Source organism: Nelumbo nucifera, chromosome 1 (genome assembly GCF_055504915.1).
Source record: "Nelumbo nucifera cultivar China Antique chromosome 1, China Antique-T2T, whole genome shotgun sequence".
Lineage (NCBI taxonomy): Eukaryota > Viridiplantae > Streptophyta > Magnoliopsida > Proteales > Nelumbonaceae > Nelumbo > Nelumbo nucifera.
In genome coordinates, this window is record NC_142649.1 from 118871462 (window position 1) to 119015640 (window position 144179).

The following is a 144179-nucleotide window of genomic DNA, read 5'->3' on the forward strand; positions in this document are numbered from 1 at the left end:
GTTTGAGTTTTTGAACTTTAAACAGGGCTTGGGCTAAAAAAACTCAAGCCTAACCTGAACCTAGGTTGGACCTAGATTGAGATATCAGGTAACCCAACCCAATCCATCTCAATTTGAGCCTACCCAATATTTTATGATATACATATCTACATATTATCAATCTATTCCACCTAAAAAATTGGGTTACAAAACTAAACACACCCAAACCCAAGCCCAACTCAAGATGTTGGGTTAATCTCTTGTTAGACCCAGGTTGGTAAGAGACAAATTACTGGTGCTTTTCAATCATTACTAATAATTTACTAATAAATAACAAAAAATAGAATAACAATAATTATGGATAATTTACTAACCAAGGCCCAAGTTTACCAAACCAAGCTTAAATTTGAATTTTCCAACTTAGGCCCAACCCGAGCTTAACTGAACATCTTGGGTTGCGCTTGGAATTAGGCATGTTGAGTTTTGTAGCCTAATTTCCAAGCAAAATATGTTGATAATATGTAGATATTTATATCATAAATGTTAGGCAAACTCAAACTGGGTCATGTCAAGCTTAGGCTATCCAAGCCTAACATGAGTTTAAATTTGATTTGAATTTTTTGGCATAATCCAGCTTAAAGTTTGAAAACTCAAGTCCAACTTGTGCAAAAGCTTTGGTTAAGATGGGTTAGACTTAAGTTGGGCCCACCCAAGTTACACCGTTACCTCCCTTTGCCTCAAGTTCTTTTGACAAAGCCCATGCAAAGGACAAGCCCTTGCTAGTTTACTAATAATTTGTGTTGATTTCTACTATTTTGTGGACATGTAATTTTCATATTTTGTGGAATTTACTAATAATATAATTTTGTGCTATTTTTTACAATTTCGTGGATATTTTTATTATTTATGATAATTTTTGCTAATCACTAGTAATTTTCATTTGTGGTAATTTATGAAGATTTTTGGAAATTTAACGCAGTTTTTTGAAAATTACTGGTATTTTTGTTAAATTATACACATTTAAGGTAATTTTTGTTTATTTATTTAGCTAAAAATGTTGCAATGTATTTTCTATTTGTAATAATTTCTCTATTTATGTCACTAATAGGTAAATTTAACTAACAACATTTTTTTTTAAATAACAACAATTTAAAATAAATATACAAAAATTTTCAAAACATAAATTTAAATGAAGCAAAAGTCAAACACTAAAAGCACGAATTCATCAACTAACATAATTAACACCAATAATTATAATTTATAGTTGTTAATTTATTACAACTATTAATAATTTTAATGTACTTTTTATAATTTCTGCTATATTAATTTATTAACAGTAATAATCATGAAAACAGTTATTAATTTTTAAATTTTATAATTGTTAATTTATAAAACTTATTACCATTATTAATATTACTATTAATAACAGAAGTATTTCTGGTAATATTGATAATAGAAATGATTAATAAAACTAATATTATTAATTATTAAAAACATTAATAATTTTTGGTATTTTCTAATTAATCATGAAAGTAATTAATTATTTTTTGTACATAATTAATAACACTAATTTTGGTATTTTAACAGTAATATTTGGTAATATCTTTTGGTAACTTTTAGTTAACCATGAATATAAATAATAGATTTCTAATTGAATTTTGGGATTTTTTTAACTAATTTCGAAAATAATTAATTAATTTTGGTATGATTTATTTATTAATAAAATGAAAAACTATTAATTATTAAAAAATAATATTTTTTGGTATTTTTAGCTATTCATGAAAATTATGTTGGTAATATTTATAACTAAAAATAATAGCAAAAACAGTAAATTTACTAAAAATTATCTAAAAACAGTATATTTCCAAAATTGCAGAATATTATTAGTAAAATTGAAAATATCACTTAATTTGTACCAAAAAGAATTATTGGTAAGTTTTCATTAATTATTTTTTAGTTAAAAACTACCCAAAATAGTAAATTACCAGAAATTACCTATCTTTTTAATTAATTTTTAGTTAAAATACAGAAAATTACCAAAAAATATCAAAAGAAATAAATGACCATAAATTATGTGAAAATTAGCAAAAGTAGTAAATTACCTAAAATTATAAAAAACTAATAAGTTATCCAAAATTACCTAGAAATTACAAAATGGACTGGAACTGTTAATGATAAACCACTACCCGATCCATCAAACATGTCACTTTAGTTAAATGAATCGTATAGTGGATAATCCGACCCACTTAACTCATCTCTTTCACCCGTTTCCATCTATCGTGTCCCTGAACACTGAACACAACAGGTGCATTGTTTAAACAATTGTTTTATATAGATTTGGTTCTTAATACTCTTTTAAAATGAGAAAACAGAGAATGCCATTATATATTAAAAAACATTGAGAAAACATAGGGGCAGAGTCCCTATTTTCACATGTAAAAGCCCCTGTTTTAATGTGTTAAAACATAGGTGGACATCTCCAAAAGAAACGGTACATTTTCCAATGATGATCTAGGCAGCGTGAGATTCAAGATGGGCATCCTTGTTTGACTTATGGTACATATAATTCAACCATTTCAATATGCAACTCTTCCGAGTTCTCTTAAATCCTAAAATTAGAAGACAAAAAGAGAATTAGTGGTGGCAATCAAGGTTCAAAGTATCGATATACCATCATGCCGATGGCTTTTTGGTATACCCTTTTAGGGGTTGTATCGGGTCAGCCACTGGTTCAGAGGGTAGTTTGACCTTAAATCAACCATCTGAACAGGTTTCAAAAAAAAATAAAACCTAAAAAAACACTACCGATATGTCTCTACTGGCGTATCGGGCATATCAATATTTTGAACCATGGTGGCAATACAAACTTTATACCAATTGAATCAGTATATTTTTACTAAAAAAATAATCACTTTGTGGCTCATACCTTCTTCAAAGAGATGTACTTGGGAGAAAATAAGACATTCAAAACGATGTTAGAAGCCAGCCAATAAATAGCTAGAAGAGAGGCGTGTGAGAAGCAATTGAAGTAAACAAAATCAAGTATAGGCTAATGCCCAATTACGTGGTTTTTCCAATAAAACTTCAACTTCTCAGGCATGTGATTTTAGTAGTAAAAGGGAGAAAAAAAATGGTGAGAGAGTTGTTGAGGTGGCAATTTCTAGTGCTTTTAGAGGAAATCTTGTACCCTCTCTAGAATTGCTCCATTTGGGTAATGGAGAATGGAGAGGGCTGCTGACACGGCAAGCTCTACTTTAGTGTGTGTGTGCGTGCGTGTAGAGAGAGAAAGAGAGAGAGAGACATACAAGAGTTTAGAATAAATTTCATTAGGGGTTGGCTAAGTGATTGAGAATATGAAAGAGAGATTTGAAGTGGCACTCTAGTGTAGAGGAGAGAACTGTCACGTGGCTATATGGAATGGTTAGGAAGATGCAAGGGAGAAAGGAAAGAGGTTTAAGGAGAGAAGCCAGAAGGGGGAATGGGAGAAGGAGAGGGATGCTGACATGGCCTCATTGCTTTATAATATAGTATAGTATAGATAGATGGATAATATATAATTTATGGCAAATTATTGATTATCCCACCTTCCAAAATTGTTACTATTTGTAACAGTGAAAGGTGGGGGGATCTAACACAATTCATGGGGTGGGGGAGTAAGTGGGGATTTTGCGAAATAAAATAAAAAATAAATAAATAAAAATTTGTGAGGTGGGTACACTATAATTTCCACTTTAATATATAATAAATATAGTGTGTATTTATATATTTAATTATAATACATATATATTATTAATATAAAAAAAAATGTTCTAAATAATCGAACTTATTAAAACCAAAACCGGTCACAATCAATCAATCAATTTGGTTTAGTTTTGATTCAGGAAATTATAAAAACTGGTGGTACAAATTTGATTTCAAAAAGTAGCCCACGATTAGATTAACCGAATCATGAACATCCTTGTCAGTACATTTCTTACAAACAATATTTCCTTTATTTCCAAATGAAATAAAAAACACAACCACACATAATACCAATATCTGTTTTTTCTTTTGAGAAGTAAGTGAATTCAAATAACATCTATTCAATATAAAATGATACTTACCAATACCCAATGATCGAGATGGTCACCTTGGCAACTCTCCCAAAGTGGAGATGGGGTTCAAGCCAGCGAAACATTAGGTTCTTCATGGCATGGCCAAAGGACCTCACGTGCACCATATTCTGCTAGTACCTCGTACCCTCATTTCCTATAGGGGTAATCAAGAAAAATTGAAAACTGAACCAAGTTGACGAGATTGAATTGAAAATTTCGGTTAACCGAATTTGAAAGTACCAGTTTGTATATATATATATATATATTTCTTATTATACATATTTATGCATTAATATATTTAGGTATTATACATATATAATATATATGCATATATATTATAAATGAACATACATGTATTATACAAAAACCAAATACATGCATTAACATACATGTATTTTATAAATGAAAATACATATCTATGTATTAACATACATGTATTATATATATATATATATTATAAAAAATCAAAAAACGGATGAACCGAACTGACCGTTAATCAAACTGATCAACCAGTTAACTAATCGACTTTGATTATCAATTTTTAAAAAATTGGTACTATCGGTTCAATTTAGAAATTAGGCCCACCGTTCAGTTAACCGAACCATGAGTACCCTTATTTCCCTGTAGCATGTTTATATAATAAAAAAATGAATCCAAATATAATATATCATATATATAACTTATGCTTACCTACACAAGTGCATAACACATGTTATTACACTAATTTTAATATATTCATACCAAAAAAACACTAATTTTATTATATCAATACAATTAAGAGCCAAAAAAAGCAAGCTAACACCTTATATGGGCTAGCAAAAAGGACGGCTTTGTAAAACTGTTCCTATATTTGTTTGCGGTGTAAACTTCATTGATGTAAAATTACGTCAATGGAGTTCAATGCTGATAGGTTTAAAATATAGTGAACCATAAACTGTTGAAATCTTTTCATATGTGATAATTGATGTAAAAGCACATAATTTTTTCATTGATTATCAATGGAAGACTCAACTATAGAGAGGTTTACTTGATTTTCGATGAAAACCTTATACTAAAAATAAATACGTATAAATATAGACCAAGAGTGGAGTTTTACACCAATCCGTATCTAATATATATATATATATATATATATATATATATAAGGAATGATTTCAGGCCAAAGCTTCCCCAATCAGACATGTGACTCTCCTCCGTTCAGATACCTGTACATAAAATATTTAAGTTAGGAGAGAGTTTATTCAGTTTCCCACTTAGAGACGTGACCATACAATATGTAAGTCACATACCTATTTTTCAGCAAATCAAAACCTCTCATTCATTTTAGTTGGAAGGCCACCAACCTAAATTGTAGGAAGAGGAGACACATGGCCACTAACTTGCAGACTAACAAATCCCAAAGCCAACTACCATGGAGACACATGGCCATCTCTGATTTTTTTTTTTCTCTTAATGCTTGAAAAGTGGGACTATCCAATCCTAAAACAAGCAAAAAATGCAAATTAGTTAATCACTAATTCTAAAGCTTAGTTTGGAAGTAATACAAATACAAATATCTATAGTACAAATACATACAAAATAATATAAAATACATAATTTTGCACTCTACATATTTGCATTTGTACTCCTTCAAAACTGAGCCTAATGAATCACAACATCTAAATTGTAGTTACAACTACCCAAGACTGCAATTGAGAGGCTCTGATTTTCAACTGTAATCACCAATATTTGGACTATAGATGTAATTTGCAGTGTCCTTTGTTGTCGCTCTAATGACGAACGATTTTAATTTCGAGTAAAGAAGGTGAAGGTTTATGGGTAATCGGGTCGAGTCATTAATTGCTTATAATTCGGTTGCTTTAAAAAAATGGTTCAGATCGGTTCATTAATTGAGTTGCAAACCCGTTTTAAATCATTTAAATTTAGACCGATTTCTTTAATTAGGGTTGTTATTAATTCAATATAATTAATTACTATTAATTACTAAACTAATATTAATTAACACTTTCTAATTAGTTACCCATTTAATTCATTTAAAATCAAACCCGTTTCTTTAATTAGGGTTTTTATTAATTCGACAATATTAATTACTGTTAATTACTAAATTAATACTAATTTATGCTTTTTAATTAATTACCTGGTTTAATTCATTTAAAGTCAAATCAGTTTCTTTAATTAGGGTTGTTGGTAATTCAACATAGTTAATTATTAAACTAATAGTAATTAATGCTTTCTAATTAATTATCCGGTTTAATTCATTTAAAAGCAAGCCAATTTCTTTAATTAGGGTTGTTATTAATTCGACATAATTAATTACAAAACTAATACTAATTAGTTAATTTCGTCAATTAATTACTAATAAAAATTACTCACTAAATTAATTATTGATAATACTTTCTTATAATAAATACTGCTAATACTTAATTGTTAATATTAATTATTTATTGATAATTTATTACTAGTAATATTGCTAAATATTATTTCGGAATGATAATTAATTAATTATAATTAATATTGATCTTCATAAAGGTACACAATATTTTGTAAATAATCATTTTATATTTATATTAACTCAATTTATATATTTTTTAAATAAATATTTAATGTTAATTATTTATTATAACTATTATCTCAAATTATAATTCAGACATTTATATGAAATAATTATTTATATTAGTATTATTATCAGTAATTATAATTAATACTATTATATTAATTAATTTAATTATATTATTATTATCAATAATTATAATTAATTATATTACAAATAATTATTTTTATTATAATTACTTATTGATAATTAATTCCTTATAATAATGATAATTATTACTTTGGAATTTTAATTCATTAATGATAATTAATAAGTATTTTAATAAATTTAATTATTAATTGTGATTTAATCATTTTGTATTTATATTAATTCATATTATCTAAATATAATTATATATTTAGTGTTGATTACATTATTATTATTATTATTATAAGTAATTATAACTGATACTATTATTATTCTTCAATCAATATTTCATTTAGTGAAAGTTATATTATAAAACTTTGAATTCTTCATTATCGTTAAACTAAAATAATTATTGCAACAATTATTTTTTCATGAATTAACTAAAAATATTAATTATAACAAATTATTTAGTTAACAACAACAACAACAACAACAACGATAATAATAATAATAATAATAATAATAATAATAATAATAATAATAATAATAATAATAATAATAATAATAATAATAATAATAATTTAATAGCAAATTTTAATTACTTACAAATCTAATATACATACATACATATGTCATTCCAAAGCGTCGCCCAGTCAGACATATGTCCCTCCAAATTTTTAAACAAAATCAACTCATGTCAAATTATGATTAGTGGTAGTTTAACAATAGAGTCCATTAGACACGTATCAAATTCTGATTAGTGGTAGTTCAACAACAGAGCCCACTAACATATAGAGTTGAGCTCACCACCATGGAGAGTCGTGAGAAGTGGAAAGCTCACACTCTCAATCCTTTACTAAAAAAAGGAAACTGTGATTAATGCAAGAGACGTTAATTTGCAGGGAATATTTTGCAAAAGATGTTTGATGCATCTCCCACAAGCGTTATCAGAACTTCAAATGACTCTCCCTCTTTCTTTCGGTTCTTACTCCAAATCGCTCCCTCTTTTTTTACTCTCAGGAGACGTTTCGAGTTAAGATAGTTGCGTAGACAGAGATTCCTCTTTCTTTCAGTTTTTACTCCAAACTCTCTCCCTCTTTTCTTCTCTCTTTGACAATACAAGAGATGTTTCAAGCTAAGATAGTTGTACAAACACTAATTGTTCCAAATTATTCTAAATGTGAGATGGTTTCAAATGCCTTATTTTTTTTAGTTTAGAGTTGGTTTTCAAACAAACTATATATATATATATTTTGCAGAGTTCATTTCAAATTCAAAGTTTGTCTTCATTGACTGTAGATTCGGAGTTTCTCTTTGTTGGCGATTTGACTCTCTTTGGTAGAGGCATTCAAACACTTTTTGCTTGGTTCAAGCTAGTTCAGACGCTAAACTTACAACAACAATAAACTAGGTACGATTTCTAGAAAATATATGTTTTTTTTTTGTTATGAAATCGATGCAATAGTGGATTTGACATCCAAACCGACTCATTAGAGGCTTAAAATCCACAAAAAAATGAGAAACAAAAGTGAAAAAAAAAAACATAAAAATTAACCCAAGTCGACGCACGACATGTTTTAACTTACAGGTGAAGAAGATGATAATATCGAGTGCGGCCTGTTTGCGAAGATCCATTGGGATCTTATATGTCCAACCCGTGTATTACACAGATGGATTTATAATAATAGTAATAATAATAATAATAATAATAATAATAATAATAATAATAATAACAATATTTTAAAAATTACAGTATTTTTAATAAATATAGTATTTTATTAATTAACAATATTCTCAATAAATACAGTATTTTAATTAACTATATTTATTAATTACTATATTTTTCAATAATTAACAATATTTATTAAAAATAGTATTAATTAATAGTAATTATTTTTAACTTGAAATTAGTAGTAATTATGAGTACAGTATTTTAAAATGTAATTAATAGTATTTTGATAATTATAGTAATTATTTTTTATAGTTACTGTATTTTAATAAATTACTATAAATACATTAAAAATAATGTATTAATTAACAGTAATTATTTTTAAACTGTAATAAATTACATTTAATAGCATATATTAACAATAATGTATTTATTAATTAACAGTACTTTTAATAATTATAGTTTTTAAATAATTAACAATATTTATTAAAAAACAGTATTAGTTAACAGTGCATCATACAGTATAATATATTTATTAATTAAATAACAGTTATTAAAAGTGCATCATACGACAATTAACAGTAATTATTTTTTAATAAATACATTATTTAAAAAATAATATATTTTTAAAACTGTAACTAAATGATTTTTAACAGTAATTATAATTTAAGTTATAAATAGCATAAAATTACATTTAATTATATTTAATAGTAATTGACAGTAATTAATTAATATTAATGTATATATATATATATATATACATATATTAAAACGAAACATGAATAATTAGTTACCATTAATGTTTATTCAAAGTGGGCCCCATAATAATTACTAAATACAATAATTAAACCTTAAATAAGAATCAATATTTATTACTAGTAATTAAAATTTTTAATCCAAATCATTAATGTTTATTCGTAAATCCAAAATATGAATTAACAAATCTATTATATAATAATTATACTTGGCTGGAAAAAAAATATTTTAAGTAAATATTTAAATAATTACAATTTTAGTTAATATTAAAATAAATTAATAATAATAAGAATGGTTAAATTAAAGTAATAAACGGTTCAAGTTGAATTTAATGACCCGTATAATTTTATGGGTTTGACATATATGGGTTAATTTATGTGGACCCGTAGACTGTATGAGTGTTAAAAATGACAGTTTATAAATAATAATAAAAATCATTATATATATATATATTAAACGAAGGCTTTCAGGCCAAAGCCCCTTCCCAGTCAGACAGGTGGCATTCTAATTGTGCAGGAAGAATAATTTCAATTGCATGTAAAGTTCAAATTTAGTTATGTCCAGTTTGTTATACGTGGATAAGCCAAATTCCTTAATTTTAGGAAAGAAAAAGCCTAATAGTATTTATCATTCCAACTTCAAAACACTTATCAACCTAGTTTCGAGAACATGATAGTGGGTATGCACGTTATAAATAAGCGACCCACTTCAATCAGAAGTTGTTTTAACCACTCTAACTGAAGTGGTTTATCGACATATTCTCTACATATGGGATTCAAATCACTACTTTCGCCCCAAGAGATAGAGATGTGTAGGCAACCCTCTATTGGAAATTAAATTACCACCAAAACTAGAACCCAAACTAAGGTTTCTCCATCATTGTCTTCAAGAAATGTAATGAGAAAATGAGAACCCAAACTGAAGTTTTTCCAACATTGTAACTTGGTTTCCAACATCAGATTGAGTTTCTTTATACATATTTATAGCATTGAATGAAAATAATCTTGGAATCATGTGATGAAGAGCAAGTTTGTGGATCAGATGATAATGACTATTGATGAGATGAGCAAACAATAACGTTGTATTCCTGGTAGCATTGCTTGGGGCATTAGTAATCAGGTTTGTGAACCAACGGAAGGGCATTCAATCCCTCGAAGTCGAGGACTCCCTCCTCAGGACGAACAAAGCCATGAAGAAGGCCATGTGGGTATTCCTCTCTCCAAACTCAAAGCCATCTACAGCGAAGAACCAACATAGCCAGGTGTAGTAGGAGACACTGTAAAAGAAGACCCAAAATCCATGCCAAAATTTGTAATTTGCAAGTTTGACCAAGTTCTATGTTCTCATTTGTAATCTTTTTAATATAGTGCTAACACAGCCGAGATCCTCTCTGAAACTAAAATCTTTGAGAACCATTTAGAGGAATTGTTGCTTCTCATTTTAATATAGTGCTAACACACCGGGGGTCATATATGCATGTATGTATGACCCCGTATTAAGTACGGGGAATCAATAATGTTAAATTTACATTGTGAAATCAATACTGTTAAATTTATATTTATTAATATTTTAAATAATTATTAATAAATAATCCCACTGGTGGGATCATTATTATAGTAATACGATAACATTATTAATGTATCAAGTAATATAATAATTGGTTTTCTGGTATATTATTAATGTATTAATATTATTAATACATTATTATTATTACCACCGGCGATGTACTGTCTTCTCCTCCGACAGTAATAGAAGCCTTTATGTTTATATATATATTTTTTGGTATACTGTAATCTCCCCCGCCAGTAAAACTTTCGTATTACTGATAAATCATTTTTTCTTTCAATTTTTGTTGTTTCATTTATTTTATCTTATGTTTTTTATATTTTTTACATGTTTTTTTTTTTTCAAATGGGTGGCAAACCACCACTTTATCGACTGTCGAATTAGTTAATGTTCGTCCTCTGAGTTTGTCGCTTTAACGAGCGAATGAATTGTAATCGAGTAAAGATGGTGATTAAAAATGGGCTTGCGGGTCGGGCTTTTAAATAGTCCGATTTCATTTAACTTAATAAACTGTTGTGGACCAGTCCACGAAGTTATTATCCGATCCAGTTTAATTAAATTCAACTCAAACCAGTTTAATTAAATATGAATTTATTAATTCGACATAGTATTTAATTACTAAAGTAATATTAATTAATGATTTTTAATTAATTAATTATAGTTATTAATTACTAATAATAATTAAACACTGATAATTAAGAACAATAATAATAATAATAATAATAATAATAATAATTGTTTTAAAGTAATAATATTATTAATTACTGATAATTAATTATGTTATGCTATTATTAGTTACTGATAATTATCGATAATTAAGTACTGTTATTTATTAATTACCGGTAATTACGTAATGTTAATCATTATAATTGTATATATTATTATCATTAAATTTAACAATATAATAACATAATAATTCAATTATCAATTAAAAATCAAATTGTTTAATTATCAACTTGGTATTAATTAAATTGTTTAATTATTACTTCATTAATTAAATAAAATATTTAATTACAACAAATTAATTACTTAATAATAACAATAATAATATTATACTTATTACTATTACTATTACTATTATTATTGTAATCTTATAATTATTTCTGATTTTATAGTTAGTATAATATTAAAAATATTTTTATAATACTGATTATTATTATTAAAAAATTGTAAGTAGAAAAATTTTGTTACTTCATAGTAATAATTAGATTAGTTAAAATCTAAATAATTTTTCATTTAGAATACTAACCATTTTTTTTTTCTCTTATTTAGTTTTCCAAAATATAAAAGATTAATAATTTTCTTTTATCAAACAGTTTTAAAATTGAAAACAATGTCTTTTCAACAACTGATTTACTATATATAGTCAATTAATTAATTTTGAAAACAAACGCAAAGGCGGTGGTAAAATTTTATGTCGATTCGCATTTATACGGCAAACAAACGCAGCATTAGCATTGTTTGGCGTTTGATATTTTTTCCGACCGTCACTTTACAGAGTCGCCGAAGGATTAAAAAGCCCACGGAGTGGGAAGACATTGTCTGATCTCTGAAGCCAAAAGGAATGGGTCCTTCAGTCCTCATGTAGATTCCAATCCGACAACTAGAAAATGTGCCTCACGTGACGATTTCTACATCGTTCTAGTAACAGAAAATCTAAAATGGCTTTCTAGTTCTAAAGTAGAAATTAGAAAAGTGAAATTTTCAGCGAAAATGAAAAGTGGAAAACCGAAATGTATAAAATACAGACAAGCGGGATTCGGTTTCATGTAGCTGTGCCTGTCTCTGTCATCGCCTTTCCTCTTTCGGTCTCCTCTCCATTCTCCAAGCTCGATTATTATTTATTCATTTGGGTTTATATTTTTCAGACCTTTGCCCCTATCAACCCTCGTTTTCCCTGGGTGAAGATATCAACAACGAACAACCCAGCGCAGAGAAAGATCAGGAAGAGGAAAAGCCCTAAATTGGTAGTTTGGGGGTTGGGCAGTAATGGAAATCGCAGCGGCACCGTCGACCTCGTACGGTGGCGAGAAAGACAGGGGCAATATCACCGTCGAGAGCTTCGAAGGTTCGTCATCGTCCCCTTCTAGTCCCGCCAACACCGACAATAACATATCTAGCAAGTACGATGACGAGGAGGACGAAGAGGACGTTTGCCGGATTTGTCGAAATCCGGGCGATGCCGAGAATCCTCTTCGGTATCCCTGCGCTTGTAGTGGGAGTATCAAATTTGTCCATCAAGATTGTCTCCTCCAGTGGCTTAACCACAGCAACGCTCGCCAGTGCGAGGTGCGTGTTCCCCTCATTTTCCCTTTTTTTTGCTTGGTCTCGTTTTCCAAGACACCTCTTTTGTTAGGTGGAGCTGTTTGTACTCTAATTAAAACTGACATTTGAATCGGTTCTGGAAATTTTTGTGGGGGTTCCCATTTCTTTAGAAATTAGGGAGTTTAAGGAGTTCTATGGTGGTTTTTGAGTTGGTTATTGGCCTTGCAAATAGAATGCCCATGCATACATGATCTGGCTACTGGTTAAAGTTTTGGATTCTTTCCTCACTAAAGATGATCCAGGACTTAACCGCTTTCAGGCGGCAGAGTAGATTTTATTAAGTGGAGGGTGGGGTTATCCTTTCGAAAGCCAAATCATTAAGCAAATAATCATTCCAAGTCAGATCAACCTTGGGCTGCCCTTCGGATATTCCCAATCGAGGAATTCAGTAACATATATACGTTCTTCTTTTTCTGTCGATCAATAACCATTAAGAACTTAATTGATGAAACCGAATTCAATCTGATGTACAAGGTGTCATGCTATTTACAAAGCAGCAAAGTGAGTGAAAACCCCAAAATATATTTCAGTACCCCTTCTCCATTGAGAGCCCCATACATATTAATTTTAACTCGAAAGTGGGGTATTCATTCCATCTCGATTTCTGTTTATCCACTCCCTAACGTGCAAGTCAATCTGCCAAGAGTTGGCATACCTAGAGGTTGAATTCTCTGACAGAGATGTTTAGCTTCCCTTGCCAATTGTCATGTCCCTTAAAGCACATGGTCCCTCAAATTCTTCCATTATCCAGCTATCGTTTGGGGTTTCCCCTTACTAAGTTCAATTCTTCATTTCACAAGCCATTTGAAGTGTTGCAAATTTCAGAATTACCGGCTTTATTTCTGTGCATGTGAATAAGTTTTGCCTTTTTTTCTTACCTTGGCGAGGGATCACGAAATTCAAATGTGATAGTACAATCCCAAAGTGATGAATTGATGAATTACCGGCTTTTTTTCTTACCTTAACTAATCTTCCAGATGGATGTAGTGCTGGAGTGGGCACAGAATTGAATTCACAATCCTATGAATGTAAGTGAGTCTGTATCAGCAAGATGAGAAAACATGGACTCAGGAAATGGTGACAGATCTGTGCAGAAAGAGCTGGAATAGTGCTGGAGCGGACACAGAATTGAATTTGCAATCCAATGTGTGAGTGAGTCTGCATAGATCTTTCTGCATTGCCTGTGCCATGGCTAGAAAGGCCGGTAGGATTTTTGGAAGCAGCTAGTAGGCAAGAAATTTGTGTTTCAGAGAGGGAGGCTGAGCTTCAGGCCATAAGATTTGCTTTGGAGAGACTATTTTGAACCCAACCAGTCAAGGGGTGACGATCTTATCAGATGCCAAAACAGCGGTGGGGATTCTGAAAAAGGAAGTTTCTGTGTTTGACCCTCTCCAACCCATTATTCAAGACATCAGGTCTCTTGCTTGTAATTATAATGAGGTGTCTTTCTTCTTCTGGAGTAGGAACCATAATGTCTTAGCTCATTCGGTGGCTAGTAACACCAACTGATCAGGGTATAACTTCATCTCATCGGATCCAAACCACCCCTGGATTGAACCATTTCTGGAATGCTCTCACCAGTCTCTCTTCCCCCATAAGCTACTGATGGGGTTGTACTTATGGCCTTTTGGCCCTTTTGCTGAAATAAAGTATCATTCTCTACAAAAAAAAGTTTGTATCAGCAAGATGAGAAAACATGGATTCAGGGAACATCTAAAGAAAAGTATATACTAATTTGGTGTGTTTTTTATTTTCTTACTTGCATCATGTTGTTTGAGCGGGAATGGTGACAGATCTATGCAGAAAGATCTGGTCCTCCCAAGCAGGTCCAAGAAATCTGCTTGAACTACCACTGGTTCAAGAATTACCTAATAGTGGGCGTTGCAGCTACTGCTAAGAACTGGTGGGTGGGGTAAAAAAAGAGTAAAATTCAATGTTAGGGACACTTGATACATGAAGAGTCTAGGTCAAGGTTTTGTGTGTGGATGTGTTTAGGGTTCATGGGTCAGCTGTCTAGCGTGAAAGTTGGGCTATGATCCATACAGGCTATTTCCCTGGTTGGGTTAAATCCACCACTTCGCTAATCACTCAAGGTTGTTTTTTTCCCGATAAAATCATTCAAAAGGTTGTTGACAAGCTAGAAGAAAATAGTGAGGGACTTCTTGTGGGAGCTTGGTGAGGGGAAGAAGGATCATTTAGTGAATTGGGAGATAGTTTGTAAAAATAAGGCCCAAGGAGTTCCAGGGATAGAGAATATAAAGAACAAAATTTAGCACTGCTAGGTAAGTGGCTGTGGAGATTATCAGTTGAAAATGATAAACTTTGGCATAGGGTGATTGCGAGTAACTTGGAATGATGGGAAATGTCTTGGATGCTGATGTGTCTATGCGAACTACCTTGGCTTCTCCATGGAAAGCTATCATGCGATCTTACTGTTGTTTCTGAATTTTATCAGGTATGATGTTTATAGGGGAAATAAAATTCTTTTCTGGGAAGACCTTTGGATGGGTGAGCAAACTCCCCAAGATATGTCTCCAACTTTGTTTTCAGTCTCTTGTTTTAAGAAAGAACCAATTTCACATTTTTCTTTTCTAAGGGAAAATGAACTTCAAGCTGTCTAAAGGAAAATGAACTTCAAGCTGCTATTGAACTATTGAAAAATCTCAAGAAGGTGGTGTTAGACACCTCTAAGCCTGATGGGAGAATCTGGGTTCCTAATCCAAAGGGTGTTTTTTCTTGTGCCTCCTTTTGTGTCCTCAATTCTTCATAGGCTCTTCCCCACCCTTTCTTATTAGAGAAGTTTGGTGTAAGCCCATTCCCCCCCAAAATCGAGGCTTTCTGCTGGGTGGTTTATCAGAGAAGATTGTTACTTCGGATGTTTTGCAAAAAATTAGAAAGAACATCTGTCTTTCTCCTAATTGGAGTATGGTGCGTCCTTTGTAAAACTAGTGGTGAGATTGGTTACCACCTCTTAATCTCTTGTCCTTTTGTTACTTTAATTTGGGGATGGTTCTATTTTCTTTTTGGATGCAAGTGGACTTTGCTTGCAAGCTTGGCCAGTTTGTTTGAGGCTAGTACTTTCAGGTGGCCCAAAAAAAGAGGAAGATTGTTATGGATAAGTACAAGAGCTACAATGTCATGGGCAATTTGGGTAGAAACGAATGAAAAGATTGGGAATTGGAGGGAGGTGGCTTTATCCACTTTAAGGAAGAATAATGCCCAAAAAAGATTGGAAATTGCTTGCCTGAAGACAATTATATAAAACAGAATTTTGATGGGAGTAGCTTAGGCAACCCGGGACCTTTGGGTGTGGGAGGAGTTTTTAGAGATAAAAAGGTCATATACTAGCTTTGTTTTCTGGCCCTGAAGGTATGGGAGACTCTACAAAGGCTGAACCAATGGTTTTTTTTTTTTGTGGGTTACAAAAAGCAAAATAATTAAATTTGGAAAGAATAATTGTTGAAGGAAACTCTCAAGTGGTGATAGGGTGGCTAAAAGATGAGAAAACGGCGGTATGGAGCTTTAGAGATGTATTATAGTAAATTAAATGGTTGACCAAGAATATGATGATTAGATTTCAATGGGTACCCAGGTCAGCAAATGGCTTGGCTGATACTTTGGCCAAAGGGGCAAATAGGGGACAATTATTCTGGGCTTAATTGTGTATATATATATATATATATTTTTTGCTTGGGTGAGGTAACATTACCTCCCTGTGGGGAGATGTTTATATTCATATTTTATTTATTTTTTTATATTAATAAAATGCTTTCGTATTATCTATCAAAAAAAGGCACTTTATGTCACTTTGCCAAAGATGCATTGGCAATGAGTATGAGAATGCATTTTCATGTGAAGGTTAGTTGGGAAGCTCAATTATCTAACTATAACCCAACCTGATATCTCCTTTTCTGCTGGAGTAGTAAGCCAGTTCATGAGTTCACCTTGAGTTCCCCATCTCGAGGCAGTTTTTAGGATTTTGTGATACTTGAAGGGCTCACCACTCACCAGGAACAGGAGTAAGATATAGAGATCATGAACATTGTTTTAGGGTTCAAAGATGCCGACTGGGTTGGATCACCTACTGATTGGAGATCTACTATAGGGTATTGCACATTCTTAGGTGGAAATCTTATCTCTTGGAGGAGTAAGAAACGGAGTGTAATGGTGAAGTTGAGTGCTGAAGCATAATGCAGAGCCATGAGCCAGGCTATAGAAAAAAATATGTCTTAAAAGTCTTTTCTAGGAGATAGGAATTCCTGTAAATTTACCTATGCATTTGCATTGTGACAATCAAGTAGCTACTCATATTGCATCAAACCCTGTATTTCATGCGAGAACAAAACACATTAAAGTAAATTGTCATTTTATGAGGGAGAAGATACAGAGTGGTGACATAGATACACCGTTTGTGAAGACTAATATGACCAGTTAGCAGATTTGTGGACCCAAGGCACTACATGACCATGGATTGACTTTATTTCTAGCAAGCTGGATCTGTATGATATATAAATGCCAGCTTGAGGGGAGTGTTAAGATTATGTTTTGGGTGGCAGGTAGTTTGGTCAATTCCTATATTTTAATAAGGACACTCCTGTGCTTTGACCATATACAGCACTGTTTATAGTTTTAAACAAGAACCCATTGAAAAAATTAAAAGAAACAAAGTAATGATGAAGTAGAGAACTAGGTCTCAATTGGATTGGTTGACATTGCATGAATTGCATAAGATTCATGAATCAAATTGTAAAATTCAAACAGTGGTAAGCTTTTATTTTTAAGAAAAAGGAAGGAATTAGACGTGAGATTTGAATCAAAACCCTTGGGCTTCATGATTTGAATTGTGAATTGCATCATAAATTGTAAGATATTGACTACTATGTGATCACCTTTTTTTTTGTCTCAACAAAATGCTGTAAACAGGAGTTACGGGATTTATTTTACCATAAACATTTTGCTGTCAAGTTTAGCTCATTGATTTTATGTAGTGAGTTAGGCTTAGTATTTTTCCCTATCTTCATAGAGCATTTTGTCTTCTTCTTGTTCTTTTGCTTATAATCATTATCTTATTGGGTGATGAACCATCTTCTGTTTTTGATGTGTTACAGGTCTGCAAGCATGCATTTTCTTTCTCTCCTGTTTATGCTGAAAATGCTCCAGCAAGGCTTCCTGTTCAGGAATTTGTAGTTGGAATGGCTATGAAGGCATGCCACGTTCTCCAGTTCTTTTTACGCCTTGCATTTGTGCTCTCTGTGTGGCTCCTAATAATACCCTTCATCACGTATTGGATATGGAGACTGGCTTTCGTGAGGAGTCTTGGTGAAGCTCATAGACTATTTCTCAGTCATATGTCCACTACAGCCATCCTTACTGACTGTCTCCATGGGTTTCTGCTTTCTGCTAGCATTGTTTTTATTTTTCTGGGAGCCACTTCTTTGAGGGATTACTTCAGACATCTCCGAGAACTTGGTGGGCAGGATGCTGAAAGAGAAGACGAGGGTGAAAGAAATGGTGCTCGTGCTGCAAGAAGACTGCCTATCCCTGCTAATAGGGTTAATGTTGGTGAAGGGAATGGTGAAGATGTCGGTGGAGGGCAAGGTATTGCTGGAGCTGGTCAAATCATTAGAAGAAATGCAGAAAATGTTGCTGCCCGATTGGAAATGCAGGCTGCACGTCTTGAAGCGCATGTTGAACAGATGTTCGATGGTTTGGATGATGCTGATGGTGCAGAAGATGTACCATTTGATGAGCTTGTTGGCATGCAAGGGCCTGTTTTTCATTTGGTCGAAAATGCATTTACTGTAAGCTTGCCACTCCTCTATTCTTATTTCACCTCTTTATTTATTTATTTTTTTGAGTTTTGACTCACTGCCAATTTATTTGGTTAATGTTTTTTAACTGATCGACTTAATGAGTGTTTTCTTTCTTATTTGTAGATCTTGACAGAGCACAATAACAAGCATATCTGTTACAAATATGTGGTTACTTAGCAATGAAAATAAGCTGGCTGTTGAATATGATTAGTTGATTACTTAGTAGTTGGCAAACTTATTCAGATGGATAAGTTCTCTTTCAACCTCATGGGTTCACAATGGCAAACATAATAGCCTCTCTCTTGATTTTCTTTTGAACCTTCTGTTTATGAACTTTTTTATTTTTTTAATTGGTGCTTCATCTGGTTTAGAAGTTGAAAAAAAAACCCTACTAGCCTCATGAATTCTAGTTCAAGTCAGTCCTCACTTCCCCATTCTGAAAGCCAGCTAGAGACTTGGTGGTTGTTGGAACTGATCTGTATGAGATGAATACTCTGGATGCCAATGGTTTGGCTTTACTTAAAAGGTGGCAGAATCCTATTATCCAACCGATCACCATCTGTGGGTTTACCAAACAACACCCTTGGTTTGTGAAGGAGAACCTATGCCTATGCCCTTAACAGAATCACATAACCCATACCGGAGATTTTTCGTTGTTAGCAAAAGCACGAGAGAAGGAGATCTGAACCCTAAAACCCTGAATACTATACTCATCACTGATTCACTGATTTTGAACAAATCCTTGGAAGAATCTCAGCTGCTCACAATTTGCAAGTTTGATTCAAGATGAGTCGGCCAATGGAGGAGGATGCCAATGTGGCATATTTAGAGAACAAGACTGGCTTCAACATGAGTGGTTTAGATCTACTGTGAAGTCCATTAATGTGGCCATGTTTTTTTGGTAATCAAAATAAAATTTACTAAAAAGAAAAATAAAGTACAAAAGGGTAGAGACCCAAAGGTCCTTGAGAGAGGAGAAGACAAACAACCTCCAACACTCAAAACAATAAACCAAAAACAGCCGGGACTTAACAATAACACCAAAAAACAAAAACCCAAAATGACACGACTACAGACACAAACCAGAGCATCCAAAGACCAAACGGCTAAAAACAAAATCATACTCAAAGAAAGCACTTCAAACCCAGGAGAAAGCAACAGAAACCTTGAAAGACCATCACCAAAACCACCCTCAAGCATTGCAATCTCTAAATGGCTGACCACTAAAACTTCTAGAAATTTTCTTGGTCTTCACAATGTTTTTGCTTGGTTTAAACCCAAAGAGACCCCCTTTTAATCTAGAAAAAAAAACCTTTGAAACCAAAACATCTCGCTGTTTTCTCTCTCTTAAATCTTCTATTTGCTAGAACATTTTCTGGAATTCCAATGAGCAAGAGGGATTCTCATTAATCCTTTCCAACTCTAGCACTGTGGGCTTTTTTTTTTTTTCCCAAATGGTTGGGCATCAACCAAAGCTTCAGTCTTTTCACCACTATCCTCTACCAGACTAGTTGTAGTTAAGTTATTGTGGCCTTCATTAACTAGTGGAGCCTGCACTTGAAGACCTCCATCACTCTCCCTAACAGGCCATGTTAAACCAGGTCAACAGTGGAATCCTTTGAAGGGGATGTTTAAGGATTAGGATAAAACTGAGAGGAGGCTGAAGGGTTTTTCCCTAAAATCCTATAAGGGCATTCTACTCTATGATTTGGCCATCTTGCTTCATTGGATGGAAAGAATAAGGAAGAGGAATTTAACACAGGACCACTTTCTGTGCTCATGATGAGTGTTAAAAACAATACCCACGTTTCTGTGAACTCGATAAGTGAGGCTCACCGTAACCTCAGGATTTTGGAGAGGAGTCTAGTTGGTTGTTTTATTAATTTTGACCCAGATGTGGAAGATGTTAGGGATTGGGCTACAGCTGCTTGGCACCCAAAAAAGCCTTTGCAGGTAAGGAAACTAAATGCTGGCTTCTGCCTCTTTATGTTCGATAGCGTGGAGGAGGCGAATTTCATGCTGTAGTGAGAACAAAGTGAGTTGTGACCTCTGGATCTTAGAATCAGTAGGTGGTCTCCCGTCCCCTGGTTGGTGCTATTAGAGATGTGGGTCCGTTGAGTTTGGTTTGGATTGTGATTTTTGGCATTCCTTTACATGCTTGGAGTTTCCATAGTTTCAAGGCTGTGGGGGATGTTTGTGGTAGATTTAGGTTTGTTGATGCAGGCACGAACTCATGGCGGAACTTGAGTGCTGTAAGAATTCTGGTGGAAGTTGTAGAGGTCCAGGCGGTGCCGACATTGTTCTCTCTACTTTGTCGGGGAGAGTTATGAACTAAAACTTGTCATTGAAGGTTCTTACCCATTAAGATGGGTGAATCACTTCAAATATTAGAGGGAGATTGAAGATTGGAAGGAGCCAGTTGTAAGGAAGCTCATTGTTCGGGTGAAATGAGTGAGAAGTCGAATGGGCAGGGAAGGACAGAGGTAGAAGATGATGGTATTTCTGGTATTTTAAGAAAACTGAAGGGGGTTGGCTCAATGGGCCATAATGAAGGTGGATGTTGGCAGAAATTGAAGAGTCTGAAAGTGGGTGTGGCCCAGCTGAAGTTGGTTGAAATAAATCAAAAGGAGGGTCATTTATTTTAGAGGGCGGTGGAATTGGTGAGGAGATAGGGGCGGTGGGACACGTGGATGGCCTTAAGGACAAAATTTTGGTGGAATTTGAAGAGTCGATTAAGAAGGATAGACCAATGGAGAATTGGGCCCAAGCCTTGATTGTTGATTGTTATGATAGGGAGAAGGCTAACCGGTTTAGGAAGGGTAGGATGGAGAAGAGAAAGCTTTTAGGTTTTAATTGACCAAAATTTAAAAGGCATGCGACGTTAGGAAGGAGAGGCTTGATCGAGATTAGAAAGGAAAAGGAAGAAAGGTGAATTTGGGTAATTGCCGAGTATGATAGGAATGACAACAAGAGGATTGTTGGACAAACAGGAGTGGAACTTGTTGGTTACTAGTCTTCTTTGGCAGATGGCGATACTGGTTTCTGCTCTCAAATTGACAGAAATCCTGCGGTGGTTAGTCTCTCTCCTGAGCCTGGGGTTTCTGCTGTGACATCTCAAGAAGTCAGGTACGATTTGGGATTTGCAGCTCCATTGGTCTCTGAGGGGGTTTTCTCTGCTGAGCGTGAGGGGTTAAAAGATGAGGAGGAAGGTGGGGAAGGATGTGTTGACACCACTGCTGAAAAAAGAGGGCAGAGAACAGATTGGAGGAGTGGGGGCTGTAGTCGCTAGTGGCAGTGTTGGTGATCAGGATGAGAGCCACGTTGGTGACTATTTATGCTTTGAGGAGGTGAAGGTTGGAAGGTTGGGTGTTTACTTGGGTCAAAGGAGCAAGACCAAAGAGAAGGAGGAGTCATTTAATGGAGTGATTTGTAAGAAAATTGAAAACACACAACTTAAGAAACCCTAATGTTGTGCATGTGATGAAAATCTTCTCTAGGTTGTAGCTTGGTCTGGTTGGGGCAGGACCTAAAAAAATTATAAATGGGTTTACAGGAGAAAAGGTACGAGAGGCAATTTGACACTTGGAATTGATTCTAGGGGGACAATGATGCAAGATTAGCCATTGGACTCCCATTTGGAGAAGGAAAATCAAGGCAACAAGGTAAACATTGGTGGTCCTGATTCTGGTGCAAATTTGAAGTTGCAAAGTAACGAGGTTAAGGATGGTGTCTCGGGATGTGTGGCTCTTCAGAAAATAGTAGAAAGAAAGGTCATGATTGGTAAAATTCTGGGTTTGTTTTTTGGGGTTGTGAGGAGTTTGCTAGAAGGTCCTTTGAGGAATTTGAAGGTAAACGAAGGGAAGAAAAGCTGAATAAAAAAGTTCTTGGGAAAGGACGCGAGGTGTGGAATGAACAAGTTTCAGACCAGGAGTATGAGCTCGTGGATGAAGACTGAGTGTATCTTCCAGGCTTCTCAAGGATTCTTTGGTCATAGTTTGAGTCTTGTCTGTTTGAGCCTTTTGTCTGTAAGCTGTGTAGTTTTTTGGTTTTGTTGAAGGGATCTTGATGTCTGATCGTTTGGTCCATTGGTTGTGTTTTTCTTTCATGTGATATCTTATCACTTTCCTGTTGTTTCTCTTTTCCCTTTTAATGAAAAATTCTCTTTCTTCCTCAAAAAAAAAAAAGTAGCTTGAGGTTCTCTTACAAGGTGACAGAATCTGAGGACCATTGGTAGATCTTATCTTCCAACTGATAACCATCTGTGGTTTCACCCAACAACATCCTTGGTTTGCGGAGAGCCTATTGCCTATGCCCTTAAAAGAATCACATAGCCCATACTGGAGATTTTGACCATTCATCAATATGGTAGTTTGAGATTCTTTTACAAGGTGACAGAATCTGAAGACTATTGGTAGATTCATTTTTTGATCGGGAACGGTAATTTTCATTAATGAAACGTTTAGAGGAGTACACTGTCAACACCCAAAACAAGGGTGTTGACCCCAAGAGATTTATTTCCAGATTACAAAACAGCCCAAAGCAAATTATCCCTGAAAGTTCCTTGCTTTGCCAATGTGTCAACTAATCCATTTGCTGATTTCCTTGTCCACCTAAACAACACCCCAACCTCCCTTACTAAGCAATTAATTTCCCTCATAAGTTGTCTATGTGCCCAGACCACCAAATTGTTTGACTGCATCCACCTAATTATTAATTTGGAGTCCCCTTCTACTTCAATTTGGTGAAAGCCCCACTGCTTAGCCAACCTTAAGCCGTGGAGCAAGGCCATAATATCTGCTCTCAATGAGTCGTCAATACCTATTGGACCAGAAAACAGGGCAATCATTCTGCCTTCCCTGTCTCTAAAAGCTCCTCCCACTCTAGAGGGACCCGGGTTGCCCAAAGAGCTTCCATCAAAATTCAGCTTCACCCGTTGTTGTGCTGAAGGGGACCATTGTTCCTTGGTCACAGCCTTCAAAGAAGAAGAATTTGCCACTACATTCCAGCCTCAAAAAATGTCAGCTGAATAGTCTTTAAATAAGTCAGAAGACTTGAGCTAATGTATGACCTTGGTAGTTATGCAATCAATGGCCTGCTCAGATCTTTCAGTTCCTTGAAAGATCCTATTATTTCTTTCTTCCCAAATTGACCACAAAAAACTGCTCTTGTAGCTCTCCATGTTACTCTTCCTTTCTTCTTTGGAAGTCTAAAGAAGCTTGGATTAAAGAGTCTTACCGCATCTGAGGGAAGGGTCCACCTGCAACCAAAAAGTGAAGAGAATCAAAAGATACAAAAGGACAGCAATTTGTCCTCCTTTTTTGGAGCATATCCAAGGCATTGATATTCTGGAGCACTGCCTCCCAACAAAATGCCCTTACTTTTGGGGGTACAAGGCTGCACCAAACCTTCGTTGTTGGAAAGGATCTTTCCATGTTAGAAGACTGAAGAAGAGCATTGTAGAAGGAAGAACAAGTAAAAAAACTAGGAGAAGCTGACCAAATTCTGCTATCCAAACAGGACTGATCCAAGAACATTGTACTAAGAAGAGTAATGAGAACCTTTCGGTTTCTTTCCTTCCAAACTTTCTTTCTTATCGTCATCCAAGTTTTTCCTCAGCTTTGTTCATGGCCTTAAACATCTAATCCAAGAGATTTTTCTTTAAACCGTTGTGTTTGACCAGAAATGTGCCCCCTAGTGGCAGTTTGAATGGGCTCTAGAATAAATTTTCAGAACAAGGACAGTCTTTCTTTATAGAAACAAGGCAAAATGACATAGGATGTTACCTGGTTTTGATTGAGTTTTTTTGGCAATGACAAGTCAAAGTCTGTATGCATTCCTTTTGGCAAAGAGGGGAAGGGACGGCTGTGCTCAAATGAAGAGCTTTAGATATATAAGGAGGAGTTTTGGGGGAGAGGGGTAGAAGTTTGAAGGTGGAGGTAACAAATCTTTTTCCCAGTTTGAATAAGCTTTGCTAGAGGGAAGAGAGAGTGCCACTTTGCAAAACCAGAAGGGTGAAGTTAAGTTATAGTTGCCCATCAGATTTCTATGTGGAGACCTGGGATGAAACATTGGCTTGCAAAGTTAAAGACAAACCAAATTGGAGATTGTTAAGACAAAGTCTAATGGCCATTTTCAAAATTACTGGCTAGTTTACTCTGCTACCAATGGGGGAGAGGCTAGCAATGGTGTTGTGTTCGAGATTGAAACAAAAGGTGGTTCATTACCTTAATCAATGGGGTTTTACAACACAAGGCCAGTTTAAATTAAGTCCATGGAAAGAGGTTAACGCAATTTGTTGGCGGAGGGGAGTTGTTGAAGTTAGGGTAAGAGGTGTACCTTTTCACATTTGGACTTTATCAGTGTAAAAATCTATAGGATATTGTCGTGGCGAATTTGTGGATATCTATCCTGAACCAAGTACTTCACGAAACTTATGATGAGCGGCTCTAAGAGTTAGAACTAGTTCTCCTCAATGTATTCTCAAATTGATCGAAGTTAGGGTGGGAGATTTTGTTCATGAGGTTGCGATTGAGATTTTTGGGGGAGTAGTTGCAAAGGAATCTCCTTCTCAAGCTCCGACGGCTCTTCTAGCATTGGCATTGGCAAAGCTTACTGTGATTGTGGGTGGCGATGATTGTTGCAACGATGACCATAGACTTGCAAATGATAGAGGGGTTGTTAGGACCAAAAGTCAAAATTAGAGCTTGGGACAGAGACAAAAGGAAGCTGGAAATGAATAGTTTTCAAATGAGAAGGATACCTTGGTTCCACGAAATTCCAAATTGGTGTTTGATTGCCCGTGTTTTCTCGAAGAAGGAAATGCTTGTAGAAGAGGAGAAAAAGGAATAGTTGAGGGGGATATGGAGCGAAGGAGTGAGTCTTTATCTTTCTCGAAGGGGTCAAAAGGTGAGTTTAGGAGCATGGGGCCCACATGGCATAACAAAAAACAAGGGAGATGGTCCCAAGTGGCTCGAGCAGGAATAGGTTAGGCAAGGAGAAGACTAGGGTAGCTACTTGGTTGAACTAGGGGTCCTCTGGACCAATTAAGGCCCTGTTTGATGATTTAGTACTTGTTACACAAGTACTTCTTAGAAGTACTTATTTTAAGAACCATTTAAGGCTGTTTGGTAACCCACTTTTCAAATCACTTATTATGTTTTTAATCACTTATTGGGGTGGGGATGTTTGGTAAGCTACTCACTGGAATTGTCGGAACCGCCGGAACTGTAGATTGGACAACAGAAAGACTCCTCCAATTAACAACCTTCACAAAATTCTCAGATTCCCATTTCCGCCTCCTGAGTCTTTCTTGACTCCCTCTCCTTCTTCCATTGTCTTCTAGCTTTATCCCCAGCTAGTCCATTTGATATCTTAGCATCTGGTTTGCCTCCAACTTCATGCCTGGGAGGATTCCTTTGCTTCCAACTGATATCTTACAAGGTCTAACTCCCGGTGCTCAAACCCAGAACCATGAATTGTAATATGAATTACAACATGACGGACAACAGATTTTGTAGCAATTACAACTACCCTTTTCCCGAGTGCATTGCTTTGCAACTACAAGAAAAGTGAAGCAAACATGAAAGCATTACAAAGACCAAGCATTAATTAACAAACCAGAACATAAATACGCTAAAATATTTTGGGCTTACCTCGGTAGAGTTTTTCTTTTCTATTTTATTTCTCAAGAGTTGCAGTGCTGCAAAGTTATAGCCATCTAGACTTTTGTCGCAGAAGCATTCCACGCATGTAAAGTAAGTTTCCTTTATCAATATTCCACACCCACCACAGATTACTAATCTTGTTGTTGAGATGTAAAAGAAGACAATGGCTTCGTCGAAATCTAGAAACCCATTGTTGGCCCTATCCATTTCCCCATTTTCTGATGTTGGTATTGGAGCCCCATCTTCTATCGCACAAAGAGAACCATAGCTTGCTGACGCTTTGAAGTGCAGGCAAAAAAGGTAAATGATGTTGATACAGATGGAGTTTCTTCAGTGATTGGGGGATTTCGATTGCCAAAACTTGCCATTTCTATCGATTTTCTTGATTCTCTAGGGTGGGTGGGTGGGTGGGTGGGTCAGAGATAAGGGAAGAGATGAAAAATTGATGTTTGGGGGACTTTGGGAAGGGAATGATTTTCCCTTCGAGCCAGCAATTCGAGTCGAGAAAATTAATGGATTCACCCTTCGAAGAGAAACCCATCCATAAAAAGGGCGTCTTGTAACCCAAAGACCAAAAGCGTTACTGTAGATCTCTCAGTAGAGAGATTTGACTCATTCCAAATCTTCTCTGGCCACGGCATGGTCTTCATCTTCACACCCACCGGCGGAATCAATGCACCACCTCTTCTCAACATGTCGGCTTCGTCAACCATACCAACAACGACAACTTTTATTTTGAAACTCGAACAGGGGAGTTCAAGTGTAGATCTGCGAAGAATAGGGAGTTCAAGTAAGAAAAAAACCAAAAAAATGATTAAATGAGAAAAAAATAACTTCAGAAAATAGAAGAAAGTGGCCAAACGACAAATCCACTGGCCACTTTTCCTCACCGCCGATCGTCGCTGGTGGACCTGCAACTGGTGCGCTGCTACCTGGGTTTGATGTTCGATTGAATGGAGAAAGAGGAGGTATAACCCTTGTGGGGGAATTTTAGGCATTACAAAAAATTATTAGGGACTGGTTCGTCCCATTTTTTGGAGAAGTACTTCTTCAAGAAGTACTTAAAAAAAGCCAACTTGAAGTCACTTTTTTAAAGAAGTATTTTAAAAAAGTACTTCCCCACTTTTTTACCAAAACACACAAAACCACTTAATAACCACTTAATGTGTGGTCCCAGCTCTTAAAAGAAGTACTTCTTTTAAGTGTTCTCAAACACTACCTAAAACAATTAGGGATGAAACTATGGTTTTGAAGTCTGCAAAAAAGAGGGAAAGAAGGGATGCTTAGTTTTGGTGGAGGAAGAGGATTGCAAGGGGTTGACTAAGAAAGGGAAAGTCTGTTGGTCTTTCATCCCTTTGGCAATTCTGTGGGCGGTATGGCTGGAAAGAAATAACAGAACGTTTGAACACAAAGCTTCTTCTGAAGCTGAGGTCATCAATATGGCTATAGGGTTTATTAGGAGTTGGTTGTCTACACATACTGTGTTTAAAGATGACATGCCAGACAGTATTTTGTTGAGGATGGTCTTTTTTTGAGGTCCAACTTGTCAGCTATTTGTACAGATTCTCATTGTACAAAGGACCTTTCACTTTAATACAATCATACTTAACCTTTTCTCAAAAAAAAAAAAAAGATTGCAAGGGGTGAGGGCTACGAGGTCTGATGAGAATCATGATAAAGGGGAGAGAGTGGAAAGCATAGAGGATCCAAAGGGAAACATGGAACCTAAAATGACATTGACAGAAAGGGTTAGATTTCATTTGGATTTGGAGAAAAGAAATCCTAGAAATTTTAGAGAAGAGGTGGAAGTTAATTTCGAAGCTGAGGACGGGGACTTGAATGAAGCCAAATCAGGGATTGGCAGTGTTGGAGGAAAGAGGGGCGGCTTAGGGGCAATGTCTATGGTCAGGGATCTAGGAACTGATTTTGAAATAAGGATGTTTGATTCTAAGAAATAAAAAGAAGGATGTTTGATGCTGACCAGTGTGAAAGAGAGAGTCCCGGTCAATCTGTTGGTTTGGAAGCTATAGGTGAAGAAGCCATGAGAGCAGAGGTCAGCCAACTAGAGCGAGGGTCTGGTGCCTCACCAACTAGCCAAAGGTGAAGGAAACCTTTTGGGGTTCAGAATGCTTCGACAGGTTCTTTTCATGGCAATGAAGTTCTGAGGAAGCCTCTCTCAGAAGGAACCCAAGATTTAGATGGGGATTTTGTTAATAGCCAGTCTTTCACAGATGTCACCAAGCTGTTGCCACTAAACTTGCTCCAACCAACCAGGTACCTTTGTTCCCTTTCCATGTTCTTCTCTTAGTACACCTTGTGTTGCTGTGGATAATATCTTTGCAGGTGGGGAGGTTGGCCAAAATTGTTTAAGTATACCGAATGCCACTTTATGTCAGGAAGGGTTTCAGGAGTTAGGGGTGAGTATGGGGAAGAAATTTGGCGGTTGATGTTAGATTACTTAGAGGAAGAGATGAGAGGGGTGGAAGAGGAGGAGAGAGTTGGGACAAGGACATGGATTATTGAGATTAGAGATGGGATAGAAAGAGAGGGAATTGAGAGAAATTTGGGAGAATTCATGGATGCAATGGCATTTAATTGGTTTAGCAGAATAAAAAGGAAAAACCAATAAAATCTCGAATAAGATGGTCTGAATTAGAAATCCTCACCTCGTCAGGTATTAAAACAGTGAAAACTTTTTCTTGAAGGACAAAAGGTGGGAATCACGTAGAGGGAGTAAAGGGGCCTAGTCAGTGTCAATGAAGATGGTTAGTTGGAGTGAAAGGTTTGGGGAGCGCTACACAGAGAGAGTTGTTAAGGTCCTTAAGGATTTTGTTCGTAGACAAAAGCTGTCTATCATTTTGCTTTAGGAAACAAAAGTTGAGATTATTAATGCAGCTTGGATGAGGAGCATTTGAGGGTTGAGAAATAAGTGTTGGGTTTTCCTCCCAGCTACAGGGTCCTTGGGTGGAATTCTTACAGCTTGGGAGGAGAGTCAATTAGATTTGGTGGAGGAAATGGTGGGTTCTTTCCTGGTGACAATGAAATTCAGGGACAAGGACAGTGGTTTCAAATGGTGGCTGACCAATGCCTATGGTCCCACTTCTTATAGAGATGGGGGCATGTTGCAGGAGGAGCTCTTTGGTGTTAGCAGAATGTGCGAAGGAGCTTGGTGTTTGATGGAAGATTTTAATGTCACTTGTTTTTGTGTTGAAAAATATAGGTGCTTCTGAGTCTCCAAAAGCACGAGAAACTTCAATGACTTTATTTCAGATTGTATGTGAAAGGATCTTCCTTTTCAGAATGCGCAATTTTACATGGTCCAACATGCAAGAAAATGCAGTTTGCTGTAAATTGGACAGATTCCTAGTTACTGCTGGGTGGGAAGAGTATTTTGGGCCTATGATGGTGAAGACTTTCGCTAGGCCCATTTCTGATCATTGGTCCCTATTGTTACAATCAGATGAGCTTTTGTTTGGGCCTATTCCTTTTAAATTCGAGAGCATGTGGATAACAAACCCTACTTTTCAGAATGACTTTATTTCAGATTGTATGTGAAAGGATCTTCCTTTTCAGAATGCGCAATTTTACATGGTCCAACATGCAAGAAAATGCAGTTTGCTGTAAATTGGACAGATTCCTAGTTACTGCTGGGTGGGAAGAGTATTTTGGGCCTATGATGGTGAAGACTTTCGCTAGGCCCATTTCTGATCATTGGTCCCTATTGTTACAATCAGATGAGCTTTTGTTTGGGCCTATTCCTTTTAAATTCGAGAGCATGTGGATAACAAACCCTACTTTCAAAGAAAATATTCAGGAGTGGTGGCAAGGGTATCTAGGGGAAGGTTGGGAGGGCTTTCAGTTTATGCAAAAATTGAAAGAGATTAAGGGGAAACTGAAGGAGTGGAATCACCAAGTTTTTGGATTGATCGAAGAAAATAAAGTGAACCTGTTGAACCAAATTAGAAATGTTGGACAAGAAAGAAGCTGAGGAAGGCAGGGGTTTAGAAGAGGAATAAAGGAAACAAAAAAGAGTGGAATTGAAGGCATAGTTGGAATTGTTATTAAGAAGAGAGGAAACTTGTTGGAGACAAAAACAGAGGTGTAAATGGTTAAAGGGGATGGGAATAATAAAATTTTTCATTCTTTGGCCAATGGGAGGAGGAAAACTTGATTTCTAGTTTATTGGTTAATGGGGTGGAGATACTAGGGAGAGATGAATTGGAGAATTCAATAACTTCACATTTTAAAGCCCTCGATACCCCAAACAACAAATAAAACCAGTGTTAAAGACATCCTTTAGACTTAGCAGCTAAACTCGAGGAACCGTTCTCCTTGGAAGAGATTAGGAGGGCAGTGAAGGCTATTAGTGGAGGTAAAGCCTTTGAACCTGACAGATTTCCAATGGCTTTTTATCATGAATGTTGGGAGATTGTCAAAGAGGATCTGAAAGAAGTGTTTGATGAGTTTCATAGAAGAGGAAACATTGGGAAAGGAATGAATGCCACATTTTGTTTCTTTAATCCTAAAATGTGTAGGAGCGGTTTCTCTAAATCATTTTAGACCAATAAGCCTTACAATCAGCTTATAGAAGATTGTGGCTAAGGTTTTATTTATAAGGTTAAAGAATGTGATTCACTTTGTGGTATCAAGGGAACAGGGAGCCTTTGTCAAAGATAGACAGATATTAGATCAAATTTTAATAGTCAATGAGTCAGTGTGGGATTGCAGGAGCAGGGAAGAAAGGTTTTGTATACAGGCTGGATCTAGAGAAGGCTTATGTTCATATTGATTGGGGTTATCTTGAGTTGGTGGTGGAAAAAATGGGGTTTGGGACCGGGTGGATTAGGTGGATGATAGGATGTTTGAAGATCACTCATTTCTCAATTCTTATTAATGGCTCCCCAAAGGATTTCTTTAAAGCAACTAGAGGGATAACAAGGAGATCCTTTGTCTCCTTTGCTTTTTATTTTTGGTGTGGAGTTTTTCAGTAAATTGTTGAAAAGAGTGGATGAGCGTGTTCTTCTTAAAGGCCTAAGGGTGGGGAGACAAGATCAAGTGGTGTCTCATTTATAGTTTGCAGATGATACCCTCATTTTAGGTGAGTTTAGGTGTGATCAGGATGTAAGAAAGGTGAGGAATATTTTGGAGATTGTAGAGAAAATTTCAGGTTTGAATATCAATTCAGAAAAGTGTAGTCTAGTAGGTATGCAGATGGATGAAAGGGAGTTAGAGGAGTTTGCAGCAATCCTAGGGTGTGGGATAAAAACTTGGCCACTAAAATATCTAGGCTTACCCTTAGGTGGCAACCCAAGGGAGGGTTCCTTTTGGGAAGGATAATTGAGAGGTTTGAGAAGAAGTTGGCTACTTGGAAAAATAACTACTTGTTTGAAGGGTGGGAGGGTAACTTTAATTAGGTCCATTTTGCCCAACCTTCCAATTTACTTCTTGTTAGTTTTTAGAGCCCTAGGGAAGGTAATGCAAAGATTAGAAAAGTTAATGCGAAATTTGTTGTGGGATATGGGGGGAGATAAGAAGAAGCATCTTATGAATGGGGAGGATGTGTGTAGGCCTAATTGGGCTGGAGAGTTGGGATTAGGAAGGTTGCAAGAGAAAAACATGGCATTGTTAGTTAAATGGTTTTGGAGGAGAGGGAGGCTTTGTGGCACTTGGTGATTGAGAGTATCTATGGTCTGCACAAAAATGGGTGAGACTCGGGCCCGTCCAGAAATCAGTCTTAAAGAAGCCTATGGAGCATAGTTGTCAAGGCATTGCCTAGGCGACTAGGCGCCCTTGGCTGGGCGCCTTGCCCAAACGCCTTGACTTTTACCAACTAGGCGGCCTAGGCGACAAAAATGACAAGGCAGGCGCCTTTTATAATGTCATTTATATTGATGTATCTTATTAATGTATGTGTTAATCATTGATTTAAAAGTCGTGCCTGAGGTGCGCCTAGGTGCACATGCGAGGCGCATTTTGGGGTATGCGCCTCGCCTAGGTCCTAGGCGCACCTCTTTCAAAAGGTGCGCGCGCCTGATGCGCCTTGCGCCTCAGCCTAGGCATGCACCATTTTAAAATTTTGTGCTTTTTGCTTTTTTTGAGTCTAACGGTTGGGCTGGGGGCTCCACCCTTGGACCTCCGACTACGCCCCTTGAGGCAAGCCCGAACAAGTCTATGTTAGGGTCTGGAATTCTTATTTCTCACATAAAAAATAATGAATGAATAAACAACAACAACAATAAATAGGGGGTTCTCGGAGCTTCGGTGAGCGAGCGAAGCAAGCGAACTGGTGAGGAGCGAAGCAAGCGAGCGAAGCAAGTGAATCAAAGAGGAGAGAACCTCCTATTTGCTGATGTTGTTTATTCATTCATTGCAATAAAATATCTTCTTAAAAGGCAATGAAAGTTGTAAAATCATTATTTTTTATGTGAGAAATAAGAATTTCAGACCCTAACATAGACTTGTTTGGGCTTGCCTTGAGGGGCATGCTACAAAGGCAACTCATAGAATAAAAAATGCAATATGTTTTACATTACATTAACTACTTGAAGCAATGCAATCAAGGAAAAAAAGAGATTGTGGGTTTTACATGCTTGAAAATGCTTTATATGTTTGCTTTTATTTTTAAATTTTTATTTGAATACACTTTACATGTTATGTTTATGTATTTTAATTTTAGATAATAGGTTTTTTAAATCATTTATTTTAAAATTTAAGTTTATATTTTTATTAACATTATGTTTAATATTTTTTATTTTTTTTTGCATTTAAAAAAAATGGCATTTTTTTTGGAATTTTTTGACTTTTTTTTTTGATTTTTTAGCTTTTCTTTTTTGTAATTTTGCGCCTTTCTTAAAAAGGTGTGCGCCTCGCCTTGTGCCTTGTGTCTCAGGCGCAAATTGGCCCTTGCGCTTTTTTTGCGCCTTGTGCTTTTAAAACACTGGTGTTAATACATTTTATTATATGCTATATATATCAATTATACTTTGTTTTAATGTTTTACTATTGAAATTTAGAAGATCAAAGGGTTTTGAGGAGAGAAAAAGAAAGAAAGAAAGAAGGAAAGAAAGAAAAGAAAGAGGAAAGAAAGAATATAATAATAAAGTTCTTTTTTTCTATTCTCTCTCTCTAATTAAATAAAACAGAAACTCCATCCTTGTTTTTTTTTCTATTTTACTTTCTATCTTGAATATTTATCATATAAAGTTAATGACCTTCTTTAGCTGCTAATTAATATGAATTTGCTCTATTAAATGCTTATTATAGTAGTATTATTTTTGAAAATAATGAAATTAATACATGTAAAAGATTTTTATCTTTTAGATGTGATGATTTGCCACATTTTTAGAGGAAATTTAATGTTCTTAATAAAGAGAATTGCTATTTTTTCAATTAACATACATGCTGAATGGCATATAAAAGTAGGAAACTAGCCAAAAGTCAGTTTTTTATATTATAAAACTTTTATCGCCTAGGTGACTAGGCGCCCCAATGTCGCCTAGAATCGCCTAGACGCCTTGAAAACTATGCTATGGAGGTCAATTTTTGACTTTACTCCCCACCTTTCTGCAACACATAAGATATGATGCCAAATTGGGTCACAAGGTAAAATTCTGGGAAGACACTTGGTGGGATCTTCCTTTGTCCCAAACCTTTCCTAGAATTTAGAACTTGTCCAGCTTCAGAAATAAATCAATTGCTGAACTTGCTACATTGGATGTCTCGGGGTTGAGATGGAATTTAGGTTTGAGGAGAGTTGTGAGGGATCATGAGTTGGATGAGTTAATTTCTTTACATGGAACGTTTCAAGATGTGAGACGACTTCTACCCTTGAAGGGGGGGGGATGAGAGAGTTTGGGTTCCTTCTGTTAATGGCCTTTTCTCTTGCTCCTCCTTTTTCCATTCGCTTTCCTATCCTTTGATAGTAAACCGTTTCCCAGCCAAAGAGATTTGGAGTGGTCCCATCCCCCCTAAGGTTAGGGTTTTCTGTTGGGAGGCAGCTAATTAAATCATTAATATCCATGAAAGACTCTAAAGAAAGTGGAAAAATTGGCTTGTCTCACGTCATGTTTGTATCCTCTGCTTGAAGAATGGGGAGAGCACCAACCACCTCTTGCTTCATTGCCCCTTTGCTTCTCTTGTCTGACAACATTTTTTGTCCTTGGATGGTAGAGCTTGGGTGATCCTGGCTTCTGTAGACCTCTTCAACCCAAGTTGGATGAGGCGTACTACTAGAAGGCAAAAGATTTTGTGGCAATGTATAAGAGGAGCTGTACTTTGGGGTTTGTGTAGTGAGGGGAATGCAAGAATTTTTGAAGAAAACTACAAGACAGTGGAGAAGGTGTGCGAGCTTCTATTGGTAAGGGTGGCTCATTGGGTTTCAGTTTGTGAAGAATTCAGAGGTGTTTCAGTAATGGTAGGTAGTTGCTAGCTTTCAAAGCACGAGAACACTGAGACTAGCTGAGTGGTCCCCACTAGCAGCTGGAAGGCTTAAATTTAACTTTGATGGCTGTTGTTAAATCCAGGGGAATCAGGAGCGGAGCTGGAGGTGTAGTGAGAGATGTGGCTGGTAAGATTCTTCTTAGTTTCTCAGGTCCAATTGGGCATGGAATCTCTCTTAGGGTTGAACTGTTGGTGGTCATTCAAGGGTTAAAGTTGCTTTCATTAAAAGGGTGGAAAGAAGTGGATGCTGAAGGAGATTGCCAAATAGTTATCTCTTGGCTGAAGAACAGAGAAGAAATTCCTTGGAGAATGAGGCCTATGGTAAGACAGGCACTCTTCCTAGGGGATCCCTTGAACATCTTATTCATCTGGATACCTAGAAGTGCCAATTCGATGGCTGGCACATTGACTAGAGCGGGAGTGTTAAAGGATCATTGTCCAGGGCCGGGCTGTAATTTGTGACTTTTTCAGTTCCTTAATGAATTAACCTTACTTGTAATTTATCAAAAAACAAACAATAAAAAAAAAAAAATCCTTGGTTTGGGAAGGAGAAACATGCTTATCCCCTTAACAGAATTACATAGCCCATACTGGACATTTTGACCATTGATCAATACAGTAGCTTGAGAATGAAGTGATAGAAGAGTGCCCCCCCCCCTCTTTTCAAAAAGTTCTCTTCTCTGTGCTATGATTTTCTACCATCTTATCAGAATTTCCATTATCGATACTTTACCTTTTTTTCTAAAAATAAATAATTTCCATATCCAAATAGGTTTTCCTTTTCATGTAACATTTACTTTTTTTTTTTGCCTCTAATTTTGACCATATTTTTATGCTTCAGAAATACCATTATTCTGGCCTTCGGGGACTTCATTATATAAATAGTCTTCATGGTTCTTTTTGTCTACAGGTTCTAGCAAGCAATATGATATTCCTTGGTGTTGTAATCTTTGTGCCATTTTCATTAGGTCGGATTGTCCTCCATTACATATCTTGGCTCTTCTCAGCAACAAGCCCAGCGTTATCAACAGTCATGCCACTTACAGATTCAACCCTCTCCTTGGCAAATGTTACATTGAAGAATGCATTAACTTCTGTTACGAATTTGTCATCTGAAAGTCATGGTGATGGTCTTCTTGGTCATGTTATGGAAGTGGTCACAGAATCCTTGAATGCAAGCATGAGTGGTATAGATGAAGTCTCAGACAGTATTAGCAAACAAGCTTCAACAGACATATTTAAAGGGGTGGCTATTGGAACATCACGCTTTTCTGACGTTACTACTCTTGCCATTGGATACATGTTTATATTCTCTCTGGTTTTTTTCTACCTTGGCATTGTTGCTTTAATTCGCTACACTAGGGGTGAGCCTTTGACCATGGGGAGGTTCTATGGCATTGCGTCTTTAGCAGAAGCAGTTCCATCCCTTGTCAGACAATTTCTGGCAGCAATGAGACATTTAATGACCATGATTAAGGTTGCTTTCCTTCTGGTGATTGAACTTGGGGTTTTTCCTCTTATGTGTGGGTGGTGGCTGGATGTTTGTACCATAAGGATGCTTGGGAAGACGATATCTCAGAGGGTTGAGTTCTTTTCTGTCTCTCCTTTAGCAAGCTCGTTGGTACATTGGGTTGTAGGAATCGTGTATATGCTACAAATAAGCATTTTTGTCAGCCTTCTTCGAGGGGTATTGTCCTCTAGCTGTTGATCATACTTGCATCTTTTTTGTTATAATGTTGATCAATTTGTGTGCTTTCCTGATCAGCTATTTGATGCCCTGCTTCTGATAGGTTTTGCGTAACGGGGTTCTATACTTTCTAAGGGATCCTGCTGATCCAAATTATAATCCATTTCGTGACCTCATTGATGACCCTGTGCACAAGCATGCTCGTCGGGTTCTATTGTCTGTTGCTGTATATGGGAGCTTGATTGTGATGCTGGTGTTTTTACCAGTCAAACTTGCCATGCGCTTAGCACCTTCCATGTTCCCATTAGATATTTCGTAAGTTTGGTGCCATCTCTTAATGGTGACTAAAGTTTGCTTATCCAGTGCTCTGTTATTTTAATATCTTTTGCATACCTCATGCTCTTCTGATCTTGGAGGCTATATCTGTGTATTGCAGTGTATCTGATCCATTTACTGAGATTCCTGCAGACATGCTGCTGTTTCAAATCTGTATACCATTTGCTATTGAACATTTTAGACTACGAGCAACAATCAAATCACTTCTCCGGCAATGGTTTACTGTAGCTGGCTGGGCACTGGGATTGACCGACTTCTTGCTGCCTAGACCTGATGATAATGGTGGACAGGAAAATGGAAATGCTGAACCGATAAGGCAGGACAGACTACGTGATGTACACCGAGGTGTAGCTCTGCAGCAAGATCGGCCCTTGGTAGCACTTGCTGAAGATTCAAACAGAGGCATTCATATGCCAGGAAACTCCAATATTGCTGAAGAGTATGATGGTGATGAGCAAGCTGATTCTGAGTAAGTCTTTTTATGCTTATGTCTATAGCTATATGTTATAGTTGATCAACATTCAACATTTGAAATTACACTTTAGTTGATTAACATTGGACATTTAAAATTACATCATGGGCATTTTATAGATCTCTGTCCACATGGAGATGTATATAATTGGCATCCTTTTAATTTACTTTGACATGCTGTGGTTTGGTGCAGAAATGAAGGCTTGACTAACAGTTTGGTTTTATACTTATTCTCAAGGCTCAACATATTAAAAGCCTTGGCAGTGAGCATAGATGAGCCAGCAAAGGAAGGAAGTGATTTTTGGATGTATGAATTAGAAGTAGCTTATGCAAACTTTTATTTAGGAAAAAGCCGTAGTTGTCAAGGTGCCCCTAGGTGCCCACCTAGGCATTCTTTAGGTGACTAGGTGCCCTTGGCTGGGTGCCTTGCCTAAACACCTTATGGCAACTAGGTGCACATCTAGGTGACAAGGTGCCCATGTAGGTAACAACAATGACAAGGTGGGCGCCTTATTATAATTCATATTGCTATATTATTACTAATATGTGTGCTAATGCATTCTATTATATACTATATATCATTTATATGTTGCTTTAAAGTTTTACTATTCAAAATTAAAAGATAAAAGGGTTTTGATAATAGAAAAAGAAAGAAAAATAGAAGTATAAAGAAGTTTCTTTTTTTTTATTATGTTATATCTCTCTCTCTCACACACACATTAAATAAAACAATGGCTCACCTTTGTCTTTTTTCTCTTTTACTTTCTAACTTAAATCTTATCATATAAATGATAGCCTTCATTAGTTGCTAATTTGATATGGAATTTCTCTATTAAATGCTTATTATATTAGTATTATTTTTGAAAGTATTGAAATTAATATATTTGAAAAACTATTGTTTAATTGTTGTATATGTGATGATTTGCTGCCATGTTTTGAGGGGAACTGTAATGTTCTTAATAAAGAGAATTGCTATTCTTTTTCAATTAGTACGCATGCTGAATGGAATAGTTGTCAAGGCGATGCCTTTGATAAATTACAGAGAGGCCCTTGAGTGGGCAGAAAATACAAAAACAGAACATTACAGAGTATGGGCCCAGAATAAGGCCCATAACAAAGAGAAACATAACATAACATGACATGACAGTCTATGGGCCATTCGGCCCATCTCCTCTACAGTACTCTACAGCCATGCACCCAAAGGTTGGGCCCAAGAAAGTAGGACATTTGAATTAATACCTAATGCTGATACATACCTGGGCAAATATGATCACAATAGCAGTCATTCAAACATCTACTAATCAAGAAATATGCCATGCATCGAAAATATGGTCATATCCATAGTGAGTGGTCTGCAACCATGAGACATTACAACCTGCACAGTTGAAAACAGAACATTTAATTTTACTGGAATGCATAATTATCAAAAAAAAATTACTGCAATTCATGCATTATGCACACACAAAGATTTGCATAATCCAAAATAGTAGATTACCACCTTCTTGACTGATGTATAAAACCTATCCACCAGCTCTGGAACTCCAACCATGCCATCCGGAGGTAGCTTGTTTGGGGAGGGGGGCAATAATCACCTTAGGATCATAAAAATGCAGCAAGGTCTTTGTGTTCTGATATGTACTGCTAGTTAAGGTGTCCTTGGAGGCTTGCCTCGCTTAATTGCCAAGCAATTTTGTATACTGTGTTATAAAATACTTTTATATTCTTAACCTTTTCGATTATAATTATAAAATAGACATTATTAAACTAAAATATTCATTTTGTGTGTTTATATACTAATTTCTTTTTATTATTTTCTTATTTGCTAGGGTTTAATCAATACAGGCATTGCTAACTGCTGTATTGAATTCTCAAAGACTTTAAAACCTGAACCAATAAGTAAGGAATAACTTAAAATTTTGTCTAATCAACATATTTTCTTCTTCCGCCTTTTCTTTTTCTTCTTTTCCTATAACAAAAATAGGGGTTCAGCGCCTATATTTTTTGAATTTTCTTTTCTTTCTTCTGTTTCTTCTTGTGAATATGTTGATTTTCTAGATTTAAACATGAAGTTTATACTTTTCTTATGAAAATTATGGAGAATTATTAAAGAAATATGGTTATGGAACCTAGGGAACTACCCTAGGATATATGTTATTTACTTGAAAAAATCCATCGCCTAGCGACTAGGTGACAGGGCGCCCCCCTGTCGCCTGACCTCACCTTGGCACCTTGAAAACTATGCTGAATGGTATGTAAAACTGGGGAACTAGACAAAGTTTGCCTTTTTTCTATGAGATTCCTATTGCCTAGGTGACTGGGTGCCCCACCATTGCCCGGAATTGCCTAGATGTGTTGACAACTATTGGAAAAACCCATTTCATGTGTATTTGTAAGTGGATGGATGGGTAAAGCTAAACTGGTACATAAATTTGTTAATATGTAGAAATCTAAATGATCCATAAATCCTTCTTAATGGCAGCACAGCTGGAACTAAGGACCCTGCATTTCCCCATTTCCACCTTTTGTTCATGGGGTAAATGATGTTTAAGCTTGATAAACCCATCCTATGCTGTAGTTGGGCTAGTTTTAAAAGAGACTGGCAATATAAAATGTGGCCCAATTCCCCATGGCAAATAATGTTCCCACTTGGTAACTTTCTTCCCCAGCTAGAAAATCATGTTTCAAATATCTGATGAAATGCCCAAGATACAGAATATAGCTGGACATGTGGTTTAAGGACAGTATTTTCGGGGCTTACTGAGACTATGATTGGCTTAAGTTAACATGACAATATCAGAAATATGGAAATTGATGAAAACAGATGTTGCATTTTCTGTCATCAGATTCAAGTTTGAAATGACATTTTGTGTCTTGCATATAAAGTACCAGGATGCTTTGCTTAACAATGCCATCTATTCATGGTGATTTGTAAATGTGTTTCCTTTCTCTATTTTGCTTTCTATTGTGGCCTTCATGACTTGGATTTTTGTTAATATAATGAGTGGTATTATTTTTTTGATCTCATTTTTTTTTACCATTGACGAAATACCTAAAAAAAACAACTCTTAGTAGGTACAGTTTTGTACTCCGGATTGTGCTGCTGTTGGTGCTTGCATGGATGACGCTGCTTCTCTTCAACTCAGCCTTGATAGTTGTACCCATTTCACTTGGGCGTGCAATTTTCAATGCTGTTCCTCTTCTCCCGATTACTCACGGCATCAAGTGTAATGGTAACATAGTTACAGATTCTTGTTTTCATTCTCCATTGTTCATGCATGTAGATTGAAGGGAGTTACTGACAGCTTTTCTCCTTAGATCTGTATGCATTCATTATTGGAAGCTATGTCATATGGACTGTTGTAGCTGGAGCCAGGTATTCTATTGAGTATGTTCAAACAAGGAGAGCAGGGATCCTTCTGAAACAAATCTGGAAATGGTGTGGTATAATCCTCAAGAGTTCTGCTTTGTTGTCGATATGGGTATGTCATCTCACCGAGGGAGATTATATGAGTTGATATCTTCAAGTTCTCTTTTCAACATCTTTACTGTTTACTGTTTTGGTTCAGATATTTGTCATTCCGGTATTGATTGGTCTTCTATTTGAGCTTTTGGTGATTGTGCCAATGCGGGTGCCTGTGGATGAAAGCCCGGTTTTCCTCTTGTATCAGGACTGGGCACTAGGACTCATTTTTCTCAAGATCTGGACCAGACTGGTAGGTGCTTTATTTTCAATGTATGGCAAGAGAAATGGCAATTAGCTTGTGTTGTCCAACATGTTTGTTGTTTATTAAAACTGGCATATGCAGCCTGGCTGTAGCCACATTAGGTGTCTGGTGTCCTACCTGGGAGATCTCCTGTGGTTCATATGTACTTATGGATGACTTAGACAAATCTAATCATGTGGATGATTAGAGACTATGACAATAGGAACCCAGACACATTAGAATGAATGTATTTGTCCCATCAACTTGGTTTTTGGAGTGAGATCTTCTAATTGAATCCCCATCTAATGATGGGCCCATCACCCAAAACTTACCCCCACAGCTTTAGTAAAAAAAGACCATGCTATTAACAATATTGATCAGCTTAGGCCATGGTGTCTTAAAGAAGAAATTATTTGAAATTGGATATTTTCTCCTTTTTTTTCCCTTTTGACGGGGGTTGCAGTGCCACTTCTTTTCCTGATTCAATAGTGAATATCTGGCTTCAGTGTTGTTGCATAGGAGATAATTCACAGGGGTGTTCCACTCCACATGTTTGCTTTTGAATGTTGTGTGGGACTTGGAAACATGTATGGTTAGCTGTTGAAAACAATTTAGGTGGTTTATGGGATGCTTATGTAAGCTGGCAAGATTTTTTTTCCATAGAAATGTGATTTATTTTAGTATTAAACACAGGTTATGCTGGATCACATGACACCTCTGGTGGATGAGAGCTGGCGGATAAAGTTTGAGAGGGTGAGAGAGGATGGATTCTCCCGCTTGCAAGGGCTTTGGGTTCTCCGGGAGATTGTAATCCCAATTTTGGTGAAGCTCCTAACAGCCCTATGTGTTCCCTATGTTTTCGCACGGGGGGTCTTTCCTGTACTTGGCTATCCATTAATAGTTAACTCAGCCATCTACCGATTTGCTTGGTTGGGTTGCCTAAGTTTTAGCTTGCTGTGCTTCTGTGCCAAGAGGTTCCATGTGTGGTTCACCAACCTCCACAATTCTATTCGGGACGACCGCTATCTGATTGGCCGAAGACTGCATAACTATGGGGAAGACATAGCAGAGAAGCACAGTGAGGGTGAGATTGTTCCAGAGACACTAGATACAAATTTGCAGGATTCTGGATTAATCCAACGTGAGCAAGAGGCTGATGTAGGTATGAGACTGAGGCGAGCAAATAGGCGCAACATCCAAAATAACAGGCAGGTTGTATAGATAGTTGAGTCGTGTGAGGCGGCAGGAAGATCAAGCGCTTGTCTCACCTTTTATTGTTATGGTTGCTGCATATATACTCTTAAACCTTGGAGGTGATTCGGCATCCCTGTTGTGCATATATATATATATATATATATATATATAAATCTTGATAACTAGCATTGTTGTTAAGAGTTGAGATAACTCCCCATGCTTGTGCAGGGAGAATTATTGAGACATCAAATTTGCACATTTGGATGTGATATTGTGTCTAACCTGGAGGAGAATGGGAATTCTTCTGAATGAGTTTTAGAAAGTAGAGATAATGTAATGGATCATGTTTTCTGATCAATGTGATTGAGCATTTGAACGGTTAAGTCCCTAGAAGATGGAGGTTCTTGTGCAAGTATTTCTAAAGCATCTTTGTTCCAACAAATCAAGGCCTCTTCAAACTGTGTTTTTAGTAATATTGAAACTTAAACCTTCAAAGGAAAAATATCTAAATGTAGGGGCTACTGACCTTAATTGTGATATTGTCCCTGTCTCGTCACCTTATCTACCTCTTCATATGTTATTGAATACTGATTTACTGGATCCTTGCCTTTTGGTTGTGAGCTAATGCATTCGATGATAACTCGCATGCAACGAGATGTATCAGAAAGGAATGAGAATATTTAATTTTTTATTCTGTTTTTTGTTTTTAGCACGAGACAAAGAAAGCTAAATCGTAGTAATGTAGCGGCAATGGAATGGAGATGCTTCATAAGCAGATCAATACACCTAGACCTAGTGATGGTGAAAATAACGGGGCCGGTTCCATGTGGGCCAAGCATTCAGAGTGCCATCTATAATGGCTGCCACTGGTGAGAGAGACTGCATCTGCATCAGCATCCGTAAACGGTGAACTCGTCATCGGAATCGTAGGGCACTTTATTACATGCAGATGCAGTAACAGACTAGCAGGTAGGGAGGCAAGATCAACAAATCCACGTTACCTCCGTCTGTTTTTTGCCCTGGGACCTGGGTGTACCACTACCTGTCTACCACTACGATGATACCTTCCCATCAATCATACTTGTTAATGCTTCTCCCCCAGTCCCAGTCCCCCAAAGCAAAATTATTCTCATACTAGTCAAATCTTGGCGAGCTACTGGCTTGGATGGATGGATCAAAATCAATTAGTCCGGGTTGGAAAAACTGAGGGGAGCCTTCATCCATCATCCATGCTTCCTCCAGTCCCACTCACTCACGCAAGACGCAACAACCCAACCGGCTCTGCGCACCCAAGACTCGATTTTCATCTGTGAACTGTTTGTTACCGAGAGGGCGGTGGGCGGGCGGCCTGGCTTTGCGAGCCCGTTCAATGTGGCCATAAATTAACTACCAACTATACAGCTTTAACGTGTGATTCTTTACTCTTTCCATCTAATTATTGTTGGAGCTTGGAGTGAGATGCAGAAACTTTTCTGCATTGGAAGACTCATACTCAAGTAAAAGTTACGGCAAATGTGAACAAGCGTTCGGCCCTACAGCCCGAACAACCGTGTTAGAGATTTCACCGCTCCTCTGGTCTGGTTTTGGCATAAAATGATGGTAGAGTGGCCATAGGCCCTCATTTAATGATCAACATGTTGGAATATCCAATGGCCATGTGACAAGCGACATATTGACGGAAGATGATTATTTTATGGTTATTTCCATACAATACTCACACACACAATCATTCATTTTAAATTATTACTTATTTATTTATTTTCTATAAAAATAAATTTATTTAATCGTTTATTTAAAAATATATATATTTTTTATGCATGGAGATACCAATATTGTTGGATTATTCTAGATTCAAATTCCAACTCTTATCGGGTCAATGGATATCCATTTGACCCAGTCCAGACTAGGTGACCATGTGGATAGATCTTTGGTCATTACGAGACATTTGTCTCAATCTGAAAAGGCCTTGATTTGGTCTTCCCTCCAAACGTTCAGTTGGTTACGCTCCCTCCTCAAAACAAGGAAGGGAAAGTTGGGGAAAGACCTATATATATGGCTATCACAAAGGTAGCAAAGTGTGCAAAATCATAAATAACTTGAAGGTTAAGCAACCTCCAAATTTCGGCTCCATCCAGATTTGACAGTTTTCTCTTGCATTTTGTTTGAGAGATAGGTGTCTTAATTGTACAGTTACTCTTATTCTCTCTTTGTATGCAAGTTTGATACATTAAGATCTCAGCCGTTCACCTTTGCATCTACTTGGCGCTTCACCGGTATCAGAGCCAAACATGACTGGCACAGTTTTTTAAGTGTAGTCGCGACACATCGGATAACATCCCATCTTTTAAGCTTCAGAAAAGGAAAAGGAGAGAGTTTCCTCCTTTCTCCACCGAAGCACTGTTCGAGGGTTTCATCAGCTCTCCCATTTGTGCATCTGTTCAAGAAGAAGAACCATTTGTGCATCTGTTCGAGGGTTTCTTCACCGAGTTTGTTAGAAAACTCAACTGCGTCAGGCGATTCCTTCAAAAGGCTGTTCGAAATCGATTTCAGAACAGAACCCAGTTCAACTTCAGTTCCAACATTGCTCCAACAACTCCGAGCGAACAGAAGCCAGTTCGAGGGATTTCCTAATCCAGTTTATCCTCCCATCTCCAGTCCAGGCGTAGGCTTCTAACGACGGCGGCTTCACTCCTACAACATCTCTAGGCAACTATGGATCCCCTGTTAAGCTGAGTTTGAAGTTTCTTCTCTGGCCGGTTTGAATGTTATAAGCATACAGCTTGACCTCTTCATCGATTGGGGTTGCTGGTTTGAGAGTTACACATCAAAATTTGTTTTTCCTGGACCGAGTGAACCCTAAATAAATTTAGGGCTTTTGACACCTTTACAAAATAGGATTAACCACATAAGGCCGATTCGATCAGAAAACCGAACCCAAGCATCTCAAATCAGGTATTAGAGTTTTATTTATTTGTTTCTCCTCTTCCATTTTTTTTGTTCGGTTTTGCAAGCACTCCTACATCTTATTTACTGTCATTTTTTTTGAGGATAACCTTTTTTTTTCCCTAAGGCTCCAAAGCACTTAGAAGTATCATTGCCGAATGCGCAAATTGCTGCTGAATCAAAAGAAGCAGTGGGAGCATCGGAAATTCAGAACTTGTTGATAACGCTGATAGGCCAAGCCGAATAACACCAGTGACCGGGAGTTCATCAGCAGATTTATTATCTGAACATCAGTCTCGTAAATAAAGCTAAGTGCTCTATTCATTATTTATTTCACTTAGCAATATTCTTGATATTCAAGAACTCAGTAAAACTGAGAAACTGAATGGCACAAATTAGGTTCTCTAGAAACGTAGGATTAGAAGGATACTTGACGAACTAAATGTTGATTATGTTTTAGATAAATCTATTCCTGCTAAACTTGCCGATGATGATTCCTTGACTATAATTCATGAATATTAAAAATGGAAAATTGATAATAGGAAGGCAAGAAATTGTTTGTTAATTTTTATGGAGCCCGACATAAAGGTTGTGTTTGAAGAATACAATAATGCTAAAGATATGTTTAAAGCCATTAAAGAAACATATGGACAAATAACTGAAACCTATGTTCAATTGTTAATTGAAAAATATTATGGCTGTGAAATGAGAGAAGAGGATTATGTAGTAGATCATGCTAGTAAAATGAATGTGATTGCCAAAGAATTGGCAACCACTGGGAACCCTATTCATGAGAAAATTCAGGTATCCACCATTCTTAATAGCCTCCCATCTTCTTGGAATTTTGTAGTAACAATTTTAAACCTATCTGGAAGAGAAATTAACATAAAAAACTTACCTACCTTGTTAGGATGAGAGGCTAAGAGGAAGAGGAAGAAATCCCAACCTTCATCCTTAATGGTTACTCCCAAACCAACTAAAACTTCCCAAATGGCTGAAAAGTCTAAGGGCAAGTTTTTCAAAAAATAATAATGGGAAGAAATTTAAATTCTCAAAAGGATTCAAGAAGAGTAAGAGTAAGCATTGCTTTAATTGTGGAAAACAAGGCTATACAAAATATAATTGCCTTGAATGCAAGAAGAATAATTCAAATAATGAAAAAAGAAAAACTAAAGAGAAAGACGTAATCTGTGTAGTATCTGAATCCTATTTTACGGATTCTGATTTTTCTGATTGGTGCATAGATTCTGGCTCCTCTAAGCATATTTGCCAAACTAAAGAGATGTTCTTGGAACTGAAGGAAATGAAGATAGGAGAACACAATTTTTATGGGAAACAACACCTACACTAATGTACTTGGAACCGGAAAAGTGAAGATCCCCATAAATCTGAACACAAATTCAATCCTTAATGATGTATTGTATGCACATAATTTTAGGAGAAATTTATTGTTTGTACCTTTGTTAGATGAGAAGGGTTTTGATATACGTTTCAGGGGAGGAAAAGTGACCATAGGAAAGCATGGTAGAGTTTTAATGTTTGGGAATAAGTCTGTACCTCTTTCTAGTTATGATTGTACTTATCATGTGAATGAAAGTGCGTACATATGGCACGTGAGATTTTGTCACAAATAAAGATAAAATGATGAAAATGAGCACCAATGGCTTAATTCCCAAAATAGAAATGAATTTCAATTATTGTGAACCATGCCTTGGTGGAAAAATGACTAGGCTCCCTTTTAAGAAAGGAAAGAAATCAGATGAATTATTGACTATAATACACTCTGATGTTTGTGGCCCTTCGAACGTAAAAACACATAGGGGTATGGAATATTTTGTAACTTTTATAGATGATTTCTCTAGATTTGGTTTTGTATATATGATTAAAAGAAAAATCAGAAGTGTTAGAGAAATTTAAAGAATATAAAACACTTGTAGAAAACCAATTGGGTAAAAAAATAAAAACTCTTAGGAGTAATAGAGGCGTAGAATATATCTCTAACCTATTTAGTGACTTTTGTACACAAAATGGAATCATACACCAATTAACCATGTCCATGCCACAATAGAATGGAGTGGCTGAACGGAGAAATAGGATTTTGTTGGATATGGTAAGATCAATGTTATCTCACTTAAATCTAGGAGCACACTTTTAGGGAAAAGCTTTAGGTACTGTTGTATATATTCTAAATAAGGTTCCAACTAAAGTTAATAGCTTAACATCCCATGAAATGTGGACTTGTAGAAAACTAGACCTGACTGACATAAAAATTTGGGGGGCTAGTGCTTATGTAAGAGTGCCAAATCAGTAAAGAAGAAAGATAACAAAGAGTCTAAGGTGTACCTTTATAGGGTATAGTGATAATAGCAAAAGGTATAGATTTGTTAATCATAAATCTGATGGAACAGTTGAATTAATAGAAAGCAGGGATGCTGTTTTTCTAGAAGATCAAATTGAGGATAATAAACAAGTTTCACTTAATAATGACACCTTAGGTAGAATTCAAAGAGAAAGATTCATTTCATCAAGATTAAAAGATTATTATACTTACTTGAATGAAGAGTCTCTTGATGATCCAATTGACTTTGAAGATGCTATGGATGCACTTGATAAAGAAAAGTGGTGTGAAGCCATAGAAGAAGAGTTAGATTCAATAAATAAAAATCAGGTTTGGGAATTAGTTGATTTACCCAAGAATAGGAAACCTATAAACTCAATACTGATGGATCTATAGAAAAATATAAGGCAAGATTAGTAGTAAAAAGGTACACCCAAGTAGAAGAGATTGATTATGATGAGACTTACTCTCCAGTTGTCAAGTTTACCTCTATTAGAATCCTAATGCCTTTAGTTGTCTTTTTGGACTTAGAGTTGTGCCAATTAGATATTAAAACTACTTTCCTCAATGGAAAGCTGAATGAAGAAATTTACATGACTCAACCCAAAGGTTATGTATTAGAGGGACAAGAAAATAAAGTGTATAAATTAAAGAAATCATTGTATGGTTTAAAATAGTTCTCTAGGATGTGGTACTATACCTTCCATGAAGCAATCTCTAAACTTGGATTTATACCTAATCCGTTTGATCATTGTGTTTACTCTTTGAATAGTGTGAGCAATTTTATTGTTCTTTCATTATATGTAGATGATATTCTTATTACTGGAAATGATGTGTTTATGATTAATGAAATTAAAGATTGGTTAAAAACCAATTTTGAAATGAAAGACATGGGTGATGTAAGTTATGTACTTGGAATTAAAATAGAAAGAGATAGGAACACTAGAATCTTAACTCTTTCACAAGAGCATTATTTGGAGAAAATTCTAAGGAAATTTAATATGAAATATTGTAATGGAGTTGAAATTCCAATTTGTAAATGAACCAAATTAAGTAGGGATATGACTCCCACTAATGATGAAGAGATAGAGAAAATGAAGCATAGACCCTATGCTCTAGCTATTGGTAGCTTAATGTATGCCATGCTTTGCACAAGACTAGATATCTCAAAGCATAGACCATATGCTTTGCACAAGACTAGTTAACAAAATACTTCAAATTAACCTATCATGCAAATGATTTAGAGTTACGGGGTTATTGTGGTGCAGATTTTGCAGGTGATTCGGATGATAGAAAATCCACAACCGGGTACTTATTCCTCTTAGGAGGAGGTGCTGTCTCATGGACAAGCAAGAAACAAAGTTGTGTAGCTAAATTCACCATGGAAGCTGAGTTTATCTCTTGTAGCTCCGCGGCATCTGAAACAATTTGGATTAGGAGATTCTTAGAAGAACTCTGAATTCCTGATGTGCCAATAGGAGTTGTGAAGATCTTTAATGACAACCAAGCTACTATTAAGACAATTAAAAATGGTGATATCGGCCCTAAAGGAAAACACATAGATCTCCATTACTGGTATCTATATGATATCTACCAACGGAATGAGATCCTGGTAGAATATGTACCTACAAAAGATATGATTGTCGACCCTGACTAAACCCATTGCAATTACAAATTATGTAAGGCACGTTAAAGCAATGTGATTGATTGGCACTTATTCATCTCGAGCCTAACTAGCCAAGTGGGAGATGATAATAGAGTGGCCATAGGCCCTCATTTAATCATCAACATGTTGGAATATCCAATGGCCATGTGACAAGCCACATGTTGATGGAAGATGATTATTTTATGGTTATCTCCATGCAACACTCTCTCACACACAATCATTCATTTTAAATTATTACTTATTTATTTATTTTTTATAAAAACAAATTTATTTGATTGTTTATTTGAAAATATTTTTTTTATGCATGGAGATACCAATATTGTTGGATTATTTTGGATCCAAATTCTAGTTCTTATTGGGTCAATGGATATCCATTTGACCCAGTCTAGACTGGATGACCATGTGGATAGATCCTTGGTCATTATGAGACATTTGTCTCAATCTGGAGAGGCCTTGATTTGGTCTTCCCTCCAAACGTTCAAGTCGGTTACGTTCCCTCCTCAAAACAAGGAAGGGAACGTTGGGAAGAGCCCTATATATATGGCTATCACAAAGGTAGCAAAATGTGCAAAATCAATGATAACTTGGAAGGTCAAGCAACCTCCAAATTTCGGCTCCATCCAGATTTGACAGTTCTCTCTTGCATTTTGCTTGAGAGATAGGTGTCTCAGATCTTGTATTGTGCAGCTACTCTTATTCTCTCTTTGTATGCAGGTTTGGTACATCAAGATCTCAGCTGTTCACCTCTGTATCTACTCGGTGTTTCAAATTAAAACCCAGCCATAAATTCTTGAATCGAAATTGTGAAATTTATGTTATTTCTTTGATTGTTTTTAAAACAAAAATAAATTTTGATTGGTCAAAGCTCTCAGTATCATATAGATTTACCCTTATATGAATTATGGAGCATGATATTAAAAATCAGAGGAAAACATGTTTTTTAAATCAGAAATTGAAAAACATGTTTTATTTTGATGGTTTTGATTTGTTTTTGTAACTTTGAGACAACTCAAATCGGAGAACACCTCCTAAGGTTATCAAGGAACAACAGATTTAAAGCTTTATAAACATGTAGCCCTACGTATCAAGTAAGAGAGAGAGAGAGAGAGAGAGAGAGAGGAATACAAGTCTATATCAGAACGCTTTCAAGTGATAACCCTGCCGTGTTGATCACTGTATGGCTCAATAGTAGAAAAGATCTGCAACTTTGTTTGTTTTTGGGTGACAATCAAGAGATGCTTTTGCAATTTTTCTTTCTTAAGTGATAACACAATCTTTCATTGAATTTCTTGTACTGGTGGAGTTAATTGAGCACGGATCTCTTGCTGAAGATTTGGCAGCAAATTAAGCAGGGTGCTGAAGCACAGCTGGATCTTGGATGAGGAAGCATCTTTGAGGGAAGTTGGGCCAATTTCTAAACCTGGTAAAACTCCAATAGAATTCAATTTGAAAAATTTAAGTCACTAGACTGAAATGGGTTCGTGAAACCAACACATAACAGGCCTTACTTGTCATTGACTTCTGAGACTCGACCTGAGTTTGTCAACCGAATGCTAGTACTCTTGTAACAAAAGGAACAGAAGTTGGTAGTTCTGTGTGCTGCTCATTTAGTAAAGTGGTGTTCGGTAAATCTGAAAAGCCAAAAAATTTCTAAAAAAAGCTATAAATACATTCAGTGGAAAATTTAATTTTCTGCCTTTCTCGACATCCGAGTATATTAGAGTTTTTTGGTACTTTGACTGTTGTGATTTCTGAAGAAGTTTCATTTTACAAATTTACCCCTTAAGACATTATTTATATACAAGTAAATGAAAATGATTAAAGTAATATGATATTATAAAAATATTATAAGTTATAAAAAATATAAAATATGATAAAAATCAATAAATAATATCAATTAAAATAAAAAATAATGTTAGAAAATGATAAAAATAGTAAAAATTATTATAAATATAAAATGTAGAAAAAGGAAATAATAATGGTAATAAAAATTAAATATATAAAAAGATCATTTAATAATAATAAAAAATAACATCAAATACAATAAAGATATTTGTAAATAGTAAAGTAATGTGAAAAATATAAATAATAAAAATTATAAATATAATAGTTACAATTATCATAAATATAATAAATATGTAAAAAGTAAAATAATAATGCTACTAAAAAACTAAAAAAATATAAAAGAGATCGTATTATATTATTAAACATATAAAATGAATAAAAATATAATAAAGAGATTTATAAATATTAAAATAATATAAATAAAGGTAAAATAGTAAAAAATAAAAAACAAAAGGTCGCCTATTGGGTCAAGATTGGACACTGATCAAGATTGCCAGTCACTGATTATATCGAATGGGAAAACAATGGTGCAAAGCCAAAAAAGATTGGAATACAATTTTAAGACGTGGGGGTAGTTTTAGGTTTTTCGAAAATTTAAAGGGGCACAACTGGAATACAGTTTTCGTGCACAACTTTGAACTTCCTCAGGGGTAACTTGGCATTTGAACCATGTAGAGTAGTTTTCAGTAGGGTAAATTTCTTAAACTACTCTTATGGTTTAGCTAATTGACTAAGTGTACCGTTACTGTTTGAAAATTGATTGACACTATCCTTACTGTTTCTGACAATTGACTAACTCTACCCTTACCATTAAGATCCGTTAATATTCCGTCAAAAATCAAATACACGCGAGACCATGTGACATTTAAAATTCTTTTAAAACCCAATATTACCCCTCCCTCGTCCCCTTCCTCTGACCGGCAACACCTTCCTCAGATCGGAGGAGCAAATCTGGATTTTGATGGTTGACGGTGAGAACGATTGAGTTCTTGGCAATATTTGTTTTGGCCCATTTCCATTATCTTCTTTTTATTATTCAAGTCTTTAATCTTCCAATAGCCTCCTCTTCCCCTCTCAGTTTTCTCGTTTTTTTCATCTACAATTGCAACAGTGGTAGTGTTCTCACCGACAACATGAGGACAGGTCTGACTCAGATACAAGAGACAAAAAAGAACTTGATTTGCTTTTTAGCACTTTTCTGGCACTAAATCCATAATTCGTCGGGAGAAAATTTCTTTAGGGGGAGGGGGGAATAGGTGCAAGACGAGTCATCTTCAACAGAGAGCAAACGAGTGTCGAAGACGAGTCATCTTTGGCAGAGGGCAAACAAGTCATCTCTCTCTCTCTCTCTTTCTCTCTCTTTCTCTCTCCCCTCTGTTCTACCATTGCCGCTGCAAGTTGCAACAGCAGATTTGGTACTTCTCCTTCCACCGCTTCCAACACCACCGCTCTGTGCTGTTTTCGGACATTCTCTCTCTCTCTCTCTCCCCTCCTCTTTCACTTCCTCCCTTCTATTGCAGCGGTGGATTTGGTACTTCTCCTTCAACGCTTCCAACACCACCGTTTTGTGCTGTTTTCAGACATTATCTCTCTCTGTCTCTCTCTCTCCTCTTTCTCTCTCCCCTCCTCTTTCACTTCCTCCTCTTTCTCTGCGCACATGCGTATAGTGACGGGTTAAAACCTCATCCGCTGCAGTTTTTTTTTTTTTTTTTTTAATTAGACGTGCGAAAGTGTGAAAACGTGAATCACTCGTGTATCGGTTCGTATCAGTGCATATCAACCGATACAATACGATACGGTCCAATATTGATGCGTATCGCTCTGATACGGATGATTCAGGGGATACATACCTATTCGTAGCATTTCCCGTATCTCCTATGACCGATACTGATTGGGCGTATTGTATTGATATTTAAATCCTTGACTGACACAAGCCATAGGGTGCAAATCTTCTTACGAGGCTTGAACAACTCTTAACTGTATTTATGCTTCACCTTTTGGGGCAAGAATCATGCAGATCAAGAATGATCTATATCACTTGCAAAAGGGAAACAAATCCATGACTGAGTATTTTCAAAAGGTTAAGTTGCTCAATGATGCCCTTGAAGCAGTGGTACAAGGTTGTGCCCTTGATGATATTATCCTCTATACCACTGGAGGACTAAGTTCAAAATATGACCCACTTGTTACAGCCATCACAACTAAACCAGGTTTCATCTCCATTGAAGAATTTCATGCACTACTCCAATATGAACTCAGGGTGGAACAACAACATTAAGCCACTTTTGACCATCTGTTCTCAGCCAATGCAGCTATGCATAAACTTGGACTGCCCAAATCAAGATCGTTCCCGAACTATGGTCTTGGTGCTCCCACTCCTTCCCACCATGGCAGCTGAGGGGGCAAGGGTTTGTGGTAATGTAGGCAATGGACAACCAGGATCTCAATCAAAAGTTATTGCTAGAGGTTTGTGGTTGCATAGGTCACTCTGCTCTCTCCTATTACCACCTTTTGACCTTTAGTGTGAAGCTTCCACTGGCAACCAACATTCTAATTAGGCTTTGATAGCAGCCAATGTTTACGACACAAATGCAGAATGGTACCCTGACACTGGTGCCACCAATCACCTAATAGCAGATCTGGGCAATCTCTCACTTTGGTCTGAGTAGAATGGCTTTGACAAAATTGCAATGTGTAATGGCATAGGTTTGGCCATCGATCACATAGGAAATTCTACTCTACAAGCACTTAATCGTATTCATCTTTTGAATGATATTCTACATGTTTGAGAGATTACAAAGATCTTGCTTTCTGTTTGTTAATTGTGTGATGATAATAATGTTGTTTTTGAATTTGATGCATTTGGTTTTGTTATGAAGGACAAGGAACGAAGGACCACACTTCTCTCTAGGCCGATTAAGGGCAGCTTATATCACCTCTCTCTTTCTGGTAGCACTTCTAATAAACGACTTGTGGCCATGATGGGAGTTTGGACATTTGTTGATGGTTGGCCCATATGACATGGACATCCTCAATCTCGTACTGTACTCAAGTGATTCTTCAGCAGCACGATCTTCCTGCCAGTCATCGGGGTACCTCTAGTTTTCATTCACCCATGCACATGTGGCATATCTCATAGGCTTCTTCATCCTTTTTCAGCCTTTCACGTTGCAACACCTTTGGATTTAGTGTTCTCTGATTTATGGGGCCCGACCTAGATTTCTTCCACTGATGATGGACATCGTTATTATATTGAGTTTGTTTATCCATTTTCGCACTATGGTTGAGAAGCTCTTGGGTAGACCTATTAAGATCTTACAAACTGGTGAAGGTGGTTTATTCAAAAAAACTTGAAATCTTACAATTAGTGGGTATCGTATCGTGCACTGTTTCATCTGCCCCCACATGCACGTTCAAAATGGGGTAGCTGAGCGTAAACATCATCATCATGTAGTTGATATGTGCCTTTCTCTCCTGGATCATGCACGCCTTCCAATGGAAATTCTGGAATGAAGTGTTTGCCACGTTTGTTTATTTAATCAATCGTTTGCCAACTCCCATCCTTGGCCACCAATCACCATTTGAGGTGTTATTTGGGTGTCCCCCAATTATACCACTCTGAATGTATTTGGTTGTGATTGTAACCCTAATCTTCGTCCATACAACGACTCAACAAGGTGAAGTTTGATTATAGGACCTCTCTTTATACATTCATTAGGTATAGCCTATCTCACAACTCACAAGGGTTACTGTTCTCTCCAAGTATCTACTAGTTGGATTTACATCTCATGTGTTGTGATTTTCAACGAGGAATCCTTCTCTTACCCTACAATGGCATCTCAACCCTCTATGTCTGCCTCATCACCTTCTCTACTTGGTCCACCGTCGATGATATTTCCATGTGGGCCTTTGAGCCAACAAGTGTGCACTCCCCTTGTAGTTCCCATTTGTCTACTGATGGCATTTCCTCCCCTTTACAAGATAATGTGCATCATTTTGTTGTAGTCACTGATGATGACTAGCTCTCCCCATTGGCCTACCCCACTACTAATGTTGATTCCTCTCTCATTTCCTCTATGGATCCATCAGCTGCTGCGCCACCACCGTGTCACTCCATGCAAAACAGATCCAAATCTAACATTTTTCCAGCCCAACCCCAAGTACATTATGGTCGCCACCTTGGGCAATAAAGAACCTACCTCCTACACATAGGCAGCCCGTGGTCCCTGTTGGCGTTTATCAATGCATACTAATTCAATGCTCTATTACAAAATCACACTCGACTCTTGTCCCCTGCCGGATGGCAAGAACATTGTAAGTTGTTGCTGGGTCTACAAGGTGAAGCACAAGGCTGACAGGTCAGTGGAGTGCTTCAAAGGTCATCTTGTCAACAAAGTGTCACAAGTGAACTCTTCACTACGCCATGAAGTTCCATTCGTTGTGCCTACAGAATGCCAATCGAGTATCATTGTTTGTATCTTGGGTGGGGTTATACATATATTTTGTATGGGGAAATGTCAATGGTATTATTGTAATTATCAGTATGATTTTTTAACACCTATGATATATCCTTTTGTCGCTCCCCCCAAAACTTAAGTATTTCTTTTTTCTTTGAAGGGAGATAGGTAGTTGAGTGGTGCCAAGACCGTGCAAAGGTTAAGCACGAGGTTCCCTCGACACAAACTTGTATTCTTGCGTTTACAATTTCAATTGCAATATAAAGTGCTTTTTGACTAATTCGTGTGCCAACATCGTTACTTTCGTTGTTTGTTGCTTTGTTTGTAAGCTTTTCTCAACACAATTGAGTGCTGTATGGGATCTTGACAACTAACCCCGTGACAAAAGGCTATCATCAACAAGAGGGACTTGACTTTGACTGATTCTCTCCATTGCTATTTCTTCTTCTTAGGTCACTCACCAACTGGACGTTAGTAATGCTTTCTTCCTTGGACAACTCTCTAAGGAGGTTTACATGCCCCAACCGCTTGGATTTGAGCATCCCTCTTTCAAAATCACATGTGTAAACTGCACCACTCCTTATATGGGCTTCATCAAACCCTACGTGCATGGCTTACACGCTTCTGAGACTTCCTTGTTGCTCATGGATTCATTGAATCTAAAGCAGATGTTTCTCTATTTGTGAGTCATGGTCTAAAGAGTAGTATTTTTTATCATCATTTGAATCAATAGCCTATTGAACTTGTTAGGAATAGAATGATGATAAGATGAGACTGTCTAGCCATGGTATTCATATCCCTTCTAGACACTTCCATACAACCAATTTTTGCTAAAAATCTCTCCTCTATAGCCTTCTGAAAATCACCAGGCTTGCTTTTTGTGCATTTGGGTCTACCATTGAAATTTGAAGAAACATCTCACTCAAAACTGTGTAGTTTTGCTGAAATAAAAAGCCAAAAAAAATATTAAATTAGAAGACAATATAAAACATCCATGGAAAGGTATTAATCATGGCTGAATTGAAAACACTTATATTAGAACAATAGTTAAATGCTTATTAAATTATTTTTTAGCATGAAAAATAAACTCCTTATCACATCCATGGAAAGGTATTAATCATGGCTGAATTGAAAACACTTATATTAGAACAATAGTTAAATGCTTATTAAATTATTTTTTAGCATGAAAAATAAACTCCTTATCATCTCCAAGGCCTCAGCTGTCTAGAGAAATGCAAAGGATGATTGTTCTCGATTTTGAGCAAGTTTAATTTGTTTTAACCACCCCAACTATTTAGTGTTGATAGAGGTTGGGCTGATTTATGCCTTGTAGAAAATGCATTTTCAAATGAGGTCATTGACTAAGGAAAAAAACCAGTATTAGTTGACACAGTTCTAATCCTACACCAGTCTCACTTAATTTTAAGGTATTCCATAAGTAATCACACTGTACAAGAAATACCACATGAAGCATATATATGTCAAAAAAAAAAGGAAATAGTACAAATAAGAAAGTGCTAGAAAACAAGATTCTCAAGACCTCATAATTCAAGATAATTTAAGTGGAGACTACATACCAACAAACTAAAAACTAGTCACCATTGTGACAAATTATCCTAAATCATACCAAGTTTGTTATAAAAAGTAATACCATATCTTTGAGCTAACCTTGCAGTATATATTCTCAATGTGTTTCTACAAATACCAAACCTTTGCTTCTTAGCAAAAAGTTTCTGTCAGAGAAAGAAGAGCTACATCAGTGACTCTAATCTCCATTTCTATCCAAGAGAGCCTACAAGAAAAAGACCGTAGAAAGAATGTAGGCTCACTAAATATGTTAAGACCAAGAGCTGCGACAAATTAAGAACTGTGCACAGAAACAACCATCCTACATACCAAGTCTACAAGAAAAGGGAGAAGCCACATCAGCAAGATCCAAGTGGCAAACTGTTAGAACAGAATAACAGTCCAACAAACTGTAACAATCTTGTAACAAACCACTTACCTGGGCTATAAAGACCTAAGGAAGAAATAAAGAAGACAAGCATTTCATTCGAACAACTCTCTCTCTCTGTTCTCTCTCTATTTTCCCTTTAGTTTCCCTCTCTCATCAAGAGCTCGGTTCACTCAACGAACCCTGAGTTAGGCAGCTCCTAACATATTGGTATCAGAGCATGACCAATGCACGATCTACAGCCATGGAGGCACGAGTTGATCAGGTGGAAGTCGAGCTCCACCGAGTCTCAGGCGAGATGCGAGGTATCAAGGATACACTAACGGAGATTTTGCAAAGACTGGAACAGAACCCGCCGGTTGAAGATAGGAAAGTCGACCAGGATTGGGTTAGCCAAGGAAGTAACCGAAGAAGCAGCTCCACTTTGGAAAGGAACACCAAACTGAGCTTCCCAGTATTCTCAGGCGGAGACTCCATCCCGTGGATATACAGGGCGGAAAGATTATTTGAATACAATGAAACGTCCAGACTAGATAGGGTGGCATTGGCAGTGGAGATGCGATCCTCTGGTATTAGTGGTATCGCCGAGGGCACCCCCATATTTCATGGCTCGACTTCGCTAAAGCCTTGTGTGTCCGATTCGGGGCTTCCGGTTATGAAGATTTTGACGAGTCTTGCGAAGATAATACAAATAGGAAGTGTTTGTGACTACCAGTTGGAGTTTGAACGTCTCTCATTAAGAGTCCAAGGGTGGCCGGAGAAGGCTCTGGTCAGAGGTTTTGTGGGAGGACTCAAGGAAGAAATTCGATTGAAGGTCAAGGCAATACACCCATAAACTGTAATGGCCGCGGCAGTCCTAGTCCGCACCCAAGAAGAAAAGATAGCTCGAGCCCAACGTCTAAACCGGCCATGGTAGCAGGTGAACAAATCATTTACGGCACCCAGGCTGGAAGGGAGGGGACTCAATAAAGAAGGCAACATTTTAGGCAAATCACCATGCCACTTAGGCCCGAGCCCCGTTATTCCATTCAAGAAATTAATGTAGGCAGAGATGCAAAGTCGCCGAGACAAAGGTCTTTGCTACAGTTGCAAAGAAAAGTTTGGCCCCAACCATAGATGCAAATCTCAACAAGCTTTTTTATTACAGATTGAGGAGGAAGAAGAAGATTAGCAACTGGAAAAAGGATTGTCGACTGACGAACACTAGGCTGAAAACCATACAACCAGAAATCTAACTACAGGCCCTAGCGGGGTTTTCGTCACCCCAAACCATGAGGGTGACGGGTCTAGTTAGGGGCCGCCAAGTGTACATCCTGATTGACAGTGGTAGCACTCTAAACTTTGTAACCAATGTGCTAGCCAGACGATTGGGATTACCAGTTCAGCCCACAGCCTCATTGAAGGTCCATGTGGCAAATGGGACCTCGCTCCAATGCGATGGAATTTGCATAGGCATTGGGTTATGCATCCAAGATCAACAATTTCTGGTTGATCTTTACCCACTGGAGTTAAGCGGGGCTGACATTGTATTGGGAATTCATTGGTTGCAGCAACTTGGGCCTGTTCTATGCGATTGGGCCCGTTTGTCTATGGATTTTATGATAAAAGGAACTAGAGTACATTTGCAAGGTCACTCAGTTAGCCGAGCCAGCCCAGTAAGCTTGGCATTCATGTTACAAGAAGCACGTAACCCAAATCAGCTCATTATCTAGGGATCAAATCATACAGGCCCAACGTTATCCTAGGCCCAGGATACGTCAACCCAAGCTGATTACAAACAATAGCTCTGCAACATTCTCCAACAATATGCTGCAGTCTTCAAGGAGCCAACGAACCTATCTCCAACAAGGAATCATGACCACAGAATCCCACTACTGTTGGATGCGTCTCCTACCGATGTAAGGCCTTATTGTTATCCATATTTTTAAAAACAAGAAATTGAAAAGCAGGTTCAAGAACTGTTGGATAAAAATTTTATTCAACCCAGCCACAACCCATTTTCTTCACCCGTTCTTCTTGTCAAAAAGAAAGATGGGATGTGGCGATTTTGTGTGGATTATCGGGTACTTAATAATATTACAGTTAAGGACCGTTTTCCAATTTATGTAATAGATGACCTCTTGGATGAACTCAAGACTGCAAGAATTTTGTTAGGAACCTGCCTAACTCAGGGCTCGAGGGGCCAACCTCCTGAATTCTTGGAAGGAGAGAGAGAGAGGGAGGGAGAGTTTTAATGCTGAAAGAGTCAATGTCCTATTCCTTTTCTGCTCTACTACTTATAGTGTTACAATCTTGATTGTTACAGTTATTACAAGTGGATGGCAGTTGTTACAATTGGATGACAGTTGTTACAAGTGGATGGTTAGTTGTGCTGATGTGGCCTCCTCTTGTAAAACTGATTAACTGCCTTTTGTTGGTCTTTTCCAACAGTCTTGACAATACCCCCTTCCTTTAGAGCGACCTTGCCCTCAAGGTCTAATGTAGGAAAATTTGATTGCAGATCTAAGTAGGATTCCCAGGTTGCATCCTCTTCCGGAAGGTTAGACCAAACAACTAATGCTTCTGGTATGACTCTGCCACCCCGGCGCACCCATCTGAAATCAATGATGCAGGCTGGCTCAGTCTGCACTTGTCCTTCTTCTGAAAATATGGGAAGGGTCGTACTTGTAATGACTCCTGACTTCGGCCCTTTCTTTAGTAAGGAGATATGGAATACAGGGTGCAGTTTGGATGTTGCCGGAAGGTCTAGTTTGTGGGCCACTGATCCTATTCTCTCCAGGATTTTAAATGGGCCAAAATAGCGCGGGCTGAGTTTGTTCCACTGTCGGCTTGCAACTGAAGTCTGCCTAAAAGGTTGTAATTTGAGAAATACCCAATCACCTACTTCATATTGGACATTCTTGTGGTGTTTATCATAGGTGTGCTTCATCCATTGCTGTGCCTGTAAGAGATGATGTCTCAGTTCCCTTAGCACCTCATCTCGTTGCATTAGCTGTTCTTCAATGGCCGCTCCTGTGGTGGTTCCTTTTTCATAAGGAAGTAGAGGGGGTAGGTCCCGACCATATAAAGCTCTGAAGGGAGTCATCCCCGCGGCGCTATGGAAAGTGGTGTTGTACCACCATTCGGCCCAGTGGATCCACTTCATCCATTGTCTTGGTCGATCTCCTGCGAAGCATCTCAGATATGTTTCGAGACTCTTGTTAACCGCCTCTGTCTGTCCATCAGATTGGGGGTGATAGCTAGTTGACTTGAACAGTTTAACCCCGTGTAGGCAGAAGAGCTCAGCCCAGAAACGGCTCATAAAGATAGGGTCCCTGTCTGATACAATTGAGCTGGGGAGCCCATGTAGGCGCACAATTTCCCGGAGGAATAATTCAGCAACTGTGGCTGCTGTAAATGGGTGTGATAGAGGTAGGAAATGACTGTATTTCGTCAGTCTATCTACTACCACAAGGATAACTGTTTTGCCGGTAGAAACGGGCAATCCCATGATGAAATCCATTGATATATCATCCCAGACTTGGGTTGATATTGTGAGTGGTTGCAAGAGGCCTGCTGGTGTTGTAGTGGCTGACTTGTTTTGTTGGCATACTGCACACCCGGCTATGAAGTTCTGGATAGATGTACGCATGCCTTTCCAATGAAATTGTGTGGCGATGCGCTTTTGTGTTCGTAGGATGCCGGAGTGGCCACCTGTGGGTGAGGCATGGAATAATTCCAGGAGCTTCCTGAGATGAGCAGAGGCTGCCGGGATTTCCAGGCGTCCCTTGAAGAAGAGTAGATCATTCTTAATTGTGTACCCGGGGTGCAGTGAGGGATTTGCCAATACTTGGGCCTTCAACTGCTGCAACTCCTTATGGAATTGGGCTTTTTTTCGCAGTAGATCCAGGAGTGGAGAAGTTGGGGAAGATACTAGTAATTGAAATGACTGTGGGTGCCGTGAGAGGGCGTCCGCCACTCGGTTAGCAGACCCTACTTTGTATTCAATTCTGTAGTCATACCCCAGTAGTTTGGATATCCAGCGTTGCTGTTCCGGGGATAGAACTGATTGATCCAATAAGAACTTCAGACTTTGATGGTCGGTCCGAATTGTGAACCGTGTACCGATCAAGTAGGATCGCTAACGTTGGACTGCTAAGACTATTGCTATTAATTCTCGTTCATAAACTGATTTGGCCCACTTTTATGATGTTAAGGCCTTGCTGAAAAAGGCTAGTGGTTGCCCTTCTTGCATGAGAACAGCCCCAATGCCTTGACCGGAGGCATCACACTCAATGATGAAATCTTTTGTGAAATCGGGTAGTGCTAATGTTGGAGGGCTCGCAACTGCCTGTTTCAATTGCTCAAAAGCTTGTTGGGCCTGGGTTGACCAGTTAAAAGCGTCTTGTTTCAGAAATTAGGTCAATGGGGTAGCTATTAGGCCATAGTTTTTGATGAAGTGGCGATAGTACCCGGACAGGCCCAAGAAGGCCCTCAATTCTTGCACACATTTGGGTTGCGGCCAGCCCAGTATACTGGAGATTTTATTTGGGTCAGCCACTACAGTCCCCTTTTCTACAACATGTCCTAAGTAGTGAACTTGGTTTTGTCCAAAGGAGCACTTGGACTCTTTAGCGAACAGCTGGTGGGCCTCAAGTGTTGCAAGGGTGACCTGTAGATGGTTCAGATGTTCCTCCCAATTGGGGCTATAGACCAATATGTCATCAAAGAAAACAAGGATGAACTTACATAAATATGGCCGGAATATGTCATTCATCAATGTTTGAACTGTGGCTGGAGCATTGGTCAGCCCAAATGGCATGACCCAGAACTCATAGTGGCCATCATGTGTCCTGAAAGTTGTTTTGTGAACATCCTCCTTATGTACCCTTATTTGATGATACCCAGCTTGTAAATCCAGTTTTGAGAATATGGTGGTTTGATTGAGTTCATCAAGCAGCTCATCAATGACTGGTATCGAAAATCGGTCTTTAATGGTGATGTTGTTAAGGGCTCTGTAATCAATACAGAACCGCCACGTCCCATCTTTTTTCTTGACTAATAGTACCGGTGAAGAGAATGGGCTGTGACTGGGCTGTATTATCCCTTGCTTAAGCATATCTTGAACTTGCTTCTCGATTTCAGATTTTTGAAAGTAAGGGTATCGGTAAGGTCGTACATTGGTCGAGGCTGATCCCGGCATGAGGGGAATGTGGTGGTCATGCTCCCGGCGTGGTGGCAGTCCTTGGGGTTCTTTGAACACGTTGCCATAGTGCTGAAGGAGTTGTTGTAGGCGGCTTTGGAAGTCTCTAGGCCCATCTGGGCTGCTGTTAGCTAAGGATGGCCTGGTCCAATTTGAGTCCATGTGCATGAATATGGGCTGATCTGGATCTCCTCTTTGCTTTGTCAGTGTTGCAAGACTGATGGGCCTTGGGCCCTTGCATGTTTGCCCTTGTAGATGGACTGTAGAGTTTCCTGATGTGAAGTCCATGGTGAGACGGGCCTAGTCACAGACCATGGGTCCTAATTGTCTTAACCATTGAATGCCTAGCACCACGTCTGCTCCACTGAGATGGAGAGAATATAGGTCCACCGCAAACTAATGACTCTGAATCTTTAGTGGTAGGTCCATGCAAATGCTATTGCAAGATAGGCTGTTACCGTTGGCCACATGAACCGTAAAGGCCGTTGTTGGTTGAACCGGAAGTCCCATTTTATCCACCAAGACTTGAGTTATGAAGTTAAGGGAGCTGCCACTGTCTATGAGGATTGACACTTGGCGTCCTAGAATCAGCCCAGCAACTCTCATTGTTTGAGGGGACGCAAGTCCCGTAAGGGCTTGTAAGGATATTTCAGGCGTGCCATTGGATTGTATTTCCCATCCTGGGTTAGATTCTCCGCAACTGGTGATGTCGTCTTCCTCTTCGGCATCTGTTTGGAGGAGAAACGCTTGTTGTTTCTTGCAGCGATGGTCCGGCCCAAATTTCTCTTCGCAATTGTAACAGAGACCTTTGTCTCTACGGGCTTGCATCTCTGCCTAGGTCAGCCGTTTGAAAGGAACTAGTGGGCCTGGGCCTAGTACTCCTTCCTCCTTGTCTGGTGCTGTCGTCCTTTCTTGCTCCCTTCTTGCTCCTGGACCCCATGGTCGCTGCACCTTTCTTGCTCAACCGAACTTGTCCTCATACAATCTTGCTAGTGCTACTGCATTGATGACCGGAGTGGGCTGCATCGCTTTCACTTCCAGTCGTAGTTCTTCTTTTAGGCCGCCGGCGAAGCTTCCCACCAACGCCTTCTCCGTCCACCCTTGGACTCTCACGGCCAGCCTTTCGAACTCCATTTGGTATTCCTTTACTGATCCCACCTGCCACAGCTTTGCCAAATTTTCATCAAGATCTTCGAACCCAGATGATCCAAAACGGACAGTCATGGTGTCTGTGAAGTCCGCCCAGGTTTGACGAGGGTGCCCCCTTCAGTACCATTGAAACCAGAGGATGGCTTCCCCTTCAAGATGCGCAGAAGCCAGAGCTACCCATTCTTGCCCCGGTGTTTCATGGTAATCGAAATACCTTTCGGCTCTGAGAATCCAGGGAGTTGGGTCGCCGCCTGAGAAGATGGGGAAGTCGATTTTGGCTATTCTTGTTGTCGCCCCTGTTTTCATTGTTGCGCTCTTCATGGCTTCCTCTATCAATGTTCATTGCCCCCTGCTCCAGTTGAAGGAGGAGAGCAGTGAAGCCTTCCTTCATTTCTTTGAGATCTGAAGACATCCGATGGATCTCGACCTCCATCTAATCCACTCGGGTGTCTACTGATGTGTTTCTTGTGTTGGTCATGCTAGCTCTGATACCAAATTGTTAGGAACCTGCCTAACTCAGGGCTCTTCAAGGGGCCAACCTCCTGAATTCTTGGAAAGAGAGAGAGAGAGAGGGGGGGGGGAGAGTTTTAATGCTGAAAGAGTCAATGTCCTATTCCTTTTCTACTCTACTTATAGTGTTACAATCTTGATTGTTACAAGTGGATGGCAGTTGTATGATCGTTATGGGCTGAGAGATTAAGTGTAAGACCATTGAGGATAATACTTGATGGGCTAATCTTGCATCTGCCCACAGTCCCTGTGTGTTACAAGGTGGCTTGGCCCAGGGACCACTTAGGGTAAGTGTTGGGCCCATAGAGCCCATTTGATGAGTTTCAGGGGGCGCACTGTCCATAATAGTGTATTCGGCCAGGCCTTGTAACAAAGGCTGGGCCGAACCCATGTGGCTGATGTGTAGATCAATGCTTGGGTCCCACGCCATACAAGGAAGCCCAACTGGGCAGCAGTTAGGAAGGTTAAGTGAGCACATAAGCTTAATGGGCCTAAAGCCCATTTTGAACTGGGCTATTTAATTAGTTAATTATGGGACGAATTCTAAGATGGATTAGCAGATAGGATAGGGTCTTGACCCTATCCACTCAGAGAGTCCAGATCTAAATGTGATTCAGATCTAGAAACCACCTAATGAGATTAGGAGAAAGCTGATCTAATCTGCAGATAAGATAAGGGTTTATCCTTATCACCTAAAGAGAGGGCTGATCCAAATATGATTTGGATAAGCAGCTCCTAATTGGATTAGGAGCTGATCTTTTGGGTTAACAAAAGAAGGAGGGGGCGGCAGCCTTAGACACAGATTCACATCCTCTTTAGTGTTGAGAAACACAGAAGAAAGAATTAAGCAACCCTGCAAAATTCTTTCTTGCCGCCTCCCTGTTCTTGCCACCCTGTTTGCCAGTTCGATCTCCAGTTGTGGGAGAAGTCAAGATTCGATCTTGACATCAATTCTTGGAGGAAGAATTGATAGGAAGCTGTGCTCACATGCCATCCTGTTGTTTCTTGCGAAGGACAGAGTTCTTGGAGAAGAACATTGCTGATTCTGCTCCATCCTGCACTGCACCATCTTCAGTGGGAGCAGTCTTTGGATCCTTCCTTGGGCGTGAACACCTTCGTTGGGGGATACCGTTTCTCCGTATCAGGTATAATCCTCTCCTACTCCTTTTGGTTCAGATCTGGTTCAGTTTATGGTTCAAGAATGATCATTGAAAATATGATTTTCTAAATAGGAATGCGATTCCCAGTTGAAGGGAGAGAAAAATTTTTGAAATTCGCCCCCTTATTCCGCAATCTTTGGGCGTCCATACGATGGATCTCTCATCCCTTTAGTTTCATATTAGTCTTTTTTTATGACATTTTGGTGTACAGCCCAACATGGGCCCAACATTTAGTGGATTTGCAGATTACTCTAGATATTCTCTCACAAAATCAGTTGTATGCCAAAGAATTGAAGTGTGCTTTTGGGCAGACCCGTGTACACTATTTGGGCCATGTGGTGGAAGATGGGAAGGCCTCAGCAAATCCAGACAAGATAGTTACCATCCAACAGTGGCCAACGCCATGTAACATCAAGGAACTCTGGGCATTTCTAGGACTCACAGGGTACTACCGACGCTTCATTAAAAACTATGGGATAATTGCAGCACCACTGACAGCCCTTCTTAAGAAAGACTCTTTCATCTGGAAGAACAAAGCCCAAGTAGCATTTGAAGCCTTAAGAGCAGTGGTGCCATCCCCACCAGCTCTAGCTTTACCGGATTTCAACAAACCTTCTTGTAGTTGAATGTGATGCATCAAGACTGGGCGTAGGAGCAGTACTAATGCAAGATGGTCAGCCCCTTGCCTTCTTCAGTATGGCATTATCCACCACACAAAACCATTCTTCAGTCTACAACCGGGAATTGATGGCAGTGATATTGGCAGTTCAGCTTTGGCGCTCCTACCTGCTAGGCCGTAAGTTTGTGATTAAGACAGATCACCAAAGTCTGAAATTCCTACTGGAATAATGGGTCCTATCTCCAGACCAACAGTGTTGGGTTTCAAAGTTAATGGGCTTTGATTACACTATTGAATACAAACCGGGAGCAACAAATAGAGTTGCTGATGCACTGCCACGTCAATCCAAACATGTAGTGGAGAGCATACTCCAATTGCATGTGTTCCAACAACCCACTACAGCACTATGGGACCAATTGTGGGAGGAAGCAGACAACAATAAGGATCTCCAAGCAATAAAGGCACAGTTGTTGCAACAACCTGAGGACAAACCGGGGTATTCTATCCAAGGATTGATGTTGTACTATAAAGGTAAAATGGTGTTACCCACAGACTCAGCTCTTTTGGACCAGCTAATGAATTACTTCCATACGACACTGATGGGTGGACATTCAGGAGTCTATGCACATATAAGAGTGTCGTCCCAATTTTATTGGAAGGGTATGCTAAAATCCATAAGGAAATACATATTTACATGCCAGGTGTGTCAACAGTGCAAGTATGAGGCCCAATCCCCAGCTGGCCTGTTAAAACCATTACACGTACCCAGCCAAGTTTGGGAAGATATTTCTATGGATTTTATAACAGGCCTACCGGCATCTGCCGGTAAATCAGTCATATTAGTGGTGGTTGATCGCCTTACAAAATACAGCCACTTCTTATCATTGTCACATCCATTTACTGCAACTACAATAGCTAACACTTTTGTGCGGGAAATAGCTCGTCTTCATGGGTTCCCAAAGTCTATTGTTTCCGACAGAGATCCGGTCTTTATCAGCCTCTTTTGGAAAGAACTTTTTCGCCTCCAAGGTGTACAACTCAGCAAATCCATAAGCTACCATCCACAGTCAGATGGACAAACAGAGGTGGTTAATCGTTGCTTAGAAACATATCTATGATGCTTCACCGGAACAAAACCAAGACAATGGTTCAGCTGGTTGCACTGGGCTGTGGTACAACACTACCTATCAGATATCAGCAGGAATGAACCCTTTTAGGGCATTATATGGTCATGACCCACCCACACTGATTCCCTATGAGAAGGGTTCTACAACAGTAGCTTCACTTGAAGAACACCTGCTGAATTGAGACATCATTCTACAAGAACTCAAACAGAACCTGCTCCGGGCCCAACAATGGATGAAACAATCATATGATAAAAACCATAGAGAAGTACACTATCAGGTGGGTGACATGGTTTACTTGAAATTGCTCCCCTATAAGTTGCTTTCTGTACAAAAACAGCGATGGAACAAGCTGGCACCTCGCTACTTTGGACCATTCAAGATCATGGAGAAAATTGGACCTCTTACATACAGATTGGATCTCCCACTAGATTCAAGAGTGCATCCAGTCTTCCATGTCTCGGTTCTCAAAAAATGCTTGAAACCAGATGCCATAACTCAACCATATCTTTCCAAATTCTCAAGTGATATGGACCTAGAAACAAAGCCGGTGCGCATCATGAATTTTAGACGGGTCAAGAAAGGCTCCCACATTGTTCCAGAAGCTTTAGTTGTTTGGTCACAACTGCCGGAAGAAGATGCAACATGGGAACCCTATATACAACTGCAACACTAGTTTCCCCATATTGACATTGAGGGTAAGGTCCAACTTAACCGGGGGTGGAGGGGTATTGTTAAGACCAAGAGCTGCGACAAATTAAGAACTATGCACAGAAACAGCCAGCCTACATACCAAGTCTACAAGAAAAGGGAGAAGCCACGTCAACAAGATCCAAGTGGCAAACTGTTAGAACAGAATAACAGTCCAACAAACTGTAACAGTCTTGTAACAAACTACTTACCTGGGCTATAAAGACCTGAGGAAGAAATAAAGAAGACAAGCATTTCATTCAAACAACTCTCTCTCTCTGTTCTCTCTCTGTTTTCCTTTCAGTTTCCCTCTCTCATCAAGAGCTCGGTTCACTCTACGAACCCTGAGCTAGGCAGCTCCTAACAAAATATATACTACTCAAATAAGTAAACATATTCAACCAAATTGCAAAATAAATTTCATCTGTAAGGGACACTCTATACTAACCAACAATGGCAATAGAAGTGTTTGTTTATGTTTCACTTGACATTTGACCTACCTAATGATGTTAAAGGCCTAGAAGTTCATGCCTTTGTTAAGTTGATTTTTACCCATTCTCAAATCTAGCCTAGCTTGGCTACTACTCAAAGGTTGAAACCAGAGCTCAGTCAAACCCTAGTGCATGCATATGAATTCTGTCCCTTACCCAACACATCTGAATTCAGTCAAACCCAAGTAAGACTACTCTTCACTTGTACCTAACTGGCATAAGCATAAAGGCATCATTACACAACATATAGCAAAAGTTGTAAGCCAAATATGAAGCATCCTCTTTTTTCTTTTTTTCAATGGTAAATCTTAATAACGTAATGTTTTTTTAATAAATGGATACCATATATAAACTTGGGAAAGAGAGTAATAAAACCAGTTTTCTTACCATAACCAACAACTCAAATTAAGATGAAGATTTCTTAGACTCTCTAGGCGATATATATATATATATATATATATATATATATATATATATATATATATATATATATATGTATATATATATATATGTGTGTGTGTGTGTGTGTGTGTGTGTGTGTGTGTGAAGTTTATGTGCAAGGAAGAGAAAGTATACTAACCTTTGCTTTGCAATGATTGAGAGTTGTACCACAACTAGCTGACAGAAGAGTAAACCATGCACTAACCATGTACTACTTTTCAATGTATTCATATGCTGCAATTGGTAAAAGAGCTCTATTTTATACCAGAAAATACTAGTGTGTCTCACAAACATCTAGGATCATAGAAAACAACTTACAATCATACACAAGCCGCATGTAAGGATCTTCACATTTATTTGCCTGATCTAGCAAGTGGGAATATTCCATTAACTATAACAAACCTTATTGAAACATGTGATGTTTCAAGCAGTCAATAGCACTAGAGATGTGAAAGAACACAAGAAATCAAGAATTCATTCCAAAAAAAGGGAAGGACAAACCTCATCATTGGCTCAAAAATGAAAATAGGAAGTATCACCACTGATGTTGCATTTGAACCCATATAATTGTGCATCATCTTCCAGTAATTGTTTCTTTCCTACAAGATAAGAAGAAAGGTCAAAACAAATCATACATAAAATAATAAAAGGTTTACAAACAAAATGTTTTTGTTTTTCACTTCCATGAATGAAACATGAGAGCATATACATTGCAAGTCTTATGGACCTGCAAAGCACAAAATGGGAGGGGATTTTAGATATATTTTCTTGTTAAAATACTTTGTCCTTCATAAGCACGTAAAAGGAAGCTTTGTTCTACAAAACTAGCTCAAGTCAATCCATCGACCATCCACTTACAATATCAGAAAACATGGCACTTCATATTGAACAAACCATAAGTCTAAACAAAGTTAAAGTTCATAATAGCATATCTAGGTTCAAAGCACATCATCTTATTTGTAAGATAGACTATCTCTTTGTACCAAGAAGGCCTTTGTTGATTGTATCTTCTTCTTCGATTCCTGATTCTTGAAAAGATATAAGAGAAAAACTCAAACGACCATGCCAAGTAATTTGTTGAAGATCAAGAGCTTCCACAAAATTGAACCAATAAAAAATAGAACATGAAGAGAAACTAAAGAAATTATTGTATGCATTCTTCTGCACAAATGAAAGAAATTACAAAAAAAATTAATAGTCCAGCAATCTGTAAATGTGCCATTCTGAAATTTGAAGTTCTTATTCAAATGATCAGAATACAGGTTATTATAGGCAACCTATTAGGTATAGACTTCTATTCTGCCAATTTAGCTCTCAATATTATAATTTGGTCCAAATGGTAAACTTACAAAAGAATAGTTAAATTTAACAAAAATCATATTTGAAGCTTCTATGTTGCTTTTTAAATATAAATTATGATCTCTTGTGCAAAAGATCTCTTGCCCATGGACATGTCTATGGGGAATTGTAGGGCCCACAAATGGGGTCTAGGCCTTCCATAACTTACCACATGTTGCTATTTGAAGGATTAGCATGGATGGGTTGGATCCTAATCCTTTGATATGATGACAAAAAAAACGATTTTGAGAACACTACCAAGCTTATAATCCCAATTCTAAGAATAAACTTATAATTTTGCAAGTCCAAGAGCTTTGCTCTCTATAGGTCTTATTAATCCCTTATGGATGGGTGTCCTTTTTGATGTGGTTTGCTGTCAATTTCTGAGTGGATGGAGGTGGCCTTTCTAGAGACCGTGCAGGTGATTTCATTCTTTGGCCTTTTCTCAAATTGTTTGAAGGCGCTTTCTCTATTTCTGTTTAGAATATTTATCACGAGGATTTTTTTCCCTCTTGCCCTCCATCGGACTAGATTGAATACCAAAAGAAGGCTGACCTTCAAAGAGCCTAGCAAGAAAATATCTCAAAAATCAAGGGGAAGAAAAGTCATCAAGATAAGAAAAAGTAAGTTAATATAATTTTGGCAGTTGGAAGCAACTAAACGAGAGATAAATTCATCAAGCAATAACCACCAAAATAAACCTATTGAATTTCAAAACAGAAAATCAAAAGAAACAAGACCACAGAACTAAGTCAACTATCCGAAGTAAGATCATAAGTCATAAAAAAAAAAAGGAATGGCAACAAAAAATTGGGAAAAACCAAGAAAAGTAAAAGCCTTACCAGTTGGTTAGGGCTTATTTGAGATTTGGAGCAAGAAGAAACATCGACTGGATCTCACTCTACTCATTAAACCTTCAACTCCCCAAAGTAGCAACAAAGAAATGAAGCTTCAAATCCAAAAAGAACGTGAATAACTTTGTACATTGGCCACCCCAGTAAATCATCTTTAGCGTTTATTTTTGGTTGCTTCTAAGAGTAGTTAGCCGAAAGTAAACTTTGTAGTGGTGTTTTTACTTGTTAGGGCTTAATGGGGTTCTGATTTGGGGCTAGAATTGCACTACTGACTAGGGCTGCAACTTGAACGGAGAGAGATCCTCTATCGTCTCCTGGAGACGGCAATATGAGAAGCAGCTTGGCGGCAAATCTCCTCCCTCTTTTGTGAAATGGAGAAAGGGTGAAAAAGGAAATAGTGAAACTGATTTTTTAACTTGAGTTTCTTAGACCGGATTAACCCAAATAACCGTCATATTAGACCAAATAAATCATCACCCTATTTTCTGTTTTTGAAATTTCAAACTCATACGGGCGGAGTCAGGAAAAACTGTCGCCTTAAATATGTCTGAACCGGCGATTTAAAAAACCGTCGGCTTATCCTGTTTTTTAGGTGTTGTTCGATAGTGTGTTCATCTCGGACCGGTCCCCCACTATTTCGTATACTAGCCCTGTCCACATTCAAATTTGCCTTTGCTAATATGTTTCGCCTTTACGTGAAGGTCTCCTCTGCTGAAAGTCTCCACCACTGAAACTGTTGAAGGTTTCCACTGAAACTCTCGTCTGTCCAAGCTCTTCACTGCTCCACCAAAGGTCTCCCATGCTATGCTCCACCGAAGTACCGGCGATAGAGAAGAAGAGAAGAGGAGAGGGAATTGCATAGCTCATCCCACATGAAGTACCGGCGATAGAGAAGAAGAGAGGGAAGAAGGATCGAAACCTTCTATCGTTGTGATTCTAAGGGCCAAAGCCTGGTAAACCGACTGATCTCTCAAGGGTGCACCAGATACTTGTGAAACTCAAGCACAACCCGCCTCCTCACATGAAGCCTTCTCCACCTCCGACGCCAACACCTGCCAAAGATGCTAAGACCGGTACTGCTGCACCCCCTAAGGTTGCAACTGTGACCACTGCCCCAGAGGCTGTGGCTGCTGCTTGATACTGAACTTTCCTGGTCTTAAACAATGTCCTTTGTATGTTGAAAATTATCAGGCTGAAAGTCAGTACCCTTAAGAGTCTCGAGCTTGTGTATTTGGTTTTATGAAAATGGGTGTAAGTCGTCGGTGGGGATATTGTTGCACTTGTCATACACTTCCATTCAGTCTGTGACAAGTGTTCCATTGGATATGTTATTTGATTTATTATATGCATGCATGGGATTTATACATGTGTACTTTAGGACACCTGTCCCCCCGCCAGACAACTCTATCAATGCTCCCTGATAAGAAAAGATTTCCTGAATCAAATGTTAACACGCCAATGTTTTAAACCAAACACCAGTTTTTGTTTTTATGAAAAGGGTGCTTGGAACATGGTGTAGAAAAGTAGGTGGGTCTATTGTTGTTTTTTTTTTTTTTTGTTTAATGGGATTTTGGTTAATCACTGGCCACCATAACTTCGCGAGTATATTGTCAGTTACTAGGTGTTAAGGTGTTTTCTTGTACAAAATAATTACTTATTTTTTTAATTTTTATATTTTTAATGTTTTTATTAATGAAATAATATTTTTTTTAAATATTTAATATATTTTTTAATTATTTTACTATTGTTTTATAAAAAAATTGATATTTGTTGGTTAATATTAATTCATTGATGTATTTTTTAAAATATTTATCATACAAAATACGAAAATTAGATATTTATGATTAATTGTGTGTATCATTCATTTCATGTACATAAGATACATGGAATAAAAAAAGTGTGGTGTGGGTTGGTCTACACTACACTACAGAATGCCAATGTGGTTGTGGGCTGGTCCAGTTCAGTTCACATAGTTTGTCTACAATTCAGAACAGCCGTGGACTGTGGTGTGGTGTGGATTGGTCCCTACCACAGGGTGTGGTGTGAACCAATCCACACTCACCAATTTTTCATCCATACTACAGAATACCCCCTTAGTAATTCTATCCAGAAATATGATCGGGGCTCTACAATACCTCAATGTCATCGGGCAAAAAACCCAATTATCATTAAGAAGGTAGTGGTGGGTGGTAAAGACGTAAAATCGGCATTAATCACGGGTTGTTTCGTTGAAAGGAAATTGGAAAATCAATCGTTCAAACCGGCCGGACGAGCAAGATATCGAAGGAATTGACAAAATTGAGTAGGAAGGCATGAAGTCATATGCATTTAATTGTAGTAGTCGACTAGTGGTTAGCTGTTTTTGGAAATTATCGTTAGGTGGTGATTGGCATACAAGGGACTCTATAGCTAGTTCTCATGATATAATGATATAATGATTATGATGATGATGATACTTACAGCCTAAATGGACAAACACATTATCATCATATTATCATCCTGAAGGTGTAAAAAAAAAATGTCAACCAAATCAACTTGTTTGATTCTTTTATATATATAGATTACTAAAAATAGGTGGTATGCAATGCATTGGAAACAAGTTGGCTGGTTGTCTATTTCCACAAAGAAATAATTAGTTTACTAATTAATAAATATAATTCAACCATCCCTCCATGTGAAAGAGAAAACAATGCTTAGCATTGCAGCTAAACTACGATGTCAGTAGTATTAATTATATTCTCCGATCAAAGCTTCCTCACATTCAAGACATCACCAAAAGAAGGAAAAAAGAGAACTGATAGACGAAAAATGGAGCTGGATGTTTTCGGTTTGAAAAAAAGGATAATTATTTATAATAACTTTGTGACTAGGCATTGGGGTTTCCTATTTTGAATAATTGCATATTGGGTGGTCCTAATCCTAAGTTTCTGATTTATAAATCACGTATTGGGTATAGATAGAAATATTTTAATTTAAAGATGTATATGCATGCATTTTAGATTATCTCGTGCATTAATTGAAAACGTGTAACGGTGGCAGTAGTGTTAATAAGTTGGAGAAGATATTTAAATCTCTCTCTCAATTTCTGAAGTAAATTTTCAACAAATTTAATGTAGAGATGAGAACTGAGAATGGTAACTCGATTTTAAAAGAAGCCAGATTTGCTCCCTCCCCACATATATAGTTTTTTTCCCCATAGAACATTAATGTGACTGTCCACTGGGACATCTGTCATGATCTCTATGAATGACAATATACGAATAGTGGTAGATGTTCTTAATGTGCAGCTGTAATTCTGAGTTTGGAAGAAGAGGAGAAAGAGGGAAACAAGAGCTTATTTATGGGTGTACATTGGCTACTTTACATCCCATGTGTTTGGTTTTTCGTGTCTTGTCCATTTTGTGCATAGTAGCATTAGTGTATACACACGTAAGGGATAGACAATGGGGTACGTATGTATAAGGTTATATTAATGGGTACTGTTTTAAAAGCATAAGATTTTGACATTTATCTGTACTATATAAAACAGTTATTAGTCTATTTTTTTTTGCAAGGTGATAAAAATTAAATTTGGTTATATAATATTACGTTGTATTTTTACCCTTTATTTGTATGCATATGCTCTTATAATAGTGTTATATAAAATGAACATTTGTTTTGCTTCCTCCACTTCATACCATATTATCGTATAGAGGTTTTTGTTGCTTCCTCCATGTCATACATTTTTATAGATTTGTACAATTGGAAATTGATGTAGCGCAATCTGGTCATTCCTATCTGGTATTCACGTGGCTCCTGAGAGGTACCTGAAACAAAGAGTAAGAAAAAAGAATTCCCGGGGGGTTTGCCCGGCGGGAACGCTGTGACGATTAAGTCAGTATTCTGTGTGAGAAGCAAAAGGAAGACGAAGGCTAAGAGTGCAGATTGCGCAAATGGTTCGAAGATACCCTGTTCCTTGAGAATAAACTCCTTATAATAGAATTCCGTCGCATCAGGCCCTCTGGCTTCTGACAGGGCAGGTATAACCACCACTGTCAATCTGCCACAGCCGTTACAAGCAAGGCTGAGGTGGCACGCGCGGGGCCGTCGTCGCAGGGTACGTGCCTGTCAGGTGTAAGGCCTTCTAAAGGTGGCAACCGCGACGATGCTTGACGAGGGACATGACTGCTACCCCTAGATTTGTCGGGTACGGTTGTCGGGCAGGAGATCTTTTGGCGGTAGGCCAAACTACCATTTCTCGGGTTACCCTGCATCGGACTGCCTCTGAGGTGACGAGCTGCCTGTAGCAAGTTATGTCGAGCTGGCTGACCCGAGGTGTCCGTGCCTCGGGGTATCTAGAGGTGGATCGGTGCGTTTCTGTCTGGGAGGGGCTCGAGGTCCATTGAGAGGAGCTCGGGCCTTAAGAGAGGTCAGAGTGTCCCAAACTCGGGACGCTTCGAAGTGCCTTAACCCTGGGAAGGAGGTGCGGGTAGGGCAGCTTCCGACGAGTAGTTTATCCGCCCAGTTGCTGAGCTGAACTCGGTGGGACCTTCCCTCCGAGTTGTGGTCACGTCCGTTGCGCTGTCATGCTGAGTCACTGTTTGAGCAAGGTCACACCCACGTGTACCCGTGCTACGAGGTCGGGCCAAATCAGCCCCCATCAATTGCCCCCCACTCCCTGCGCTAGCGGCGATGACCCAGCGCGGGGAGGTCATGACACGCCGAGTGGATTTGGCGTCGGTATTCATGCCACTTTGGCGCGCGCTCCGTCCAGTTGGGACCAGTCTAGTGCCCGGTTTGATAAAAAAGACTCGAGTCGCGTCTGGATTACGCGCGGATCTCACGCAACTTGGACTTTGCGGACGTAAAAAACGCACTAAACTGTTTTCGCCTCGAGGAACCCGTAGCTGTGGCTATAAATAGGGGGACCCTTGGCCATTTTCTTCATCACAAAGCTCTCGTCATTAGCGTTTGAGCTCGCGTCGGAGGTCTCTTTGCTCGGGTTTTCCAGTTCGTCCCGTTCTCCCAGTCCGGTTGCGTTTCTTTTGGAGAGTCCTCCCGAGCTTCCTTTCCCCTTTCAATTTGTTTCTTCCCTTTAGTTCGCTATGTCATCTAGTGTAGACAGCCTTATCGACGAGCCCGAGGTGGGTACCTCGGCTCGGGGTGGCTCCTCCGTTGCTCAACCATTCGAAGTACGGGTGGCTTCGGGTCATCTGGCGTCCACCTCCCACCGAGGTCGGGAGTCAGATCAGTTCGGCCCTTCTATAATGACTTCGGAGAGGCTTCAGAACCTCATACAGAGGTTCCACCTCCCTAAGGAATACTCATATAGCTTTCCCACCGGTAACTTTCCATGGGAGCATGGTCCCGACGAGATCGTGATCTTTGGGGAACAACTGATAGTTGGGCTCCGACTTCCTCTTCACCCTTTGATCGTTGAGGTGTTGGTACACTTTAACATCACCCTGGACCAACTCCACCCAAACTCCATACGAAATGTGGTGGGGTCCATCTCTCTTTGCTTTGACCGTTCTCTCTCCATAGATTTAGATATTCTTAGCACAATTTTGGCCATAAAGAAGAGTGCTTCGGGCGCTCTCCCCGGGCACAGGCAGTCCTACTACCTGTCCCCCCGCTCGGGTTTCAAACTCATGCACAAGCTCCCAAGCAAAGTCCCAGCTTGGAAGCGGGACTACTTCGTAGTTTGGAGCAGCATGGGGTGGCCCTTCCGCACTGATTGGAGGACGGCCGTTCAAGACCCCGGTGTCATCCTAGACGGGAAGACCAAGAAGGCGCTCCAGTCACTTACTCAGCTCGGGTAGGTTTCGCTTTACTTCGGCCTTTTGCACGTGTGTTTACTTCGGATTGCTAATGCTGTGTCTTGCTGCAGGTCCCATGGAGGCAGAGAGAATAGATAGCCAGAAGCTCTTATGCCAGATGAAGAGAAAGAAACGCGTAGCCAAGAAGGCGTGCGTTGAGTCCCCGCAAGCATCAGCCGAGGCCCAACCTCCATAGACTTCAGCTCCAGAGCCCGAGGTGGTAGCGAAGCCTGTCATCGACTTGGAAGGAGGGGCGGTGCCTTAGGGGCCCGAGGTGGTAGCAGAGCCTACCGTTAGGCCCACCGAACTTGCTACTAAGCCCACCGAGCCTATTGCTGAGGGCGTTGCCGAGGCTTGTGCTGCAAGGGCCGCTGTCGGGGCTCGTCCTGCCGAAGCTGCCGCCGAGGCCTCTAAGAGTTCCACTCACGACGTAGAGATGACGACATCTAGCTCGGAGGGCTAGGGGAGTCAAACTGTCCTGAACCCCCAGTGCAGCCTGGAGAAGAGCAAGCTAGCTGCATACCCGGGGGAGGTCAGCGAGTGGGCTGAACTCACTCTTGGTCAGCTCAGTGCCCGAGCTACCACTCATACTATGGTGGTGAGTCTCCCTTCTCTTTTCTTCTCTTCTCTCCCTTTTTTTTTTTTTGATTTCCCTCTTGACCGGTTTCCCTTTTGCAGGTGAACACCGCCATTCTAACCTTGACCCTTCAATCAGATCGGCACCTAAGGTGGGTTCTGGAGGCTGAGAAGTCATCTCGCACAGCCCATACTGAGTTGAGGGCAGCTCGCTGTCAGGTCCACCGCCTGGAGAGTGACGCCTCAGCCCAGAAGAGCTTCATCGAGGTGTTAACGGCAGAGAAGGGGGAGTTGGCCTGAGACAAAGATAAGCTGAGGGCTGAGGTAAACGGGCTCAAAGTTGGTCAAGAGGCCTTAGGGCTTGAGGTGAACAGCCTCAAGGCTAAGCGGGATGCCCTGAAGCTCGAGATACAAGGCCTCAAGGAGGCAAAGGGGAAGCTGGAGCACGAGGTGGAGTACCTCCAAGAAGATATAAGAGAGAAGACTATGATTTTCGAGGGTGCTCTCAAGGAGGTCAAGAATCAGGCCGTCATCGACTATGTCAAATCTTCGAGGTTTGACGATGTGATGACCAAGGCCTACCACAAGGGCTTCAATCTCAGTCGGTGGCTAATCAGGTACCTCTACCTCGACCTGGATACGAGCGCCATCACCACTTCTCGGATCACTAACGACATCGTGCGTCAGTCAAAAGATGATCCAGATTCTGAAGACGAGGGCGCCAAAGATGAAGCAGAGGATGCTGGCCCAATTACTGCCCCCGAGAAGGTCCCTAACAGAGGCAAGGAGCTTCCGAAGTAGTTTGCTCCCTGTATTTGTAAACTTAATCTCCCTTGTAATCAAGACGTTCTTAATGAAATTTATGTAATGAATTTTCTGCAATGAAGAAATTTTTTCCTTTTGTCAAAAGTTTGCGCAATTCATTTTTGTCGAAACGGTTATCTCACCCCAAGGTGTTAACCTATCGAGTTGAACTTCCGAAGTGGGTGTTCCTTAACGGCCATCGTGGCTCCGAACTGTTTAGTAGGGGTAGCCTCGTGTACGCCGGGGTGAGGGACATAGTAGGGAGCATGCCCGACCTGTCTGCACCCGAGGTAGGTTGTCGTCTGTTATCCTTAGCGGGTCCAACTCTTTGCATGCCAGGGCAGGCTATTTGTTGTAAGGTTCATGCCCGAGCAGCCTGCACCTCAGGCGCTGCAAATATTTAGTTCATGCTGATGGGGTAACTTAATTTTGTATGCTGCCGAGGTTTCTTCATTAGCTCGGCGTTTCAGCTCTTAGGCTGGAGGAGTGGCTTGTGGCCCATTCTCGGAGTCTGTCCATGCCATAAAGGCGATTGGGTCCTGTTGTGCCGAGGTCAAATTAGCTCGGTATTCTGGCCCTTAGGCCTTGGGAGTGGCTCGTAGCCTACTCGATTCTTACAGATAGTATTGTCTTAGGTTGACAATATTCCATGCTCGAGGTACTTGTTTCCCTTCGAGGGTCTCGAGCTTGTACGTTCCTTCTCCGAGCACTCACTTCACTCGGTAGGGACCTTCCCAGTTGGATCCGAGCTTGCCAGCGCCGGGCTCAGGTACTATAACCTTACGAAGGACCAGGTCGCCAACGCGAAGGTTCCGCCTCTTGACCCTGGCGTTATAGTACCGAACTACTCTCTGCTGGTAGGCTGCGGTCCTGATGTACGCGGTTCCTTACTTCATCGAGTAGATCGAGGTTGGTACGTAGCTCATCTTTGTTTATCTGATCACTATATGCTACTAGTCGCAACATAGGTACTTCGATCTCTGCGGGGATCACCGCTTCGGTGCCGTAGGTGAGATTGAAGGGTGTTTCTCCCGTGGCGGTCTTCTCCGTGGTCTAGTATGCCCATAGAACACTTGGTAGTTCATCTGCCCACAATACTTTAGCTCGGCCCAACCGTGCCTTTAATCCACGGAGGATGGCTCTGTTTGTGACTTCCGCCTGACCGTTTGTTTGAGGGTGTGCGACTGAAGTAAAGTTCTGTCGGATTCCCATGTCTCGGCACAAGTCTTGAAATTTGATGTCCTCGAACTGCTTGCCGTTGTCGGAAATCAATACCCGAGGTAATCCGAAGCGGCACACGATGTTCTTCCAAAAGAAGTTTTGAACATTTCGCGCTGTGATCGTTACGAGGGGTTTGACTTCTACCCACTTGGTAAAGTAGTCCACTGCTACTACTAAGAACTTCCTTCCACCCGTTGTTGGCGGGAATGGCCCGAGTAGATCAATGCCCCACTGTGCAAAGGGCCACGGGCTGGTGAGATACTTGAGGTCCGCAACAGGTCGGTGGTGAATATTGGCATGTCTCTGGCATTTGTCACATTTTCTGACGAGCTCAATAGCATCTGCCTTCATTGTTGGCCAATAATACCCTTGTCGAAGTGCCTTTTGGGCGAGGGCCCTGCCCCCCAAGTGTCCGCCGCACTGACCCTCATGAGTGTCGCAGAGTACGAGCTCGGCTTCGGTAGGTCGCAAGCAATGTAGGTAGGGGAGCGTGTAGGATCTTCGGTATAGCCGTTCGTCTATCATGACATATTTGGCTGCTTGGCGCTGGACCCTTCTAGCTGCATTGCGATCTGCAGGGAGGGTCCCGTGTAGCAAGAAGCTCGCGAGCGGGTCAATCTAGCTTGGCTCTGCTTGAACGACGGGAGCGACCTCCTCTGGCCCCTCGAGAATGCTAGGCCGATGCAAGTCCTCTATGTACGCGGTTCTCATGGTAATGTCACTGATGCTGGCTAGCCTAGACAGGGCGTCGGCCTCTGCGTTCTCCGACCTAGGGAATTGTCTGATGAAGTGTGACTGGAAGTTGAGCAGGGCCTCTCTGACTTTGGCTAAATAAGCGACCATGGTCGGCTCGCGAGCTTCGTACTCGCCAGTGACCTGGTTGACCACGAGCTGGGAGTCGCTGCAGATAACGATGTGCTTGGCTTTTACTTCTCTGGCTAAGGCTAGTCCGGCTATCAACGCCTCGTACTCTGCTTCATTGTTAGATGCCGAGAACTCGAAGCGTAACGCATACTCCAGTTTCGTGCCACTTGGGCCGTGTAGAACTATTCCGGCTCCACTGCCTTGTTGGTTCGAGGAGCAATCTACATGAAGGATCCAGGGCTCCTCATCCCAGCTCGCACTTGGCTTAGCTAGGAGAGAGGCCACACTAGCTGCTACTTCACGGGGCTCGGATTGAACCGGCCCGGGAACTTCAGGCTCACCCGAACTAGGGACCTCATGCTCAACTGGCCTGGGAACTTCGGAGCTGAATGTGCAATCGACGATGAAATCTGCTAAGGCTTGAGCCTTAATGGCAGTTCGCAGCTTGTATTGGAGGTCGTACTCGCTGAGCTCAACGGCCCACTTCGTCAACCGACTAGAGACCTCGGGCTTAAGTAAGACTTGCCTCAGAGGTTTGTCGGTGAGGACGATAGCAGTGTGAGCTAGGAAGTATGGGCGGAGCTTCCGAGCTACAATTACCAATGCGTATGCTAGCTTTTCTATCTCCGGGTATCTCGTCTCTGCTCCCTACAACACTTTACTAACGTAATAGATGGGTCGTTGGACCCGATCTACTTCCTTTATTAGTATTGAACTGACCACTTCGTCGCTCGCCGAGAGGTACAATTCTAAAACATCACCCTCCTCGGGCTGGGTTAAGATCGACACACTAGTGAGGTATTTCTTGAGCTCGTCGAACGCGAGTTGGCAGTCTTGGGTCCATTCGAACCCTTTGCTCTTAATTGCCTTAAAGAACGGTAGACAATGGTCTGCCGATTTGGACATGAAGCGACTCAGGGCGGCTATGCGGCCATTCAACTTTCGGGGTGGTCTCATATCTAAAATGGCCTTAATCTTATCCGGGTTGGCCTCAATGCCGCACCGGTTAACGATGTATCATAGGAACTTGCTCGAGGTCACACCGAATACACAGTTGTTTGTATTTATTCTCATATTAAACTTACGTAGAATTTCAAAAATAGAATGCAAATCTTGTATTAATTCATGTGAGAATTGAGTTTTGACGACCATGTCGTCTACATAGCATTCTACTTTTCTGCCGATTAATGGCGCAAACAATTTATTTACAAGCCTTTGAAAGGTTGCCCCTACATTTTTTAACCCGAAAGGGCATGACCTTGTAACAGTACAGACTAAACTCTGTGATGAAGGCAGTCTTTTCTTCGTCCGCCGGGTCCATCTTGATTTGGTTATAGCCCGAATAAGCGTCCAAGAAACTTAGCAACTCGTGCCTTGAGGTTGCGTCCACCAAGCGGTCAATTCTAGGGAGCGGGAAGCAGTCTTTTGGGCAAGCCCGATTTAGGTTGGTGTAGTCGACGCACATGCGCCACTTGCCGTTGGCCTTCTTTACTAGGATGGGGTTGGCAACCCAGCTCGGGTAATGGACTTCTCTTATGAAGTCAGTTGCGAGGAGCTTCTCGACCTCCTCGTCGACTGCTTTCCACCGCTCTGGGGCTAGGTTGCGTTTCTTCGTCTAACGGGCCTTACTACAGGATCAGTATTCAGTTTTTGAGTTATGAGTTCGGGGTCTATACCGGGCATCTTTTCCGCGGACCATGCAAAAATATCTAAATTTTGAAGTAAGAAGCTTCCCAGTTCGGATCGTAGAGGCTCTTGGACGGAAGCGCTGATCTGAAGCGTCTGAGCTGGGTCTGCCGCTGAGGTCGGGATTGCGACTGTTTCTTCCATGGGTGCGGCTCGTTCTTCGCCTTGCTCCGTAGGCCACTCTAGTTCGAGGTCGTCGACCACCTTGGTCTTTCCCTTCAGGGCGGCGACATAGCACTTGCGGGACTCGAGCTGGTCGCCTCGCGCTACCCCCACACCGAAGTCTGTTGGGAACTTCATAGCCAAATGGTAAGTGGAGACCACCGCCCGTAGGACATGGGTGATCAGTCGACCTATTATGGCATTGTAGGGGGAGGGGGTCGCGACCACCAGGAAGTCGTGTTTGAATATGACCATACAAGGCCATGTGCCGACTTCCACAGGTACTGTTATTTTCTCAAAGGGTCGGACTTCTTCTCCGCTGAAGCCCACCAAAGGAGTGTTTGTAGGTTTCAGGTCACTTCTCTGCAACTGAAGCTAGTCGAACGCAGCTTTGAAGAGGATGTCGGTCGAGCTGCCTAAGTCAATGAGTACGCGCCTGACCTCGAAGTCATTGATTCTTAGTTTTATTATGAGTGCATCATCGTGGGGATAGTGGACCCCTCGCGCATCATCTTTTGTGAAGAAAATTGGCTCTTTTGTCCTCAACCGCTTTGGGGGGTTCTGCTCTTCCCGGGTGGCCTCACGAACTGACGTCCGAGCTGCTGCTAAAGTGCAAACCGCAACGATCGAACCTCCCACTATCATGTGGATGGTCCCCCGAACTGGCCTCTCCTCCGGAGGCTGCCTCTGCGGTTGTTCGGCCGGCCTGCGACTAGACTCGGGAGCATCCTTACCGTGCTCCCCTTGCCGACCTGTTTTATTACTATTGTTATTATTATTTTGTACAAAGTTTCTCAAATATCCGCGACGGATGAGCTCCTCTATCTTGTTGCGGAGGTTTTTACAACTCTCGGTACTATGACCGTGATCTTTATGAAAACTGCAATACAGATTCTTATTTCCCTCATTGGGATTCCCCATCAGACGGGGTGGCCACTTCACGTACGGGGCGTCCTTGATCGCCATCAGGATTTTGGCCCGCTTCACGTTCAGTGGGGTGTAATAAGCTCGGTCCGCTACAGGAGCTCGGAACAATTGACCCGGCTTTGCCCCCTGAGCTGTATCCTTTTTCTTTTGGCTGTCCCCTTGATTGGAAGGCTCTCCTTTCCTCTTTCTTTTTTCGGGCGCATCCTCGCCCTTTTGGTTGATCTCCTCTTCGGTTGCTATGAACCTGTCCGCGAGCTTTAGAAACTCGGTTATGGTCGCTGGTTGGTTGACGACCATGTGCCATTTGAACTCTTTGTGTGTCACGCCTTTCTTGGCTGCTGCAAGGCGTACGATAGGGTCCATGCGCGGTATTCTCATACAAGCATTGTTGAACCGCTTGATATAGCCCCGGATGGACTCTCCCTCTCTCTGCACTATGCTGAGGAGGCTTTCTTCAGTTTGTGGGCACCGTTTGCTGGTGATGAAGTGGGATGTGAAGGCCTGCGTGAACTGTGCCCAACTTCTTATCGATCCAGGTGCCAAGTTCCGGTACCATGTACGGGCTACTCCTCTGAAAGTAGTGGAGAAGGCTACGCACATGCACGACTTACTGGCTCTCGCCAGGTGCATCTGTGACTGGAAGGCATCTACGTGATCATTTGGGTCAAACGACCCGTCATACTTGTCAAGAGGGGGGAGCTTGAAGTCTTTGGGCATTGGGACTACCAGGAGTTCGGAAGACAGGGGGGATGAAACTGAGAGGAGGGGAGCTTTGACTTCGGCCGAGCTTACCTCTTCTTTACCCCTGAGCTCGGGCAAATCGCGGGTGACAGATCAGCGAGCTCGGCGGCGGCGTCTCTGCTTCTTGGTGGGCTCGGTGTTCGTGCTGCTCACCTCTGCACTGTCCGGAATGGTTTGTGCAGGAAGTAGCCCGGTCTGCTGGTGATGGCTGCGAACAGAGGGATCCTGCTTGGAGTATGTTGCCAAGATCTCGAACCGGTTCTCAAGGAGCGGGGTTTCAAACTTGGATTGCTGAGGTGATGTAGACCTGGTGAGTTGGGGTCCTCCCGACCTGTCCGCCTGCAGCGAGACCGGGGTAGCTGGTCTCTCTCGTCTGCCGCGAGGGGAGGCCTGGTTTTTTGGAAGGTTTTGGGGGGCCTCTCCTTGGCCAGAGGGGTGCTCATCCTGGTGGCGAGACCTAGCTTGCTGCGAGGCTGGGTGCCGAGGCATGAACTGCGGCTGTTGAAGTTGAGGTTGAGGCAGCTGGGGGAACTGCTGCTGGTAGTGGTACTGGGAGACGTGGTGCAACACTTACTGCTGATAGAGCTGGTGTTGTTGGAGTTGTTGCATTTGGGCTTGCATGGCCCACATGCATTGCACCAGGTCGTCGAGCTAGCTCTGGCCGGTTGCCAGAGGAACAACAGTTGGTTCAGCAAAGGTTGTTTCCACAGAGGAAAGAAGGGGAACACCCATAGGTGCCGTCGCTCGCAGCATGTTCAGGTCGGGACTCCGTCCATCGGGAGAGGAATGGTGAACTGTCCTATGCAGACCGTGGGAACCTGGGGTTGTTCCCTAGAGTTATCCATCTCCATGCTTCGTCCAACGTTGCTTGAGGAAGCCATGAGTGTTAAATTTTTTCAAGGAAGAAAAGAAGTGTGAAAGTTTAGAGAGAAAGGCTTTTTGAAGCGTTTCCCACAGACGGCGCCAAATGATGTAGCGCGATCTGGTAACTCCTAGCTGGCACTCACGTGGCTCCTGAGAGGTACCTGAAACGAAGAGGAAGAAGAAGAATTCCCGGGGAGTTTGCCCGGCGGGAACGCTCCAACGATTAAGAGTGCAGATTGCGCCAATGGTTCGAAGATACCCTGTTCCTTGAGAATAAGCCCTTTATAATAGAATTTTGTCGCATCAGGCCCTCTGGCTTCTGATAGGGCAGGTATAACCGCCACTATCAGTCTGCCACAACCGTTATAGGCAAGGCTGAGGTGGCACGCGCGGGGCCGTCATCGCAGGGTACGTGCTTGTCAGGTGTAAGGCACCTTCTAAAGGTGGCAGCCGCGGCGATGCCTGACGAGGGACATGGCTGCTGCCCCTAGATTTGTCGGGTATGGTTGTCGGGCAGGAGATCTTTTGGTGGTAGGCCGAACTAATCTTTCGCGGGTTACCCTGCGCTGGGCTGCCTCTGAGGTGACGAGCTGCCTATAGCAAGTTATGCCGAGCAGGCTGACCCGAGGTGTCTGTGCCTCGGGGTATCCAGAGGTGGATCGGTGCGTTCCTGTCTGGGAGGGGCTCGAGGTCCATTGGGAGGAGCTCGGGCCTTAAGAGAGGTCAGGGCGCCCTGAACTCGGGATGCTTCGAAGTGCCTTAACCCTGGGGAGGAGGTGCGGGTAAGGCAGCTTCCGACGAGTAGTTTATCCGCCCAGTTACCGAGCTGAACTCGGTGGGACCTTCCCTCCGAGTTGTGGTCACGTCCGTTGTGCTGTCATGCTGAGTCACTGTTTGAGCAAGGTCATGCCCACGTGTACCTGTGTTGCGAGGTCGGGCCAACTCACCCCCCATAAAAAACAATGGTAAGTGGAGAAATATCAAAATAGGAAGGGAATACGTGATATAGTAGAATAGGTGGGGATTTGGAAAAGTAATAGCAGAAAACCAATAAAAATTATTGGGGGGGGGGGGGGTTCAAACCATAAATTGCGCCCATCATATATGGTTAAACCCTCATTTGGGAGTATTTATTGGATAAATATGTGCCTATATGATAACTGCTTATCTTAATAGGGATAGTATTTATGAATGTTTGGTGAAAAAGAGTTTCTTTTAAATAGGGGTAGTATATGTATTTTAAAAATTACTTGATGGCCAAGACAGACCAGAAGAAATAAACACATTGAAAAAGCATCTAAAGATAAGTTGAAAAGTTTTGGCTTCTTCAAAATGGGCTTATTTCAAAAATAAGCAATTATTCAGCTTCTTTTCCCAAAACACACAAAAGTGCTTATAAGTATAGCCCCGACCTAAATTAAGTGCTTAAAAATAAATAAGGGAAAATTATAGTTTGAGCCAACTCAACATTTAAAATTAGGCTACAGGTTGGTTAAGAAACTGACAAAACTCTGACATCTGGCTCTACATTTCAAATTATAAAAATCCCTGTCATGTCATCTGAGGCCTATACCGAAATTGTCCTTAATGCTAGTTATTTGAAAATAAAGAAAAAATGGATTATCACTCTCACAGTTTCTTTCCCATTCCCTCTATCTTTTGCTCTCCCTCCCACTCTCTCACTCTAACAGTCGTCTCTTTCTTCTCAACGACTGTATAATTTGAAAATAAACAAAAATGGTTTTCGATTTCTATATTTACACCCTTTGTGTATGTGTGTGTGTTAGTCTATCGTTCTCCTTCGATCTCTCTCATTCTCTTTCTCAGTCAATCTCTCCTCCTTCATTCTCTCTCTCTCTCTCTCAATCTCTATTGTTCTCTCTTAGTCTCTCTCCCGCTCTCATTTTTTTTTCAATTTTTTTTACACGTGTATACTGTATTAATCAGATTCTATAATAGGGCATAAGACCAACCACTTGTAAAATCAAGTTATAAACTTCTTTCAGGTTGGTGTAAATTTCATAGTCAAGAGTTTCTTGTGAATTTTTATTAATTTGGGTTGAGGAAGTAAGAACCATACCAAGTTGGTATTATGTTCTTTAATACGATCTAGTTAATACCATAAGTGTGCAAGAAAAATAATAAAAAAAAAAGAATGAGACAGGGAGCGAGAGAGATTGAGAGAGAACAATAAAGATTGAGAGAGAGAGAGAGAGAGAGATTGATAGAGAGAATGTAAAATCATTTTTTCAAATCACGTAGTCTTTGAGAAAAGGGAGACGACTATGAAAGTGAAATCGAAAGGCAGAGGGAGTGGGAGAGAAGCTGAAAACCCCCTTTTTTATTTTCAAAACATTAAGGGCAATTTCAGTATTGGTTTTTTGTTGTGTCCAACATAGATTAAAAGTCTCATGTTGATAACAACCACATAAGCCTCTAATGACATGGCAATCAATTTCTAAGTATATGTTTGGCATCGATGTTGTAGATACAACACCATTTTCTCAAAAAACGGTGCTACTGATGTGTTGGTTGGAAGCACCATTTTCTGAGAAAACTATATATATATTTTTTTGTTTGGAAACGTTGTTGTCAAATAGGACATTTCCTGGAGCAACAACAACATTTTATGTTTGGTACCAATGCTCCAAGAAATGTTTTCAGCACTGGTACATATTATTCAGTGCCACATCATGTCCCTGTCACTGCCACCTCATGTCCTTATTGACAGCAATGAGTTGCAGGTTCAGAAAATGCCAAATTTGACATTGCTCTAAGCACACCTTCCTGATTTTCAAGGCATGGCTTGGAGTGCCCTTTTTTATATAGAAAAATAATTTCAAATAAACAGGAGTTTCATGGAACATCATTTTTTCTGATATAATGCTGATGTGTCACCATTTTCTAGAACAACGGCACTGATGCCAAACAGACGCTAAACCAACCTGTAGCATCATTTAAATGTTAGGTCAACTCTAACTATAATTTTCCCTAAAAATAATCACTCAAAAACTGGGCTAAACTTGTTTGCATAAGTACTTACTTGTTTTGTTAAACTTAAAGGAAGAGTCGAGACTGCCAACCGCACATAGAAGATGCCACCCTAGCAGCTCACGTGAGTGACAGTCCGTAAATTTGATTTTTGGTATTTTATATGACGAGTAGGGAATTTCCCATTAATTAATTTAGCCACTACAGTCTCCTCCCAAGTCCCAACTCCTAACTCCTAACAAAACAAAAAGTTAATAAATCCAAGTTTGGCAGGACGTTGCAAGCATGAATTGCTTCTCACGTGCGATATTTGAAAAGGGGGACCGCAGCACAAACACTAAACACAGGAGTTAGGACTGAAGAGGGGTGTGTAGACAGTGTGTACTGTGGTCTGTCTAAGCCGTAGTATGGCCATGAAGCCATCATCTATCTATTTATCTATTTTGGTGTTGGATCTGGAATGGGCTTTTTTAACATCGTCTGGCCCAAGCCCAACGTCCTTGCTGAGCCAGAGCCAGCTACGACTAATGGAATGCGCTTTCCCTATCACCTTCCATGTGTCACCTCACATATGGAAGATGTGGCAGTCGGATGGGGAAATTTTGGCGAAGGAAGGTGAGAATGAAAGCCAGAAAAAGTAAGGCATAGAAGGTGAGATAAGCGGATGTCGGTGTTAAATTTAGTGATGGTGCGTCCAGCGTCCCATTTTCGGAATCCATTTTAAAATCACTCCCTACTCCCTACTTTTGGTTGCTTAACACTTACCACACACTCTCTCACACAGCGCCTCACAACGACCTCATTGACACATTCCACCGTGGATCGGAAACATTTCCAGTACTTATGTATTATTATTTATGAGAGATGTTCTTAATACATTGAGATGTGCCTATTAAGTCGGTGTAAAGCAGCATGTGTAAGGAGCAGATCCGGTCTCCTTTCATCATCTCATCTCTATTTTTACCTTTTCCATTCCTATTCTACTCCTCGCTATATGTTACTTGTCCCGAGACACCCCACCCCTCCCCTCCCCTTTCCAATTTTCATACATCAATGTCGACAGCTCAACCATTTCCTTATACAGTTAAAGAATTAATAATTTATCAATTTATCGGGGGTTTATGAAAAGAAAAATGTTTCTTGGTTCAGGTAAAATACAAGCTTCGCCCGGTCGCCCGGTCCAGTCTATGGTCCATAACAAATACGAGGCCACGCCACCACCCTATGCCTTGATGACGTGGCCGAAAAACACCCACTAGACTGTTCAACCTCTGGATTCTTTCTATTTAACGTTTTCCTCAACCCATAGAAAACCTTCCAACTATTTTAGTCTTGGGCGTGGCTACGCAACAGGCTTAAAATTGGGACATGTGCTGTGGACTGTGGTGGTACTCTTGGGGCTTTCAAAAAAGAAAAAAAAATCACTTACTTTCGTATGTAATTGTTCATTAACAGAAAAACAAACATATCCGGAATGATTGAAGTTTGGAGGGGAAGCAGATGAAAACTGTGGTAGCTCTCGTATCGTAGGTGGCAGAGCTTCGTGGATCCGATGCCATGCCAACTTGCCAAGTGCAAGTAGTATGAACTGTGAAGTATCTAAGATGAGGGCCCAAGTGCAAGTGGTACTCATTTTAAATAGATGGAGCGCAAGGACCAAGTGTGGGGACCCCCTAACCCCCCTATTGGCTATTGCTTAGCTTGCCTCCTCTCCTCCCTCCTCTCCTCCCTCCTCTCCACCTATACCCTATTTATTTGTTGTAGCCTGTAGGAACAAGCAGGGACATTGGCCTCTGTTGTTATTGTTGTTTTTTTTTTAAATCTTTCATTGAAGAGTGAAGACCCACTGGTCAAAAAGCAGAGAAAAAATTAATTATTTAATAAAAGATGATAAGGAGAAAGAGAAAAAAAAACCCAGAACCAGAAACAGAGGGGGGGGGGGGCTTTCGATTAATTGCCAATTCCTTTACATGGATGGAGACCTTTTTCTTTTTTCAAAATCTTATTGCCTGATTAAGAAATCTTTAGCAACTAGATAAGTTAAAATATTATTATAATAACATCTAATAAGTTGTTAATTATTGGCATAAAGGGTTCTCAGTTCTCACTCCATATGAATAAAAAATAACCATTGGTTAACCTGGAGCCGTAAAGCAGGGTGTGTCGGAAGGAACGCCGTTTCCTCGTAAGCCCACAGTTTAAACTTTAAGGCTATCTTTGGTTTTGAAGGAAAATGTGGGGAAATGAAAAGAAAGAAAAAGCCCACAGTTCTTTGATATTCCTTTTTTTTTTAAGCTTCTTTTGATCTTTTCTTTTTCCCGATGACGGGGAGGGGGGGAAGGGCAGGGAAGGAAACACCTATAGACGAGTACTATAGACTATAGAGAGGTTAATCTTTTTTCTGTTTTATCGTCGACGGAAGAGAGGGAGAGGTGGCAGGGGTTGTCCTTTGTATAACTTTGAAAGCATTGGAGCTTAGGTTAAGTCCTTCTCGTCATTATAGCTATGTCTGACTCCATTTGCCATGAACTGATTCTAAGGGCATCGACGATAGCGACACGTCATTTCCCCCACCGCATCCGACGATATTTCCCAGAACCAAGTTGAGTCTTTTGTGTTGGGCTGGTTGCGCTGCAGCTGCTTGAACACCTGCTGCGCTGCTGTTTCAGTCGCTGCCTCATCTCTTCGGTCCTCGTCTTCTTCAGTTAGTTTTCTATTTATCATTTGGTGGGGACTGGGGAGGATGCGCTCTTCTAAGTTCTAACTTTGTCTTTTGTTTTTTACTTTTCTTATAAAGATAACAGTTTTAGTTTTGGGATTCCGCGCCTCCTAATTATAATAAGCTATTACGATTACTTGCCAACTCCTTCATTAAGGAATAAGGAATTAGTGTAATCTATCTGTCAGTTCCCAACTTTCAATTCAACGATTTGGAGAGAGAGAGAGAGAGAGAGCGCGCGCTACAGCCTACAGGTGATTGAAAATAAGAATAAAAGGACACGGAACACATTGGTTTTGCTAATAATAACAACAGTAATAATATAATAAACTATTAGACTGACTAAAGGTGCAAATCAAATCAAATCAAATCAGATCAGCAGTAGAGTAAGCAGTTAAAACAGAAAAAAATAAAAGGTCAGAATCGACTCTCATTGGGGGAGCTCCCGTTTGCTTGTTTGACTGACGAGTGACGACTAACATCGCTCGCTCGTTCGTTCCCGGTTCCCCCACCTAGTTCTCTCAAGTATAGAAAATTCTTTCGACCTTTTTACTGATCGGGAGTGACTAACAATTGGAACTGGGGTTGGAAGAGGACTGAACACTGAAACGAGAGAAATGGCTGACGCAGAAGGGGTCAGGTGGGTCCCGTGAGAGAGTGGAACCCGTTCCTCTGCAGCCAACTTATCTGCGTTGATGGGAATCCTGATGATGCTGCAGTGGTCGCCAACACTTGGGGTGAAGAACCAGCAGAAACCCAGCTAATACCGCTGCCTCGATGGTTCCATCCCGATGATTGCCGTTGTTGCGAATCGCCTGTCGCTAATGACAGACCACCTCCAATTTGCCCATCGCCGTCGCTGCAGCTCGGGAACTGAAAATCACAACAGGGTAAGGATAAATAATACAATCGTTATTATTAGCAACAGCGCCTTCAATCGATGAAGATATCGATCTAGTTCTGGTTCTGGGAACACCCACTTGACAATTGGGAGGATTCAAGTGTGGTTGCAGTATGTGGACCATTGGAGCTGGAGCGTCTCCGATTCTCCTGAACTGCCCATGTCTTAGCATCTCATTGGTCTTCATCGATAACGGGGACTGAATGTGGATTTGGTTCAGCATCCTGGTAGCCTCGCTCTCCCCGCTCCCTTCTCGTCTCTGAGACTGAGAACCACTACTGTTCCTACATCGCTCATCCTGCACCACCTTCAAAATTGTTACCCAACTTCTGGGGCTTCCGTCTAATAAAAAAATGGAAGGCAACTACAAGGGTTCTGTACTTGTAGTAGATCGAGCTCGCATTAACTAAAGAATCTAAGGCCACCCCAATATACCTTGGACCTAAAGATCCGGTTGTTGATCCCCCAATTAGGCTCGAATGGCGTTGACGAGGATCGTGGATCACCCACCCCCAATTCAGAACCATCTCGCTTCAGGGTAGAACTGCCCAAGCTTAAATCAAGATTGTGGCCCGCATCGTTTCCTGGGTATGATTTCAATTCGCATTACACATTTCATTTTATTTTTACCCAAAACAGAAGAAGAAAGAAGATAAAGAAAGAGAAGACTTAATTTTCTTTACTATACTTACCAGTAGAATTGAGTTCATCTTCGTATATACTCGGATCAAAGTTGGTCACAGCTTCCTTCCCGTTGCACTTGATTGCAGCTTTGTCATAAGCCCTACATGTTATCAATGAGCAAATAAACACTCTAAAACTGAACAACAAACAAATGAATAGAAAAGATAAGATCGATCAAACTTCTTAGGCCGTTGGTCGATCTGCCTGCAACAGCAGAACGCCATTTAGGACTCCAAATATCAGCTAAACATCAACCACGTGAAATACCTAGCTGCTTCAATTTCGGTGTCGAAAAGACCCAGGTAAACATATCTGTGTAATTGACATTATAAACGAAATTAATTAGAGCAAAAGCGAGAATCCTGACTATTCTTCAAGGAGAAGGAAGAAGGAAGAAGAAGAAATAGTAGTAGTAGTAGTAGTAGTGTGGTAAATTACTTTTTGCCCAAGAACTGGCCCATTCGAGCCTCCCATCTTCCACATTTGTGCAAAGTAACGCCTCTATATTTAGAGCTTCCTCTAGGAAAGCCAGTGCTTTGGCGGCGAAGTACATGGACGAATTCCTCCTTGGTTAGATTGCTCATCTGTCATCAATATCGCATTACAAGACCTCCTATTTCAAAAACAGTTAAATAATTTAAACTAAAACAAGGAGGCCTGACTACAACAGTATTTTTAAGAAAAAAAATTCCGAGAATACAAGTTCCATCCCTTCTGTCTCTCACCTGTTTCAGGTCTTCCTCATAATCATCAAGACTGAAATTTATATCCGCCTCTACTCCCCGGAACTTTATGGCTGCTCTGTCGTATGCACTGGACAAAAATTTCTCGGTTTCAAAACAGACAATCTCCAGAGAACTGAGAACTTTCTTATTTATGGATAAACAAGAGATGCTACATCTACATAATAATTGAATTGCAAGAATCACAGAAATTCGATTGTATGAAAGGACGCAGAAGCTTACCGAGCAGCTGCATGGGCTGTGTCGAATCCGCCTATTGCCCCCACAAGAGAAACATCCCAATATCAGTAACCATGAATAGTTTCATCCCACCCCAAGAAAAATAAAAACAAATATTCTTTCTAACAAAACAAAAATTAACTATTTTGCATACCCAAATAAACCTGCTTTCCACAGTCCCTGCATCAAGAGCAAAAGCAAAGAACATTGCGATTGGAGAGATTGCACAGGGAGTTGAAATTAAAAGAAGAAAAAAAGAGGATTATTTAAAGTCAAAGGGAGAGGAAAAGCACCATATGTGGGACTCCCAACGGCCGGTTCTCCTGTAAAAGGTAACGCCACGATACTGTGAGCTTCTAGACCTTGGCCCTCGCCGGCTCTTCTTCATGGGCTGGGATACTTCCATGGGTCTACCGGCAGCAAGAGGTTCCGACTGACAGAATTTGACGCCAACCCAGTGAGCTCGTGGCAAGGGAGCCGTAACAACAGCAGGGGGCGCCCCCATTTCCGGCTCCTCGACTGGAAAAAACTGACGGGTCATGACTACAGGTTCGCTCTCCGAAGAACAGTTGTCATCGTGGGTCACCGAGAAGCCGAAGATCTTACTACTCCTTTTCCGTCTTCCCCCGCGCTCGTCATCATCATCCGATCCCTCTTCTATAACCACAGCCGAGGAGCTCGAATTCTCATTGGAAACGGATCCGATGCCTTTGCCCTTGTCGTCATCTCCGTCGAAGGACGTCTTCTGCGAAGAGCAACCTTCGGATTCCTCCTCCCTCCTTTGGTCAGGCGAGTCGTTGAGATCCCACATGTTGCCTCCTCCTTCCTCTTCTTCTTCTTCTTCTTCTTCTTCTTCTTCTTTTTCTTCTTCTGCTTCCCCTCCTTTGTCGCTCGTGGCTTCCACAAGATCGAAGATCCAAGCTGCTCCGACCTTTCCTCGTATGAACAAAGAACAAAATAGGATCATCGATCATCTCTCTCCATTAAGACCGGAATTTGGGTTCTTGTCGGCAAAAGAAATCTTCCTTCCTTGCGCTCTATATAAATATATTCATAGAACCACACAATATCTCTGCATAATGTAATTGTTTATTTGAAAACTTTCTTTTTATTGATATCGGCCAGGTTTAAAACGAAAGCAAACCTAAGACTCAGAGCTGGTTGCAAAAAGGTACCCCAAGAACTCCCATCTCTCCAACTGCCCCAATACAGCATAGACGAGGCCAGTGTGAGAAAGCTTGGCAAAAAGCATCATCAATACCTGGTTTCTTTCTCTCTCTCTCTATCTCTCTTCCTGCCCCTATTTCAATCATTCACACACATTCATGGACTCTCTTTCTCTCTCCTCCACTACCCCCACCAAAACAAACTCATCTCTCTCGGTGAATGGTAGACTAGAGGGAAAAAAAAGTCCCAAGTGGGAAAAAATAAAAACAACCATCTCTTTCTTAGCCATATTTTCCCACATTAACCAAATCGAAAAGCATCGTCTCCAAATGACTTTCTTTGCCCACTAATAGAAATGACAAACTGGTCTACTTGCTTTTTTTTTTTTTTTGATAAATACTGGACTAATTGCTTAGAACTCGATTTTCGCCTCTCTATAATTAAATGCTTGTATTATCTCTCCTTAATTCGTTCATTTTTTTATTAATCACGTTACATACGTGTAAACAAAAAGTCCGAACCTGACGTCTACTGTGCATTTAAGCAAGCTTTCTTACTGTCCTTTTCTGCTCCTTTTATCCTTTCTTCTTTTTTTTTAATAATTATTTAATTTCTCTCTCACTCGGTGATCTCATCTCCCCTCTACGTATAAGACTATAAACTACACATGTACGTAAATACAGCAAATAGAAGGCCGAGCGGAGGGGGCGGGGAGGGGACCACCGGACCGGGGGTATTCTGGGAAGAAAGGGAGAATAATATTGACTCACTCGCACCCTGGTCCCTGGGGCTAGGGGGCAAGGGCAGTGTTGTGACTTGTGAGAGAGCTGGTGCTGGGCTTAAGAAAAAGGAAATGGGAATAATGGAGATAAAAGGAAGGGGTTTCCAGAAAAGTCCAATCCAAGAGTACGGGAGATGGCCACGTTGCTACTTTCGGTCTTTCAAGCGACCCCAATCGCGCTCCAGACCCACCCAGTCTACACCTCGTATTTAATGCCCAAACCTATTCAAATTTCTTTTTTTTTTATTAAAAAATAATAATTATAATACATAAATAAAAGAATAAGAAGGTAAAAAAAATTCTTATAAATGATGATCACAGGGTTAGAAGATGGCGGGTGTGTGTCAGCAGGGACAGGGAGGAAACAAGTGTGGGGCCCAGGAGATAAAGGGGCCACGTCATATCGCATCCAGACAAAGGCAACACTACTCAGCGCATCTCATCTCAGAGACGGGAAAAAACTTCCAATAATGGAAGCGGGACGAGGCAATCGTCGGCAACGTTGTCTTCCCCAAGTGGCAGCAGCACGCAAAATCGAAAATGGATCTCTCTCTCTCTTTTCCAATCGAGGTTGATAGGCCCATGCCCACCCAACCACATCCACATGTTCCCAGTTTCCCACTCTTCTCTACTTGTCCAACCCAGTTGCCACTGCCATTGAATAATGGATTCATCCCTCCGACCCTCCCTCTCTTTGCTGGTCTCTTATTCTGTCCCATTTTCCTACCTCCACCGATTTCCACCCTGCTGCCGTCCGATGCGTTGACTTTATGTTGTGTTTCAAGACAACGGCTAGGGAAGGTGGACCAAACAAATCGGACGCTTGGAATAACTCGTTTCACACAATTTCCAAGTTGCGTGGACTGTGGAAACCGGAAAGAAAAGTAGTTGACTTGATCCAACTTTATATCAACCAGACCGAATAGTACGATGGTATCATTTGTCATGTATGTATACAAGATGTTCCACGCATTCATTTATTCTGATCGTGAAAGCTTCATCATCAATCACCCATCATCACATCACTTCCTGGATGACGCGTGGAGGGGGACTAAGGGAGCAACTTATTAAGGTAGGGATGCTTCGTAGTGCACCGGTTGGTAGGTACATGGTTTTCAAAAGGGATTCCTCATCCAATCGCCGTCAGCCCCTATTCCTTGTCTATATGAATTACACCTTTGAACAAACCTGAGAAGAGATAGATGACCGGGACCCCACTCTCGTTTTCCCATTTTGCTCCTTGTTAAAAGTTAAAGTTAAAACCCCATAATCTCAGGTGCCTCATGCCAAGGGAACATCAGCTACCTAACTTTTACTTTTCTAAATTTAAATATTTGTACTTTTTTATTTTAATTATTTATTATTTTTCTAAATTTAAATATTTGGTCTATTCCACTTAACACTGATGGTTAAAACATGTATGTGTTTGGAATCATTGATGTTTATTTACTAAATGCTTTGTATTTAATTTGTTTGAAAATTTCAGAAAAATAATAATGAATTCGTTTATTGATACATAGATACCATTAGACACAACATCAGTAAAATAGTCAATAGTAAATACTTATCAGTTAGGAGAAACTTCATTTGCAAGTCACTATGCGTATGAATTTATATAATATAATAGAGGAAATGCTGAAATAATGCCTATATAATAACATTTATTTAATAAACGCCCACCATTTCAATTTTCAAACATCCTCTAAGTCTCTCTTTCTCATTTCCTATAGTTTGGAATGATAATATTTCACACGATACATAGGATTGGATTGGCTTTACCTTAATCGTGTTAATCGAGTTTTATCAAAATTACGTGGGTTCACTTGTTTAACACGATTAAAAGTGTGTTAATTTACACATTTTATTCAAAAATGACTTAAAATTTATGGGGGTCGTATCAACCCAATTATTAATATGACTCATTTAAACTTCTTGATTTTTAATCATGTAACATTTAAAAAATATGTTCATTGGACCAAGAATTCAGATGAGATAAAATGTTTATATTACCATTGTAATTTGTTTATAATTTATTTTAAGTAGATTAATTATGTTGATTTCATGTCAATTTGGATTATCATGTTGTATCGTATGAATAGAAAATGATTTATTTAAATAAATATATTATCTGTATAATAAATGATTTATTTAAACCAACCCCCAAGGTGGTTGGACACGTGGCAACCATAAAGGCATTACGCCTTGGCCCACGAGCTAGACCTTGGTGGGTTGACACGATCTCATGGCAGTCGAGCCCATCTCGGGTGGTTATAGGTCACCTCGCTCCACTTTGCCTCGTACAGTGTACTGTTGATGAGGAGACGGGATCTGTTCCTCACAAATGGGCTCTTCACATGCATATCCACCGTGCATACGAGAGATGTTCTCAATGCATGGTAGGATGTGAGGTGCTAGGTGTGAGGAACAGATCCGGTCTCGTTGATGATGAGACGATCTCATCCCATGCAAGCTGGCTATCGCCATCCGAAGAATTCGACTAAATTAATAGCTTGGAGCATAACACGAGCTACAGGCAACAAAAGGCACTACGTACCGAGGCGAGCTGCGTTGAAAGGGGCATATTCGAGCTGAGACCGGATCTGCTCCTCACACAGGGCGCTTTACACCAATCTCAAGCGTAGCATTGGGAATATCTCTCGTACTTATAAGTTATTAGTTATGGGAGATGTTCCTAATACATGGTGGATGTGTCTGTAAGGCGCCCATGTGTGAGGAGCAGATCCCGTCACCACATATGTAGAAGGCATCCATCCTGGCAGTTCAATTTGACGACATCATCAACATGAACGTGTTCTGATGAAGGGTGATTTGGCCCCGACCTTGTAATAGGGGGACATGTGGATACGACCTAACTAGTATGATGACAACTCAGCCGGACATGCCAAGTCCGCAATAGATCGAACTCGGATAATCAAACCACCTCGAGACGAGTTCACCTCGATGTAAGGTCACATCAGGACCACCTCGATCTCGAGGCACTTCGGCGTTCACCCCAGGTCGGGTCTAAAGAGCACTAACTCAGGTAATACTAACAGACCACAACATGGAAACTGCGAAGATCTCGCCATCAGATTTCGAGCCTCGCGGGATCACGCCTCATAACAGTAAGCCTTACCTCCTCCTCGCCCGGTTCGGGCAGAATTGATAAGCCCTATCAATTATCCCCCATTAACGCGAAAACGGATCTCATCGTGACGAGGATGCCAGAACTCTCCGCGAAACCCGCGAGGACTTCACTATATAAAGGCTCTACCATCGGAGGCCCAAGGTACACGTGATTTCTTTGCACTCTAGCTCTCTACACTCTAAAGCTTTTCAGCTCGCAACCAAGTATAATGACTTAAGCATCGGAGCGTCCTTGTCGGGCAAACAACCCCGAGTTCTCTTATTCTACTTTTGCTGATTGACCTAGTCCGCCGTTTACTGGAAGCCAGATCACCTCCAGCAGGGAGTAGTCAGATCACGCTTCATCATTTGGCGCCGTCTGTGGGAACTCGCTACAAAAAGCCTCTTTCCACCAACAATCACAGACTCAAATCCATGTCATCCTCCAGCAACGTCGGACTAAACAACGAAATGAACGTCTCCGGGGGGCAGCCTCAATTCCCTTCTACCTGCATCCGTCAGTTCACGATCCCGCTTACCGCGGCTAGGGTTCCAACGCTGACCGCGCCCTAAGCAACCAAGCAAGTGAACGCACCACTCCCTCCTGTAGTCGGCGCGACGTTTGCTGAACCGTCTGTGGTTCCCCTAGAGCCGGAGAGTCCCAACTTGACGACCTGGCACTGTGTTCGGGCCATTTAGGTCCAAATGCAATAGGTCCAGCAATATCAGCTATACCAACAGCAAGTACTTCATCAGTTCTATCAGCAATAGCACCAACAGCAGTTCCCTCCGCTACAGCAGAATCAGCAGTCGGTTCCACCTTGGCACCTGACAGCGCAACAGAATCAGCCCCATCGTCAGAACACTCTCCCTCCTCGCCGGGGAGAGACTTCCCAGGTTCCACATCCTCTTGGGAGCCAGGTCTCGTCCTGCGGCAGGAGGGACAGACAAGTCACTCCTCCCGCTTCGCAGAACATGAACAGATCGAGAGACACTCAGCTCGCCAGAGCCATTTCACCCCGGCCCTCGCATCATGAAGGTTTGCTTGCAGGGAACCGGTTCAGGGTCCTGGTCGCAGACTCTAGGCGAGGCCCTTCCGTTCACGGCAACCAACATCAGCCGTCCGAGCCGCTCCGTGCCAAGACAATACCCGACCACACAGAGGTCAGTAGCACCAATGTGGAGCCGGTCAAGAAGTAGCAAAGAAGGCGTCGTAAGGCACGCCGAACTGCAGTTCCAAGCCAGCTCACTGGTCCTAGTCAACCTGAGCAGCTAAAAGGTAAAGAGGAGGCGAGATCAGAAGCCAAAAAGACCGCTCCCCTCCTCTCCGGGTCATCCCCTTTGTCCTTCGAGCTCCTGGTGACCCCAATGCCGAAGGACTTCAAAGTGCCTCCGCTGGACGAGTATGACGGATCGTTCGATCCAACTAACCACGTGGACTCATTCCAGTCCTAGATGCATCTAGCTGGGGCTGACAAGTCCTGCATGTGCGTTGCCTTCTCCATGACATTCAAAGGGGTAGCTCGCACATGGTACAAGAACCTCGCGTTAGGGACGATCAAAAGATGGGCGCAGTTCGTGCAGATGTTCACCTCGCACTTCATCACCAGCAAGAAGTGCCCAAGGTCTCAAGAAAGCCTCCTCAGCATAGTCCAAAGAGAACGGGAATCGATCCGAAACTACATAAAACGTTTCAACGACACCTATTTACAGATCCCCGACCTGGATCTCATTGTAAGACTCACGACAGCAAGGAGAGGAATTACTCATAGGGAATTCAAGTGGCACGTGGTGGCCAACAAGCCCAAGGACATCACTGAATTCCTCAAGCTCATCGACCAGTTCACCGGGACAGAAGAGGAGATAAATCAGAAGGGCGAAAATCCAACGAAGAAAAGAAAAAGAGAAGTTGGCAACTCGAATATCGGTGACAATAAAGGAAGAAAAAGCAAATCCCTGACCAGGGGAGGGAACAAGTCCGGGAGCCGATCTCCTTCACGATCCCATAAGTCAGGTCGGTGTTCTCGAACTCCGCCAGTCGAAAGGACGAGCTACACGCCCCTCAACGCGAAGAGGGGAGAGATTCTTATGGCGATCAAAGATGCCTCCTATGTGAAGTGGCCACCACGGTTGAGAGGAGGTCCCGCCACTAGAAATAAAAATGTATCTTGTCATTTTCATAAAGACCACGGTCATAGTACCGAAAACTATAGAAATCTCCGCGATGAGATCGAAGAGCTCATCCATCGCGGATATTTAAAAAATTTTGTACAAAAAGAAAACAGGAACTCGACAGATCGCCAGACGGATCAACAAGAGGAGCAAAGGAGAAATGCTTTCAAGTCCAGCAGCTGGCAGAGCGAGCAGCCGCAGAGACAGTTACCTGAAGAAAGACCGATCCACGGAGTAATCAACATGATTACTGGTGGGTCCATCATCGCGGGCTGCACCTCAGCAGCGGGGAAAACCTCGGTTCGTGAACTAGAACGTGAAGAGTAGTATCCACCAAAGCGACTTATGCTCGAAGACCCCATATATTTTACAGAAGATGATGCACAGGGATTCAGTACCCCCATGACGACGCGCTGGTCATAAAGTTGAGAATAAATGACTTTGAAGTAAAGCACGTCCTGGTAGATCCGGGCAGTTCAGCTGACATCTTGTTCAATGATGCCTTCGACAAGCTCCAGCTCCAGGAGTGCGATCTCAAGCCAAAAAGTACTGCTCTGATAGGTCGGCCTCTACAACGCCATAGTAGGTCGGCCCATTACCCACGCACTTCGTGCATTGGTATCCACCTACTACTTAGCCATGAAGTTCCCTTTGGACTATGGAGTAGGGGTAGTGCGAGGCGATTAGCTCGAGTCTCGCAAATGCTATGTCACCGCCCTCAAGGGGAAAGCCAAGCTAGCGGCTGACATCGAGCTCGAGCAACCTATGGAGTACGCCGAGGAGCGAGCCAGGCCAACATAAGAGATGATCCACATTCCGGTCTCAGTAGAAGATCCAGCCAGAACTCTCCAGATCGGCGCATCGATCAGGGAACCACTTCGTTCTCAGTTGGTAAGTTTTTCAATTAAAAATCTAGATGTATTTGCAAGGTCGCAACAGAGATGCCCAGCATAGATTCAAAAATTATAACTCACAAGTTAAACACTGATCCTTTAATCAGGCCCATTAGACAGAAAAATGCAACCTCGCCCCAGAGCGCTGGAGGATAGTCTACGAGGAGGTCGGGAAGCTCCTTGCAGCCGATTTCATCAGAGAGGTCCATTACCCGAGCTGGGTAGCTAACCCAATTCTGGTAAAAAAGGCCAACGGTAAATGGCACATGTGCGTCGATTATACTGACCTGAATCGAGCTTGCCCGAAGGACTGTTTCCCACTGCCCAAGATCGACTGTCTAGTGGACGCGACCTCACGGCACGAGTTGCTGAGCTTTCTGTACGCATACTCAGGATACAACCAGATTAAGATGGACCCTGCCGATGAAGAAAAAACGGCCTTTATTACTGAGCTCGGCATGTATTGTTATAAGGTCATGCCCTTCGGACTAAAAAATGCTAGGGCGACCTTTCAAAGACTTGTAAATAGGATTTTTGAGTCGTTGATCAGCAATAAGATTGAATGTTATGTAAATGATATGGTCGTTAAGACCCTGATGGAGGGTGATTTGACCCGACCTCCTAAGAAGGCGACACGTGCACATGACTCAGCATAAGTAACACCTCAGCGTGACAGCCTGGCTACAACTAAGTAACGATCTCGCTACACCTCAGCTCGCTATGTTATAGCTCGGCACGGAATGATCTCGCTACAGCTCGAGTTCAAAGACCCCAGTATGCTAAAAGGGAACACTCCAAGCTAAGTCTATCCCAGCTTGTGAGCTCGGACAATCAGCTCGCTCTGATACTTAGGCAAGAGGACCGCCTCAAAGACAACCTTAGGCGGAATCACCTCGGGATACCTCCAGGAGCTCGCTACAAAGAAGCTCGCCATGGGATAGCTCGCTATTGAGCGACGCGGCGTTTTCAAGAAGCTTTTTATCTGACAAGACCGTAACCGTCAAACTGCACCACGTCTCCTGACTGACGACGCAGTCCCTGCCAGCCCAGCGGATTGCACCCACGTCTCTCGACAGGTGGCGGCGTGTCTGTCCTTTCCGGGTCGTGTCTCTCATCTGATTGGACAGTACTCTACAGTGGTTACCTGCACAACCCTGACAAATAACAGTTGCGACAAAGGGCCAGTGGTAGTTATGCCCGATTTGACAATAACATCTGTATTTAAAGGCTCTGGTTTCCAAGGGACGAAGGTAATTGAACTGATCTAGCGCTATCTGCACTCATAGCTCTCTTTGCATTTCTTACAGCTCTCTCAAAGTTCTAACTTAAGCATCGAAGTATTCCCACCGGGTGAGCTCACCGGGAATCTTTCACCTTCCTCTTCGTAGGTTTCGTCCATCGCCAGCTAGGAGCCAGGCGTCCGCCAGCTAGGAGTGCCCAGATCGCGCTGCATCAGACCCAGTTTTCAAAACTTTTAATGAATGACTTGCAAAGTGTTTTCAAAATCTTGCGTAAATATAACATGAAACTAAATCCCAACAAATGCGTCTTCGGTGTCACCTCAGGTAAATTCCTGGGCTACATAGTCAACCGACGTGACATTGAAGCCAATCCCGAAAAAATAAGGGCCATCTTAGACATGAGACCACCTCATAAGCTAAAAGAGGTTTAGAGACTAAATGATAGGATAGCCGCTCTGAGCCGTTTCATGTCCAAGTCTGTAGATCGCTGCTTGCCTTTCTTCAAGGCAATAAAAAAAAAGCAAAGATTTTGAATGGACCACAGAATGTTAGCTCGCCTTCGACGAGCTGAAAAAATACCTAGTTAGCATTTCGGTCCTGACCTGACCCGAGGAGGGAGATGTTTTAAAGTTGTACCTCTCCGTTAGCGACGAGGTAGTTGGCTCGGTAATAATAAAAGAGGTAGATTGGGTCCAACGACCCATCTACTATGTTAGCAAGGTTTTGTAGGATGCTGAAAGAAGGTATCCGGAAATCGAAAAGTTGGCGTACGCGCTAGTCACAGCAGCTCGAAAGCTTCGTCCCTACTTCCAAACCCACACCGTCATCATCCTCACCAACAAGCCTCTGAGGCAAATCCTACTCAAGCCCGAGGTATCTGGTAGTCTGACGAAGTGGGTCATTGAACTCAACGAGTACGATATCTGGTACAAACCCCGAACGGCAATTAAGGCCCAAGCCTTAGCCAACTTCATTGCAGAATGTACCTTCAGCACCGTAGTCCCCGAACTAGCCGAGCTCGGGCATGCGGAGGAAGCTTCAACCAGTGCGGCACCAGTCCCGATTCGAGCAAGACCGACCTGGGACGAGGAGCCCTGGATCCTCCACGTCGGCAGCTCATCTAATCAACAAGGAAGCAGAGCGAGCATAATTCTGTATGGACCAAGCGGGGTGAAACTGGAATATGCGCTCCGGTTTGGATTTGCAGTGTCCAACAACAAACCAGAGTATGAGGCGTTGATAGTCGGGCTCACCTTAGCCAAAGAAGTAAAAGCCAAACACCTCATCATCTGTAGCGACTCCCAGCTCGTGGTCAACCAGATCAACGACGAGTATGAAGCCCGCGACCCCACCATGGCTGCCTATTTAGCCAAAGTTAGAGAAGTTCTACACAACTTCTTATCCTACTTCATCAGGTAGATCCCAAGGTCCGAGAATGCCGAAGCCGACGCCCTGAGCCGGTTAGCCAGCACAAGTAGTAACACAATGAGGACCGTGTACATAGAGGACCTGCCTTGGCCTAGCATTCTCGGGGGGGGGGGGGGTAGAAGAGGTCTCTCCTAAACTATAAGCAGAGCCGAGTTGGATTTACCCACTCACGAGCTATCTGCTTCACGGGACCCTCCCTGTAGATCGTAATGCGGCCCGAAGGGTAGAGCGCCAGTCAGTGAAGTACGTCATTATAGACGGACAACTGTACCAGAGATCTTTCACGCTTCCCTACTTACATTGCTTGTGACCCTCAGAGGCCGAGCTCGTTCTCCGTGACACTCATGGAGGCTTGTGTGGCGGTCACTTGGGGGGTAGGGCTCTTGCCTAGAAAGCACTGCGACAGGGGTATTATTGGCCCACGATGAAGGTAGATGCATTCGAACTCGTCAAGAAGTGGGACAAGTGTCAAAGGCACGCCAACATCCACCATTGACCTGCTGTCGACCTCAAATATCTCACCAGCCCGTGGCCCTTCGCGTGGTGGGGGATCGACATTCTTGGCCCATTCCCGCTAGCAATAGGATAGAGGAGATTCTTGGTGGTAGTAGTAGATTACTTCATGAAGTGGGTGGAGGCGGAACCCCTAACAGCGATCACAACCCACAACATACAAAATTTCTTTTGGAAGAATATAGTATGTTGCTTCGGGCTACCTCGGGTACTTATCTCCGACAATAGAAAGCAATTCGAGGACATCAAGTTCCAAAATTGGTGCACCGAGATGGGGATATAGCAGAACTTCACTTCGGTGGCACACCCTCAGGCAAACGGGCAAGCAAAAATCACGAACAAAGCCATACTCTGTGGACTAAAGGCCCACTTAGCCCGAGCTAAGGGACTGTGGGTAGACGAGCTGCCCAGTGTATTATGGGCCTACTGAACTACCGTTAAGACCGCCACGGGTGAAACCCCCTTCAACCTCACCTATGGCACGGAGGCAGTGATTCAAGCTGAGATCGAGGTGCCTACGCTACGCTTGGAGGCCTACAATGAAGAAACCAATGACGACGAGCTCTGTACCAACCTCGACCTGTTGGAAGAAGTACGAGACCTCGCATACATCTGGACCGTAGCCTACCAGTAGAGAGTGGCTCGGTACTATAACATCCAGGTCAAGAAGCGACACTTCCGTGTTGGAGACCTAGTCCGTCGGAAAGTTATGATGTCTGAGCCTGGTGTCGGTAAGCTTGGACCAAACTGGGAAGGTCCCTACCGAGTAAGACGGGTACTCGGGGAAGGTACGTATGTGCTCGAAACCCTAGAAGGAAAACAGGTACCTCGAGCATGGAACATCAACAACTTAAGGCGTTACTACTTGTGATTGCCGAACTGGAGAGCGGACTACGAGTCACTCTCAGAAGTCCAAAGACAAAAGCGCCAACCTAATAAAAGACCTCGGCAACACATAAGACCTAGTTGCCTCTTTGGCATGGGCGAACTACTCCCAGTCACCTCCTCGGCATGGGCGAACTAGTCCCAGTCGCCTCTTCAGAATGGGCGAACAAGTCCCAGTCGCCTCTTCAACATGGGCAATCAAATCTCAGTTGCCTCCACGACATGGGCAGAAAAATCTTAGTCGCCTCTTCGGCATAGGCAAAGTACCTCTAATGCCTAAGGCATAGAGACCCCGGGTATAAGCCCTACGGTGTCTAGCCCACTTCGGCATATAACAATAGGTTGGGCCCGTTAGGGACAACCGACATCTAAATGAGTAGCCCATGCGCGGACAGGTAGGGTATATACCCTGCATCACTCACCTCGGCATACATTACGTTAAGTTACCCCTACTAGTAGTCCGGGTAGACAGTTCGGGGTGACCTCCACTTAGAAAAATTTTATTTTTGGTTATCCTTACTTGTTGTCCAGCTCGGTAGCTCGACAATTCGGGGTAACCTATACACCTTCTCCTACCTTTGTCTGGTTCAATTTGCCAAATTGGGAATCATTTACACTTAGAATATTTTTGCACAAGGATTAGTCAAAAAAGTTTGTATTTCATTGATGAAAAAATTTTAAGTACAAAGATCACGTTATAACCCGAGCTCAGTGTCCTCGGGGTGTACATCCAAACAGTAAAATGAAGGAAAAGCAGGGATCAGGCATGCGGACTGCCAGGCAGGTCGGCCCCCATATGCTCCTCCGCGTCCTCTTGACCCGATGGGCCCGCCTCTAGGACTTCGTCGTCAATTTCTTCTTTAGATGAGCCAGGCTCTCCGTTCACCGCTTCCGCCACCTCGGGAGTAAGGTCAGACATAGAGACAACTCTGAGGTCAAGAGTGGGGAACTTCTGTCGCATTAAATACTTGCATAGCTTGAAGCCGGAACGATAGGAGCTCGATCCATATTCGACCTGGAGATCGTGGAACTTCGTGGATTCCTTGAAGTGGTTGATGGCGTGGTTTCTTTCTTCAGCTCGCGCCTCTTTGATGGCGGTCTCGAAGATCTCAATTCGCTCTCGGATCATCGCTTTGAGATTCTTGATCTCTCATCGAAGCTTCGCCTTCTCCTTGGTCATTATTGACCAACGAATGAATGGTGGAGTTTGACCAACCTTGGACTGGTAAACCAACGAATGAATGGTGGAGTTTACCTAGTAAAGAGAATCGAGGTAAGCACGTTTAAAAGGTTGACAAGGAAATAAAATGTAATGTAAGATACTTACCACCATGCAGTAGCTGGTAGCCTGGCCTCCGAGCTGGCTTGTAGGCATGTCAGCCCATTCTGCGACCTTGGCAGGAAAAACGACATCCTTTCTCTTGTGCAGTCCGAGCTGAGGGGTCATTATGCTTGCTTGGGTGCGGAAGTGCTCTCCGGCTCATGAGGCTGAATGCCTTCCTCCTGGTCTTTGTCCAGGTCCACTGTGGGGGGTTGAGGGCGGACCTCCTCCTCAGGGAGCTCGGTAGAGGTCGGCTCCTGAGTAAGGACTTCGGACGGGGCGGACACAGAAGGATTGACCTCCCGGCGAGACCTCTTCGAAGCCTTCTTCTTCTTCCCTCTCTGAAAGCTCTTAAGAAGGTTCTTAGCATCGACCTCCGACATGGTAACTGCAAGAGTAAAAGAAAAGGTTAGCCGTGAACTAAAGAAAACCTTAAAATAAAAACCGAGGTGGAGACCTACCAGGAGGGCTCAGTCTAGCTTGCACAAGCTTCTTCTCGGCCAAGAAATCTTTCATCTCTAGGCCGAGGTCCCCCCAAGAGTTGATAACTGCCCTAATCTCCGCATCTAAGCTCACCCCGGGATCCTTGATAGCCACCCTCCAGTGAGTTGGAAATGACCATCCCTCAGGATTTCGGACAACGAAGCACCTCCTCTTCCAGGCCAGAACCTTGTTCGGGCTACCGAACATGATTTTAAACCCGGCTGAGGAGAGATGTAGTAACTTTGTCTGACGTCCCCACGCAGACAAGCGGAATTCTTTTTGATCGAACAGATCGAACTGAAGACGTCTAGGGACAGAGGCCGGTTGTACACATGGAACAGGGAAATGGTACCTACTGTATTCCGGATAGAGTTCGGGTGTAGTTGGTCGATGGTGATGTTAAGAAACTTGACTATCTCTATAATGAAGGGATGGAGCAGGAAGCGCAGTCCGGTAGCGAGCTGCTCCTCAAAAACCGCAAGCTCATAAGGATTGTGAGCCCAAGGATACTGACCTAGAGGAACACTAAAGACTAAGCTATTGGGTAGATGATAGCGAGCTACTAAATACATTAACTTATCCGAGGTCAAGGTAGAAGGATTGAAGTCGTCTGGATCCCGACCCCGGGAAGAAGATGGGACCTCCGTTCTAGAGGTCGGTCCCTCCTCCCAAGCCTCGGGCTCCTCAGGCCGGGATGGCCCAACTTCAGGTATAGAAGTTTCCTTTAAAGACCGAAGAGGGGAGTTGCCCTACGACGAGCTGACCTCCCCAGCAGGGGCCGCGGACTGCACCTCAGCACGCTCGACCTCACTAGAGTCACCTAAGAGCCTATCTATACTAGAGCTAGACATGATTAAAAAACAAAGGAGAACAAACTAAGGAAAGGATGAACTCACCAAAAGAAGAACGGCCTCGGAATACAAAGAAAGAGCGAGCTGAAAGACTCCGACGCGACCTCGGGAGAGCTCAAATCACAGAATTTTTGGCAAAGAAGAGGGGTCCCTCGGCCCCCTATTTATAGTTCACCGCGTGGCGATCAACGGCTGTGATCTGCTTGATTGAACGGTTCTCATGAAAACCGGTTGCACGACGCCCGAGGACAAAATCGGTTGAGCGTGTTTTTGACGTCCGCGGAGTCCATAAACAACGTGACGCCCGCGCATACACCTGACGTGACCTGGGCTATTGTTGGTTGAACCGAAAGTTTGAACAGGTCCGACCAATTGATCCGCTCGGCAGACCGCCTAGAACTTGTGTCAAATCCACTTGGACTTGTCATGAACTCCCCGCACCAGGTCAGGACCCTTGGCTCGGGGAGTGGGGGCAATTGATGAAGGATGATTTGCCCGACCTCGTAATAGGGGGATACGTGGACATGACCTAACTAGTAAGATGACAACTCAGCCCAACATCCCAAGTCCGCAACAGATTGAGCTCGGATAATCAAACCACCTCAAGACGAGTTCACCTCGGTGTAAGGTCACATCAGGACCACCTCGGTCCCAAGGCACTTCGGCGTTCACCCCTGGTCAGGTCTAAAGAGCACTAGCTCGGGTAATACTGACAGACCAATACCTGGCAACCCCGAAGATCTTGCCATCAGATTCCGAGCCTCGCGGGATCACGCCTCCTAACGGTAAGCCTTGTCTCCTCCCCGCCCGGTTCGGACGGAATTGATAAGCCCTATCAGTTATCCCCCATTAACGCAGAAACGGATCTCATCGTGGCGAGGATCTCGGAACCGCTCCGCGAAACCCGCAAGGACTCCACTATATAAAGGCTCTACCCCCGGAGGCCCAAGGTACGCGTGATTTCTCTACTCTCTAGCTCTCTACACTCTAAAGCCTTTTAGCTCGCAACCATGTATACTGACTTAAGCATCGGAGCGGCCTCGCTGGGAAATCAACCCCGGGTTCTTTGATTCTTCTTTTGCAGATCGACCTAGTCCACCGTTTACTGGAAGCCAAATCACCTCCAGCAGGGAGCAGTCAGATCACACTTCATCATATTCCTCCCCATTGACCCCAAGTGCTAGGGTCCTGATTGAGCTCCTGGTGGCTTGGCCGATTTTCATGTGTCCTGACCAAGCTCCTCTAGGTGTCCAGATTAAGTCCTAGGTGTCTTACACTATTCTGACACGTATTCATCCAACATGCATCCAAAACCTAAATAAAGTTCAGATTAACATTCATTTCACACTTTATGTTTCATTAAATTCTCACTTAACAATTTTCAGATAACTCAACTTATTTAACCGTCGAAGACCTAAGCCTGGGATATGACCCCGGGCCCTCTGTGCTCGTCTTTCCCTGTCATCACCAACTTTCGCCCTCATCAATCATTATATCAAAAAAATTGATACAATTAATTAATTATGTTGGATTTATGTAGATCCACGTATTCGAACATCCTTACCTCAATGTATCACGAGGATATTAATTATCACCCATACTGGCTTATTCCAAACTGACCCGACTTCATCATGATCCAACCCATCGGATAGAATGGGCTGAAATGGTTTCCGGTCAACGGGGCAAGGCATGATGAGATAGGATCAAGTGACAAAGATATGAAAAAACAAAGTCATCAGTAAACGAAATGGATGGGAAAAGATTCCAAAGGCTAAAAAGGAGTTCATAAAAAAGAAAAGCACATTCCATGACATTGCAATCCTGACATGGCATATAAGATATAACCCGTACCCAAATACCCAATCCTAGTAAAAAGTAGGAACCAGGGTTCTACCTCTGATAGACTGCATTTGGCGTTGCACAGGAGAGAGTGTCATGAAGTGAATGCACTATTAGGATGTTGTTTAGAAACAATTGAAATGAGTAGTAGTATAGAAAGTAGTTGTGAATTGTGATTTCCTTTTTTTTTTTTTTTTCACTTCTACTGAATTTATTATCCCGACAAACGTTTTAGGAAAACCTAGTTGAGGTTTGTCCCCACAAAATTTTCTCAAAAGACTGTTTCGGCCAAATGGGGCTTTGCTTCCTAATTCATAAACCGATCGAAGACACTCGAATCAATGCAAGCAAGAATCTAGAGAGCTTTAGCGACATTCCACTAGTTCCCATCATCTCCAAGGTAAAGAAAATATCTTTTCTTCTCCCTCTTTCTCTTCTTCTTGTTTGTCATTGTAGCTAGTCAGTCTTGGTGGTGGGTGGTCCACAACGACCGTCCTGTTCGAATTGTCACCACTGTTGTTCGTCAGTAGGACTACAAGGACCTCCATTAATATATACCCATTTTTGTTTCTACTCTGGTGCTTCAACCGGGTTTTCGGACCATTTATGCCACGGACATAAGATCTTTTTCCCGTTAAGTTGCAAAATGGAGGAGTGTCATCACCAAAAGCCCAAACTTGGCTTCTTATTCCTCTTTTCGAAACACTGTGTCCGAAAATAGGGAAATGACAATTATAGCCTTAATGGGATGGGTGGATACAAAATCATCCACACCCAGAGTGAATACGTCAGTGTTCTGTATTCATAAGGTGTGGATCCTATATGGGCCCTTGTGTACAGAGGAGCATTGATGTATTCACTAGTGATAAGTAACCCAACTTGGTGTACATGATTTTGTCTTCAGCCAATTGCAACAGCCAGCAATATTTAGGTCCAAGCATAGCAGATGGTACATTACACTAGTGACGATATGGTAAAATTTTCTATTAGGTTGCGTTTGTTTTTTGTGTAAATACTGATAGGTGTAAAATTGTACTCCTAATCTGCATTCGTCAGCGTTTCGATAATTGGATGGAGTGTATTTTTACATCAAAAGTCGATGTAAACTCCACTCATGGTAGCATTTTACATTGATAATCGGTATAAATACACTATCAATGAAAATATCAACTTCAATAATCACATTTTCAAAATTATAACGAGTCACTCGTTTAACCAATCGATATTAAACTCCACCGATTTATTTTTACATAACAAGCCTAGCTTTATCAACTGCAAACAAAAACCCTATACAAGTAGCATCTAATCACACATTGTAAATATCTGATATACATATATTAAATTAATGAAAAGATGTTCGCTATGTGCAGCTGAATTTCTGAGTATCTACAGTGTGCAGAGTTTTTCGTTTCAGGGAATCCCGTCAGCAAAAGTAATACATAGAACCTTATTTTTACCCGGTCAGAGATTGTAATTCAACCAGATTCATACATGCTGCTGCTGTTAATGAGGTATCCTAACAATGAAGTATCCTAATGAGGTATCCTAACAATGAAAACCGAATAACACTCAAGGTTTAAAATTTTAATATGATACACTTAATATGAGGTGTATTGTATCGTATCTTTGAAAAATAGATACAGGATGCATATGGAAATCGGATGTCTTGTTTTTCTTCATTTATATTGGATTTATATCGAGGGCGTACCGGGGGTGTATCGATAACGTATCGACGAAAAAGATATGATAAAAAAAAAAAAATAATAAAGGAAGAAAGCAAGCTTCTTTTCCTTGAAATAAGCCTTCTTTCACCCCCAAATGACTCTAAAACTCCAAACCTTATTCCTATAGTGTTAGATTTCCAAAAAATTGCAACAAAACAAGTGTGAATCATTAATTTTTTGAAGATTTTTCAGATTTTGAAAAAATAGGTAAGTTTTTTTCAATTTTTATAATATATTGTGATTTTTTTTCTTGAATGTTTAAATTTATGTTGATCTACATTTCATACATTCAAAATCACAATTTTTTTGTGTTATCAGTAGATTTATGTATTTTTTTTTCTGCCTATAAAGACTAAATATGTTTTAGATCTATGGATTTATCTGTCATGTCCATAGAGCAATTCAAATTTCTTCTTTAATATTGTTTTTATTTTTTAGATTTTTAGAATTAAAAAATAAATAATAATTGATTATATTTTATCATTTGATCACAACAATTGAATATGTTATAATTCTATGGATGGTCTATCATATCCATAGACCAATTAAAATTTCTTCTTTAATAATTATTATTTTTTTATTTTTTATATTTTTAGAATTAAAAATAAATAAATATATTTTATCATTTGATTACAATGATTGAATATATTATAATTTTATGGATGATCTATCATATCCACAAAGCAATTGAAATTTCTTCTTTAATAACTATTTTTTTGAATATATTATATTATATTTATTTATTTTTTATAATTTTGGAAATAAATAAATATTAATTATATTTTCACTTAGAAGTTGTGTCAATGCATGTTTTATGGTTGGATAGGAGAGTTGGGGTTTTCCCATCCCATAAGACATTAAAACTTAAGAATTATAATTTATAAATTATAGTTAAGCATAGGATTTTTAATAAAATTATAATTAATTACAATATATTTTTTCATAAAACAATTAAAATATATTAGTTTAATGTATATACACCTCATTGAGGTCTTATATTTAGTGTTATTGATTTATTTTTATGATTTATTAAAGTATTTATAGTGTTTCCAAGCATATCTATACGTATTTTAGTTTTTCTCTGATACGCATGTATATCCAACGTGTATCCCGATACATCTCTTAAAATTGCCTTTCCAATACTATGAACTTTGCAAATACTACATAAAAGAACACACACTTTATGGACCCTTCGTTCCACTATTTACATGTACCATTCAATGCATAAACGCCACTTTATTCAAAAAGAGAAGTGAGAGTTCTGGACACGAGAAGAAATCACAATTTATAATTATTGCTGTTAGTTAAAGTCTCAGTTTGACTCAATCAAGGAACGTTATGATTTCAGTGTTTTGAGTTAGGAAATTTACTTCATTCTTCTCTAGATCGTGGAAGATTAGGGTTCATTGCTTATGTGGGAGATGATTTTTGTTTGTAGAATCTGGGGATTTGTGATTTCATTGGCAGAATTTTTCTCTGTTTCTATCCCAAATCAAATCAATAAGATTATGGCTTCCCCCAATCCATACTAAACTCGTGAAATTAGGCTACAAGCCTTTTTTTTTTCTTTTTCTGATGAATGGTAATTTGGCCTGACCTAGTAAAGAGGGGACACGTGGACACGACCTGACCAAGAGATGACAAATCAGCTTAACATAAGCAGTCCGTAGCAGATCGAGCTCGGGTACCCAACCACCCCGAGCAAAAATGACCTCGAGACGAGATCGACTCGGTACCAGACCGCAACAAGAACACCTCGATGCCAAGGCACTTCGGCATTCAACCCAGTTCGGGACTTAAAGACATCAATTCGGGGATATCGACATGTCACTACGTGGTGATCTCGAAAAACCCTCCAATGGATCCCGGGTCTCACGAGATCACGCCGTGTAATAGCTAGCATTATCTCCCCACCCGGTTAGGGCGGAATTGATGAACCTTATTGGTTGGCAGCATTATCTTCCAACTTACACGGAAACGGATCCTATCGTGACGATGATCCCGGAACCAATCCGTAAAACCCGCGTGGACTCCATTATATAAAGGCTCCACCCCCGGTGGTTCAAGGTATGTGTGATTTATATGCTCTCTAGCTCTCTGCATTCTTAAGCTATTTCTTAGCTCGCAACCAGTATACTGACTTAAGCATCAGAGTGACCTCATTGGGCTAGCAACCCCGGGTTCTTTGATCCTCTTGCAGATCAATTGTTCGTCGTCCACCTGGAAGCCAGATCACCTCCAATAGGGAGTAGCTAGATCGCGCATCATCATTTGGCGCTGTCTGTGGGAAACGCAACAAAAAGCCTTTCTCCACCATCAATAACATAATCAAATCTATCGCTTCCTCCAGTAACGCCAAACAAAACAACGAGATAAACGTCTCCGGGGGGCAGCCTCAGTTCCCTTTTGTCTGCATCAGTCAGTTCACCATCCCGCTTACCGCGGCTGGGGTACCAACGCTGACCATGACCCAAGCGACCACGCAAGTGAATACGCCACTCCCTTCTGTAGTCGGTGCGACATTCGTTGAACCATGTGTGGTTCCCCCTAGAGCCGGACAGTCCCAACTTGACGACCTGGTACACTGTGTTCGGGCCATTCAGGTCCAGCAGTATCAACAATACCAGCAGCAAGTACTTCATTAGTTCTATCAGCAATAGTACCAGCAACAGTTTCCTCCGTTGCAGCAGAATCAGCAGTCGGTTCCACCTCGGCACCCGACAGCGCAACAGAATTAGTCCCGCTGTCAGAACACTCGCCCTCCTCGCCGGGGAGAGACTTCCCAGGTTCCACATCCTCTTGGGAGCCAGGTCTTGTCCCGCGGCAGGAGGGACATACAAGTCACTCCTCCCGCTTCGCTGAACGTGAACAGATCAGGAGATACTTAGCCAGCTATAGCCATTTCACCCCGACCCTCGCATCATGAAGGTTCGCTTGCAGGGAACCGGTTCGGGGTTCTGGCCGTGGACTCCAGGCGAGGCCCTTCCGTTCACAGCAGCCAGCACCAGCAGTCCAAGCCACTCTGTGCCAGGATGATACCCGACCACACAGAGGTCAGCAGCACCAATGCGGAGCCGGTCAAGAAGCAGCAAAGAAGGCGTCAGAAGGCACACCGAACAGTAGTTCCAAGCCAGCTCGCCGGTCCTAGCCAACTTGAGCAGCTAAAAGGTAAAGAGGAGGCAAGTTTAGAAGCCACAAAAACCGCTCCTCTCCTCTCTGGGTCATCCCCTTTGTCCTCCGAGCTCCTGGCGACCCCAATGCCGAAGGACTTCAAAGTACCTCCGCTGGACAAGTATGATGGATCGTTCGATCCAAATGACCACGTGGAATCATTCCAGTCCCAGATGCATCTAACTGGGGCTGACGAGTGCGTAGCCTTCTCCCTGACATTCAAAGGGGTAGCTTGCACATGGTACAGGAACCTCGCACCAGGGACGATCAAAAGTTGGGTGCAGTTCGTGCAGACGTTCACCTCGCACTTCATTACCAGCAAGAAGTGCCCGAGGTCTTAAGAAAGACTCCTTAGCATAGTCCAAAGAGAAGGGGAGTCGATCTGAAGCTACATAAAACACTTCAACGACACCTGTTTACGGATCCCCGACCTGGATCCCGCTGTAAGACTCATGGCAACAAGGAGAGGAATTACTCACAGGGAATTCAAGTGGCACGTGGTAGCCAACAAGCCCGAGGACATCACTAAATTCCTCAAGCTCGTCAACCAGTTCATCAGGACAGAAGAGGAGATGAACCAGAAGAGCGAAAATCCAGCGGAGAAGAGAAAAAGAGAAGGTGATAACTCGAATAACGGTGGCAGTAAACGAAGAAAAAGCAAGTCCCCGACTAGGGGAGGAAACAAGTCCGGAAGCCGATCTCCTAAGTTAGGTCGGCGTTCCCGAACTCTACCGGTCAAAAGAACGAGCTACACGCCCCTCAATGTGAAGCGGGGAGAGATTCTTATGGCGATCAAAGATGCGTCTTATGTGAAGTGGCCACCTCGGTTGAGGGGAGATCCCGCCACTAGAAATAAAAATATATATTGTCATTTTCATAAAGACCACAATCATAGTACCGAAAACTGTAGAAATCTTCACAAAGTGGGTGGAGGCGGAACCCCTAACAATGATCACAGCCCGCAACGTACAAAATTTATTTTGGAGGAATATAGTATGTCGCTTCAGGCTACCTCGGGTACTTATCTCCAACAACGGAAAGCAGTTCGAGGACATCGATTTCCAGAATTGGTGTGTCGAGATGGGGATACAACAAAACTTCACCTCGGTGGCACATCCTCAGGAAAATGGGCAAGCAGAGGTCACGAACAGAGCCATACTCGGTGGACTGAAGGATCGCTTAGCCCGAGCTAAAGGACTATGGGTAGACGAGCTGCCCAGTGTGTTATGGGCCTACCGAACTACCGTTAAGACCGCCACGGGTGAGACCCCCTTCAACCTCACCTATGGCACCGAAGCGGTGATCCCAGCAGAGATCGAGGTGCCTACGTTACGCTTGGAAGCCTACAATGAGGAAGTAAACAACGACGAGCTCCGTACCAACCTCGACCTGGTGGAAGAAGTACGAGACCTGGCATACATTCGGACTACAACCTACCAACAAAGGGTGGCTCGGTACTATAACGCCTGGGTTAAGAAACGGCACTTCCGTGTCGACGACCTGGTTCTTGGGAAAGTTATATTACTTGAGCCTGGTGTCGGTAAGCTCGGACCGAACTACGAAGGTCTATACCAAGTAAGACGGTTACTTGGGGAAGGTACGTACGAGCTTGAGACTTTGGAAGGAAAACAAGTACCTCGAGCGTGGAGCATCGGCAATACTACCTGTGATCGCCGAACTGGAGAGAGGACTGCGAGTCACTCCCAGAAGTCCAAGGACTAAAATGCCGAGCTGATAAAAGACCTTGGCACTACGATAAGTCCCAGCCGCCTCCTCGGCATGGGCACACAAAACCCAGTCACCTCTTCGGCATGGGCAAAACCAAGGGTATGGAGAGTGGACTGCGAGTCGCTCCCAAACCCTACGGGCTAAGGTACCGAGCTGACAAAAGACCTCGGCACCACATAAGTCCCAGTCGCCTCCTCGGCATGGACAGACAAGACCTAATCGCCTCTTCGGTATAGGCAACTCATCTCATGCCTATGGTATAGATAGCTCGGGTATAAACCCTACAATGTCTAGCTCATCTCGGCATATAATGAAAAAGTTGAACCTCTGTAAAGGGACAACTAACATTACCAAGTAGCTCGCGCGTAGACAGGTCGGGTGTATGCCCTACAATGTCCACGCACGTCGGCGTACATCATGCGAAGTTACCCCTATTGGTAGTCCATCTCGGAAGCTCAACGGTTTGGGATAACCTATACCTATTTGGTTAGTTCGCCAGTTAGGGAATTATTTGCACATTTATTTGACAAAAAGTGTATTTCATTAATATAAGGAGTTCGTACAATGGGGAGTCTATTCGTCTGGGCGCTCTTCGCCCTTGCTCGAGGCTTCGACAGGAAGGTTCACCCTCTCGTTGGCACCGATCTCTTCAATGTCGATGAGCAGCTCGCTGTCACTTTCCACCTCAAAGTCCAGATCTTCAGCAGCTTCGATAGCCATCTCATCTGTGACCCTTGAGGTGGTGATGGCACTTAGATCGAGCTATAGAAATTCACGTCGGGTCAGCCACCTACTAAGCTTAAAGCCCTTACGGTAGCCTTCCATCCCCACCTCAATCAGCTCTCCGTGGAACTCCTCCGAGGTCTTGTACTCCTCAATGGCTTTGGCCTTGGCCTCCTCCACTGCTTGGAGGAGTTTTTCAGTTCGCTCTCTGACGTGGGCCTCGATGTTCTCCACCTCCCGCTTCAGTGCCGCTTTCTCCCTCGTGAGCTCCTTCTCGGACATCAGCAATGATACCAGCTCCTTCTGAGCCCGTGCATCATTCTTCAACTGGCAGATTTCATTTCGGGCCAGATTCAGCTCACCGTGAGCTCCACGAGATGACGACTCAGCTGCAATAGCTTGCTTCAAGTGCAGTTCGGACTGGTATGTCAGAGCATGCACAACGGAGTTCACCTGCCAAGAGAAGAATAAGCAGTTAGTACAAGAAAAGTTCTCAGAGTACATAATTGAAGAAGGCAACTTACCATCATACAGTGAGTAGCTGCTCGAGCTCTGAGTTGAGCGACCGACAGCTCGGCCCAATTGGCGACCTCCTTCGCGTATACCGTGCTCTTGCTCTTGAGGAGGCTGTACTTCGGAGTTAGGAGGCTCCGAACTGCCCCCTCGCTGCCCGAAGAAGTGACAGCAGCAGGGGCGGGCTTCGAAGATGTTGCCTCCTCCGGCGCACGAGGTAGGGAGATCCTTCCTGGTTCCTCCTCGATCAGATCGATCACTGGAGGTTGCGTAGTAGAGGGCTGCTCGGGCTCAGAGATAGTAGCCTGCGGAGACTCAAGGCGAGGTCTTTTGATAGCCCACTTTTTCTTCCCCTTTATCCTTTCGAGGAGCTCATTCGCAGGAAGCTTCGTGGTTGCTATAACAAAAGCAAAAAGTCAGAAATAACATCAAAATAAAACAAGAAGTACAAAAGTGACAACCTACCAGGACTCAGACTGGCCAACACGAGCTTGTCCTCAATCAGATAGTCCGCAAACTTGAGATTGGGCTCCGCCCAAGACTAGAAAGCTTTCCTTGTCTTCAAGTCCAGCCTGACACCGGGATCCTGGATGGCCGCCCTCCAGTGGGTCGGGAAAGGCCACCCCTCAGTGTTATGGACTAAAAAGTAGCCCCTTTTCCCGGCTGGGACCTTGTTTGGTAGTTCGTGTAAAAGCTTGTAGCCCGGACGTGGGGGCAGGTAGTAAGTCCGCCTGTGCTCGGGTAGAACACAGGAAGAATTCTTTTTTATTGAAAGGATGGAAGAGAAGATGTCGAGCTCAAGGGGTAGGTTATAGTCATGGAAGAGCGATATGGTTCCTACTACGTTACGAATGGAGTTCAGATGTAACTGATCGGGGACCGCGGATCGCTCCTTGACCTGAAGTAACTTCTTCAGTGGGGCGATCTACGACCTGAGTCGAGGTACCCACCTCGACCCCTGCAGAATCACCGCGCTCATCTAAGAGACTCGAAGCTAAAACTAGACATGGAAAAGAACTGAATCATAAAGGAGAGCTAGGGAAGACTCACCAAAGAAAGACCGAACTGAAAGAAGACACCGGATTGGAGAAACCGAGCTAAGAATCTTGAACGCGACCTTAGAACGAAGATTTCTGAATTTGTGGCGAAGCAAATGAGTCTCGGGCCCCCTATTTATAGCCGGTATGTTTGAAAATCAACAGTCGAGATGGAAGCAATCCAACAGCTCCTAGGAAAACCGGTTGCGTGACCCCCAAGGTTGAAATCAGTTTAGCGCGTTTTTTGACATCCGCGGAGTTTATAGATCGCGTGATGTCCGCGCGTAAACCAGACCCGACCTGGGTTACTCCTGGTTGAGTCGCATAGCCAAACAGGTTCGACCAGCGATTCGTCCGACAAGCCGCCCGGACCTCGGGCCAAATCCACTTGTTTTGTCATGAACTCCCCACACCAGGTCGGAACCCCTGGCTTGGGGAGTGGGGGCAATTGATGAAGGGTGATTTGGCCCAACCTAGTAAAGAGGGGACACGTGGACACGACCTGACCAAGAGATGACAAGTCAGCTTAACGTAACCAGTCTGCAGCAGATCGAGCTCGGGTACCCAACCACCCCGAGCTAAAATGACCTCAGGACAAGCTCACCTCGAGACGAGATCGACTCGGTACCAGATTGCAACAAGAACACCTCGATGACAAGGCACTTCGGAATTCAACCCAGTTCAGGACTTAAAGACATCAGTTCGAAGATACCGACACGCCACTACGAGGTGATCCCAAAAACCCCTCCAACGGATCTCGGGCCTCATGAGATCACGCCGAGTAACAGTTAGCATTATCTCCCCGCTTGATTTGGCAGAAATGATGAACCTTATCGGTTGGTAGCATTATCTTCCAACTTACATGGAAATGGATCCTATCGTGACGATGATCCCGAAACCGATCCGTAAAACCTGCGAGGACTCCATTATATAAAGGCTCCACCCCCGGTGGTTAACCCCGGGTTCTTTGATCCTCTTGCAGATCAACTGTTCGTCGTCCACCTGGAAGCTAGATCACCTCCAGCAGGGAGCAGCTAGATTGCGCAACATCATTTTCCATTTTTGGGATCTCTGAGCCTCTGAGGTACCATGAGCTCACATTCTATATATGTTTGACAGCGAGATTGAGATAAGAGTCGAGTGTTTTCGAACTGGTTCTTCCTTGGATGAATCACTCATCCCGAACTTCCAAAAACAGTCTGTCACTGTTTTCTCTTTGATGTATCAAAAAACAAGTCCTAAGAAAGTCAAAATAAGCCATGGCTTCTGCTGTGGAGTTCATGGGAGGATGGATTTTGTCGTGGATTTCACGGTGAGCCCTTCCGTCAACGGGAGAGAGACTCACATTTAGCTTAAAGAACTTGTAACTGCCTTTAAATCTCAATTAAGTTTTTGAGATGATGTGGGGATATTTGTATTGGATGGTTCATGTAAACGGTGAACCAAAGGGTCCACATAGTGCAAGCTCAAGGAATTCAATTTTTGGTACGTTGGAAAGAAAGTTGAGGTGGATGACATTTGTCAGAAAAGAAAAAAAAATGTATGACTCCAGAAGGATACCTCTACTAACTCCTATGAGAGAGAAGAAAAAAAGTCTCAGCGCCAATTTAAGGAAAAGAAGTTTGGAATGGAATGGGTGTTTTGTAATGTGGATGAGAAATTGGTGGTTATACATCGATTCATACCATACTACTTGTTTTGAACTATGGACAAAACTATGTGGGCAGAAACCGTGTATACCCCACAAGGATGTGTTGCAAGTGTAGTGTGGATTTGTCCACACCACACCTATTGATTCCATACATCTCATATGGAACTTGTGGAGATAATTTACACAATCGATCATGTAGGGATGCAAATGGATCGGATCGGATTCAAACCATGGTAAATCCAAATCCGATCTGGTAGCAAAATACAAGATCTGAATTGATCTATCTAAAGATTCGGTTAGATCTCACTAATGGTGATTCAAATTCGATCCTTTAAAGATGTTAGATATCTGAATCTAATCCAGTCCAATTCAAATTATGAAAAAAAATTAATAAATTATTAAAAGAAAAAACAAAAACTTTTATATTAAGAAAAACAAAAAAAAATATAAGAATTTTTTCAATTATTTTCATCATCATCATATATATATATATATTAATATATACATGTATTTTTAAAAGTAAATATGTTTATAAATATATACATATATAGGTTGAATCGGATTAGATAGGGGTGATCTGAATTCGGATTGGATGATCCGATCCATTTTCCACCATATGATCATGAATGGAAAAAACCACAATTTATGCCAAAAAATAATTTGAAATAATAATATAAAATAATAATGGATAAAACAAAACACAATACGTAATTACTAATAAATATATTTATCATTATAATATTATCTTCAGTAATAAATAATTTAAAAAATATTTTTAATATAAATTAAAGTATATTAAAAGATTAAATAAAATGGGGGTAGTTGGACCAATGTTAATGCACCTGCGTTGCATTGAATCATTCTCACAAATTGCCAAAACCATAGTGTGGCCGGTGGCCCGTACACGAGAAAATACTGTGGATGATAAATTGGGGTGTGGCTTATCCCCGTCCACACAAAGAAAACACCATATTTTATTGTGGACGGAACCATCTTGGTCCCATCCACGATATTTTCACACAACCAAACTCCCTTGAAATTGAAATGCACTTCGGATCTGCTACCCACTAGTTGTTCTCACATCTATACCCATGGAACACCCTCACCTTGTATTGGGAACCTCTCTCTATGAATGAAAAGGGAGATATTCCGAGCCCATTGGAATGGTTCATTCCGATTCCAACTGTTTGGTTGGGAGGAATCAAAATCCCATTCCCATTCCTGGTGGAATGGAATTCCCCTATTTTGAGGGAATGGCCATTCCCTCCCCCTCCCTTGGGAATGAAATCTCATTAGGGGTACAACTTGGATGGGCCCAACTCGAGCCCAACCGGCCTAGCTTGAAATTTTAAATGGATCGGGCTTGATCTTTGGTCCTCAAGCTAGGGCCAAGCCCAACCCAATTATACATTTCATACATACATACATACATATATATATATATATATATATATATATATATATATATATATATATCTATATATGTAAATTTTTAGACCGGGTTCATTGACTAGCCCGAATGCATCAAATTATAGTGCAAGCTGGGCTTAGGTTGGGAAGATCGGGCTTGACCTTAGACCTTAAGCCCAAATTTTAGGGTCAAGCCTGGATTGACCATAAACCTAGCCCAACCCGCCCGACTTACACCCCTAAATCTCATTCTAGTTGATTCCAATTCCCATTATGATTCCTATCTGAACCAAACAGCTTATAGAAATGGACCATTCTGGTTCCGGTTGTGAATCAAACGGACCGTTAATTTAGAAAATATATTTGATCCATCCAAACAGCTCCCACTTCTATGTTGGTTTTGACATTTATAAAGTATGAATTTATATCATTCCATCAGTGTGAGCTTGTATTATACAACCAATCCAAGTCTAAACAAAGGAGGAGTGTATGAGATTTGTAAACATGACTAAAACTTTTACAAGTTTTTATGGTCACACATTCTAATTTATCTTTTCGTACTTACGGTTGAACAATTCATAAGTTAACAATTGATATAGCATTGCACTTGTTGGAATGATGAGCTTATATATGGAATATGAACATGTGCATGAAATGATCCTATTTTAGTTTTAAGGGGATTTTATTGTTCAGTGTGCACATAAGCCAAAAACCTAATGAAAATCCCTGAAGTGGAAACTATAAATTTCCCTAGTTTATGTTTAATAATACAAAATTTATAAAAATGAAAAAACAATTTTTTGTATTATGTATAAAAGTATTAATATATGGCCTTTTTACAAAAAAAAATAATTAAATTGGATGAATTGGCAAAATCAGATATGTTTAAAAAAATTGCAAAAACAGTGAACATGACAAAAATTTTACTATTTTGGACCAAATTGTCCTTTTCTAAGTTCACCTCCTTAGAATGCCATTGTTTGTCGTCTCCCTCCTCCATTCGATCTCTCTCTCAAGACTATTCATCTTCTACCTCTAGAGAAGAAAATCGATTTCAAAACAAGAAGGATAGCACGATTTGAATTTTCTCACATTAACTTTATGCATCATTAAGTAGGAAAAAGCTATTGTCAGATTGGGTCGATGCTGATAACTTATCGAACCAGCTCAATCAGCTCTCTTTCTACCCTCGGATTCCAAACTCAGCAAAGCATAATATTAAGGTTGGTGACGGAGTATACCTGGCCATTTCGGCCTGAAAAAGGTCGGTGAATAGAGGTGGGGGATTTCAGGCAAGCTTCGGTCTCTGATCGTGTTCTTGAATGGCAGTGGTAACCAGGCTTAGCGGTGGCAATTGGGTGGGTTTGTTTTGGGGGTGAGTTTCAACCCAATCCATCTAATCCGCCAACCCATTAATGACCCAGTTATATAAAATTAAATGGGTTGGGTTCAACCTAAACCCGTTTTAACCCAATCCAATCCGCCCAAACCCATTAACCTTATATTTAACAAATAAGTTGATCATGGCTTGGTGGTAATAATAGTTGCTATTCAAACATGTGGTGAAAGTTCAAATCACATTACATGCATATTATTTTTACACAAGCGACGAAGCCATTTGACTTTGCTCGGGTTTTGGGTTTGACCGAACCACTTAGGTTCAAACCAGTCAAACCAACTTGAACTATCTAATTAGATTGTCTTTGAGCTAATCACATCAAGAGTGGTTGAACCGTTTAGATCTAGATCAAGCTGGTCGGACCAGACTGGACCGGTACAGTCAATGGTAGATTGACTTGGACCGGCCCATATTAGGTTTGTGCACAAGTTCGGGGCCGAACCGACCGGCCTGAAGCTGGTCAAGAAAAGTAATTCATAGTGGTTTGGATTTGGGTCATGTTTCACAGATATGAGCCAGACTGGATGACCCAAACCGAGCAAAGCTAGCAGGGCGGATTTTGGCCCAGACCTGGTCTGGGTTGACCATGCCACCCGCCACTGTTTTGGATTCGGGTCGGGCTTGGTCTTGATTGATCAGCCCAAACAAACCAAACCGAGGTGATCAGGTCTGTTCATATTTAGACCAAGTTGAACTGGTCCGGACTTAGGTCAAGTGGATTTGGATTTATATCGATTTGGGTGAAGTGTGTTGGTTTGAGACAAAACTAGTTTTATTCAATAATTTATAGAAAATTAATGCATTAGTTATAAATTATTTAATTGAAATGAAGAAAATTAAAAAAAAATGGCTAAGGAATTAATACTTATATCTTTAGTGGTTATCCCAATGGTTACCCACAATCTAATCCAACCCAACCCATTTAAATTGACTCAATGGATGATCAACCCATTTCCAACTCGCCAGATAAATGGACAGATTGGGTGGGTTAGATACTGGGTGGGTTTAGTAGGTTGGGTGAAAAATTGTCACTCTTAATCGGGGTTATATTCAAGAGGGTTTACGAAAAACAAGCTTAGATTCACTTTCCATTGAAGAAAAACATTGGGTGCGCACTGGAGTCGATGAAAACGAAGGGGAGAGTTGTTGTTTCAACTCCCCTGTTCTTGTGGAAGAAGATGTGAACAGTGGGCCAACGACAGGAAAGAAGGGAAAAGGGGAAGAAGATCAAGAGAGAGAGAGAGATCTGATCGGGGAAGGGATCAATGGAGGAAAACCATTCCCTTCCGCCACTATGTCAAATGGAGAAGATGAACCGTGTGTTCGGTAATTGGGTGGAGAGATAGAATGATTAGGAGAGAGAGAGAGAGAGAGAGAGAGATTGGAGAGGAGAGGGGTGTGCTGCTGTTCCACCACCTCAATGGAAAAAGAGAGGAAAGGTGGGGATGGAGAAAATAGAGGGATTGTGGGAGATAATGGCAGAAAAGTGAGAAAGGGGAGAGGTTTTGTGCTGCCGCCACCTTGTTCTTGTCGAAGGAGGAAGAAAGTGAAGAGTGCATTAGGTTTAATCGAAAATCATGGGTGAATAGTCGATTTCATCGGTGTCAAAAGGTAAAAGAAGTTGAATAGTATTCAGACGATTCTTTTACACGAGGGCAACTTTGCCCTAGAAAAATAAAATCTTTCCTGCTCATTATTTTAAAGGGAAAATGCAAATTTTTGAATTTCACTGCAGATTTATAAACATTCAAAATATCAAATACCCCCATTCTATACCTCAATACTAGCTCATGTATTAGCATCAATTCCAACTGGCACCTACCCCAACTGTATTTTAGTCTAAAAATTCTGACCATGGACTGAACCGTCATTCTCCCTATATCTGATTTTGTCAAATAATTTTGATTATTTATTTTGTAAGAAGTATAGAAAAAATTAAAAAAAAAAGGAAAGAATTATAAAAAATGGGTATCCAATGGAATTTCATTGTTGCTCGGAGAAATCTTAAAAGAGATATTGCTTCTGTAACGGATATTTGGATTTTATCTTTTTAATAAATATCACAATATCTCACCATGATCTTCACGGACCAATGAGAGAGAGAGATTGGTCGGCCCATGGGCCATATATATTGTGTGGATGAGAGATTGGTCTCGTGTCTCATTCAATGGCATAAACGATAAAACGATTTGATTGATTGAGGGGGGCAATATTTGTATTATAAAGTCTCTCTGCATCTCGGGGGGCAAAGGCAAACGAGTCAATGACTCCACCCTCGTTAAAATTTGTCGGGCGTCTGCACTGTACAACTCACACGTCCATTTCACTTAAATTTCTATCTCAATCTTTGACACAGAAATCATAAAAAAAAAATAAAAAATAGCTATTTTGTGGGTTGATCAGAAAAAGGGTCCCATTGTCACAACTCACGACTCGCAGAGGGCAATTGAAATCGATCAGTTCACAAGACAAAGGGGAGAGCGAATTCACAAGGTGTGATTGATGTGTTCCTTTCTCAACTGCCACCACTCTCTTGTCCACGTGTTGAGATTTGAGGCCACTGGACCCACCCTACATAAAATGGTTCCACCTATGACGTTGCTCGTACCAAGCTATGTACATTGTATATTATACGATGATGGCAACACTGTTTCTGTTTTCGTTTTTGGACGTAAAGAAATAAAAACAAGGCCAATAGCTTACAATTACGATTTTCTCCTTCCTCTTTCCATTTAATTCCCTCTGCATCCATTTCTTCCTTTCTAAATCCAATATAACACCACACTTCTGCAACATTCTATCATTTTCATTTCATCTATATGGGCCCCGCAATATCATTGTCATTTCATTTCCTTCTTATAATAATTCTACCCATACCTACCCACATAACATCGCAGCCACACATGCATAGAACATCCAACCTCTTATATATTATTACGGACGGAGAGATGTTGAGGTAGTGTTTTGTAGGTGGGTGTGTAGCTGGTGGCTGACTGGTTGGGCATAGTCGTTGTGGGTAAGAGATTCAGAGTCAATTTTTATAGGCTTTGATTATGATATCGAGAAAAGAAAATCTTTTTTTTTTTATAATTGAAAATACCAAAAAAAACCTTACAACCAACCAACAACAGGTATCATAAATAAAAAAAAAATGGCCAATGGAGTCATGAGATGGTATTGGGAATGCTTTGATTGGACATGACTACTCCATATAGCCATGACTACCTGTCATGACTATATTTTCCCTTTTTGATATAGTAAAATTCATGACTACCTGTCAGATCTTAACCACTTATGCTGCCACGTAACAACTCCATATACCACTTTTAATAGGGAATAACATAGCTTATCATTTCACCCAAAATAGAAAACCCCAAAAAAAACTCTGGCATTAAAAAATATAAAATAAAAAAGGTATTTTACCCTACTGTAAATGAGTGAAATATTTGAAAGAAGGCAAAAAATAAAAGGGTATACGGGTCATTAAATTTAAATAATCATAGATAAAGATGGGATTTATTTATTTTATGATAATTTTTGTAATCTTAAGTGATGCCACCCAGTTATCAGCTACTGATGAAGAGATGAATCCGTTTTATGGTAACAATGATTTAACAGGAAGTGACTTTGTCTCTGAAGAGCTTCTCTCTATTTCTGGTTAGAAAAAGAGTTGATATCAATGTGGGACACGTTTGGTTGGAAGTTGGAAGTGATGTTAATAAAGACTAAGTAAGGACACCTAACCAAACCCTGTATCTGTAACTGTAAAAAGCATTTTCGTGGGGGAATGGAGATTTGCTTTTCTAAGTTGCATTATTTCCACATTTGGTTGGAAGTTGGAAGTGATGTTAATAAAGACTTAGTAAGGACACCTAACCAAACCCTGTATCTGTAACTAAAGCATTTTCGTGGGGGAATGGAGATTTGCTTTTCTAAGTTGCATTATTTCCGTCCTCTGAAGAGCTTAGCTTTTATTTTAGAGAGGTATATAGAGATATATATCGCCTGGCCCAACCCATATATATATATATGTCGTAATTGTACGTGAATTAGTTACTTGAATTGAAATTGAAACCTAGAAATATCTTTATTACAGTCATTAAAACAGCAACACAGATCAATCCTTCCAAACCCAAAACTCCAATTGTTGTCTGACATGTTTTAGAACCAATAAGGAATTGGATTGGCATTATTATTCTGTATGGTATAAAGGGTCTGGTTAAATAAGTGGGCCCATAGGTTTTAAAACATTTTTTTTGCAAAAATGGAAGCTGAATCTGAGTGATGATCAATCAATGGAGTTGGGAAGATGGACCCCAGTCTTGATTCATGTACTACCCGGCCTTATTATTATGGACTGTCAAACATGAACACCAAAGGAATCCATGCCAATGTATATGCAATACATGGTGGGGTATGGGTGGTAAATATATACATTCAACTCTAACAGTCCATAATTGTGAAATATTTCACCCCCTTAACAGTTGGGTTGCCACACGTAGAGAGTATCAACTTTCAATAAATAGCTGCACTGCCCAGCCACACAGATCACAGACTAGTATGATGATTGCAGGTCAGGTGACCTAACAAGTTTGCTATTCTGAAATCTGAGTTCTGAACAAGCTCTACATGAACCATGAACCTTCTTCATTCATGGCTGGAAGATGGGGGAGGGGACCAAATTAAAAGACTTACATTTGAAATATATTTTCACAAACTGCACTCGAATTCTATGCCAATGCCCTAAATGTGGCCTTTGAATTTAAAAACTGATGAGCCCTTGAATGAGAAATACTGAGAAACTGCACCAGTTGGGTCTGAATACATGCATCATCTTCACAGTAATGACTGATGAGGTAGGCCCTCCATTACACAAGAATCCCAAGTGACCCTCATCAGGTATATACCTTCCATTAACATGCAATATATGTCCAACTCCTACGTATAAGAATTGTAGATGTGTAAATGACAAGACGAGACTCTGGATTATAAATTGAGAGTAATGTCATTGGGTATCGGTTCAAGTACGAACCCAATATGATTTTATGAATAATTAAAACAAGGGCCCCTGAAAATGTCGACTTGGTCGCTTGTTGGAAAATTTCCAGCTTGAACTTTGATGCTGGAATAAAGACATGGCATAAAGTCAGGAGCAGGAATAAAGATAGGCCAGTTCGGATATCAGGGAAGAAGACGACCTACTGGTATTTTACTATATATGGTTTAGAATCCCTTCACTTCCTAACAAAAGATCCTCTAAACAAGTTGAAGTTGTGTCTCTTTTGTTTGCGTAATCACTTGCCAATAGCAGGCCACAAAATCACTGGGACAGTGATGGAATGAAAACACTGTGTGTGCTAGTGTTTTTCTCTGATAGAGAGAGAGAGAGAGGGATGATGGAAGGATTCAACTTGGATGACTAAACCACAGCAGCATGAAATGAATTTAAACCACCCCATGTTTACAACAGAAGGAAAATAACAGTGTCAAGGAAAATTTAAGCTGAAGGCCAATAAACTGGAGACCGATTCCATGGTGGGACCCAATCTTCATAATATGGACAGGCTATGAAATTTACTAGTTTGCGAGATGTTCACCAAAAAGATTTGGAGGACCCAAGAATCTCATTTATTTCAGAATTGTTGGTGTGCTGAAAGAAGGGATACCTCCAACCCTTTTTATTATTCTCAAAGGAGTTGGGTGAAGATCCGAAATCCTTAACATTTCTAACCACATCATCCCCCAAATTTGGCCCAAGCTTTCAGAACAGTATTACGGGTGGATTCTGGACAAGGCCTGATAATAATATCTGAGAACTTACAGTTCATCCAATCTAAGCTCTTTCTTCTGGTTCTGGGCAAACTTTTTGAGTTTTGACTTAAGAACTTGGGAGCCTCAAATGGACAACAAAATTATTCCTGGAAGAAAGCTGCAACACATTATGTGGTATACAGCCTAGAGGGGATTGGGTGGGTGGGGAACATGGTCATCCCCAATTGTTAAATATCAACAATGAACCTGGTAGAAATACTAAAGAAGCTTAGAAGCCCAAGACCCAATTAACTTTTCTTCCCACGTGATAATTTGGAAGGGATCTACCAGAGATCCAAGAGTTTTCATCTCAAGATGAAAGAACCTTTGAGTGGAGATACTTGAAAGAAAAAAAAAAAAAAACGAAATGCCTTTGGAGTGTGGACCACAAAATATTACTCTAAATATGATAATAGGACAGACAAGAACCAGAGCACTGTGCATTATATGAATACAGAGGGACCCATCACCCATTCATAGACAGAAATTTGTGCATAAAAAATGAAGTGGACGAGAGGACAAAACATTAATAGAGATAATTTTGCCAACAATGGGGGATTAAAGAGGGCATCATGATTTGCCATTTTTTGCTTTTAACAGAAACACCTTAGGGCCTGTAGCTGTAGCCTGTAGAAAAACCAGCAGTATGACATGAGAAAAGGTTAAAGTTAAAACATGAAAAGGTATTTTTATCAAACACTTTCTGTCCAATGTAATGCAGGTGCAATATGCATCCACTTTTGACTTGTGTAGTTGCAACTCCAACCATCATTCACCATTTTTTTCTGCTGTTTGCTTGACCTCAATTATGAATAAGAATTAATGGAAATATGGTCCACTACATCAAGTCAGAAATCCAATTATATTAAACTGTCAATCCACTTTTTGTTATTGTAATTGTAATTCCACTGTTTGATTAACAATCGCAAAACTAACTTTTTTTAATATACTTTTTTTATTGGGCTATCTGGGTGGTGGCTTTTGTGCTCTAAACACTACTAATCTACAAGCTTTGCTCTGTCAAAACTCCAGTACAGGAGTAGCCGATCTGTTGGGAACATTGCCGGGAATCTGCCTAACAAGAAGATATACCAACTTGATTTTGATCTAAATCTAACTAAAGAGGACTAGAGGAGAGAGAGAGTTCTCTCTCATTCGAAAATGCCAAAAAAGAAAGAGAGGACCCTCATATGAAAAAAGCCGATTTTCACGTTCACAATCCGCTTAAAATATATACCAAATCACCAGCTATACCCAGAAATCCAGAATCAAATAGTGGGTTGTGATGGTGGAAGGGTGGGAAGCTATAAATTGTTCCTTTATCCGGCTATTTTGTTGTTTGCTTTGTTCTGTTCCTCTCCACCTACCAAAAATAAAAAAGCTGTTTCTCTGAGAAAGAGAAACCCCTCCCACATATCGAATCACAAGTTCTCAACCTTGGGAATGTTTCAGATTAAGGTACCAAAACGACTGGTTTTTTTTTTCATTTTGTTTTCAAATTAAAAGTCTCGATCGAACTTGGATGTTTCTATATATCTTTTTCAGATAAAACAAAGAGTTTGTGGCCGTGCATGTGTGTGTGTGGATGCATCTTGGATTAATAACTGGCTACTGAACGTAGATATATTCTGGGGCCTCCATGATTAAGGCTCAGTACCATCATTCAATGAATCCCAACCGAGAAATTCACCAAGTATGAAGACATGATGCCAATAATCCCGCCATAATAAGAATCATTTTGGAATCTTTCTTTGAATTACATTACAACCTTTTTTTTTCCCACCATCCAAAGTGAATACAGCAAAAGCAAAAGCAAAAGCACAGTAGGAATCATCGTTTGGACATGATATCTGGGCCACTTAACCATTGTGTAGCCAAAGAATCAGGAATGAGTGAGTGGGAATCCCACTTTTGAACCAAAATTGGGTGTGCTCAAAACCTCCGCACCTCCTTTTAATTTTGGACAAGTACCATGTAAATGTAAAGTATAATTAGGTTGCTCTCTATCTCATCGGATTCGTAACAGCTATAAGAAATTGACTGTTACTTAACCCACCATTAGGTCATATCAAACAGATTCCTACCTAGAAAACAACAAAGATCAATCATCATTCTTTTTGAATTATTTTGGAGGTCTGACTCTGATAGGCATAGGTCACCCATCTAGATGCTTAAACAGATTGGACAGTCCAGACATTGAATTGGACCGGTGCAAAATATTCATTGAATTGAATTGGTCCTGATCTATTTGTAATGGATTCGCATTGGACTGGATCAGATTGGACCAAATCCAGTCCAATTAACACTCCTATATCAGAGTTTGTAAACTCTTCTTGGTTACTAAGTCTGAATGCTGAGTTGTGATAAACAATGTTTTAAAAATTGACCTGGAGGCTGAACCGTTTTTCCTCCGGGTTGAAGGTCACTAAATCGATCGACTGGGTTGAATTATTCAGACTGTGCCATGTTAGCATATATATATATGTGTGTGTGTGTATGTGTGCGTGTGTATGTAAATATATATTTTAGCAACAAATAATGTATAAATATGTTTAGATATGTTATATGTATTATTTTATATTTAATATATATTTTTTAATTCAGTTTTCAATTTCTTATTTATAAAAATATTAAAAATTGCATTTTGAGGTCAAAAAGGGGTTTTTGACGAAAAATAGCGGGGTAGGGCACCTACGGCTCCTTGGGACACATAGATCTCAAAAAGTTACCCAAAATAAAAAAAAATCACCCCAATTGGACATCAGAGTGCAAAGTTATGACCTCCGAAAGTTTGCATGTATTGAATGTGTAACCCGTGACCTTATTACCGGGTTGAACTGGTCGGGTGACAGTTCAAAAAATCACCCCAATTGGTGATAAATGACAAGTAGCCATTTTAACTTTTAATATGGAAGTTTTTGTTTAACTATTTACCAATTAACAATACATATATATATAATTATTTAATAAGTATATAACTAGTAATTATATAATTTATTATTATCATTATTGTTGTTGTTGTTGTTTTAATAATTAACTATTAATTAACAACTTAATTATTTTTAGCAATTGAGAATTGAGCATCTAATTTGTATATATAATTTTTAGTGAATGAATTAATTAATAATTACATAACTTGTAATGATATTATTATTTATTAATAATGAATAATAATTAATAAAATAAATAATGGCTATTAATTAATTACTTATTATTTGGTATTTGTTATATAATAATTAATTATTTATTAATAATAATACAATTATTATTAAGCAAGCCTTATTATTCCTAATACGACTCACCTTGTCACTTATAGAATGGACGGCTTCTACTACTATTAATTCTCCCCCTTGTGTTTTGTCAAGTTTGTTGAGAAAAGGGCTAGGTGAATATGATAAACGAAAATGGTAATAAAACACTTTGATTGCCTCTGAAAATGCATGGATGCTTTTGAGCATTCAAAGTTATAAGACAACAAACAGGCACTTACATGTTTTGGGTTGATCAATACAAATGTGTGAGAGATTTTTTCTAGTGAGACATATTAAATTGATAAATACATATTACTATTTCTAACTAAACATTACAACTATTAGCCTCAATGATCAACTCCATAAGTGTTTTTCTCTGATAGACGTTACTCACATTTATGATTTTTTTTACTAAAGCTGCATTTGGAAGCTATGCAAATGGAGTATAAATCCCAGTTCAGGGTAAATTTGTACTTCCGTTCACTTTTACCTATATTTGACAACATTACATTTATACATTGACAAATGATAAAAAAAACACATTTTTCAATGCATATTTATATTAAAATAATAAAATATAAAAATATATCAATAAAAAAAAATAAATTTATATTCAATTTCACACTTATTTGCATCTTTGCAAACACAGCCTAAGGACTCACATTTATGACATTGTAACATATCGTCTATCAATTTGTATTGTTATGACATGATAACATAATAACATTCATGACATGATAGCACATTTATGACATGATAACCATTGTTGTTTCTAGTAATGGTACCGGACATGACAATCATTTAAACCCTTTAATGGATTCAATGATGGGCATCTATCAAACTCTTGGGCTTGTGCCGTTGCAGCCCCAGAAGAGATTTATCCCATCTCTGGCCTTTTCTACGATGTACGAAATGAAGCACTGGTGCAGTAGTAATAGCTAGGAATTCGGCCATTGAATTTGAATCCCTGCTTTATTTATTACCCCATCTTCGCACGTCTGTAAGGAACTTCAGGACAAAATGCTGAAATTTTTATTTACTATTAGAGATTAATATTAGTACATTAAACAAAAATAAATATTTTGAGAAGAAAATGTCTAATAATCTTTTTTTTTATGATAAAGAAAAAGATTATCCATTAGGCTCAGTTTGGAAAAAGTATAAATACAAATATATATAATGCAAATACATACAAAATACAAGATTTTACAATCGACAAATTTGTATTTATACTCCTTACAAGCTGACCCTTAGTAAACTAAAAACCATAACAAAATCAGTACAAAGAACTCAGGCCACAGCCTGTGCAGTTAACTGCAATAGCCAAAAGGGGACAATCAAAACAAAAAGAGCCTTGCTCCCGCATTCCCCTTTTGGCTAGAGAATGAGCTAGCTACCTGATTACCAGAACGCTCAACAAAAGAGAAAGAAATTTCAAAAGACTGTGCCAGCTTACAAAAATCTTTGCAAATAAAGATTTTTGTGCCACACATGAGAGTTGGACCGTAGACTAGTCATTAGTAGTTGATTGTCTGATTCTATAATCACTTTTTAAAACTTGTACGCCCTACCAAAAGGTCTTGAAGGATAGCCAAAGCTTCAGCTTGAGTTGTAGAAGGAGCCGAAACTGGCCCAAAACTTGCTGCTAAACATGAAGCTGGACTGTCCCAAACGATTGCTCCAAAGTTGGCCAAATTTCCCCCCTTAAAAACCCCATCAACATTTACCTTAATAGAACCTGAATGAATTTGGGGGTAACCACAAAAATAGAAGGGACTGAAGAGGCTTCAGTTGATTCTACAAGGTACCTTGCAACCAAGATCTCGAGAGCAGTGGGTTTGACACCTTTCCTTCCATCTTCTTCTCTCATGGTCAATTAAATCACTTACCATCCGAGGGCTTGAGGGACCTGGCCTTGGGCCCATTGGCTTAAAATCCTCTAAGGCTGAAAGCCTCAGGTCATCCTAAATTGAGACGTTGGTTACTTTGTTTATACTCCAGCATGCACCCTTAAGTAGGTATTTTCCTCCCTTCTAATTAAGATACTTCTCCACCCCCAAGAGCCTTTTGCTTCAAATTTTTCACTTAGGAAATTTTCAGTCTTGATATATTTTTCTCTCATAAGATTGGCCCATAGGCTATCTTCATTGGAGGCAATTCTCTCGTCTAGCTGTGCGAGTAGGGCTAAGTTAATTAAAAGCCCTAGGTCACGGAAACCCAACCCACCATCCAACTTGTTTTAACAAATATCTTTCTAGTCGACCCAGTGGATTTTATCTTTCTTATTTTGAGAAAGACCCCACAAGAACCTTCTTTCCAATTTTGCTAGATGCTCATAGATATTATTTAGAAGAAGGAAACAAGACATGACATAGTTGGGAACTTGGGAATGGTCGAGGTGATAGATTTTATGAGAACTTTTTTACCAGCCTGGGAGAGTAACAAATCATACCACCCACTAGTTTTATTTTCCAGTCTGTCAATGAGGTTTTTAAAGAGGGCAAATTTGGATTTCTCAAATTGCATTTGAAGCCCAATGTATCTTGAGGGAGAGGAAACCCTTTTTAAATGCAAGGCTCTAGCAATTAATTTCTGAACTTTTTCATGCAAACCTTTGCAGAAGAAAATTTCAGACTTTGAAAAATTCACCTGCTGACCAAATGCCCTTTCATAGTCCTTGAGGGCTTCCATCAAAATTGAGCCTTCTTGAAAAGTGGCTTTGGTGAAGATGTAGTTATCATCTGCAAAGAAAAGGTGAGAAATGGTGGGACATTAGAAATTCAGCTTTATTCCATTTAATGATTTCTGAGTGTTTTTGAGTAATTTTCTTTGATAAGACTTCAGAACAAAGGATAGAGGTAGGGAGACAAAGGACCCCCTTGCCTCAATCCTCTTTTAGGCTTAAAGCTAAGCTCGGGAACCCCATTCACCAAAATTTAAGAGACTTTCGAGACACAAGTCATGACCCACTTTATCCAATTTTGTCCAAAACCCATTTTTTCCATGACACCTTTGAGAAAATCCCACTAAATCCTGTCATAAGCTTTACTCATGTCCAGTTTGATGACCATGTAAAGCTTCCTCTTTGCCTTGCTAGTTTTTATGTGGTGAATAAGTTTATGAGCTATTAAAATATTATCATTTATGACCCTTCTCGGTATAAAAGCACTCTGATTTTTGTTGATAAATCTATCAAGCATTAATTCTAGTCTGTTAACCAATATTTTTACTATTGTTTTATTATAGATTGTGTTGCAAAGGCTAATAGGCTAAAAATGAAAAGGATCCTCAAGGCACCTAACGTTGAGAATCAATGCCATAAAAGTAACATTGACCTCCTCACCTAGCTCCCCTATTGAGAAAAAAAAATCTTTGATAGATCTAATAAAGTCCATTCCCACCGTATTCCAATACTTTTGAAAGAAGAGATTTGGGTAGCCATCTAGGTCAGGAGCTTTTTTGGGTTCCATTTGAAAAAGAGCTACCTTAATCTCTTTCTCTAACACTTCGCAAAGAATAATATTGTCCTCGGCTGTCACAACTGTACCATAGACATTAACCAAATCCTCAATGCCCGACCGATGAAAGGTCTTGAAAATATTTAACATGTGTTGATTTAGGAGGTTTGAGACTTCTTGTTGTCCCTCTATCCAAAGATCATTTGGGTCCTTGGGCTTGGAAATCTTATTCCTAGCTTTCCTCTTCATGGTGTGGACATGAAAAAATCTAGTGCTTTTATCACCATGTTGCAGCCAAGCTAGACGAGATCTTTGAGCCCACATGATCTCTTCCTTTCGAAGGGCATTGTTGAGTTCCCTCTCTATTGATTCTAATTTTTTAACATCACTATTGGGAATCAAGGCTTCAATCTCAGCTTGTAATGTCTAATAATCTGAGTCAATAGTCAAACTGTCTCAATGGCTATTTATCTGAGTCAATAGTCAGCTTGTAATGTCTAATAATCAAGGCTTCAATCTCGTATTGTAGGCATCGTATCAGTATCGATGAATATTTGATAATAAATAGTTAATTTAATTATTAGAATTTATATATGAATAAAAAATACATTGTTTTTATTTGAAAATTAAGAAATATAATATATATTTTAGTCCGTCCATTTTTCAATAATTACCAATTATGTCCTAATACCTTTATGTAAACCATTAGAACGTTTTTTTTTGTGTAAATAAATTATTATAGTCATATAAAACTTATATTTATTGTTATTTATATATTGTTTTAAGATCCATTTAAGTTTTCTAGCATATCCAAAGTGTATCCCATTATGTTTTTTTAAATTGCCTTTTTAATACATCTTGCATTTCTAATACTTCGAAATTTGTATAAAACTAAAAAGAAAGAGGTAAGAAATGAAGTTATTCAAAAGGATCTAAGAGTAGTTCCAACAGGTTATAAAATGAAAGAAAATTGATGATATGTGACCTGGTAGCTCCTTGTTGGAGGATAGCTTGGACGTCGGGTTGATGAAGCCGGATGGCCAAACTACAAGAGAACAATCAGAGTACTTGGGGTGCTTTACCTGGGATGAGCACTTTGATGCTTAAGTTGGTGAAGAGAATTTGATAATATTAGAAAACGAGAGAGCTAGAGAATCTAAGAGCAAAATCGTGTGTACCTTCTCGGGTTAAAAGGGTGCCTTTATATAGGTGCAGGTAGTCGTGAGCCTCATGTAGTGTGTCCGAGATCCCTGGAAGGACATGACTTATTGGCCTGCCACGCTTGGAGGTGGTTTCCATGTAAAGTGATAAAGCTTATTCGGCTACCTCTAAAGCGTGTGGCATGGGGGCCAGCTCCATCGGTCAGGCGACGTGATTCAGGAAGACTCGAAGATGATAAGTAACACATAGTGGAGGCCGGTCACCACATGTATCTTAGTCAGGTCAATAAGACCTCGGCGGGAGGTGTTCCCTCATGCCTAGGTCCTTGGCCTGATCTTAACGAAATCGTCGGTTAACTTCTGCCGAGGTGCGTAAGGCTCGACCCTTAGTTAAGGTGGTGTTGGCGCTCTCTCAAGGTGTGTGAGGCACATTCGAGGTAGATCCAAGGTGTGCTCAATCAACTTAGCAAAGGCACATCATTGCTTACGTGGCGTCAAGGTGTTATGCAACGGTTCAGTTCCAACAGGTTATAAAATGAAAGAAAATTGATAGTATGTGATCTGGTAGCTCCCTGTTGGAGGATAGATTGGACGTCGGGTTAACGAAGCTAGATGGCCAAACTGCAAGAGAACAGTCAGAGTACTTGGGGTGCTTTACCCGGGATGAGCACTTTGATGCTTAAGTTGGCAAAGAGAATTTGATAATACTAGAAAACGAGAGAGCTAGAGAATCTAAGAGCAAAATTGTGCATACCTTCTTTGGTTAAAAGGAGTGCCTTTATATAGGTGCAGGTAGTCGTGAGCCTCATGTAGTGCGTCCGAGATCTCTGGAAGGACATGGCTTATTGGCCTACCACGCTTGGAGGTGGTTTCTATGTAAAGTGATAAAGCTTATTCGGCTACCTCTAAAGTGTGCGGCGTGGGGGCCAGCTCCATTGGTCAAGCGATGTGATCCAGGAGGACTCAAAGATGATAAGTCACACATAGTGGAGGCCGGTTACCAGGTTGCACAGGTCCCCACCTGTATCTTAGTTAGGTCAATAAGACCTCGGCGGGAGGTGGCTCCTCATGCCTAGGTCCTTGGCCTGACTTTAACGAAATCGTTGGTCTACTTCTACCGAGGTGTGTAAGGCTCAACCCTTAGTTGAGGTGGTGTTGGCACTCTCTCAAGGTGTGTGAGGCGCATCTGAGGTGTGCTCAACCAACTTAGAAAAGGCACATCATTGCTTACGTAGTGTCAAGGTGTTATGCAACGGTTTAGTTCCAAAAGGTTTTAATATGAAAGAAAATTGATGGTATGTGATCCGGTAGCTCCCTGTTGGAGGATAGCTTGGACGTCGGGTTGATGAAGCCCGATGGCCAAACTACAAGAGAACAGTCAGAGTACTTAGGGTGCTTTACCCGGGATGAGCACTTTGATGCTTAAGTTGGCGAAGAGAATTTGATAATACTAGAAAACGAGAGAGCTAGAGAATCTAAGAGCAAAATCGTGTGTACCTTCTTTGGTTAAAAGGGGTGCCTTTATATAGGTGCAGGTAGTCGTGAGCCTCATGTAGTGCATCTGAGATCTCTGGAAGGACATGGCTTATTGGCCTGCCACGCTTGGAGTTGGTTTTCGTGTAAAGTGATAAAGCTTATTTGGCTACCTCTAAAGCGTGCGGCGTGGAGGCCAGCTTCATCGGTCAGGTGACGTGATTTAGGAGGACTCGAATATGATAAGTCACACATAGTGGAGGCCGGTCACCACATTGCACAGGTAACCACCTGTATCTTAGTCAGGTCAATAAGACCTCGGTGGGAGGTGGCCCCTCATGCCTAGGTCCTTGGCCTGATCTTAACGAAATCGTCGCCCTACTTCTGCCGAGGTGCGTAAGGCTCGGCCCTTAGTCAAGGTGGTGTTGGCGCTCTCTCAAGGTGTGTGAGGCACATCCGAGGTAGATCCGAGGTGTGCTCAACCAACTTAGCAAAGGCATATCATTGCTTACGTGGCATCGAGGTGTTATGCAACGGTTTAGAAGTGCCACATGGTGTGATGTCACTAGATGGCCAAATTACCCCTCACAAAAAATAAACTTAGATGGTTTGGTGAAGTGCATAGAAACCACCAACAACACCCTTAAGAAGTGATCTATTTCAAGTTAAAGAGACTAGAAAGGCTAGGGATGCAAATGGATCAAATCGGATTTGAACCGGGGTATATCTAAATCCGATTTGATATGAAGATCCAATTGGATCTTACAAAGGTCAATTCGAATTCGAATCCATTATGGATGGATATCCGAATCCGATTTTTCTCATATATATACATGTCTTTTCATAAAAAATGAATAATATTAAATTACAAAAATGCAATATAATCATATTAATAAATAAACAACTAATATGATCTAATCTAATCCCAAAAAAAATCCAACAAGGAGTTATCTGAATCCAACAAAATAGGATCAAATTCAAATTTGGATCTATCATGACCCGGTCCATTTACACCCCTAGGTAAAGGACATGGGTCAAATTTGGCATCTCTTAACTCTAGTGTTACAGTACTAACCCACTCTCTGTTGGTATGTCGTGGTCTGGATATATGTTAAGTCTCAAATTTCTTCAACAAGGTCAAGGTTTGTCTGTACCTCGTCATCGTTAACTTCCTCTTTGTATACCTCATAATACAAGGTAGGCACTTCAATCTCAGTTGGGATGATGGCCTCAATTCCATACATCACATTAAATGGTCTCTCCAGTCGTTATCCTAATTGTCATGCGATACATCCACAAGACAATAGGCAACTCATCAACCCACAAACCCTTAGCTCGGGAAAGCTGAGCCTTAAGAGCTCACAGAATGGTATGGTTGGTCATTTTGTCTTGCCCGTTCTCTTGAGGGTGGAGTTTTGTTGGACACCATATTGCTGCACCACTTCTAGAACTTAATATCTTTGAACTGTTTTCCATTGTCTCAAATGAGCATGTGAGGAAGGCCGAAGTGGCAAACGATGTTCCTCCAGAAAAAGCCATGTACATTCCGAACTGTGATTGATACCAGTGGCTCGTCCTCTACCCACTTGGTAAAGTAATCCACCATAGTGACCAAAAAGCTTCTTTGCCCTGTTGACGGGGGGAAGGGATTAAGTATATCAATCCCTCACTAGGCAAACGACCACAGACTGGTTAGGTACCTAAGGTTGGCGGTAGGCTGCCATGGTATATTAGCATTCCGTTGACACTTATCACACTTTTGCACGAGTTGTATGGCATTCACCTTCATTGCCGGCCAGTAGTATCCTTGTCGTAGGCCTTTTTGGGCCAATGCCTTGGCCCCCCCCCCTCCCCAAGTGTCTGCCGTAAAGACCTTTCTGGATCTCCTGTAGCACTTGGTTTGCCTCAGTAGGCCGCAAGCAGCGCAAGTAAGGGAGTGTGAACTGTGAACAACCTTTGGTATAGTAATTCGCCTATGAATACATATCGAGTTGACTGTCGCTCAACCTTCCATGTTGCATTACGGTCTGTTGGTTAGGGTCTCATGGCACAGATAATCAACGAGTGTATCCAACTCGGCTCTGCTACCGGGACGGGTGCGACCTCCTTTAACACCTCAATGCTCGGACGTAGTAGGTCTTCAATGAAGATGGTCCTTCAAGTGTTGTCCTTCGCACTAGCCAGCTTAGAAAGCACATCAACCTCAACATTCTCGGTCTTGGGATTTGTTGGATGTGCCATGAATGGAAGTTCAGGAGTAATTCTCTTAGCTTTTCCAAGTAGGCCAACATGACAAGCTCCTGGGCTTCATACTACCCGTTCACTTGATTGACGACCAATTGGGAGTTGTTGTAGATGACGATGTGTTTTGTGTCGATCTCTTTGGCCAAAGATAGGCCCGCGATGAGTTCCTCATACTCCTCATTATTCGACGCTCGAAATCCGAATCGAAGAGTGTACTCCATCTTGACTTTGTTAGGTCCGAGGAAAATCAGTCCAGCCTCGCTCCCTCTTTAATTAGATGAACCATCCACATGAAGGATCCAGGGCTCTTCATCCAATGTCGAGTTAGGGGCCAAATTGGTTAAAACCTCCGAGATGGTCACGTGTTCTCCAATTTCAGTGGTCGGCGTGCTTAACATGCACTCAATGACTACGTCATCTAGGATCTATGCCTTGATATCGCTGGATAAGACTCGAACCAAATATCGTATCCATTGAGCTCGATTGCCCACTTTTTTAACCTTCCTAACACCTTAGGCTTCTGTGAAACTTGCCACAGAGGCTTGTCAGTGAGGACGACAATCGTATGAGCTTGGAAGTACGGGTTACAACTTGCGAGAAGTTCAGAGTGCAGTTGTTCATTGAGTTGTGAGCCGATGTGCACTGTCTTCTAGGGGTCGGTATTTGAGACCAACACCTGGACAATGTCCTCCATTGGGTGAGCTCTCTCTTTACCATTTTTCGGAAGTGGCTCCAACTCTACCTCCAAGTCTTGCTTTCCTTTGTCCTTTAAGGTTTCTACATAGCACCTGCGATACTCCAGCTGGCCTCTGTGCACTACTTACACTTCGAAGTCAGTTGGAAATTTCATTGCGAGGTGGTATGTGGATACCACCGCACTTAGGGCATGTAGGATCGGGCGGCCCAATAATGCATTGTAGGCCGACGCTATTGCTACTACAAGAAAGTCATGGTTGAATCTCTTGTTGTTTGGTGCAGACCCGCTATTACTAACAAGTTTATCCTTTTGAGAAGCTGAATCACCTCGCCGTTGAAGCCGACCAGGGGTGGTACTTCGGCCGAGGTGAGGTCCTTCTTTTGCAACCCCATCTGCTCAAATGCCTCCAAGAACAATATATTCATTGAGCTGTCGAAATCTACAAGGATGCGCTTCACCTTATCGTGGATAACAAGCTTCACTACGAGGGCGTCGTTGTGAAGGTAGTGGAGTCAATGCATGTCATCTTCTATAAAATAGATCACTTCCTCTATGTGCAGTCACTTCGGTGGGTTTTTTAGCTTCATGGACCAGCTCATGAACTAAGGTTCAACCAGTCGAGGTGCTACAGCCCGCCTGTGATCATGTAAATGATTCCTTGGAGCAGGGGGTCATTTTGTTGTTGTTCTTGCAGGGGTTATTCTTTCCTCGGTGGAGCCTCTTCTCCTTGGTTGATTGGCAAGGTGGTCGTCTCTATTGATGAACTTCTTCAGGTATCCCCTCTTGATTAGTTCCTCAATCTCATCCTTCAAGTTTTGATAGTTCTTTGTTTCGTGCCCCTTTTCTATGTGGATGTGGCAGTATTTGTCCTGATTCCAATTCGCTGAATTTTCTTTCAATGGAGCCGACTGCTTCAGATCCTCCGCCAACTTAATATCCAACAAAATCTCTCCCTTTTTGGCATTAAGCGATGTGTAATTCTTAGACTTAACAGGGGGAGTCCGGGAGTGTCTGTTGGACGACCTGCTGCTTCTTCTTGGGGACCTAGTTCTATAGTGAGGAGACCTACTCCATTTGGGCGACCTACTTCTTTTCCTATTCTTGTTGTTGCCACCCTGATCATCTTCCAACCTGCTTCTCTTCCCGCCCAGTTTGTTCCTAGAACTGAGTGCCTCTTCTGCCTTGATATACTTGCCCACTTACTTGATGAACTCCTCCATGTTGGTAGGAGGATTCAACTCGATTTCCTAGCGTAGGTCGGGGTGTCGGACACCATTAACTGTTGAGTTGGACGGTTGGGTCGAGGGTTGGAACTTGTAGCCTTTCTTGGTTAAATTGCTTGGCGTAGTTTCTAAGCAATTCGTCATGGTGTTGTACCATGTTCATTAGACTAGTAGCTGACTTTGGGTAATGCATGTTGGTAGCAAAGTGGGTTGTGAATAGGTCCACGAATTACCCCGAGGTTTGGATAGAGTTTGCAGTTAGCTCGGAATACCATATCCAAGTTGTGCCCCAAAAAGTAGTCGGGAAGGCCATGCACAGGCTTGCATCAGAGGCCCTGTGTAACTACATTAGGGCTTGGAAACTTTCAATGTGATCCACTAGGTCGCTAGTGCCATCGTATGACTCAAGGTTGCGGACCTTGAAGTCCTTGGGTCGAGAGGCCACAAGGATCTCAGCCAACAACGGGAAGGTGCAAGAGACGTGCAGTATGGATGATGTGCTAGCCAGACTCACTTCTTCCTCTTTCTTTTGGGCTTCTTCATCCTTTAGGGTGAAATGACTTTTTCCAGGCTCACGTCGGGTACATCTTTAGTGTCTTCTTTGGGACCCCTCAGTGGAGTCAGTGTTTGCGGGCCCGACTGGTCTCTTCACTTGGGACATATGTTGAATCCCAAGCTTCTGAGGTGTGAGTGCTCTCCAAGTTGGAGGTCCCAAGTGATTGTGTGTTGTTGGTGAGAGAGATGTTTTGCTAACAAAGGGGCTTTTGCACCTGGTTCTGATTTTGGTTGCTAGGTTATTGGTTCAGGACTACTGTTGGAGTGGGATCTAGTCGGCAGCGTGCTACTAAGGTACCTGCAACATCCACAAGCTGGGTATGAATTGAGATTGCATCTAGGCCATTGCATTGAGATAACCTTCCCAACTCTACATCTGCAAGTCGATGTTCCGGATGTATTGCACCACCTGAAACTATTGGCCATCAACCCCAACAGGAACCACTGATGGCTCAACCTACGGGGGAGGCACAGTAGAAGCGGGCAATGTCGAGAGGCTCTATCCTAGCAACACTGGGATGTTTGGCAGTGTTAGAGAGATTGAAATCTATCCAATTTGGACATTCTGGGTTGATGTGTTCTCGACAGGTTGATCCTGCCCCCCGATTGAAGTGTTGTTAATCTGAACATTGTCGGCATTGTTGTTGTTGTTGTTGTTGTTGGTTGTTGAGTCCATTGCTTACTTAGCAAAATGTTGGTGAGAATTTAGCTTTTTGTAGTGGATCCCACATACAGTACCAATTGATGGTGTGTGATTTGGTAGCCCCCTACTAGAAGACAGCTCGGACGTTGGGCTAACGAGGTCATTTGGCCGAGTTGCAAGAGAACAGTCAAAGTACTCAAGGTGGGCATTTTGATGCTCAAGTCAGCAAAGAGTATTTGAGAATGCTAGGAAGTGAGAGAGCTAGAGAATATGAGAGTCAAATTGTGCGTACCTTTTCTAGTTTTAAGGGGTGCCTTTATATAGGTGCAGGTAGCTGTGAGCCTGATGTAGCGCGTCCGAGATCTCTGGGAAGACGTAGCTTATCGACCCATAACGCTTGGAGGTGGTTTTCGCGTAAAGTGTTAAAGCTTATCCGGCTATCTCCAAAGCGGGTGGCACGGGGGCCAGCTCCATCGATCAAGCGATGTGATCCCAGAGGACTCAGAGACGATAAATCACACGTAGTGGAGGCCGGTCGCCATGTCACACAGGTCACCGCCTAGATCTCAATCA

General features: G+C 40.8%; 2 protein-coding genes and 2 long non-coding RNA genes across 13 annotated transcripts; 2 read left to right on the forward strand and 2 right to left on the reverse strand.

Moving 5' to 3' along the window:
• The first annotated feature begins 12438 nt into the window (after positions 1 to 12438).
• Positions 12439 to 42764, forward strand: LOC104601732 (putative E3 ubiquitin ligase SUD1). Of its 3 annotated transcripts, none has more exons than XM_010265174.3 (9): positions 12439 to 13030; positions 18175 to 18867; positions 35893 to 36669; positions 36773 to 36984; positions 37106 to 37474; positions 40546 to 40706; positions 40792 to 40955; positions 41043 to 41189; positions 41874 to 42764. In XM_010265174.3, exons 1-9 carry the CDS (start codon positions 12731 to 12733, stop codon positions 42399 to 42401), a joined length of 3351 nt encoding a protein of 1116 aa, XP_010263476.1. In that variant the 5' UTR covers positions 12439 to 12730; the 3' UTR covers positions 42402 to 42764. The 3 variants fall into 3 exon arrangements, with proteins under 3 accessions (XP_010263476.1, XP_010263477.1, XP_019054062.1); XM_010265175.3 differs by having other exon boundaries at positions 40549 to 40706; XM_019198517.2 differs by having other exon boundaries at positions 40555 to 40706.
• A 1602-nt stretch (positions 42765 to 44366) lies between these two features.
• On the forward strand, positions 44367 to 49382 carry LOC104601731 (uncharacterized). Its single transcript, XR_735947.3, has 2 exons — positions 44367 to 45326; positions 45445 to 49382. It is a non-coding gene; the product is annotated as an uncharacterized LOC104601731 (long non-coding RNA).
• A 6484-nt stretch (positions 49383 to 55866) lies between these two features.
• Positions 55867 to 72425, reverse strand: LOC148803739 (uncharacterized). Of its 7 annotated transcripts, none has more exons than XR_016080005.1 (6): positions 71124 to 72425; positions 69445 to 69542; positions 69262 to 69304; positions 69083 to 69177; positions 57292 to 57415; positions 55867 to 56564 (listed from the first exon to the last, which is right to left on the reverse strand). It is a non-coding gene; the product is annotated as an uncharacterized LOC148803739 (long non-coding RNA). The 7 variants fall into 7 exon arrangements; XR_016080006.1 differs by having other exon boundaries at positions 57292 to 57356; positions 71124 to 72419; XR_016080010.1 differs by lacking the exon at positions 57292 to 57415 and having other exon boundaries at positions 69262 to 69334; positions 71124 to 72413.
• Positions 72426 to 90765: 18340 nt separating this feature from the next.
• Positions 90766 to 94464, reverse strand: LOC104601729 (floral homeotic protein APETALA 2). Of its 2 annotated transcripts, none has more exons than XM_010265173.3 (10): positions 93329 to 94464; positions 93190 to 93215; positions 93039 to 93069; positions 92799 to 92886; positions 92512 to 92657; positions 92341 to 92385; positions 92082 to 92173; positions 91825 to 91973; positions 91469 to 91687; positions 90766 to 91361 (listed from the first exon to the last, which is right to left on the reverse strand). In XM_010265173.3, exons 1-10 carry the CDS (start codon positions 94000 to 94002, stop codon positions 91125 to 91127), a joined length of 1707 nt encoding a protein of 568 aa, XP_010263475.1. In that variant the 5' UTR covers positions 94003 to 94464; the 3' UTR covers positions 90766 to 91124. The 2 variants fall into 2 exon arrangements, with proteins under 2 accessions (XP_010263475.1, XP_010263474.1); XM_010265172.3 differs by having other exon boundaries at positions 91469 to 91696.
• Positions 94465 to 144179: the final 49715 nt, after the last annotated feature.

Bases quoted from the DNA above. Each gene is read 5' to 3' on its own strand.
- LOC104601732 (XM_010265174.3), top strand. From the start codon at position 12,731: ATGGAAATCGCAGCGGCACCGTCGACCTCGTACGGTGGCGAGAAAGAC. The intron at 36,670-36,772 runs GTATTGTCCTCT...TGCTTCTGATAG, and splicing joins TTGTCAGCCTTCTTCGAGGG to GTTTTGCGTAACGGGGTTCT. The intron at 40,707-40,791 runs GTAACATAGTTA...TTTTCTCCTTAG, and splicing joins TCACGGCATCAAGTGTAATG to ATCTGTATGCATTCATTATT.
- LOC104601729 (XM_010265172.3), bottom strand. From the start codon at position 94,002: ATGATCCTATTTTGTTCTTTGTTCATACGAGGAAAGGTCGGAGCAGCT. The intron at 92,174-92,340 runs GTATTTCACGTG...GATAACATGTAG, and splicing joins ACCGAAATTGAAGCAGCTAG to GGCTTATGACAAAGCTGCAA. The intron at 91,362-91,468 runs GTGGGTGTTCCC...TGTGATTTTCAG, and splicing joins TGAATCCTCCCAATTGTCAA to TTCCCGAGCTGCAGCGACGG.